We start from the raw sequence: 121,896 nt of genomic DNA, 5'->3' as shown, positions 1-121,896 counted from the left end.
CCTTTTACCTGGAAGACGTATCGAGAAGATCTTAGTAAGCAGGGAGTAGCTGCTCTGACCCAGAACTATGCTCAGAGTTGTAACTGTCAGAGTATTATGTGGTGCAGGTGTGATGTACTGCCCTCAGCCTGCCCTCGCCCAAAGGCAGGTGGACCTGGTCTGTGCTGGAGGAAACCTCAGCACGTTCCTACAGCAATGCAGCCCTCCTAGCACCTCCCAGCCTGGCTGTAGTGGTGGTAGAGAGGTCCTTCGACTCCCCGGGGACGGTACACCCTGTATTTCCAGTTAAATAGGTATTGTGAGTTACTTGTTGTCAAGTCAACATAGGTGTGCTGCAGTTAGAGGTGAAAACAGGTATTTGTGGCTCTTGTTTGTAGAAGATCCCAGTGAATGAGATCCTGCACTTGCCATAAAGGTGGTGCTGGCTCCATCAGTATCGCGTAGGATGTCCCAAAGCTTTAGGGTGTTCTAACCACTGCTTATAAATATCTTGCCCCTAAAATTGCTGATTTGTGAGCAAACAAGATTGCCCATCAACTGAAATGCTATCACAGATTACTAGACTCATCGTGTTTCTGAGAAGGTTTGGTTCCCTGCACTTGCTACTTGTGGTATGTGGATATTGGGCCAACACAGCTTCACGTTTTGCTTCTCAAGCCCATGGAAATAGCTGCTGTGATACTACAGGCTCTGTCTGTATACAGCTTCATGCCTGAGCTCTGGATGTGATGGAGCTGATTGTCACCTGGACTTGCAAACAGGACTTGCAGAACTGGGTTTAGAAGAAGCTGAAGCAGGTCTTGGTGAATTGGGTTTAACACAGCATGAAACAACTGTTGAAGAAAGCTCAACAGGCCTGTTCCAGAATGCCATTACAGCTGCTGTTCTGCTACAGATGTTTGGGTTCTTTTTAAGCAACAGATATATTTCTATTTATGCAAACAAGGTAGTTGAGCATCGTTTTCTATTGAAAAATAGATTATTTTTTTGGGGGGCATCCATCAAAACGAACTTTACCTGACCACTTTGCTTTTGTGCTTATTAATGTTTTCTGCTAATGTCCACATACGTGAATTCGTCCATGATGAGGCATCAAAAGGTGAACCAGCGCCAGTCCTCATGTGGCTGTGTAAATATTCAGCTTGTGGTAGATTGCATTAAGTGTCTTATAATCCATCCCAATTAAAAAGCAGTCTTTATAGCTGTAATAGTTTTATTGAGACCTGTTAACACGTTAGACTTACAGATATATAAAGCAGTTAGTTTTATAAAGCATATAGGATATTAAAGTAATGAAAGACATTAATGTGACATCAATTTTTAAGGAGAGTTACTCGCTGAAATAAATGAGTATAGCCTAAAAGTTGATGGCATGTTACAGTCCTGAGTAATGAACCTCTCTGCCCCCCAGAACCTCGTAGAATAAATAATGCTTGAGCAAGTCAGTGGTCATTAACTCTTCATCCTCTGAGAGCTACATGTCACATTGATGTCTCATCTGACTTTTTAACTTCTTAAAATTCTTTCAGAAAGGGATTCTCTTTCCTGAAAAGGCTGTAACTCGGGGTGCGTTATTCTGAAGTGTCTGCTCTCCCACCACCTCCCCCCTTTCAGTGCAGCAGGGCTGCAACCGATATTGCCAGCTGCAAAATTCTTGAGGGAGTTAGTTTTTCTTTTTTCCTTTAGTGCTGCCTTTTGTTTTCCCTTTTCCTGCTTTGTCGCTGCCCGCCAGTGCTCTGAGTCGTGCTTTACCGAGTGGTGTCTTGGCATACCAAGCCTGGAGAATCAAAAAGAAAGCGTGTGTGTGTTAATAAAAGTTTAATAAAAAAAAAGGAAGATCACTTCAGAAACTTTTTACTAGTACAATGGAGCATTTCTTAAAAAAAAAAAAATCTTAAATCCTGGCTGGCTTGTGGAGAAGCAGAAATGTAATCCTCAGATCTCTTGAGAACATTATTATAACAAGAAGTATAGCAATTGCTTGCTTGAAGTGTGTCTCATTAACAGGAATACTTAGCTGGGCCGTTTGTGTTGCTATAGTTATGGAAATGTTAGAACTTCTACGATCAACCCTATTTCCGAGGTATATAGCTCTTGTCAAAACTCCCTCTGGTCTGAAACTTGGCAACAGACAAAGCATATACTTCTCAGGGCTCTGCAAATCAATCCAGACAGTTTTTTATTTCAATGAGAGAGCTTAAGAAGCAAAACAAACCCCATACATTAAAAACCTGTTTATTGCTTTCAGATGCCTGTTCACAGTCCTGTGGCTTGTAAATGATTTTTTTTTTTGTGTAGTTGCTCTGCAAACTTGCCAAGCTCCTGGACCGTAATGTCAACGAGGCGGTTCTAGGCCATGTGAAAATAATGTAAAGTGAAGGAAGAGGCAATGCTTTAAAGTTAGTGGTGTGTAGGAATTAGTCTTTCCCCATATGTACGTGCAGGAACCTTTATGAACAAACTCCTGCCCACACCAGAGATTAAAATGCTGCTAGGTGTTGACATGATTGATAAAATGCCTTCCTTCTCGACTGTATTCATCCATGAGCTGCCCCAGGAATGAATGTCTTTCCTCTGACCACAGACCACTATTTAATGCCACGACTGTGTCTCCTCTGCCCTTCACTCGGGCCCCAGTCACCTTCAACCTTCCTACTGATGCAGTACCCTGGAGAGTCTGACTTTGTCCATATAATCCATCCAAAAATGCTGCCTCCAGCTTGAGCCCAGTAAGGCTGCCCCTGGGAATTTGCCTTGTCCAGTTTCCCAGTGTGTGTTACAGACAGGCAGTAGCAAGAGAAGTAGTTGGGAGAAGAGGTATTGGAAGTGTATAGGGAAGAACAGCCCTTGATGTTCCTCTCCCGGCCCCACGTGGTCCTTCTTAGTGTCATGCTGCTTAAAAGGCTTCCTCTGGGTCCCTGAAAGGGGCTGATGACAGGCACCCTATTGGGATCTCTTGTCTTGGAGATTAAATACTGTCATCAGGTAAATGAAGTCTGACAGCTGTCAAATGTCCAGCTGGCTGCTGGGCGGCCCCACCACTGGGATCTCTAATTGCCTGAATTAGCCGAGCACACCTCCTCCAAGAACATGGACTCCACTGATTAAAATGTCGTGCATCCACATCGGGATGGTGTCACAGGAGGTGTTTGGGAGCAATCCCTGGGGTCCCGGTGCAGTGGCCTGGGCAATTGAATTTTGCTGTTCTAAAGATAGTCTCAGGCGAAGCTATGGGTTCTCCTGTGGCTGGGAGAGGATGGGGCAGGGAGAGGTCTGGAGATGGCTGTTTCTGGTCCTTCACTTGAGCGGGATAAGAAGGACAAGGTGGTGGTTATGATTCTTGGCTCGGGGAGGAATTGGTTTCCCCAGCAGTAGCCAGTGATCAAGCGATGTCTCCATGCCTGATAGGCCATGAGGCCATAGAAATCCTATTTCCCCTCCAAGGTTTGTTGTCTTAGTTATAACGTTCTCCAGACCTTAAGTGGGAGATGGAAAGAATAACAAAACCCTGCCAACAGCTTGTGGGGAGCTTGGTAGGGTGGAAAGTGGTGTTTGGTGGGTATGGACTGGGGAGGTCACCTCACTGCCCACTCTGAGAGGCTGATAAAGGGTTCTGCTGCATGTGGCAGGAGGAGCCAAGCGACTCGTGGTGCCTCCTCTTCTTCTCTTCCCGTTTCTTTGTGGATATATTTCAATGCAGAAAATTAACCTGCCCGTTGGCATATGATAAGGGCTGCTCTTGACCCTTTAGCTAGTGGAACTGCTGTGTGGGACTAATGAAGTCGGCTCCTCAGATATGGTTAAAATAAACGTAGATTTATCACTAATGCACCAGCGTCTGAACTGGGGATGTAAGTTACCGACAGTTAAGTGACTGATGAGAGTGAAAATGTTTTCTTGTTGGAGGAATGATGTCCACGGCCTTTGGTATGGGTTTTCTTACACATTATTATAAGTATTTTGTACCAGTCGTTGCCAGGCAGAGCTAGTGTGCTACTTGGACTGCCCTTTGCTCCTCTAGGACTGCCGTTATCGCCGGGTAAGGATTTGTATCAATCACACTGGTGCAATAATTTATAATTTCAAAAATGTGGATGTATAATTGGGGCAGAAATTTGAGTAAATTGCATGAAGAAATCACATTATCACAAATTTTGCATTATTTATATGCCTTTTGGAACACTGGCGGAATATGAATGTCAAACAGGGAGATTCATGTTTCCAGTGAATAGAAATCAAAGATTCATCACAGTGCTAATCTTCACTTTGAATACCGCGTTTTACCCGCTCCACTTCAAAAAGGACAAAGCCAAGCCAACAGAAACGGCCCAGCGATGGCGATGATTAGAGGCTCAGGAAGAGGGGCTTCTGTGTGAGGAGAGATGGACGTACTGGAGTCAATGAATGCACAAGGCCATTTTGACAATCCTCTTCCCCTGTGCCGTATTACAGGTGCTGGGGCAAGGTTCCACGACGTTTCAGGGAAACAAATTTAAAAAGGATAAAAGGAAATACTTTCTTCAGGGCTGTAATTAACGCAAGGATGTGATTGTCATGGGATGCCGAGGACAGTCTCGCTTTAGCCGTGTCCAAACTGAAGTGCTGCCTGCATACTTTGTGCTGTACAAAACAGGCACACTTATAGTAAGTGGAATAATACTTTCAAGCTAAACTTGCACTAAATACTAGCTCTCACATTTCAGGGTACAAATGGATTACTACTTGGAGCTGGGAGTTATAATTTTTTTTTTCTTTGCTGCAACACTGAACCATTAAACTTTCCCTGAGGAAAGATATTGGTTTAGATAGGAAGCATGAGGAAAAAGAAGAGTAATTTGCCAAATATCACAAATGCTGCCTATATTGAGTGAGCCAAATGGCTCTAAATGGATATTGGAAAGTATTCAACAGGGCTGGGAGAAATATGCACTATCATTAGGTTAGCAGTGGAAGAAGACTTGGACAAAGTTGTTAGAAACCGCATCCTGTTTATTGTGCGAGACGCTGTGGGGATTCCAAACCGGAGGGGATTCAAAGAGCAGAACAGAAAGGAAACCTTTCAGCCAGGGGAACTGGACGGTTTATAAGCGGGTCTGGGTAGAAGTTGGGGGAGTACGGGACGGAGAAAGCTCTTTTGGGGTCTCTTGGCTTCAGTTACAGAAGTCCCATCCCATTTGGAGGCCCTGGCGTGGGCTCTTTGGTACACAGCAGGGTTTTCCTGTTCGGTGGCCCAGGCTTATACTAGCATTTAGTCAGCTTGAAATTGCCTCAGTCAAATGTTGTACCTCTTTTCTGGGGTGATAGTGCCGCTAAGCTGTAGCATTGCACTCAACTAGCTAGTTCAAGTCCAGTTCAGCTGTCCCTAAGCTACGCTGAAGTAACTACAGTAAATAAACTGTAGACCTGTACTTAAGCCTGGTAAACCATTCCCATCAATGGGAAAACCAAAAGCAATACAGCGAAAGCGGAATTAACCATTATATGAAGATAATTCTAGTCTAGGGAAAGAAAGAGTAATTATTACTGAGCTACATGTGGAAAAAGTAGTAGTTTGCAGGGTGATCCATGTGTATTTGAGGTACATGTAACGCACCTCAAACTCCTAGGGTTTGCCTTCAGGATTTTATAGCCCCTGGGGCTATAGAGGAGAGGGATGGAGTTTGAGGCAGAAACTATTTTTTTTTTTTTTTAAAAACCCTGAGATGAAAACTGTCATGAGAAAATTCTTTTTAGAATTAATTTAAAATAAGGACTTGGAACTTGATGCCTACGTGGAACACCCCGCAGACCTCGCGTGTCCAGGTTATTTGCCTTCCCAAGATAATACAGCCAGGCTGTAATACAGCTCTGAAAGAAGAAGGACCAATGCATTGTACTAATGGCACCTGCGTAATTGATCTGTGCGTGTCAAGGCCCACCCTGTTGAAGAGGAGCCGGGTGCAGGCAGTAGTTCAGGACAGCAGTGTGCTAGGCGTGCTGCCCGTGCGGAGCCGCTGCCTGGCATAATGACCGTTTGCCTGGCACGTCCCACTGACCAGTAGCCCGGGCTGCCAAACATCCCAAACTGGGGGAGATGGGTGTTCAGCGCTGTCAAGCCATACATCATCATTCAAATAGTGATGTGCCAACCCATCAGCGGAATTAGCAGGTCTCTAGATCAAATGTGCCTGGACAAGGACACAGCAGGGGAGGATGAAAGACAGCCAGTTAACATAGCTCTTAATGTCACCTTAAATGTTTCTTCCTCCTCTTTGTACACTGGGTCCTCTCTGGCCAGAGCAGTCACGAACTCAGCAGTCCTCAGTGGCTTCCTGGTCATCTGCTGGAGGCGTAGCTCGCTCAGCACAGCCTGAACCGCCTGGACAATCTGTCCCTGGGTGAAACCATCAGACACCTTTGCTAGGCAGCTTATGTTCAGCAAGTCGGTAATGGCTCCACCATTCTGCAGGATGATGTGTTTCCACAGCACTGTCCGGCAGGACCCAGAAAAAGAGAGAACACCAAAGACATACATTGAGGAAAGCAGGAGAAGTATTTTTGCATTTGGAAATTGAAAGGGGAAAATAGGGGATATCAGTCAGGAAAGCCAAGATTCAAATTTTTATTGTTTGCCTTTTCTTTCATCTACAGATTTGTAGCATAGAGGCCTTTAGACACATCTGTTCTTAAACCATTAGTGATCGTTTGTTGGCTACCAGTCAGTACTTTTCAGAAAGTCATAATGGACACATAATGTCAGGTGGGTATGTGTGTAAAAATGGGCAGAACTACTTAAAAATCCCTGTGCACGTACACAGAAAGAGAACTTGTCCAGAATATTCCCATTTGGCTGTGTAGAGTTAAGTAGCTATATTAACAGCCTGGTTTTATTTCGGTGACCCTGACCACAGGTTACTCCTGCTGAACCGAGGGCTGCTATGGGGACTCAATGTCTGGTTTGCAAGCCAAAGGCTTCCAACTATGCAGGCACATGTTGCAAAGGCCAGGTGTAAATTTCTGTGCTTGGCATCTTGCTTGTTAGTTAAATGGTGAACCTTTTCGTATCTCTGAGCTCTGAACCTCTGTGACATGGAGGTTTTCTTACTGTTTGTGAAATGGCTGGGTTTTTCCTTCCAAAAAAAAATTACTAGGAGTAATAACATCTTTTGTTTTATCCTATGGAAATCATAGAACGGTTTGGGTTGGAAGGGACCCTAAAGATCATCTGGTTCCAGCCCCCCTGCCATGCTCACTTTGGCTCTGTCTTGGAGAAACTTAGTAAAACTTTCATACCATCTCACCACGCTTTCCTTTAAAGCTGTAGATGAAAACATTTGGAAAAAAATAGGAAGTATTATGCGTAGAGATTAAAAAGATTCACAAATGAGACAGACAATTTGAGATTTGAGTATCATGTGTTTGAATGCTCATATGTAGTATGAAAACATTGGGTGGGAAGTTAATGGTACTGGATGTTGGGGCAGTCACATACTGGAGAAAACCTGCCTTATTCTGCCTTCGATTACAGTGTTGATACTATGGACTTGTGCCCGTAACTATTGACGACATTGTACTACATTTTTCACTCAGGCACACTGTGATCTTCCAATTGAAATATATACCTATGCTCAATGATTACTGGCTGAATCACTAATTCATAAAAGAGGAACTGATGCACACAACAGCGAGCACCAATTCTGCACAGCCATGAATTGCGTGCCACAGCTGCCGCTACAGGTGGGATCATGCATAATATGAGGTACTGACTTGCTGGGTGATTAATAGCAAGAAACCAGTATAGGATTGTGAATGTTCCAGTTTAATGATTTCCATTGTATATTTACTGTTTCCATTGTGCATAGATTGGAATATTCTGGTTTGTAACAAAAGGAAGTGTTGTGGCAGACAGGGAGCTGTGCGCTGTGGCTATGAATATTTATGTCATGGCTTTTCTGTCAAAACAAGTTTCTTTAGGTCTCAAATTGGGTGTCAGGCACTGAAAATTGTGAAGATTGGAAGGTGAGCGCCCTATAATGTAAAGATCGTATTTCCATTGAACTTCAGGGAAGGTTGGAGCTGAAGAACTAGCCAGGCACCGTCTCAAATGGGGCAATGTCAAAGAAGTAAAGCTACAAGTTTAATCTACTTTAAAAGGTCAAGAATTAACTTTTTGGGACATTCTTAGGTTTGCAGTTGAAACCCCTTCAGCTGGCTTTTTTTTTTTTTAAACTCCAAATTAGTGGTGAGAATCCCAGAATGCGACAGTTCAATCCCCAGGAGTGAACGCAGCTAAATTCAGCTGCTATCACCTCCTTTCTCTAGGTCGTATTCATGTCCCTTATCGGTTAGCAATTTATCAGAGCTGCAACATAACATGAAACACATGTTTGCTTGCTTAGAGGCCATTTCCCATCCACACTATGAAAATTATTGAATGCGGGAGAGATTTACAATGTGCTAGGCAGTCAAAACCTGGCTTGAGCTTGCCCGAATGTGCATCATCTCAGTACCTTGGCTGCCTCCGTGAAAGGCACTGGACTTCATGATACAGTTGCGTGATTTTGTAATAAGGTGACTATGCGGAGCAATGCCGTATTAAGGGGACAACTGTAGTGAGGCCTCTGTAGTGAGGTGGCTTCTCTTCTGTAATCTGCTGGGACACGATCCACCAGAGATCAGTAGGATGAAGGGAGTCTGTTTTCCTTATGTGGTGATCAATAGGGATATTCATGGTAGGAGAAGCGCACCAGTAAGAGTCCTAACTCAAAGTGTTTGATGCCCTTCTGAATAGCCAAACCCTTTTTTTCCACATTCTCTTTAGATTGAACCGAAACAGCCCTTCTGCTTATGAGTCACCATGTCCAGACTCCTTAGTACCCAGAAAAGTGTACTAAACCACATGATGGCTGGGATAAAGCCACGGGAAAAATGATTATACCTCTGGGAACAAAAGCTCTTCTACCAGCTGCTTCTGAAGGGTGTTGCCAAACTACTGTTTTTTTTCTGCAGTAATTCATTCACATTATTAAGCTTAATTTGGAGCGTTTCTTTCTAGTCAATGTTGAGCTCCTGCAGACTTCAAGGTGGTTCAAATCTGAAAACAAACTTGCATGCCTGAAAGTTTGCCCCTCTTCTACCCGTGTAAATTGATCTAACAAAAGATAGCGTTTTTTTTTGTTACAAGCTTTGACCCAGCATACGGGGTCCTTGATGAATTTGTCAGACTTTGGGAGGGCTTGTCTATTGCCACTTGATAAACTAGACATGCGAGATTGTGGATGCTTCTACAATTTCTCATGATCTGTAAGACAAAAATGGAATTTGATCGTGACAAAACTCAGTCCCCAAGACATGGTTCTGTTTATGGAGATGCCCAAAGTGTATTGTTTCCAAATAGGATAGGAATAACAGAAATTCAGAACCCTTGTGTCAAAAGAGAAGCTGAAAATAGAAAGTGTGTATTGAAGTAGGATCTTATACTTCCTACAGTGAAAAAACACCTTGGGATAAACTTGGTGCACGCTAAATAACTCGCAAAGAAATGCTAATCACCGCAGAACAGTATTTTAAATGCTCCCTCCTAACTTCCGCTTTTATTATCTGATCTTTGGGGTAGCCTGTATCAGTACTACCTAAGCTTTCAGGAACTGAAAATTTAGGCGCTACAGAAATCAATTGAAAATTCACACCTGGCATATGAACTGAGGTTAAAGGCAGCTCTGAGGATAATCAGACAATGAGCGTGGATTTTAAACCGTAGTAATCAACAGAATCGCTTGAAATACTTGCCAAATCTTGAAGCGTAGTCAGGCCTAGGAATCAGGATGATTTTTTGGTAGACTTTGCAGAAAGGCTTAAGGTTAGCATCGAAGGGACGGTTGGTGGTTCCCACTAGCAGCACTCTGTCCTGCGCTTTCAAAGCCTTAAGGAATTTAGGGAGCATCTTTTCCAGTTGTTTTGGGTTCACCTTCAGTGTGGACATGTAAATACAAGGAGGAAAGAGCTTTTATCGATGCTGACAGTTTTGAGTTAATGAGGTGAAGTTATATGCAGATACACTATATACCACAGGATTTTGTGCATTTTTTTAGTAGGCGAGTTACATTTAGGACGAGCAGACTAGATGCTCAACCAAAGTAGAAAGCCTCTGTCTTCTGCAAGTCAGATAAACACTTGATTTCTGCTTATGTATTTGTGGGTTTGTGCTAGTGCCTTTCACTATTGAATTTGCCGGTCCTGTTACTGAAAAGCAGGACGGAAACAACTCATTTAAAGGACGAAATCCTGATTTCCAGTTCAAGGAGAATTATTGCTTGGACCTGTGTACCTGGTGGACCTTAGCAATAGAAAAATTGCCAGGGCATGTAACCACGTATGTGATCCTCCCAGCTTTCGGAGGTTATGATCTACCAACTCCCACCCATGGTTTAAATGTGAGAAATACACTCCCTTAGTTTTTGCTGTGACTTCTAGCCTGCTGAGGCTCTAACCTGAGAACACAAGCTCTTTGAACTCAGGATTCATTTCATTGTAATAATTTACTATATGACTTTAGAACAAATGTTTAACTACTGTTTACAGAACAGATGAGTATCAAGCAAAACCTGTTACTGGATAGTTATGTTTGATAATCATGGAATGGTTTGGGTTGGAAGGGACCTTAAAGATCATCTTGTTCCACCCCCCTGCCCTGGGCAGGGACACCTCCCACCAGACCAGGTTGCTCCAAGCCCCGTCCAGCCTGGCCTTGAACCCCTCCAGGGATGGGGCAGCCACAGCTTCTCTGGGCAAGCTGGGCCAGAATATTGTTCAGGTGAATATTGGTTGGAGAAGCTTAATCAAATTGTTGTGGTGTCACTCGACTGTTAACAAAGCTGTAAGTGAATAACTGAGTTAGGACAGTGTATCAGAAGTCTAATGACTTGGAACCCTCTTTTCAGAAAGGATTGAGACTTAACATCCAAGTCACTAACACTCACTTGAAAACTTTACTCTCCAGATCACCTTGTAATTTATTTATTACCTTTTTTTGTTTTTTACTATATAAGAAGCATCAACCTGAGAACCCTGAGCTTCGTTGTGTTCATTGCTTAGCATGTAGGAATCTTAATTTTAAAATTTTAAATGATTGAACCAGTATCAGAGACCAAGCCAAACGCTCCACTTGTGTTAAGCCTACTAAGCCAGAGTGGCGTTTATGTGTCAGCAGCTCCTGTTACTCTTGTGAAACAGGAGTGTCCATAGCGCGCACATTTCAGGGATATGTCCTGAAAGCTAATAATATCTCCTCCACTTTGAAAGAAATGTGTCAGTAGTAAGAAGGGCCGTTGAAGAGCCAAGCCATGATTTCAGCCATCATGTGGACCTGAGCTGGAGAAAAGTGGGGTGAATTGTGAAGGTGACCCCTATCTGTTTAACTGTGAGTGGCTGAACTGAACCTTGGCAACTGGGTTCACCATAACGTAGTTGCTATTTGACTGCTGTGCATCCTTTGGGGAGGACAAAGCCAGACTACTTTTCTAGAGGGTATTTGAAGAATTTAAGGTTTTTTGGTACCAGGTTCTCAGTCATGGTGCCATAAATGTCACACTGGGATGAGCAAAGTGATTTCCACTCACTTTGGCTTGTATGGGCTGAGCTTAGCTCATCTTCTCCAAAATTCTAGTGGAAGGCTCCCCAGACTGCCATTTACCACTGCCTGTCCCTCCTGTTTCATACTCTCTGGCTCCAAACGTTGGTTATGCTGTGAACTGGCTTGGACATGAGTGACTTCAAGCCTGGAGCCATCCACTCCCACCCAGAACACAAGAGACCTTTTGTTAAATCCCTGCAGGTCTCGGGGTGCGATAGCAGAGGTGATACCCCCACCTATGAGGTGGGCAGGAGGAGAAATTTTTTCCACACCGGTGGCTATCAAAGGAGACAAAAAAAGAGTACTCCAGGCAATCTTTGGCCCCTAGGCTTAATTTTAATTCCCATCTGCACTCGATGTCAAAATTTGAGCCAAAGGGAAAGGCTCCCTTTCGGTGTGGGGACCACTAGAGGGCATCAACCACTGAACACCCATCAGCTCTTGCAGCCCTCACAGAAGTAACAGCCTCATCCAAGGTGACGCTTCATTGGACTTCCAAAATATGGGCTTGTGTTCATCCCCCAGTCTAAATGTACGGGACTTGCCTTAAAACAAAAAAAAGGTTTAAATTTTCACATGGAGTTCTAAGGGTAAAATATTTTGAAAGCGGCGGGAATCTAATCAGGATTTTGTGTGAATTGCTGGCTGCTGCGGTGGTTGAGTCGCTGTGCCTATTGGGCAGTGTTTTAATTTTCTTTCTAGTGGGGAAGCTGCACAAGGGAGGAAGGAATGGAAGCAACGGCAATAGGACTTCTGGAAGCCCAAAGAAAATAATCTGTAAACATAACTATTTAACATAGGCTCTTTGTTTTCACAGTGGAAATTTATCCTTGTTACTTTATTGCTCACTCTGGCTTTATCCAATTTCTCAAATTAATAGAGCTGAACAATTTAAGCTCATCTTAACTTTTAGTTTCTTGCCTTGCATTTTGAAATTCCCCATTATTCTCTTCTACTTTTCAGTGCACTGATGAGCAGTGATTGGACTGTTTTTAAGTAAAGTAAGTATAGGTGTATAGGAGAGAAATGTGACCTCTTGGGGGCTCTTAAGAAGTCACAAGACTCTCTTAAAAGACAAAAATGTTAGTGAGACAAGCTATTATCAAGCAAGCTTTGGCAGGTCTGGTCATACAGGTATGTGCTAAGCTAAGAAATACACTTGTCCCTTTGTCTCGGATGTAATGCAATAGGAGAAATTATCTGTACTGGAATAAAAAAGGAGCAACTCACTACTTCAGCTTTCTGCACTGCTTTAGAAAATATTTTTTCTGTGTCTCCAATCCACACGACTGAAGGCTGCAGCTGCTTAGCCACCTAAGAGAAAATGGGGGAGAGGAGGCAAGAAGTTGATTAAAATGGCTACAATTTCATAGCTGGGTGCTCATAGTTATGCTTTTTGAATCCATATTTCAGCAGTTAAAATTAGCCTGGTTTATTATTTTTTTTTTCCAGAAATGCTCAGCACTCATGGCTAGCACTGGCTCTGCTCAGCAGTCTCGGCAAATCAAACCGTTTCTCAGTAAGGATCTAACATTAAGAACCTAACCCAAATGGGATCACTTCGACTGCTACGCTGCTTTATGTTGCATTTCTCAGCCCAAATTCAGTTGCAGTTCTGCAAAAGGAAGCCTGGCCTTGGAGTTCAATGGCAAATGATAGACCCCTGGCAGCTTTAGGCTGGCTGCCCTGCCTGGGGGATCCCTCCCTGTTTTTTGGGGGGGCAAAAGAGATGGGGAGAGAGGCAAGACAGAGAGAGGCAATGAGGGTACTAATCTTTAAGCAACATAGGCTGATATGCAATCTTCTGGCTTACAAAACAGCGTTCAATCTGCAGTTAGCCCCCAAATTAAAATAGAACCTGTTAAATTTGAAGGGGGGTGTGCGTGTGTCTATACAAATGGTCTTTCCAGCTCCAAAGTCGGAGGCACTATACCTCTGGTTCACAGCAGGATGGCAGCAATGCTACAGGCTTTTTCACATCTTGCACTCTCCCTATTGCTATAGAAACGCCGGTGGTTTAGACGTTCTGCTGCCAAATTTTAATCACTTCCCAGCGGCTCTCAGAGACGTGCTCGTTTGCTCAGCAACAAAAGTCATGGCTGGCGGAGTCAACGGGCAACGAGAGAGAGCGCGAGCGTTCTTCTATCCTGTTCCCCTTGCTACTGAAACCGCTGCTTTCAGGGAGGGAGCTTACCAAATCGATAGGTTGCGTGCATCTCATAAGCTCAGTGTCTGATTGACAGCCAGTGCAGGAAGAATTAAGTCATGAAGGAAAAAAAAAGTCATGAACGCTTTTCTTCAAACCATCAAAGTTCATTTTTATGGGCCCATTTTGAAAACACCAAGCACACGTGTGTGTCTGTGCTGTAAAAATGGACGGGAGATGGAAGGGAAAAGAATAGTAGGTGAGGGCTGTTAAACTTGTTTACTCTGCTGTGCTGCCGATGGGGTGAAGTGGAAACAATGCCACCTTCGGTATGTGACACTCTATTTGTGGTAACTCGTCAGTCCTAGACTATGTCAAGTGGTACCTCCAAGTTCAGAACGGTTTCGTTAAGGAAAAATGAGCTTTTTCCTTTGTTGGAAGGCAGGAACTCAAATGTTTAGCATTAATAATGGGGATTTAAAAAAGGAAAACATTGTATCATGAAAGACAGTATGAAAATCTTGCAGAAACTGATGTGAGGACCTAGGCAGTTCTGTGAATGTGCACCTTAAGGGGTAACTTCTCGGTCCAGCAGTGTATTGAGTATGCAAGCGGGAACGAAAGGACGAATTATAACTGTACAGCAATAATATCTGCCACTTTATCTATTTTCAGAGGTATGTTTGGCATCTTCTATAAGCCTGCGCACCCTCTGCCAAGGTACACTTGAGAGGGCGAGTTTGTGGTTTTCATTGAAAGGAGCTGCGCGGCAGCCTTAGCCTGGGGGACTTTCTGCTGAGTGTCCTCCTGGTCCAGGGCTCGGACACCTGCAGAAAGTGCCAGTCAGTCCTGCCAATCGGCCCTCGCAGGTGAATTCAGTTAGCTCCTGGATGTTCTGCAAAGCAGAGATAGGACAACTGACATTCTTTGTAAAAAAAAAAAAAAAAAAAAAAAAAAAAAAACCAAACCAAAAAACTAAGACTGGGGAAAAAAAATATAGGTGTAGTTTAAGTTGCTAGAAGAAACCTACGGCTTCTTAAAGAACGGCGTTTGCATTTCGTTCACTCACTATGGAATCTGCTGTGATGTATGGAAACTCTGACTCAGAGACCCTCACCGAACTTGGCACCGCTAATGAATGGATTATCAGCTGGGGCTTTCTGATGTTTCTGGTGGTGACTTTTACCTTCTGAAACACAAGCTAACAACCATTTTTCACTCCCGCTCTGTGTGTGCCTGGAGAGGATGGCAGGAAGGAGATGAGGCACTGGGAAAACAGTTGGCCTTGAAGACTGCCTTTCCCCCTAGTGAAGTCTGGGCTGGTGGCACGCTGCCTACTCAAGTTTACAGCCCCTGTGTGCGTGTGTTACTGCCCTGAAAGGCTCTGCCACTGTGGGATCTGCTGTTATTGTGGTGCTTTCTCCCCACTTTGCTGTGTTTACGACCTTGTTAATGTCTGAGCTGCTGGCAAGGGTTGCTTCTCTGCTAACGCATGTGCTAATGTGAATGCAAAGAGGTGCTGTGGGTTTGCTTCCTAAGGAGAACAGTCCCCTTCTGGTATTTTTGCTTTGTGTGGGGAATGCAGCAGTACGGTGTCTGAGGGGCCGCATAGCTGTCCTGCAAGATATTCTCCATACCTGGGTGCCGGATGCCGCAGTGGGATGCGATAGGGGTGGGGAATAAGGGTGGGGGAGGTTACAGAGGCTATAAAAGCTGTTGGAAATGACTAAACTCTGCTTGTGTACTTCAAAGAGAACCATGTTGCCCTTTCATTGGGGCCACCGCAGTCAGGGAGGTGCGGATCTGCCCCATTTGGCCGAGAGATGACTTCTGTGGTTAGCAGCCCTCTGAAACAGAGCCTAAATTTTTAAATCAGACTATACTTTCCTTTTAACTCTTAAGGAAGAATGCTCACTGTTGTCACATGTGTCATCTTTTTTGTCCCTTTTATTTCCCCACCGAATAAGTGGAAATACAATGAATAACCTCAGTTCTGTCTCTTTCTTAAAGAGAAACTTCCTCCTAAAAGAAAGCTTTCTGTTTTGAGGCAATGATCTAAATGTATAAAGTGGCCTCCGTGTATTTTTCTGGTGTCGATACGCAGCAATACGACCCAATTCAACACGTTGTGTTTGGGCCCGGCTGTTTCTTTTTTATAAAGACGGATCAGACACCCAGAATCCATCGGCATCTAATTTAAATTGTTGGCAGATCCGTAGCAGACTGTATATCCCTCGTGGAAGTGCTTCATTTGAATTATCCATGGACAGTTTGAATCCATGGATAATTAAATGCACGGTACATAATTAATTTGTAATTGAAATTTTATTAGCTTTGCTGCATTCAACAATTTGTGGGAGCTGCCAGCAGATGGCTCCTTAACCCTTCTAATACCGCAGCCAGCCACCAGCCGCCTGCACTGGGAAAAAAGCACTCTCATCCTTGATTTGCTCTTCAGGAAAATACTTGGCGGGGGCGGGGGAAAAGCCTTCTCGTGCCGCTGCCTATCGCCGTTGATCAAAGATCAAACAGCATTTTGGAAAGCCTTGGGTTAAACTTTTCAAACTGGAGAAGCCGGAGTTGTAACAGTTCAATTGCTGCATGTGAAAATACGCAACCCTGATTCTTGCAAGGGGACATGTCCATGAGGCTCCTCCAAACTTGAAGGATTTGATGGATTTTAAAAGGCCCCAGAGTACGATTTTCTGGAAGCTCAATTTGTTGCCGAAAACTACTCGTTCCTCTGTAGCTTATATTCACAGAAATGCTCCAAAGCAGCAAGATGCTGAAACCTGTGATAAGACCTTATCTGTGGGAGCCTCACCAGGCAAATGTTCCAGTGCTACAGTGATGATGCCACTGTGTTCTGGTTTGTAAGACAGAAAAGAAGTATAGATGCTGCCTTCTAACAGGATGCATCTCATGTGGTTTCTTTGGTTTTTTTTTTTTTTTGACATTACGCAGTGTAAAGCTGCTTTGTGGCAAAAGTAACCCTGTATTTTTGAGCACTGGTGGTATCTAACACTGCAAGGGTCTAGGCTTCTGGCAGGTGAACTGCACCAAGAGAAAAGACTGGCTCTGGCATGTCTGGAAGAAAGGGTGACTGTGCTCTTCCTGAAGTTCAACTGTAAAGGAAGAGTTCTGTGTGGCACGGAAATGTGAAATACATAGAGATTTCTGTCAATGTACTAGGGTAAACTGTACCTGGTTCTTCAGGCTGCCAGAAAATTGACCTGCCTGAAGGGATAATGCAGCAATGGTTATGAATAAATGAACCTGATTCAGTGGAAAAAAATTAATTAAATGGACTTCAAAATTATGTTGCTGCTAAACGCCGGGATTATAATTTAATCTTAAATTTCATTGTGTTCATTTTTTGGTGGAACACTTTTATAGTCACTTGCAACTAAAAAATCAAATAGCTTGATAACAGAGCCTCCTAACAGCGATAGCGTTGAAATATTTCTGCAGCTTGCTGCTCTGTAAAACTCCTGGTTCGGCAGAGACAGCTGCACAGCACACACCGAGCTGTTGATACACATATACGACTCCTCTGCTGGTATTTCCTCCTGGCCACCTCTTTCCCAACCTTTTAGCCTGGTCAGTGTTGCGCTAATAACGTTTTTCCATGTGTGGCTTTTTGTACAATGTGCTTTCTGTGTGTGCTGCAGTGGCCCTGGGAAAGGAGCTGAGAGGGGCTGTCTTGCTCTGGTAGTGATTAACCCGATGGCTGCCTTGTGGTTGCTAATGGAAGGCCAGCACTTGTCACTTTTATTGCCTTGGAGTTAAGCCTTAGGGAACTACCTGCTTTTTTTTTTTTTTTTTTTTGCACCTCTGTGTCACTCTCCTCAATCCTTTCTGGATTTGCTTTTGTTTCTACGCATCCCTTGCTCCCCTTCTTTGCATCGTTTCTATAAGCTGTGGTGCTGCTGCCGTGTTATGCGCCTTAAAGGGAAGACGGGAGAGCCAAGCCATCGGTTGGTACGGGCTGGCAGAGAGCTCCACTGAGTTCAGGCTGGCTCAATACATGGAAAATGTGGCTTAATTGACATATTCCAGCATGTTCTGGTTCATGCTTGAAGGATGAGTTTTCTTTTGGGGACTGCTGAGAAGTGCTTCTCTATTAGAGACAGATCCTCTCTTTCCACTCCAAAGCAGAGCTGACCTGGCAGGCTTTGCTGTGTCTCTTTGGAGAACTCAAGTGCTTGGGCTTGGTGTTTGCAGCTTCTTTCAATAGCGTTCTTATTTGATATTAATCTTCCTTCCATTTCCTTTGAATAGGGAGATTGAAATGTCGGTGTTTTCCTGTTCTGGTAGGAGAAGTCATTTCCTCCGTATGACATTTAAAATGCCTGCTCCGAGTAACACACAAGCCTCTCTTTTGGGTGAGGGCTGGTATGTCTCTTGCAAGTCCTCCTCCCTGAAATAAGGGAGGGGAAAAAAAAAAAAAGAATTTGGCTCTTACATCTGAAACAAATTAAAGCTTCATTTTTTCCAATGCTATTCACTTGTTTAGGGTGTCTCCCACAAAACTGCCAGCAGCCAACACTCAGTTATGGACGGAAAGTTTCCTAATGGTCATTTTATGCTCTCCAGAGTTTCCTTTCATTAGAAGAACTCCGTTTTTTGCAGATGTGATAGGTAATCGGAAGTGCAAGGTTACTTCACCTTTATCACAGAGCACCGTTAATTCTTATTTACTAAATCTTGGTGTTTAACGATGGTTACGTGGATCATAAGATAACAGAAAAAGAACTGTCGTGTTTCCTGTCATTCACTTCCAGCTGTGAGTGGAAGGTCTCTATTCTGCTTGACTAACTCTCTATAAAGGTACTTTTGGAAAGCCGGGGTAGAAACCTTGCTTGAAAGCAGCCACGGTTGCTGTTTGCAAAAAAACCCAAAAACCAAAACAACAACAAAAAAACCCCAAACACATGACCAGAAGTGTCTATGGAGATGCGGTGAATCTTTCAGGGATCATCTGCATGCAACGCCCTCTATCAAGGTGTGCTGTGGTCTGTCAGCCAGTACACCGAGAGCGTGAATATTAAATACTACATGTCACATGCAAGATACCATTTGCTTCCAGGGCTTGCCTGCTGGATGTGCCACCGCGTATTGTAGTCTTACAATAATCCAAATATGTTTACACCAGACTCTTTTTACCGTGGTGAAAAATAAACTTTTTTTGGGCAAATACCAGTGTTCAGCTTCCTCTTGTCAAGGAATTTGTTTTCAATGTGTATTGCCCTTGTGTTTGCTTCAGCTTGGGTAACAGTAGATTCCTGTAAATTAGGAAGTGAAAGACTCCTTATCCTTTGATTCCTTGTGGAACTTTTTCCCTAACATATGAACCGGTTCTCTTGCTGTGACTCGTGCCCGTTGACTCTTGTCCTATCGCTGTGCACCTCTGGGAAAAGCCTGGCCCTCTCTTCTCTGTATTATCCCATAAAGCCCCCGAAAACAGCCGTTTGACTCCCTCTCACTCCAGCCTTGTCTTAAACTGAACAACAAATCCAGTTGTTTCAGCTGATCTCATGCGTTCCAGCCCCCGTATCTTCATGGCTCCCCGCTGGACCTGCTTGCTTGTCAAAGCCTGTCTCGTAACAGGGTAGCCCAATACTGGACACAGTGTTCAGTTGTGGTCTCGTAAGTGTCAAATAGCAAGGAATAATTAACCACTTTAAGCAGTTAGCTATCCTCTTGCTCAGTATTTGGCTGACCTTTTGCTGCACGGACACACTGACTTGTGTTCCACTTACTGTCCTTAAGAAGCCGCAGTCCTTTCCTGCAAAGCTGTTGTCTGGTCGGTGGGCAGCAGGCTGGACCTCTTTGTGCTGTTGCACAGAGCGACTCCATCCTGGGGGCAGGACTATAATACAGGATGGGAGCATTGGATGTTGTAAAGCAGCAGGAGGACATGGAGGTGACAGGACAAATGGAGCGGATGGCTGTGTCCGGGACTTGAGAGATGCCGGAGACAGGGAAAATGAGATGCATTTGGCATTGTTAAGACAAAAAAAAAAAAAAAAGGATTGTCAGGAGGATGAGGCCAGGCTCTTTTCAGTGGTGCCCGGGGACAGGACAAGAGGTAATGGGCACAAACTTGACCATAGGAAGTTCCACCTCAACATGAGGAGGAACTTCTTTACCCTGAGGGTGGCAGAGCCCTGGCACAGGCTGCCCAGAGAGGTGGTGGAGTCTCCGTCTCTGGAGACATTCCAAACCTGCCTGGACACGTTCCTGTGCCACCTGCTCTGGCAGGGGGTTGGACTAGATGATCTCTAGAGGTCCCTTCCAACCCTATGATTCTATGATTGTAACTGCAGAGGTGAGAGCCTGTGTGGATGAAGGATTGCTTCCAGCCTGGCTCTGAGAATTTACAGAATCTGAGTTGAAATCATCAGCGGATTGGACTCAGCTATGGAGAAAGAAGGTGGCAGGGAAAGGTGGAACAACCAAAGGAATTAGGAATGGAAATTGAACGTAGTTGATTTGAACGATGCCAAGACAGGATGTGCTATGTCACTATGAATTTGCAGAGAAATGAGCATGCAGGTGATACATCCCGTGGAAAGAGACACTGTGCTGTTTGCTGTGTTGTTAGAGGAGCTGAGTTTGAAGCAGCGCTGCTGTTGCAGTTGGAACAAGTCAGCTTTTGATAAGCAAGTGCCTGGAGAGCCCCTTGCTCCATGTGATTGACTGTGAGCAACTTCCATCCCAGTACCTCGCGGAGGTTCACCGAAATGTCATTGCTGCTTTTGTAAAAGCTACAGTAGAGACGTAAGTTTGGACGGCTCCCCATCGTTTTGGGGGAGGTGCTGGGTAATGTTTCCATTTGTTCTTAAGTAATGTGGAAAAATGTAAGGCTTTTTATATACCTATATCTAGACTTATGTACATATATCTATAATGGATGTATGTATACTTACAGATCTAATGTGCATAGATATACACACGTTTTACATACGTTTCAGTTATTGTATGTATGATATATATATATCTGCATGTATACATAAAAAAAACCTTAATGTTTTCAGCTGGAACCTTCTTTACGAGTAAAAAGGCTGCCTTCCTTTCTCCTGTGTTTAAAGGCCTTAGCAGGGACTCAATGACGGAAAGGCTGGTCTGTGCGCTGTGCCTGCAGCCAGGCACGTACTTTGCTATTGATGAGGGCAGAGAAACTAAGTGGAAAAGGGTGAAATGCGCAGAGGAGAGGGAGTAGTAGCTCAGTCTAATGGCACTAGCTTGCGTTGGGGAGTGCTAGAGCCAGCGTTAGTGTCACGGCATCAAAGGGGCAGGATCACAGCACTGTTGCTCTTCCTTAGGCACCGCTCTGACCAGCGAGAAATGGGGCCCTCGGGGATTGCTTTGCTTTTAACTGTGAAACCTGTCTTTTCTGGGGATGGAGGCACCTGTCACAAAACCTGCTGTAATACTGGGTTTAATAAAAATACATCTGATAAATCCCAGGGAAGGCCAGTTTGAATTCAGTCTTTTAGTAGGCCTCTGGCACTGGAAAAATATTGTATTTGGCTTTTTCTAGTGCATGTCCTGTGTTTTTTCTTTCTAAGAGTATTTTGTCTGGAAATGTTTACCAGCTTCCTTCCTTAGCAGAAATGCTGAGGACTTAAAATGTGGAAGAAATCCTGCCAGGATGGTGTCTTTTTCCTAAAGAGGATTTGGGATATGTTCTTCACAGTTCATATGCCTTCTTTCATTTCCAGACTTCTCATACATTTCTGCTAATGTAATCCTGAACTAGGATTCCCTCTTTTGAAAAGCTTGCTGATAGGTAAACACAGAGCAGTATAGGGGAGAGTTGGTTTACGGTAACAGCCCCAGAGAGGAAATTTTTGACCACCCCCAGTCTAGTATTTGATTAAATGCTGCATGGCAAGCATTCCTGACTGATGTGCATATAAACAGAGAACAGAATTTTCTTTATCTATGATGCTTTCCATATTCAAGGTAACACAAAGCTCACATAAATGTTAATATGAAAAATATGGCTACTACGAGTGATTTCTTGAAGGGCATTAAATCCTCTGCAGCGCTGCACACGCCAGGCTGCCAACAAGAGGTTTGGAAAACTTGAAAGCAGGGAGGGGAATTTCAAATTAGGGTTGGCGGTCCTTTGGACCTTGGGCAGCTTTGCCCTCATATGACTGGTGTGTATGTTCCTTGCTATGGAGGAACTGCAATTCAAAAGATGTGAAGACCTGAAGAAACTTTGTAGAGAAAGAAGTACACAAACCACAGTACCTTGAGAACCATGTGAAGCATCATTTGCAGGCCACTCTTGCCTGGATATTTCCCAGCGATGTTGGAAGCAGATAAGTCGAAGAGGTTGGCTCCTGTTTCTGTGCAGATGGCATGGACCAGCATTTTCTTTCCAACACCAGCGGGTCCAGCTAGTAACAAGGCTTTCGCCACAGGAGCCTTCTCATGGACTATTTGGGAACCTGGAAAAAGTCATAAGGCAGTATTATTGCTTTCATTTAAGTCTGCCGTAAAGGTAATGGAATGATTCTTCTTTTTTTTTTTTCTTCGCTGTAAATAATTTATAACATGAATTCATTGTTTCCTTAATATGGCATAAGTGCTCTTGAGTTCAATTCTGTATAACCAGAGCTGTGGCCGTAGCACATCCAAGTTAATGTCCCTGTTTGCAGCAAAACTCAACCACCCTTACTTGCACCTTCTGGTGGGTGGGCAAACTTCAGCTCTAAACCTATGTCCAAAGATATCTAAAACCTAAATCTAACTAAAAGAAAAGTAATTTATTGCTAAATTTTCGAGGACGAACACAAGATAAGAGCACTGAAAGGCAACTGCTGCTGGTGGCTATGTGTGCAGACAAGCTTGGCGCTTTGCAGAGGGACGCTTGCCTCCAGTTCCTGTCAGTTGTTAACATCCTCCCTCAGCTCTCAGGCTGAATAGTTAGAGATGTACCCGTGGCGTTAGCGTTTCCATTTGTCGTCAGAGCTGGTCCTCGCTTTCTGCAACAGGACAAGGGCATAGACTCATGTTGCACGTAGGTCTAGCAGAATTCCTTCCTCCTGCTGTCCGAAATGATACTTTCCAGCTTCCCCATCTTTAAAGAAAACAAACTAATGGGACTATTTGTTGGAGCTGTGTTTGTCAGTGATTTTGAAACCAGATGTTAACATGTGTTTTGTTTTCTCTCCTTTAACTTCTGCCTGCACTTCCCTTTTGGGGTAATTTTTCCTCTTAAATGTTACTGCTGTTCAGTGAGCGCTGGAGAGACCGACTGTTGTCGCTTTAGGCTAGCTCGGCTCCAAAATCCTTCACTGCACTGCTGATATCCTCTCTACGTGTGGCTGCTGAGTGTTAGCTCATGTACAGAGGAGTCAATGTCATTCCCCAGTCGGGAACGTGGCAGATGCATATTGCAGAGCAGGTACGATATATCCGCTAGGAGAAGAGTGGATCCTTTTCCGTTTGCTTCATTTTATTTGGGTGAGCAAATGCCAGGGTTGCTATGCTTTGCTTGCTCTGCCAGCAGCGATGACTGCTCAGCACTTCTAAATCTGTCTCTCTGGCTGCTCCAGGTAAATTCATTACGAGCTGTAAGAAATATGTGCCATCACCTGAGGAAAGCCGAGCAGAAATGCCCGTGTTGTGAAAGAAGAGCCACAGAGAGAGACTGAGGTGGTTGATGGTGATAGAACTTGTCTTCCCTGCAGGTCTGTTGCTGTATGAATTAGGTACAGGTGAAGCTCTGGAGATGGAAGTATCAGGAAAAGTCAAATGCTTTATCCATCCCCACCGGTAGGCCGGTAACATTGCTGCCTTGATGCCTAAAAACATCCTATGCCAGTCGTGCAGATTTGAAAACCTGTGTGAGCATCCAGTACTTCTGAAGGTCTTTGAGACTGGTATCTATCAGACTATGCGACTGGCCCCAAAGTGGGGGAAACTGGCCCCAAAGGTGATGGGCTGTGGCTTAGCCTGGAAAAGCTCTCCAGGTTAAGAGGGACAGCTTGGTCCCTCAAGGATGGTATTTAAAAACAAATCCAATCAGGCTGACTATCTGTGTCCTAATGGTTTAACGGCCTAAATAAATGACAACGAACTGAGTGCTAAGATGAATGCCATTATCTCAGCACTGTGCAGGATGTAGTGAAGTTGTCAGCCACCCAGGCTTTATTAATATTTGGTCGTTCCATACCAATCTATTACTATTACACATAGATTTATTATGAGGGGAGCAGCAGACTCCTCTGTGGTTAAAGAATGAAGTATGTCTTCTACTGTTATTTCTCCTTTCAGCTACTTATAATTTTCTCCATGCCATTTAAGCTGGAGCTTTCCTTGCCATCAGGTGACTATTTTGAGGAAAAACTTTCCCTTCTACAGATACACAATTATATGATGATTAAATAGTTCTAAGACCAATTAAGTAAAATGTCATCCATAACATATCACCCAAAAGACGAAACCATTCCTCTGCCTTTTTCTGGCTCATGCAAGACTGACCTTTTTTTTTTTTTCTTTCCTTTTACTCAAAGGCATTTTTCAAACTGTGATTGCAAATGTATTCTGTTTGTTTAACTAGGCTAGGGTCTCTTCTCCCTGCATTGGATTTTTAACCAATTGTATAAATGGCAGAAAATTTATGGGTTCCCTTTCCTCTTGCCTTGGGGGGTGTCTCAGGGCTTGATTTCATTAGATTAGATGGTGTTAAAACACAACACTGGAGGAGTTGGATGCGGAACACCGCGTTGCGGTCACTGCAGACAGGGATAAGTGCTGAGCTCTCTTCAGCTGATTGTGGTCAGACTCACAGCCAGCCCCAGAGGGTTTATCCAAAAACCAGCCGAGAGTGTTTCAGATGGGAAGACCCATCTAGGTGGAAGGCAGGGGTGCTGCTGGCATCCTGTTTGTCACCCCGACTCTTCCAGATGAGCTCTCTTCTCTTCCTGACACCCAAACGAAGCAAGACTTCTGCACCAAGCTTTCTCCAACACACCGAGCCTGCTTTGGGGATAGGGGCAGCCAGGAAATGCCCGAGGAGAGCCCCAAGAGTATGCATGTACAGAACAGCCTGAGCACCCGTCTTTCTGGAAGGCAGGGAAAAGCAGAAGCTCTGTGTCATCTCCACTCTGTTTGCCAGAACGGGAGGCAGGGAGACATCAGCTATTTTGCCCTATAAAGGGGATGAGCAGACAGTGACACAGCCTGGGGGAGAAGATGCCTAGTTAAAAGCTCCCTGAAATTTAACTGGGAATGGAACAGGATGCAAGGCAAGTATGAGTAGAAGCCCTTGAAACAGGCACTTCTTGCAATCTTTAGAGTTTGGCTTCATGCCGTTCCCAAGTAAAATATGGGGTAGATTTTATATTCAAAGCAAACAACCTGACCCAGCAAAGCCTTGTTGGATATTGGCTAAGTCTGGCACTAAAACTGCAAGGGCATTTAAAAAGTGTTCTCTCTGATGTACAAAATGTATTCAGACTAATTCCTTAAATTGCGTTGTTTAGTACTGAGTAACATTAGCCAGCTTGTAAAAGGTAAATTGCAACCTTAGCCCTTCCCTTAACTTGATTAATTTTGATCACTGGAGCTTGTTTTAGCTATTATCTTTCCCAAGTGATTTCCTTTTATGTGCTGCCATTCACAAACTGTTAACATGCAAACAGAGACGGCATGGAAATGCAATACCTGACAATAGCATGTGCAAGCTCCTTTATGCACTATTAAAATGATACGGTCTTCACTCAGAAGGCTTAATTGAAAAACAATTAGACTGCAAAATGCTTTAGATTACGATTAATCAAGCCCTGTCAAAGCCAGTAAAAATGCAGGTTAGTGACAGGAAGCAAAACCGTTGTATTCTGCCCTCTAGTAATTTTTTGCTGTGCTCTTACCTAATGGCAATATTCCATACAGCGCTATTAGCTGCCTGACATCTGCCAGAGAGGGCATTGGCTCTACATCTACCTGACGAAGTGTGGTCCCCAGATAGCTGTACTCGCCTGTGGGGAGGAAGCACGTTCTTAATAAATGTGACACTGCATTGTTATAAAATGCATAACTCAAGCAATGGAAAAACTACCAGAGAATACCAATGCAACACGCTCTCAGCAAACCAGCAAGGGAAGGGGGGCTCAAACGGGGCAATACTGTTGTGGAATGCAGCCCGGAGAAATCGGAAAGGTGAACTGCAAAGGAAAATGAAGTTAAAACACACCATGGACTTTCCCTTCCAGCCTGCAGAAGGCATTCAGCAGAGCAGTCGCTCTCGAGTAACCTTTTAAAGAAACTTTGTGGAGAAGAATCATTAGTAGCACCATAAATCACGTTGCTGGCAAAGGATTTTTAGATTTGCGATTTTTTTTTTTTTTTTTTTTTTTTTTTTTTTCAGGGCTGGAATCCCAGTGAACCGTGCTCTATCAAAAGGGTTTAAGAAAGGGGGAAAAGATATTTTAACAAGCGTTTCCCCTGGCTGCATCACATCTCACCTTCTCGCTATGTTAGACGTTTAAGCGTGTCACTTAATTTGGTGGGGCTCCTATGCTTTGCAGTTCACCTTTTTTTTTTTTTTTTTTTTTGTTCAAAAACACCCTCCACAAAACAACCCAAGAAAACTAAAACAAAAAAATCCCTGAAACGAACTGAAACAATCTAATCTTGCCTCAGCTCTTGTTACAGAGCCATAATCGCGTTGCTTGCCCTGTCAAAGCCCATATACGAGACGCGTTAGGGAACAAAGATCCAGAAGGATGGGCCACCAGCAAGAAAACTAGTTGTGACAACGTAGCCAATGATTATTTTTTAGCACAAAATACATGTCGTTACGGTGAACACTATGGAAAAAATAATAGTATATTACGTTTTGTTGGAGATAAAAAGGGAGAGCGCTAGAGCTCCCTGGAGCAGAGGTAAATTAGAGAGAAAGTGGAGCTGTAATCTGGGGGCAAAAAGGCAGACAAGCCCTGGTGCAACTGCCCCCTCCCCTCTGAAGAATAAAATTCATTTCAGGTTTTATCTTTTATTTAAGGAGAAATCAAAAAAAAAAAAAACCTGGATAGGAATTAATCTTCACAGATTTAATTAGAAGGCATCAAAGGGTTTAATTGCAACTGAACATAAATCACAGTGGATATTCTCTGACTAATTTAGATAAGGTCACCAAGAAAATTAGTTCAGTGATGTCGGTTTGTCATAGAGGGGGGACGTTTTGGTGCCTTTACTTGCTGTGTAGCGCAATTCCACTCCTTTGTCCTTTCCCCAGGAACCAGGAGTGAGTGACCTTCCTTGGACTTCAGCCCTGTAAGTGCGGAGCAGGTGGCTTATTTTTTCTGCAGGCTTTGACTGCGTCCTTAAAAGGGGAGGTTTTTTGGTATTTTTTAAAAAAAAAGAAAAAGTTAGGTCCGAATCGTAGGCCAATTTTAAACGCCTTCTGTGTCTTGTTGTGGTTGCTCAAGAAGCATGAGTGGGTTTTGAGTGCGGAAGAGCTGGCTTTGACAGTCTGGGCCACCTCCTAGCTGCCTGGTCTGCATGGCTGTGCTGGGACACACGGGCGACCTGGCACGGGTGTAGGCAGCCAGGTGAGAATATCACCAGACCGTGCGCTTTTGTGCCTAAAATCATCTGCTGCTGGGACGTGAATATTCCCTGTGTAATTTGGAGCAGCCCTTGTGTTGCTCTCGGCTGCAGAGGAGCCAAGGCTTCAAACTTCAGGGTCAAGGGAAGATGGCCCAAAGCAATCTCAGTCTGCTTCCAAGTTTGACGTTACCAGCTGGTAATTGGTATCTGCTGGCTAAGATGGGCTTTCAAAACATCTGGGGTACGGAATTGTTTGTTGGACAAAAGTGACCTTGATGGTACTGTTTGGGTGAATGAAGGAATAATGAAAATCTTCCATTGCTTTACTTTGTGATCGTTATTGAGCATAAAATGGATGGAATACTTGTTAATTCAGCCTTCAACAGAGCGGCCAAAGACTCTGAAGGCAGTAATTGGTGCTTCTAAGAGTTTTTATCAACGTGGCATTTAGAGGTGGTGTATGAGAATCCAGCTTTTCTGGCTCAGCTACATACTACACTAACAGCCAGTGGCATTGTGATTTCTGGATGGCTGTAAGTTCAAATAATGGTGGCCTCCAAAAGGACTGAATTTTGGGGTTTTTTACTGCTAAGGTTGCTGTGATTTCGCTGTGTGTCACTAAATGCTTTTGGAGAGGTCAGACCCCTGTGCAGCCTGCATAGTAGGGGATTTTTTGCTCTGTGTGGAGCACGGGCAAGCGTGTCTGCAGCTGCAGGTAACAGAAACTGGGCAAGAGGACTGTGAAATGCAGAACTTGGCAGAGGTACATCTTACTCAAACCAAGGGCCAGACATGCCTCAAAGTTCAGGGGCAGTCAGGGAGATGAAGGTAAGGGGGTGAGTCTTCTCTGCTGAATGAACAAACGCTGAAGGTATGATTTTTGCTGTTGTCTGGGAAATATTCTGGATGGATTATGACCCTTAGTCTGACAGACTTGCACTGTCTTGCCTGTGCCTGGCCAGCGCTCCTTAAAGGATGTCCTGGTTCCACCTACGAGTGGCTTGTGATGCCCCAAAACATGCAAGGCTTCCAGGTGTTAGTGCTTGGAGCTAAGCTCTGCAAGCAGGTCCTGGTTTCAGCAGCAGAAGTGAAAGGTGCTAAGCACCCTGCAGAAACAGACTTCATCTGCATAGGTGGCTTTAGATACTAAAGTCGGAAAGTCCTGAAAGTGTAATTACTCTTTAACTCATTCTTGACTGGAAATAGGGGTCAGTGAATATTGAATGGCTGGGAGGTTTGGTGAGACTAAACCCAATATTAGCTGTAAAATGTGTACTTTACCAATATAATCGGAGAGATTCACAGTCTTGGCTTTTATTAATAATCCTTCTTCCACTAGTTCTTTGTACAGGGAATCGATGGTCCTATGGGCAAGAGACATCAGTCAGAAATTCTAGGGAACCGTAAGTAAAAGCTTAGTCCTTCAATAACCGAACTAGCTTCAGAGTTATTTATGCTTCCTCAGCTTTATAAATGTGTTTTGTAGCTCAGAAGTAAAGGTGATCATCTCCATCAATATGAAATCAATAAGTACAGTTTTCTGCGTTATGGCAAGGAATCTTTTTTGTTGCCTCACAGGCCGCGTGGCTCCCTCTCACATGAGTTCCATCACCCATTTCCAGGTGATGCAAGATCAGTTATGACTTGGGTAATAGACTCATTCATTAATACCAATTACTGGGAAATTATTTTTAAATTATACAATAATAGCAACCCTAACACTACTATACCTAGTCACTTAGCTCTCCAATTAGTAGTAACTCATTAATTCTTCCTGGAATTTATTCTGTTTGCAATAGACAGCCTCATCTCATCAGGAACATACTGGAAACGACTCGGAGCAACCAGTGGTCCATCTACTGCAGTCTCAGGGTGATGCTGGCCAAAGGAAGACAGGGGGAAAACCGCAGTGGAAACTGTGGCATAACTTCTCTGGTGGAACGGTTTCTTCCTATCTGCATGAGTGGTTGGAAATAGTTCCCAATAATTGAGGATTTAATACGCTTGTATCCAGTTTTCTATTGGAGATGTTCTACTGGAGACCTAAGGAGATGTTCTCCTTAGTCTCTCTTTTGCAGTTCTATCTAAATATCAATTTCAATGACACTTTTGGCACCAGGTTCTACAGATTGACACTGCTTTGAGAATTACACAAAATGAATAAGCCTGTTGGAAACTATTCTTATATTGTTCATGTAAACAATATTGATTTGAACCTTTTAGGTCTTTCGCTGTTTGTGCACTTTTCACATCCTTCTCCTTCAATATCTGACGGGTTTTTTTGTCTTTGTTACCTATCTTAATTGGAACATTCTGGTACCGCCACAATAACAATATTTAATAGTAACTCTCAGCTGGCTAATAAAACAATATATATAATTTGAGGTCTGCAGCCCTTTTTCAGCTGGGAAGTTTTATGTTTATGCAGTGTTAGTGGCACAATTAATATAGGAGTAGTAATAAAGAAATACAAAATTTAACGCGCCCTCAACAACGTTGACTTTGTCACTCTGACTCTTGCTTTCATTCTCAGTGATTTTATGTTGGAGCATGCATCATAAAACAAGCAGAAGGTAGAATGGGACTAACTTGACAGATCTGTTGGGAGCATGACTTCTGCTTTTCCTGTCTTATTATTTTTACTGCGCAAGCTTTTAATGATGCATGCCCTGAGTCTCCTCCAAGTTAGTGTGATGTGATCAGTCTCTGCTGACTAAAGCCTCCTGTGCCCCCTCCACCATGTCAAAAATGAGATGAACCCGAGCTCCTCTTGGTTATTTCTGAAATGTTTCCTCCTTCCCCGCTCAGCAGGGAAGAGCAAAGCATTGGGGCCAAAATGCCACATAAGCTCTGATTAAAAGCCAGCTACTAAAAAGCTTGTGTTCTTAAGTGGCCGTATGTCATATTAAGTTTGTTTATAAGCAGCAGGTATGTGCAAGAGTAATTTTGAAAGCACAGAATATATGCACAGTTGTTGGACTTTGGCACTGCTCTTGCAGAAGAGGCCATGCTCTGTTGCCATCCATGACGTGTTTATTTCAGATATGCGCTTGGTGAGCTTTTTTATTTTAAAGCAGGTAAAGAAAAGAGATCATCGACTGGTTGTGTAGTGCTAGCACCCAAGTGATCTAGTCCAGGTCTTGCTGTGTGTGTCCTATACGAATGGGTTTGTGGGGTGAATCCCATGTGTTTCCTCCTGCAGTGATGGAGCGTGTGTCTGTGTCTTCATGCTGGGTCTGCTCCTGCCCTGCCCTGTTGCTGGGTTGGCGGGTCTCGGCGGTGATATCTCTGCGTAGATGTCTGCGTTATGTGCACAGGTGAAAAACAGCTGGATTATCAGTGAATGCATCATGAGCGTACTGAAAATGTAACGTTAAAAGAAGAACCCTTCTCAAATCCTCCAAATAAAATAAGGGTGCTTAAAAGAGCAAGGATACACAAATTGCCAGACCTGCCAGAACTCTTATTGATAAATGAGACTGATTTAACGACATGTATGTTTTACCTAAGACGTAAAGGGTGATTTATGGAGTCCAGGGGCCTGTCTGCAGCCTGCTTTATCAGGCTTCAGCTGGGATGGAAAATCTGACAGTCAACAAAACTGCCAGGTGCTCCTGCACCTGCGGAGAGGATGGCAAACAGGGACGACACCCTGCCGAAATGTTCCGTGTGTTTAGCCTTGCATACTGGAATTAACCTGGCTGAAGTTGATGGAGACCGGCTCCAGTGGTGTGTTGTTGCAGAATGGCGATCTTAATTTGTATGCGGTGTAGAAGATGGTGGGGGGGAAAACCGAGGTCTGTGCTGTGTACCATTAAAGCAGTGCTTTGTAGCCCTGTAATTTGTGGTGCCGTGAAGCCATCAGTCGGGGAGGGGCAGTGGGAAGGTTGTAATCTTCACTGGGAATGCCAAAAAAAGTGTCTTTTTTTTTTTTTTTTTTAGCTAAAGTGTATGCGCGTCAAGTTTGTGAAAGATATATATTTTTTTAACGTCTAGGCACTTTATGGATGTTTATAGCTGTTAATAAAGAGGTTTTATTTATAGTAGGGCTCCTGATGCTGGTAAGCATAGCAATGTTGAGATGCTCCTTGTGTAATTAAAAACTGAAAGGGTTGGCAGCATATCTAACGCAAAGAGGATGCAGCCTCTCATTGTCCGAATCTCAAGTAAACAGGGCCTCTCTTTACCTGTCAGGAGTTAAATCTTCCTCCATCTCGGATATCTTTTTCCTCGTGGTTGTCTTTTTTTTCTGAGGACCGCAAAAACAAGCTGGAATTAGTGACATTAATACAGTGTACTGAAGCAAAGTGAGGGCCAGAAGAGAAAATGTTTCAGCGTTTGAATGTGGCCCTTGTTACTGAAGGAATCCAAAGGGGAAAACAATCATATCCTTGAACACCCTGAGGGAAGGACGTTATGTCCCCCTTTATAAAAGCACAGGAGATGTTCCCATCTATAAGTGCCTCACTAAGGCATGAGAGAGGTGGAGCACCCTGGGCTTGAGGAGCTGTGTCCGGCCCAGGAATCTCGGGCAGATCCTGTGGCAGGTGTTCTTGAACTGTACTTGGCATGAAGGAACCCAGTGGGTGTTGCTTCCTTCTAGAATCTAGCTGCTCGGGGAGCTTGTATACATCATCTGCGTCTGTCACCTTCTCAATGACTGCCCAGAGCATCGTATTTCAAAGCAATCACAGAATGGTCGGGGCTGGAAGGGACCTCTGGAGATCATCTAGTCCAACCCCCTGCCGGAGTAGGGTCACCCAGAGCAGGTGGCACAGGAACGCGTCCAGGTGGGTTTGGAATGTCTCCAGAGACAGAGACTCCACCACCTCTCTGGGCAGCCTGCTCCTTCCAGTAGAGATTGCATACAAAAGAATCCCGGAGTCATTTGCCCCAAGAGAAAACTCTTCTCTCCTTCCCTTTTGGAGCACGACTCTGTGGTTTGAGTGGGTATTGCCCTTACCCAAGAGGGAAGCAGGAAGTAAAAAGGCGTGGAGTCCAAGTAGCTGCTCCATAAGCTGTTCGTGCTGCTTTGTTTGGGATTTTTTTTTTTTGTTGTTTTAACTTTGGGGTAAAATATACAAGCAGCTTCCCTTCGAGACCGGGTTGGATGGGGCTTTGAGCAACCTGGTCTGGTGGGAGGTGTCCCTGTCCAGGGCAGGGGGTTGGAACTAGATGGCCTTTAAGGTGCCTTCCAACCCAAACCATTCTGTGATTCCCTGAGGTCCTGCAGGGTGCTTACAGCTGGACCAGAACCCAAAACCAACCCTCCTGAGTTCTCTGGCTAATCTCCTATCCATCAGATTTTCTTTCCTAATGCCTCGGGGGAGAAGCTTGAAGAGGTCAGAAAAACACCGACCCACTCTTCTCTCGATATTTTTCACCACGCTTTCACTATGGGAAGATTTTATGACTTGGGTGACTAGTTTCTCTTACGTACTGCAAAAAACCCATGGAAAACATAAATAAGAAAGATGTGAATAAGTAATGTCAAGCCTCTCCATTAATTACAGCTCACAAGCCATAAATATGGTTAGGGATAATTAGTAGTGGAAAGCGCATAATTAATCCATGTTAGTGCCCACCACTGGTGTCCATACTCAAGTTCTGCAAAGCACTTTGGAATTAGTTCAGTGGAACTGAAGCGACATTTATGCACCATGGGACTTCCTCAAACGGCTTAAATTTAGGCATGTGCTTAAAAGTTCAGCTTATAAAGACAGCTTATTCTTTCCAAAAGTTTATGTTCGCTTTCTTGGGAATACAATCGTTTACTTTATTTTTTTTTTAATAGTGAATACTTTTGCAGAGGTCTGTAGAGAGGAAAAAAAGTAATCCTATCTAATTAGCTGGAAAATGCTGTTTTTTTCCTAGAGTGGATCAGCAATATTCAGAAATGTATCAATTTAAAGTTTTGGGGGACGCTTGCAATGTAAATAACCTATGGTTCAATCACCTGTTAGTGTTTACAATGCAACAAAGAGAATCTAGATGAAAACGTAAATTAAACCCAGAGCTATATGGATATGCTATCTGGGAAAAGGTGATGGTTTTAAGTCTTGGATTAGAATAATGCAAACAACTCAGTTTCTGCAAAACTACACCTCAGGTTTCTTTACATAAATAAGCTTGGCAGCAAATACTTGTTAGAATGCGCCAGTGGGGTTTTGTTTTAAAGAAAAGGAATGGGAAGAACAAAGCATATGCCATGCTGTTTTAACAGCCGAGGAAATACTGAGACTGTCAGCAGTTTTTCTGGTGTTCCTCCAGCTTTATCTCTTTAACCTTTCTTCCAACAAGCTAGAAATTACGTATCATGGGGTCTGACTGGGAAGAAAAGCACATTTCTACCTATGTAAAGACACTAAGCATATGTTGAATTTATTGGCCAACTGGTATTGTCCTCAAGGCAGCTTCACCAATAAAAAACTCAACAGCAAACCAAAAATGAACTATGCAAGGGGAAAATGTGTTTTCCTAATTAACATCAGCATTTATGGGAAATTTGGCAAACACTGAGATGCGATAAGGGGAAATATGAATTGTAGACAATGGCTTTTCTCCAAAATGTCTTACTGGGAACTGCTTTTATTTAGAAAATTATAATGTTTAATGAATGTGAACACGCTCATCACTTATAATGGAAATCTCCTTCTTTCTATCTCTGAAATGTCAGTCTAGCTTCTGTGTAGCCATCCATTTACTCGGCTATTTTCTGCTTTGGTAAGTCACATGTAGTGAACTGCATCAGTTATTAGCTGGCAGATGACAGAAGACGACCTTCTGTTCTCAGCGTGGTATCTTGTCTTACCGCGTAGGCTCATGGAAATGGTTGGAGTAGCTCAGAGGTTGCTATGAGCAAACACGGACCTGATTTGAGAGCAGATTCCAGAGCCAGAGAGTCATCTCTGGCACCAGAAGGGAGAGGGTAGCCAAAACATCTAATTGAGGGAACCGTTCCATGCTGGAACTGCAGGATCTGCGTCACTCTTTGGCTGTGACGATACAAGTCCTGCTGCCATCGGCTGTCTCCAGCTTCTGCCACCAAGTATGTGGAAAGTAACAACAGGAAAGTATTCCTGGGGTTTAGGGGAAATGACAGTGTATAAGCAGCAGTCTGAAGTGTTTGAGGGGACTCCTTGGATCATGTGTGATGCTTGGATGGGAGTCTGAGCAAGGGCAGATTTGCTCCAGAGTCGAGAAGTCTTTTCTGGCAATACCAAGATAGAGAGAGCAGCTTCTCATACTCGTACTGAAAAAGTCCTTAGAGAAAGATGTTTCCGCTGATTATTAAGCTCTTGCTAAATGAGGGGCTCTGATCTGTAATCCCTGTTGGATTTAGCTACATCAACCAAAGAGGTTCCACCCCCCACAGCTGGCTGAGAGCTCTGGGTGCTAATCTCCATCAACTACAGAAAATCCAACTGGGATTGTGAATTGCTGTCCTCAAACCCAGCCTTTCCTCAGTTCTGGCCCAGCCTGTCTCCTGGCCTTATTCACTATGGCTTTGTTCTTACAGAGTCTTTGACTGATGTCCATATTCTTGTCGTAGCCGTTGCTATAGTTAACCTCTCGGGCTTTTCTTTACTTCCGCCTGGCTGCATCAAAAAGGAGTATCTAAAGCCACGTTGAGATGCTAGTAAGGCCTATTTCAGAAGCAACTTTTACGTGTTTAGGTTCCCATGTCACCTCTTTCTGGTTTTTTTTTCTGAATTCTGGCCATGCCTTTGTGTATGTGTGGGGGCGTTCACTTGCAATGGGTTGCTTTACCTGCAGTTGGATGGGAAACAAACCCTTGGGGGAGCAGAGCAGGAAACGCAGCACAATGGGCCCGATAAAAAGCACTCTGATAAACACTCAAATGTAACTTCCAGGTCAGTAACTGCAGAGAGCTGATCTGTCAGCTCTTATGTTGGGTGGAAAGCCAGTTTAAAGAGCCAAGTCTGTGGTGGTTTACTTGGCTACAGACTCCCAAGAGAAGCACCTTTGGCTGCGAAGCCCATTGGGTACGTGGCATCCATCTAGAAGAAATACTTGTAAAGCTGGTGGGTTCTGTTGAGCCGCCCAAATCAGAAGCTTGGGCTGTCAGCAGAAAGGGATGGACTCAGAACAACAGCATTTCACTAAAAAGTTTGCGCTGGCACAAGAACGACACCAACTTTTTAGAAATCAAATACTTTGGAAAACGCTAGCTAGTACTTCAGGTACTTTATAACAGGCTCCTTGAGGCTGGGTGGGGACTTAGACCTTCTGACTTCTCTTTGCCAGCCTTCCTAGGCATCAATGCCATATCCTTCACTAGGAGGCAACCTCCCTTCAGGTCTTTCCTCAGCCTGCTTTTACACAGGCGCTTACAATCCCAGCGTGCTGATCCGTGGCTGGGCAGATGACCAGCTGCCACTGTGCATAGTGAAGAAAAAGACAATTTACAGCAGAGCTGAACCACGTTCCTTTGTTTCTGTTGTATCCTTATCCCCTCTCCTCTGACAGTCATCGGAGCAGGAGCTATCTGGAGCAATCAGAGCCCAGCACAGTGTGTCTCTTAACGAGGACGCTTGCGCTCTATACTTAATGCTGGACCACAAAGACAAATAATAAGTGGGACAATCTGTGGGGTGAGATGCTTCCAACACAAATAGAGGCACAGGATTTATGCCTCAAATGACAGAAGTGTGGCTTGTTGCACACTACGTGCAATCTAATCAGTTTAAGGATTTCCAGACTAGCCTAATGGTCTGGAGACCCATTTGTAATGTGAAAAGCAATTTGTCCTTCCACCCAAAATGATTTTTCCGCAAAGGTGGCAAAAGGGTGCTTTATCTTAGGGGCAGGAAAAGTAATTCTTGATAGGGTTAAGTGTCAGCTTTTAGTATTAAGTGGTATTTGAAGGTCTGGGAGCCAGTGATAAAGTTCAGCCTAGAAAGTCAGTGCATGGAAATAAAGGAGTGGCCTACACATACGCCTGGAGTTGTTAAATTTTGTTTATCTGAGACCTGAGACACCTCAAACACTGACTGGGAGGGAGCAATTAGCTTCCTTATGCTTCCCTTTTAGAGTCCAATTCTAAAATATCCTTGCTGGATTCCCCACAAAAAGGACTTCCAAAAAGGATTTCAAACTGAAATTATTTCCTGTGGATCAGGCAGATTTATTTATTTATTTTTTTAAATACAGACTCGACAGAGTTTTTTTTTTTTAAGTTGTAAACCACTTACCCTAAGGTGTGCTGGAAAACGCAGAGGACATCTATCCTGTACACCTCTGGGTAGTGACTGTTCCCTGACAACAAAAAAAGCCCTAGTTCTACTGGGGGTGGCCAAAGGCGGCATTGTGAATTAGGGGTGCCCTAGACACCCCTAGACATTCTGCCCCTAGACTGAAAATTCCACTCGTAAGAGTTCACTTAGAGGAATTACCCTTGCTGCCCATTCCCACTGCTGGAGTGCAGAAAAAGGTTGGATTTCTCTGATGTTGAATCCTCCCGAGAATACTTTTCTTTGCAGAATATCTCTTTTTGGGCAAAAAGTTTTACATCGTGGTCCAAACATGATCATGCCTACAGTGAGGACCCAAACCCACTGTTATTTCACGTTGTGTAGTTGGGGGTAGACATACGGGACCTAGGATATGGCCTTGAAAAACTAGAGGATTATTTTTTTTTCTGAATAACAAATTAACGAGCTGCCTCCAAAACTTTCCAGCTCATATTATTCTTGTTATATTGGCCAGATTTTCATAAAGCAGATCTGAAGTCTGTGTGCTCAGGTATGCACGCGCTGCGTTGGTTTATGGACTGAGATATTTATGCAAATACTAATTAGAAAAAGGCTTTGCCAATGCCAATTGAACACTTCAAATAGGCTTGCCCAGGGAAAATGTGTTTTGACTAAAACTGTGTATCTCCTTCCACTCCCCACCCCTAAAATAGAACTGTGTGGTTTTCTTTTTTTTTCCTCCCTATCAGATAAAATCTTTAGGGAACTTGTATTATTTAATTAGTACTTCTTTCCCCCCTTCTCCCCTCCCCGTCATTCTCTCAGGCTACTGGCACAACTTGGGAAAACAAAAGTTAAATAACCTCCCTCCACCCAAAACCATTCCAACGTTATCACTGAAGCCAGGGTGGGGTGGGGGGGATCCAACCCAACCCCTAACACAAAGCTTTATAATTCCAGTGGGACATTTTGAAGCAGTTCTGCCAGCTGATCTAACTGCATCTGCCCATCACAACTTTGGGAAGACTGTTGCCATATTTTGTCTGTGTATCTTAAGCCTCCCTATTTTTGAAACAGATTTAGCAATCCAATTGGTATCGGTTTTCAGAGTCGCGCCAGTCTTGCATTATTAAATTGCCCCCGCACGTTTGTCAGGTGAAAAGAGCACTTTCAAAGATAATTTGAGCAGAAGCACAGCAACAGCAAGTATTTGCACGCTAAAAAGATTATAGAGATGAAATCCAAGATGAGATTAGGGCTGGCTATTTTGCCCTGAGGATTTTCAGTGGATTTGCTGATTGAACGGTAGGGTCTGTAAGCTCCGAGTTATTTTGCACTGATGTGATCTGTAGTTTAAACGCTTGGGTAAGGAACTCTGCATATGGTACTGCTGTGGAACTACATGTGAACACGACATGTGCTGTGTTTCACTGGGTAACACACATTAAAAGTATTGTATGTCTTTAACCTATTTTATGTGCTTAAAGAAACTTGCCTCAATTGCAAGTTTCCAAACCCTTCAATAGTAAGTAGTAACATAATTAATGTGGACCTGGCTGGCCATGATCTATGTGTTAGAGATAAATGAAAGGTTACATGAAAATATTCAAAGTGAATTTTGGGTTGTTTTTTTTTTTTTTTTGGTGTACAGTTTTGAAACACATTAACCAGCCCTCATCTGGTAGGAAAACAGCCATCAGCTGGAAAACTTACTGGCAGCCAGATCCGTGCCTGCCTTGGAAGACTGCATTAGCCTGAACCTGTCACCTTAGAGAGGGGTTGCTTGGATTTTGCTGTTTGATTGGATCACAGGTTTTCAAAGGAGCACGTATCCTTCTTGGAAAATCGGATCTATCTTGTAATGATTTATCTCTAGAATAGTTCAACTTCTCCTAAGCAATTTTTATAAAGGTTAAGGAATAACAACAGCTAAAGGGAAAAGGCCCTGAAAAAAGCCACAGGTGAATAGTTTTGTTTTTTTTTAAATGCTGCTTTTTTTTTTTTTTTTAAATGCTTCTGACTTGAGAGTTAGTAAATGTTTAAGGGCGGATGTTTTCATATGGGTATCTGTGAGACTAGGGTTTGCAGTGAATACTGCTGCATCTGGGCAGAAAATGGGAGATTCACCTTGAATTCTCCCAACTTGCTGCTCTTACCTTTTCACTCTTTCTTCCTTTTTTCTGTTTGTTGCTCTTCTCTCCATCCACAGCCAGTTTGAGATTCTCCAGTTTCTGTTGCATCAATTCATCAACCTACCCGGACAAACACAGTTGAATCTAAGTCTTCTGTTCTGCCACCACGCTTGAGACAAATGTTCAGCTAAACAAGGGTTAAAGCAAAGAACAGACAGTAGGGACTCTGGAAGGAGGTAAGGTCTATGCCAGGGCCAGTTCTTACAGCTGTAGAGAAATATACCCAGGCAAGGCACGTTATTAGTGTCCTCTTACTATTGTAAGCACACCTGCACTCTGATCTCTTCCTCCACTTCCTCCCGTTTCTCCTCTTTGATCAGCTCCGGGTCATGATCCTGGAGAAAATCCCATCCCTCATCTCTGTTCTGCCAAACGGCTGTTATCCAAAAGAAAGGGAAAAAAAGGGGGGAAAAGTTACAGAAGCCATCGGTTTCTCCAACTGCTTGTAGAGGCAAAAAATAGGTAGTTGTAGGCAGCCTTTATTAAATTATTATGTGTATGAAAGTAGCAGGCTCTATGGACCCTTACCAAGTTCAGAGCCCTGTTGTGTTAGGATCCGTAAATCTTGAGGTTAACTTCTTTTACTACTTTTTGTTTTTGTGTTTTTTTTTTTTTTTTTTTTTTTGCCTTGGGCCATAAATTGGTATGAGATTTCAGGAGGATAATGGGATATCGAGGTTGTCGTTTTTGGGCTGTAAAGCTGAAGGCCCGGAGTGGCGTTCGCCTTCAAGAGCAGGTAGTACAGTATCGGCCAAACCACATCGTGCCTGATGTTGGCATTCTCTTCCTCACTGCTTCAACAGCATTGTGCTTAAATCTTTACCGTGAAGAAGTCAAAGATGACTCCTGTCCTTAGAAACGTGCTCTGTATGCATGACTCTTGGCTGGCATAATGAAAGCTTGGGGACCAAAGGAAGGTGTTTAATTTAAAACCAGGAATTTTCCTTGTTCTCTCCTGCTCAGTTATCTAATGCTAAGTTAAAGCTGCTGTAAGCTTGCTAGTTAGCCTTTGTAGTAATTAGCCTGAGGCTGAAATATGGGCCAGGAGCACTGGAATAGGCATAAATGGAGCCCATGGAAATGGGAGTGAGAGGACAGGGAGTCTGACAGCAACAACCTGCATCCAACTCACAAGGGACACAGAGTTTTAACTCTCTGGGGAGTTTTAAGCTTGGTGCAGTAATTGAGAAGCAGCTGAAGTCTTTTCCAAAGAGGGACAAGGCCCACCTGACATAGCACCTTTATTTCTTAGTGCTGTGCACAGGGTAAGTAATAAGGAGACCTAACTCCAGGAACAAAGCAAGCTTATGCAAACTGATGATCAAAAAAACCCCCCAAACAAACAAAAAAACCAACAAAAACCCCCAACCCCAAAACCAAAAAAAACCCAACAAAAAACCTAAACCACGCTGCTTATAATAAATAACTGCACCTCAGGATCATTAGCTACTTTATTTTTGTTGTGGAAAACTGCAATTTGCTCTTTAGAAATAAAGGTAAATGAAGTCTGGCAAGCTCAGTGCTTATTTGAATTCTCCGTTATTAGCAAAAGGTACCGTTTTAATGGAAATGCCTCTCTTCTCTCTACATTTTTTGAGCTCGTTTGAAGGAAGACAATTCACGTCTTGCATTTCGAGCCATGATAGTATCTTTATAAATGACAGCTAATCTCCAGCAGTATGTGCTAATTCAATTTCCAGATGATTGAAAATGACAGCTTTCCACTTTAAGGCACAGGTTCCTTTACGGATCTGTTTTGTACAGGGTACTCTTTCCTCTACCCGCTGCCATTTCTGAGGCACTATAAATTCAGGGAGGTTTTCACAGTACCCACAGGACATCATTCAAGTTTTAGTCCAGTTAATGTAACACTGTTGCTATTTCCGTCCCCTACGAATTTTCAGAGTCCAATTACGTGCAGAGTATTTGTGGCTTTACACATAGGGAATAGTTTTTGCAGGTGAGTAGTCTTAATTTCCTAACTGCAAATGGGTAGAGATGGAGAAGGAAAGTGGATTTTTTTGGTAATGAGGAAAGAAACTCAAAGGCATAGGCGTTAATTTCTTTAAATTACTTGCAGGTCATCAGATGGCATGACAGATGTCATGTAATATTTCAAGAGGGAAAGCTGATTTGCCCTAGTTAAAAGGTACCTCCTCCAGGGTTACCAGCCTGGAATTCCAGCCTTGGGGAAAGGGTCTGTTACATGGGAGTTATGTGAATTTTTAAACACTTTCCTGACTTGGGTCAACAGGTTGAAAGCACTATGTTTTCACAGGAGTACTAGGTTTTAGATATTTATTTTTTCATAGAGAGATCCATAGATTTTTTTTAAATTCTGTTTTCATAATTGTTTATTATCATTTTGTAAATTGATTAGCAGTTAATATCCACTGCAGGCAAACCAGCGACAGTCCCCGCAGATTAGGCAGCTGCCTCTGATATTACCTGGCAATGAGTTTTCCGAGTGCTCTGTTAGCCGCTAGGTTAAAGGTCCCTAATTTTAGAAAAGAGATCAATAACTCATAGGTGTTAGATGCTATGTTGTTCTTTTATAGATCAACAAAATATTTCAGAGTTATTTTTAAAGTTAAGGTCAGGAGGGTAAGGATGTTATGTTTTCACTGGCTGGTCAAAAGAGCCTGGTATTTTGTTACAGACAGGGTCATCCAGCTACGGGAGCTATTTTTTGCGTGTGTGTGTGTACGCAGTGCAATTTATATCACCTCTTCTAAAGTAGTGCATGCTTATCTTTGGATTATTTCATATGTGCATACCTCTAGCTGCGGACTCAAAAGACAGCCCAGTTCCACTAATGGGACTGCTAACAGCACCATCTCTGCGGTATTGGTTTTCACTCCGCAGACTAGTAGGTCGTTCCAACATCCCTGAACTTCAGAGAACAGCTTGTGACTAATGATTGAAATATATTTATCTGAAGCATGAGGCTTTTCTTAAAATGGCTACTTTCAACCTCCTGGCAAAAAGATTGGAACCTTTTGATGCCTGATTAAAAATCCGTAATATCGCCACACCTTAAAGTTTGGGCCGTGGGGTATTTGGGTTGAATTCAAATAGGCTCTGCAACACCGAGCAAGTCAAATTTCAACTGGCCATCTGTATAATGGGGGGAAAATAGCACATTAATGCCTTACAGCACAGGGTATTGCAAAAATAAACCCTGGGAAGATGGAGGTAATGATTCAGACTGCTCACATTTGCTCCACGTGTGTAAAAGTAGATGTCACGCAGAAACTGGCCGTTTCCAACAATGGTATACAAAGTAAGTGTTTTAGAGGTTGTTTTAGAAAATAATGGAGATTGTTCGTATGAAGAATTTTAGCAAGCCACTAACTCTGCAGAGCGGGGAGCAGAAAAGATATTTTTAATAATTCTTTGAGAAGACAATCTGCATAAAATAGGGGAAAAATCACCCCTGAAATCAGGCACACTTTCGCAACGGAGGACTTCAGTTTGGCTTATCTGACCTTTGGAGTCCTATCGTGCTGTTTGCTTGTAGCTCATGGGAGAGGTTCTCCTCCCCATTTCAGCCAGTGCCTGACTTCCATGCTCACCTCCAGCAGAAGGGATCGCTGACGCCCTTGTGCATCGAGGGAGCACGCAGAAGGCAAGTGTTTAGGAGCCAGACGAAGGTATCAAGCGCAGAGGAGAGGGCAGAAGAGAGATGGAAAAGAGGAAGATGTCCTTTTGTGCAAACCGCTTTTTAAACTTGAAAAATCCCTGGTTTTGGATGCTTTCTCAAAGGGAAAAAAACACCAGTCTCCTAGCTATAAGTTTGAATTATGTTTGTTAAGTTCCACATGCTTTGACTAAAGCAAGTATATTCATATTCCAGCAGCATTTCTCATGCCCCTGCTTGAAAAGATGACCCTCCTACTGAAACATGTAATCAAAAATAATTTCTTTAGCTGTAGACTGTAGGAGGACGAAGCCGTGGATGCTTTCCATGAGTGAGAGGAAGAGAGGATAAAGAGTTACGGGAAAGTGAAAAAATTGATTCTGATCTATAGTATAATGCTTTTGAGTTATTTGCTATTCAGATGTCATTTTTATTGCCCTCAGAAAATCCAAGGAAGGCCCTGCATGTACGTCTAAGCACTTTGTTCCAGTTTGGCCACTTTCACTCATGGAAATGTACCTTCCTGTATGATTAGCTTGATGATTTTGAGAGAATCCTAAGACTTGAAGGTACTGAGAGACCCCTTTCCTAAATACCATTTCACCTAATGTCCTCATTTCTCTAATGTTCTGTAGTTTGGGCAGCTGCCCAGCTTGACCTTATAGAAATGGCATTCAGATTAAGCTGAACTGGAAGAACGTTCCAGCTGTAATTGTTATCTTTTTCTACTGACCTTTGTATTGACTGTTTCCTTCCTCCATTATTGAAAGGAAATTACTGGGAGCCATTTTCCAGCCTTCCTCCTCTTCCTAGATTGGGGAGGGGGGGAAGCAGGGTGTGGGTGAAAAGAAAAATTAGAATTATTAAGATGTAGAAACTTCGCAAGTATGTAAGTGTCATAATTTTCCTTGGATTTTTAAAGATTCGTTTTAATTTGAGGAATCAGACAGCGTTGTTTCAACAAGTGAAATATTCCTAGCAGGCTATAAGGAATTTTTACCTTCTGTAGTGAAGAGAGGGTGTCAGTTCATCAGCTGAACTACTGAGATTACAAGAATTAACCTTGTTCTGACATGTAATATAGGTAGGAGACTTGCAACATGTAAATGAAATCACCTTGCTGTTTTTTCAGTTGCTCTTATTCTGTTGTTTTTCCCCCACACTCAAAAGGAATTCCCAACTTGGGGATAATTCCAAGATGTTGAAACCTCATTTTAATTTGTAATCAGAAAGAAAAATAGTCATCTTTGTGTACCTTGCACAACAAAATATTTTGTTTCAACTTTATCAAGGCACTCTGACATTTTCCCGTGTAAAGTAAACGGAACATTGGCGTGGTCCTGAAAGAGTTTAATCTCATTGAACCAGTATTTCTGATGGAAAAACTGTGTCAGAAAATAATGACAGTTTCTTCATGTTGTGTCAGTCGTTAAGCCCTCAAAATGTCAGTAAGGTAGTAGTTATTAGTGAGAAATTAGCTGACTGTTCGGGGAGGAGGTGAATGTGGATTTATGCGAGATGGCACAAGTTGTAGAAGGCTTTGCTAACCAGTGTGTAGTCTGTAAGTCACCAGTTATCAGTGAGATAGAAAGCACAGCTTCTGGAATCACCCAAAATGAAACAAACCCCCTAAATATGCCTCCGTAGTTAGGTGCCGTTGCATACCTGCTATCAGCAGATACAGTTTTGGCCAGGTCATGTGAAGTATTGAGTATTTATTTTTCATTAGAGTGTTATTACAGTAATTAAAGTTTGGGCCCAGAAGGACATGCGAAACCTCAATACATTTATCACTTCTCCCCTATGCTCTATAGATATATTTGAAAGGTTCAGGAGTTTCTTCACCAAACATTAAGAACCTTTTTGGTTAAGCATAAGCGAGTGTTGGTGGATTTGACACCCAGAACTCAAATTCCCAGTTACTCTAATGCATCCTCAATTTTTGCAGGGTGCGGCGCTTTGAAATTCATCCTTGCATCTTTTGCAGTAGGCAGAATACATTCCTTTTAACAATCTCCCATGATATTTTATAGAAAATGATCAAATCTTGACGTTTTAAGAGGAAATACTGATAATTGCTAACTATTTAGAAACACAGGCAGAAAAAAAACCCCACCCCAGAACAGCCTAAAAATGGGTTATTCATTTTTAGCCTCTTAATAGCATAGGACATATTAATGTTTCTTTTATTGTTACAAATAAGCCAATAAATCATATTAATTACTAGCTTCAATGATTTTATACACTGATGTAAATAATAGCGTTGTGTCAGTTTCATTGATTTTAATCCAAACCGCTGTTTAAAGGGCGGTTGCAGAATGCTGTTCTGTATTCCCTCTTGCCTCTATTAACAGCGTTAAGAGTTAATGTAAAGAATTTCTTTTCCTTTGAAGTCAGTTGATGTATTTTTCTACGTTCAGTTGATTGATTCCACGCTTGTTCAAGTATGCTAAGACACCTTGAACCAACAATACACGGCTGAATCTAAGCAGAGATAAGCACTAAGACACCTGGAACCAACAATATACATTTTGAATTTAAGCAGAGATATGGAAATAACACTTTGAATATATTTCTGAAGCTTTCCAAAGCCTAGCCCCACACTGGGTGATTCTCATGCAGCAGCAGGGAAAATTTTGAATTGACTCCAGTGTGCGCTTTTGCGATGGAGGTAGGTTTTTGTTTTGTTTTGGTTTGGTTTTTGCTAATGGGTTTCGCTGGGGGTAAAATGCTTCTCGCTGTTTAACGCTTCGGGGTGAAATCTAGGGATGCGCAGCCTTGTTTGTGTGTCTGGGAAGCGAGACAGGTTGCAGCATGGCGCTGGGTGAAGCAGACCAGACTGGTCTAACGTGTTCTGCTATTGAAAAGAGGGATCGTACAGCGCTAAAGGGTTTTGTTGGTTTGTTTTTTTTTTCCCCCCTTAGGTGCCCAATGGGAAACCAAATCAGCACCTTACAGAGAAAAGAAAACGAAGTTGCTTTGATACAAAATATGCCTTTTTAAAGATTGCTATCAGGCTTTTTCAGAAATATTTAAATTTCCTTCTGGGATCAAACTTTTGTTTTCTTTAAGAGCTGAAGTTAGGAGCAGGGCTTTTTTTTTCTGCCTGCATCACTATGACTTATAGGCTATACTTATTTTAATAAGAGTCCTGCTGTTAGAACTTTTCCAAATACTTCTCAGCTGGTCTTAGATACTATTTTTTTCCCCTGTCAGTATTATAACCTTGGAGAGAATGTTTCCTTTGTTCTTTCTCAATGAACCATAGAGAACCTGATAATAATGGCTCAGAATTTTACTTGACAGGACTTGTGATGGCTGAAGAGATGAGAACGACGTGAAGTCATAAAGCCCCAGAGCTCTATACTGTTATTTCACCCCATTTCAAAACAACCTTGCAGAGGCTGCGAGGGGATTGAGATTAATTTTTTGGTATTGTTGGTTCTTATCTAGTGAAATGTGCAAAACCAACAAGGAATCAAATTTATCCTGGGAAAGTCAGGCTTTTAAGCCGATAGGTGAGTTGCCATCCAGTTTCAAAAGCTCATGTTGAGTCTGATGTTTTTAGGGAGCCTGAACATTAGCATCTCACTTTGACTTAGACTGAAGTATCTGGAACAGCCTTTTCCATTGTCTGTGTGAGACCAGAGGCATCCCAGGGCGTTATTCTGGGCCCGCTGAGTTGGGAAGGAGCAAGGACAGGAGAAGGAGAAAACCATTAGAGGACACCCTCGTGAATGCCCTCCAAAGGAACTGGGCTGTCCGAGATGTTACAGGGTTCTATAAATGTGAATGACAAGAGACTTTAAAGTCTCTGATGTCAAAAGCTTTTCTAAGCTATTGCCTTCATACAGGTACTTTATCTGATCTTTCCCATGGAGTTCTTCAGTGCAAGTGCTGATTTAAGGGGTCACACCCTGAAGTGGTCCTACAGAGCTGAACTCAGCACTGAGACCCGTTACTAGAAGTCTTACGGACAACAAACAAGTTGGTATCAGTATTATTTGGCTTAGGTCTGCAGGCATTGAGCTCCTCGTTCTCCTCTTGCTCCTCCAGGTTGGCTCTGCTGCTAAGATACAAGGAGGTGTGGTACCAGTAATCACTATCAAGACAGTATGATGCCTTCACTTAATGCTGTGATAACACACCCTGTGACAGTGTCACCCTGACGGCAAACGGCTGTCTGAAGACACGTGTCACCAGAACTTAAAAAACCGTCCTGTTTGCACAGAAGCAGCCCCTGCCCTTCCAAGTTGGCAATGCGAGATCAGGCTTAAAGAGCTTGGAAAACACATTTTGGGTTGCTGCTCCTTCAGCCTGCTGCGCCTCTTGATTTATGAAGGGAGAAAAACCCAACCCTTCCCGAAACCCCAAACTTTGTTTCATACGACCCAAACAGTGGTTTTATCTGGCAAAGATGCTATCTAAGTTATAAGTTAACACTTAGATATCTACCTCCAAATTAGATAGACTGATGCTTCCTAAGTTCGTGTAGTTTAGGTTCCCTGCTAGCTGTTAGGAGAGCTTTGGCCAGGTTGATGGATGTTGTCCAAGAAAAGCATCTTTTTTGTTATATGGTTGTTCCAGGGTTAGGAATGAAAATTAATTTGTGTAAAACTTGCAGTGAGGAGTAAGTTTTGCCCCAGAAAACTCACCCCTCTCCTCCACATACTTGCTGAGAGATTAATGACCCTTATTAAAAAAACTATATATTGTTTCAACTTTGTTTATACGATAAAGTAAATGAGAAACAAAAGTTGCCGCTTCAGCAAAAGCCTACATTTTTTTTGTTGCATAGCTCGCTTTTAAAGGTGCCCTTTGGTCGCTGCTCTGTTTCACAGGTGTTTTCCTCAACGAAGCTGCTCCTGAAATAATGTGGAAGCATACCTCCTGTGAAACCAGGCCTTTAGTATATCAAAGACTTCAGGGAATATATCATACGTTAGGTGGGTGGCCGCTGTGACTTGAAGCAAAGAGTTCACAGCCAAAGAATGCGGACCGAAAATGCACGACTGCTGTTTACAGGCTTACAAAATATCGGCTTGCGGTACAAAAGAAGCAGTTGGCCTATATGGAACTGTACTTCTAAGTTAGTTTGAAAGACATGCAAGTTCTGATGCAGGTACTGGACTGAGACTAAGGTCCTCATTTCCTAGTTCTTATGGGAAGGGATGGCAGTAACTAACTTCTCTGTACCCAACACGAAAAGGGGAAATGCTTGGTTAGACATCTGGGCACCATTTTGTTGTCTGCACACACACACGAAAAAAGCAATGGTGCTTTGCAAAGTGCACGCATGCTGTCTTGGCAACAATGTCAAAGCCATAAAGTGTATTTTTTCCACTCATCTCTGGCTCTGGCAGTCCCGCACCTACATCAGCTCTTCCCACTGAGCTGAGTCATGGCCATGCAAATGGTCATTCCTAAAATACGAAAGGTAAAATTCAGTTCCTCAGAATCACCTCAAGGTAATGGAAAGGCTGAGAGGGATTGGCCTCAGCCAGTTCTTCTGTTTTCTGAACCCAAGCCTGAAGCCTTGTGACCAGTCTAATGTAAATTAATAGCCTCTGCCCACACATGGCTGAATAGGCTGGAGTTTGGCTCTGTTTTCATAAACTAATGGCTTTCACTGCAGGAAGACTTACTTTCTTTCCAGTTTTCTGTGGCGTTTTTCCTTTTGATTTTTCCTTCTCTTTTTCTTTTTTCTCCTTTTGGGCTTTTTTCTGCAAAGCCATCTCTTTTTTGAGAGCCAGTTCTGCAGCAACCTGAAAGAGACGGAAAGGAATGCGAAAAGCTGGTCAAATATTTTCATGTGCAAGGTGCGTTAGACATGTGCTGTAAGAGTTATGAAGCAGCATGTATTTTTCCTCCCTTGCTTTCAGCTTTCCAATATTGGGGAAACACAATACCCACTACACATTGCTTGGTAGCCCTCTGAGTTCTGGAGTGGCTGACCGTTACAGAGAAGTCCTTTTAATTTGTGCTCAGGGCACTCCTCCCTGCAAACTTTAACATAGGTGCTGACTATCCCAGTATATCCTCGGAAAAGAGATGATTTCTGTCCCAAGCTGCTAGGGCTTTTATGGAGTAAGACAAATTCCTGAAACCACGTAGATGCACAATATCCTAATGACGTACAACTTAAAGTTCCCTCTGGACTTGGACTCGGATTATGAATTTGTCCTAGTGTTTCCAAGGCAGATTGATTTTATAGAGATGGATTTTTTGAGAGCATGCCCTGGGGCACGTCTAATTTCAATATGTGGCTAAAGACTGAAATGGTTCTAGTGGGTGAGAGAGATTCAGTAGAGATATTGTGACAAACTCTGGTAGATATACGTGGATTGCCCGGCATCTTTATCCCTGCAAGCCAATAGCAGCTGATAACTGGGCACAGGTACATCAATTTCTGTAACTTTAGTTCCTGGCCATTTATTATGCAAAAAAGGTGGAGGGTGAAATTCGCTGCTTCTACCATTCTCTTGTTCCAAGGCAACTTTCATCGTGTTCTTTTGTAAGATGAGCGTAAATCAGAAAATCTGTGGCTGCTGGAGTTTATGAATAGACCGTTAATATTGGCAGTACCATGAAAGAGCAGAAAATAAAAAATTTCCGACTGTAAGACATGTTTCCTGTAACAGTAAAAATACTTGTTTTCTAAAGAATGCCTTTTAATGCGTTGAAGATTGGACAGTGGAAGGGGAATGATGATGAGGGCTATACTTTGCAGCTAGTGAGATTTCATTAGTAGATTTCCCCAAGCATTTCAGTATCTCACATTTAATTAAATATGGTAATTTAAACCCCAAGCACCATTCAGTCATAGCTTGCGGTGATAAGCAGTGAAGCATTGCATTCCCTGGGATAGATTCACAGATTGACTAGAGTTCAAAATAGGTTTTTAGTGTCCCAGCAGGCTTGGTGTATCCAAAACCAACAGAGCTACTCAAAGTGTATCCTCCACTGTAGCGCGAGTACCCTGCTAGAAATCCAGCCTTGTCACCTCCACCCGGGGCTCTGACTGCCCACCAAAGGGTAACCCTAACCATTTCCAGTGTCTCCAGGGCTGAGTTTATCCAGCACGATACCTGCAAGCACACATGCTGCTGACAAAAGGTTTTAAGCAGTCTTTTTTTGAGTTCTACTGGTGATATTTTAAGTATATCCAGCCTCTGGATTCATTTACTTTCATGGGTTTTATTTACTTTATTTACACTGGAATTATTTACTTTCATGTCTTTATAGAGATGAATGGTACTGAAAGGGGTTATATAGAGTTTCTGTTCTCGTGAACCTGCTCTAATGGGACTGAACTGTCAAATTGTCCTTATCCTTCTGCCCTGCCTTCATCAGTTTTGTAAGGTGGCAAGAAAAAAATGTTTGTGTCTACTATTTTCAGAGCTGCAGTATAGCTATGGTGCTAAGTTTTGAAGTAACTACTCCCATAGGAAACAGAGGAAAGCGGTGCCTGCAGTTAGCGCTGAGTGCCATGCACAGCAACGCAAAAAGCCAAGTCTAGAAACACGCACGGTGACTGCAGGCAGAGGTTGCCCACATCCAAATAACACCCCTACAGTCTCTCTCCTGGATGCCTTGGCCAAACGTATATGTAGTCCGCGATGCCAAGCAGTTTTGGTGAAATGCTCCAAAGCCACGCTGCTGGCAATGCCATCAGTGTGTGGAGCCCGACTTTTCTGAGGTGGCTCTCTGCTTCCCAAAAGAGAGTGACAGAGCAAATATAATGTTTCCTTTTCCGTGTCAGATACACCTTCTCCTCTCTACTCCTTCGGCGTGGCTTCTCCAGCTCTGCTTTCACCTCTGCTCTAAGCAGCTCTGAAATTGCAGAGGACCAGGAGCCGGGGTGAAGCTGGCTGTGTATCTAACCTCAAATAGTTTGTACTGTTCTATACAGAACAATTTCCCCTCCAGCTAAAAGAAGATGCCTGAAGAATCTGACAAAAGAAGAGGAAAGAAAGGGAAGGGCAAGTAAAGGTTAGTTTGAGATACTAAGCAATTCACCCACATTATAATACAGTTCCCCCCCCCGCCCCGAAGAAACTTCGTAGTGGAAATAAAAGCAGATGTCTTCCTAAATTATTTTAGACTGCCCTTTTCTTTGCTAGGTTGCCTCTTTTTGAAGTGATTCTGAAAGCACTTAGAAAACTCTTAATATTGGGGAAGAAAACATGCCTCAGTAAGAATACATGAATTTTAGTCTCCTTTTTTTCTAGTCATGCTGTAGGACTCCTGTCGTGCTGGTGCCAACTCTTCAGCCTTGGAAGAAAGTGTTACTGAAGAATAGACATTTCCCTCTAACTGATATACCACGAAAGTCAAATTGATTTTTTTTTTTTCTTCCTGTTCTACATCATTTCAAGTGCGTTTCCAAACTCTTGCAGTGCAAATCCCTCCCCTTTTTTTTGGGAAAGGGAGGGGAACTCAAACTGTGTGCAGCCCATGAATGGAGATGCCTGATGTTTGTTCATGAGTCAAGTACAGGAGAATCCACAGTCGATGGTAGGACTCTCACTCCTGTCCTATGGTCCTCAGCCACAGAAAGCTTGGTGCTGGCTCAGGCAAGCCAATGCTTGAGGTAAACGTTCTTCCTCAAGAATAAGCCCTTCCCTCATCCCTTGAAAGAAGACCTTACTTGAACTTTTTTGTATGTATTGGAGGTGAGGGCATAAAAGAAATGTAAGAATAGAGCAAGTTTGGGAATTCTGGATCTCCAGCTGCAGCAGGTGAGAGACAGCCTCAGAATCTTGTAAATCTGTCTCTAAAACCATTTTAAACAGAAACACTTTATACACCCCCAGCCTCGTGTTCCTGGAGAGAAAATGCTCTCTTTGAGTATTAACTCTACAGGAAGAAGCTATTTTGAAATCTAAGATAAAAAAAAAAAAATCCATGTTTCTTCAAGAAAACAGGACTGTGATGGGAAGAGGTGCCATCCCAGTGTCCCAGAGCAGCATGCCAAACGTTGGACTGCACATTTGCGTCACTTGTACATAACATGCTGTATGCTGTAAACATGCTTCCCCCTAACTTGAAGACACTTAATTACACCTCTTCCTATAAGCTGGTTTATTCCTGTAAGGTGATGTTATTTTTTTGTCAGTTGGAGAGGTTATTTTCATCCTGGCGGGCCTGGGGCTCTGTCCCATTGAGCTAGCTGAGGAGCAGTGTTCTGGATTCACTCCTTCTTGCAGGCAAATCCATTTGTGTAGCTTTTAACAATGTAGTGTTCTTGGGCAAAGCATTTCTGAGCGTTGTTTACTCTTGGGGTGTGCACCTGCAAGCAAAGCTTAAGCCGTTAAAAATGACCTGAGTGAGCTGTTTCTTGCAGGAATTGAATTCAAAATGTTAGGTAGGATTTCATAGCTTTATATAGGATCTTGCAAAATCTTAGGGTTGGCTTTAATTGAGTGTTGTGAATTTCAGTCCATGATTGATACACGATCTAGGTTTTTTTTTCATCAGGCAGATGTTGCCCAAATGTAGTTTAACTCGCCAGTTAAACTCCTTCACTCTTCAGTTTGTTTTCTGGCAAGCACTTCAAAACCTTAGTCTCCGTTGAATGTGTTTATGAAAAATCTGTTGGTTTTGCTCGGTGTAGGCTTGGGGTTTTTTTTTTTAAGGTAAGATGGGTGGTAGAGCTGCTGGACTAGGAGTCTACCTGCTGTATGACTTCATTGCAGTGAATCATCTGGAGGTGAACGCATCTGCCCATTTTGTATCTTAACAGAGACTGAGTACCATTTCCAACCTCCTGCACGGTTAACTTGAAATAATCAAGACGTTTTAAGGCTTTGAGGTGCCCAGCTCCAGCTGATGGTACTGTGTGTTTAGCACTTGTGAAAATCCAGCCTGGTAATTTCTAAAACGAGCATCCACGGTAGTGTGGAACACAGGAAATAAAGGTCAGCATAACTGTAGGCATCTACTTCTATTACTGAAAAGTACATGTGGTGTATTTGTTGGTGGGATAAAAGTATGTTTGCAAAATGCTGGATACAAAAAAGTACAACTCTAGAGCTTTTTGAGACTTCCTCTGACACTTTAAAGTTATTTGTGATACATTTGTTTGGTAAAAATAAGTAAGGTATGTGGGGGCGTGTGTGAATATTGAAGTATTTGATCACATAATAGCATTTTACTGTCCCTACCTGGGATATAGTCAGGGATGTTAATTAAATATTAACTAACTACTGGGAATCTCTTGCACCTCCATTCACAATCAAACAGATTTCTGGGATTCGTGGGGATCTTTAGCTGTTGGTAATAATGAACGCTAATTAGCAGCATAGCATTGCGCAGAGTGCCAAGGGAGGATCCAGGAGCATATGTCTGCACGACAGCTAACGCATACTTTTTCTCACCCCTTCTCTAGATGCTGCTGGATCAGATGCTGCGATTACAGTAATGTGGAAATGACTTTGACCTCCACGCAGCAATTGAATGTACCACCAAAATCTTGGTAAGTAAGCATATTTTTTTCTGACAAGTTACTTACTATTGGAAGTGAGGGGGAGTTGGGAGAGGGGGAATGTGTCTGCTAAATGGCAACTCTCTTGGTTTATTTTCATGGTGATGAGTCTTAATGAACTACAGGAAGAGATCGTAATTTTGTTGGCAGCAGTATAAGGGCAAAGCTAAAAATTGTCACATCTGATGATTATCTCCGGAGCCAAACATAAAAAACCATTAGGGACAGACATCTGGAACAGATGCAGGGAGATTACACTGATGTCTCAGAATCTTAAATTTCTCTTGAAGAGTATTTAAAGTAGAGAAAAGCTTCTTTCCAGTCAAGAGACAGTACATATTTTTCTGGCTAAACCACCGAGTACTTTGCTTCGGGATCTCTTTGGCATACCTTTTTGAAAGGTATTTGTCAAAAGTCATGAAAGCAGTTTGTGCGGAAGGCCAGCTCCATTACAAAGTCAAGTAAGGTCAGAGTTGTCACAGGCTAAAGAAATATAGAATATATAATAATGCAGCAATGGTTCGTGAAGTGATTAATTTGTATTTTATTTTCCCCAAAGTGTCTTTACCCAAGTCTTATAAAATGCTCACTTTTTAAATACAGTTCGGTCTGGATTTTTCATGGAGTTTAACTTGGGAGTAACCAACCCATTCACAGAAGCTAATACATACAAGAGGTGAAATCTCGTCTTCCCTGAAGTCAAGGACAAAACTCCCATTAACTTCAATGGGGCCAGGATTTCATTCACTATGTTGCCCAGTAGACCAGTGTGGAACAAAACCAGTTGCCTTAGGGATTTTTAATATGCAGGCTGACTCAGATGAACAAAAAATACTTTACTTGTCTGACATTCAGGTAAAATCACGAATGTACTGAACTTTCTTTTGCCAAAGTTATCTGTTCAGGTTATGGGAAAAAACATTTTGCTCTTGGTTGTGCTGGCTAAAATGGGAGGAAAAAAATGGGCCTGAAAATCTTTGGAAAACAGATAATTGCTCGTGAAGATCTGCAAGGAAAATAGCTACATTTTTTTCCTTCCAGGTACTATACTTTTGGCTTCCTTTATTTATCTATTTATTTTTTTAATGCAAAGAAAAAGCAGATGCCCAGGAAAGACAGCAAAATAGCGGAAGGTAGGAATTCAAAGATGGGAGGACGACAGGAAGAATATATTTCTCTAGAATCTACTACCTTATCCAGTTTTGCTCTGTATAATTTCTTGTAATGTTTTCTTTCTGAGTTGTGTTTATCTTTGTTGGTAGCAGATCTAATTAGCCTAAAGCCCCCTGAAGCCTGCTCCAGCAATACGCTGTACTTGCTGGGTGGCTCCCCTGCTGCTCGGAGCAGCCAACAAAGCCTTCTTTTGACTCTGCCGTGTGTTTCTACTTTAGAAGCTGAAAACTTAACCAACGGGTCCCCTTCACTCTGTCTGGGACTGAACAACATCGTGGCTTAGATACAGAGGCTGGTGGGGTTGACCTTAGCCTACTCTGAACTTGGCTAAAACCAGGAGCATGCCCGGAGTTCCGTGAGGCATGGAGAGCTATTCGTAGCAGTTTTCTTGCGTGTTTTTGTAAGCAAAATAACTAATGATGAGAGTATTGTGCTTTATGCTGGGCAGGTTTATATTTGCGTCCCCTCAAACACCACAGATGCTGCTGGCATGCCCTGAGCTTTGCCCTATGATTCTGGGAAGGCCTGAATCCAAAATATTGTTTTACCATACCTGTGGTAGATATCAGTCGCAGGCAGCTAATGAACACAACAGTCTGTCTCAACAGGGGAGCTTTAAGGACCACAGAGGTCATTTTTTGACAGTTTAGTTTTTCTAGCCCACAGGTAGCCACCACGCCTGGTTCACTCAGGGGCCAAATCCTGCTCCCATGTGCAGGGCTTCCTGTTTATCATTTCCCTCAACAGACTCATCATCCTGCTAAGATCATTGTGGAGAGTGGAATTGGCTCCGAGTGCCAACCACTGCCTTCCCGGCTTCAACAGGCTTTAATCGCCTTCTCTATATGACACCCAGACGATCGGAGGAAGAGATTATTAGCCAGAGAAGCCAGAAGAGGGATTTTACCAGGAAAACATGAGTTCACTACAAAAATACATAAGATAAACTAAAATACTTCCTTCACTTGAACGTGCCCCTTGTTTAAGCTGACTTAATGGACCCTTGGCAGTAACTCAAGATGTAGGCCTGCCTGCATAGACGCTCTTCTCTGCTTAAGCTAAACTAATTATTGCTAGACTGTGCTGATACTGAATACAAACACACTATTGCAGCCTCTGGGGTAGCTCTGGATGCCTATTTTAAATCAAGGTTCTTTAAACCATTTAATATATATTTCTAATAGTAGCTAGCACCGGCCTAACTACGTGGATTTTGTGACAGGAGACCAACTCTTTGTAGCTGAGGTCTTTCTTTTGAGCTCCCTTGGATATTTATCTGTCCATAACTTGCATGCCTGAGCACCTTCTGCCACAACTAAGTAGATGTGCATCCTGAAAAGGAACAAATTTTGGTATGTGAGTTTTGTGGTTTACCTTGGAAGAAAACAATCCTTTCACTTGCAGCAAAAAAGCTCTTTAACCACAAGGCTCCTGGAGTTCTAGAGGCCATTTTTATTAAAAATTGCTACTTAAATAAACACACATGTTTTGGTACAATTCCTTGCCCAATCCCATTAATCTTTCTCATTAGAGGAGTGACAGTACCTGCTCTGGAGTTTTTTGGGAAAGAATAGCCATTGAACCGCCTGCCTCTTTAGTAGGATAGTCAGGAAACTTGCCTAGGATATGCCTGTGTGAGAAACAAAAGATAGAAAAGGAATTAAAATCCATAATTTTTCATCTGGTTGACAAAGATGTTAGACGGTGGGAAAGCATACCCTCCTTCACCTGCTATACAAAAACAGAGAGCTGGATCGCTTCCTATGACAGTGGCTTTTTGTCCATGAAATTAATTAATTAAAACAGTTGCCAGCCTGTCTCTTGTCCTGTGGCCTGTCAAACACTGAAAGTTCTTAAGGAATTTCTTAAGACCGTATATCACTTCATAGCCGAGAGACTTAGTTTAAAGAGTTTATGTTTATAGCTCTGGTCTCTGCTTTCAACATTCATCATTAAAAAAAAAAAATTTAAATCAGTTTTTGGTCTACAAATTCCAGATTGTGTTTTGTTTGAGGATCTCCACTCTCAAAATATTCCAATGTACTTGCACAATTGGGTGGCGGCGGAAGCTGGGGAGTGGGGAATTAAGGGCTTTGTGGTAAGGTATCATGGATGGTATAGATAACATAGGGTGCTTCCAGACCTTTCAGAAAGATTAAAAGATATAAATAATAACTACAGTCCAAAGGCCATTAATATTGGTAAGATTCTTTCACTTATTTCACTTTTGTAGCTTTTTGGATTATATCCGTAAGATTTTTCTGTTTTGTTTGGTAGTATCAGGAAGATTTTCTGTTCCAAATAAAATTCTGATACTGCAGAAAAATACTTGTGCTACTTTCAAACAGAATGGTAACCTTCCCTCTAAATGAAATTTCCCTTGGTAAGAAAATAGCTCGGAAAGGTCAATGTAATTCATAAAAATTGCTTTCATATTTTTTAAAACAACTGGTACCGTAAGGGATTTTCTGAGTCTACTGTTAAGCAGCAGGCTCAATTTTAAACTGAGAACCTTGGAACAGAGCATCAGTTACGTTTCTATAGTACCATGTGCGCGGCTTGGATCCCCAGTTAGTATTAATGTAATACAAATTACAAAAGAGTAAACAAACAAATAATTTCTCTGATTGTAAGCTCTGACTTGCATGCTCAACAATTACTAGTTCTGTATGCAAACAGATGCGACACTTTGGTCACTGCGTTCCCAGAAACCAGTCTGCGTGAACAAAGGGATGTCATTGTGTCGTGGTTTAACCCCAGCCAGCAGCTAGAACCACCCAGCTGCTTGCTTGCACACCCCAGTTGGGGTGGGGGAGAGAATTGGAAAAGCAAAAGTGAGAAAAAACTCATGGGTTGAGACAAAGACAGTTTAATAGGTTGAGCAAAATGAGGAATTCATTCACTGCTTCTCATGGGCAGGCAGATGTTCAGCCATCTCCAGGAAAACAGGGCTCCCCATGTGTAATGGTTACTTGGGAAGACAAACTCCATAACTCCAAATGTCTCCCCCACTTCCTTCTTCTTCCCCCAGCTTTATATGCTGGGCATGACATCATATGGCATGGAATATCCCTTTGGTCAGCTGTCTCCGCTGTGTCCCCTCCCAGCTTCTCGTGCACCCCCAGCCCACTTGCTGGCGGGGTGGTGTGAGGAGCAGAGGAGGCCTTGACTGCTTAGCAACAACTAAAAACATCGGTGTTTTACTAACACTGTTTTCATCCCCAAACCAAAACATAGCACTATACCAGCTGCTAGTAAGAAAGTTAACTCTATCCCATCTGAAATCATGATGCATTTTTAGTGTGTTTTCTTTTAAATCTAGCAAGAATGGTGTTTTGGCCTCAGAAACCCGCATCCTCTAGTTTATTTAATGATAGATCATATTTCATTTTTTACACACAGCCAGAAAATAGCTCAATTTTATGTTAAATGCAATCTTGTTTTAAATGCTGCTACAAGTCTGGCTTACAGCAACAAATTTCTCAAAATCTGATACGAAGTCTGTTCCTACTTTACTCATGCCAGCTGGGAGGAAGGAAAGGCAATATACACTGCGGGTGAAGAATCGGTTTGGAGTCCACCGCCCACTGAATGCAGTATCGCTGCCAGCTTTCCATATGTATTAGTGTTACATTTGGTGTTTGTACTAGCTTTTCACTTTTAAATCATTTACAGTGCTTCGAGATGGAAATATTTATGCTTTGGATATGCATATGATGAGTGTATATTTGAGTGCTGTAGAAATTTTATCAAATTCTCAAATTTGGAATTGGGTTCCAGTCTGTTTATAATCTGTGTTTTCTGTGTGATTCTTCTGCAGCTGTTTGGGATGACGTGGCTCATCCCATCTTTTTGTAGGAGCTACAACAAGCGCTTATGTTGAAAAATAGCTTGAGGTGAAGAGGAGGTAATGCCGATCTCTTTGCACAAGTGGAAGAAAAGTGTCAGCCATTTACTAACCAATCAGTGTCCGGGGACTGGATCGTTGGTCGAGGGCAATGCAGAATGTAAGTTCCCATGGCCATCAGTGACCCTGAGAGCAGACAGCTACCACACGTTTCAGTCGAGCTAGTTCTTCGGGGGCATCTGTTTTTTTCTTTCTGTACTTCATCCTTTCCTGTGTGCTGTTGTTTAGCGTATCAATCGCTGACGGATGGTCAGGGAGCAGTATTCATAAGTCTCATTTCCTTATCTGACCTCATGTGGGTTTTCCTCTTTCTCTTCTAGGTTTAAATGACTGCATTTTCAATCTTGTAATGCCTGGAAAGCGTGCATATGCATGACCCTTCTAGACAAATTCCTCTCTTTATGAAACCCTCTGAGTTCAGAGGTTAAACCAGGGATTCATTTGGCCTGTAAATCTGCACAGAAAAATGCAGTCATTGATCTTCCTGGTCAAAAGTCCATTTCAAAGGTAATGAATCTCAATTTTCATTCCTCATTCACTTTTTGGCAGCATTCTACTCGGAGGCATCACAAAGGGCTGCCTCATACATTTGTTGTAAGATGCTAATTTGGATTCCACTGGACCTAAACTGTTTTGTATAAGCTTGCTTTATAGCTGTTGATAATGACAAAACATCAGGATAAAATGAGCAGCCAGCACACACTCCGCAAGCAGCCAAGGGTATTCCTATATCTTTGTTCCATCAGATATGCACTGCATCATCTGTGGCTCAAGAGGGTTCCATGAGGTATGTCCCATGTTGAACAGGGAACAGCTCTTGAGTTTAGGAGGATCTTCCAAACATGTAGAATGATTCTGAGCTTGCTTTACAGTTCAAACTTGTTCAGATAATTTTAAACCGACCTTTCCTTTTGAAACTTCTTAGAAACAATGAAGTATTCATGATTAGAGCCAGTTCTAAGGCAATAATACTAAAAGAAAATTAATGCAGATGATGTAAAGACTTGCTCCAAACTGGAGCCTAGCGTGCTGTTTTGTTTTGCTGAGAGTGTAGAGGAGAGCTTTGTGGTGGAAATCCTTGGTTCCAAGCGTGTGGCACTAATGGCACAACCACGCTGTAAACTGAGACTTACAGAAGGTGGAGCTGCAGAGGTTCCATAGTCACCAACTAGCCTGAAAATTAACTGGGGAGTAGAAGAGCATTATACCTGCACCTGTGTCTTTCGTTGACTCCAAAAGTTGAGTTGCAAATACATTCACTGTAACCCTAGCTCATTAGAGATCACTGGGCATGAATTTCAGACTGGTGTTAGTTATTTAGATTGCTTTCTTGGTTGTGGGAAAAAAGAAAACTACTTGGTCTACATTTTCTCTAATCTGCCCAGCATTTATTTTTGTTACTCATAGTACCATGACGCTTTCTTTACACACGAGTCACTATATCTAGCTGACAGATCACCCACAAAGTTCACACACCCTGGTGCTTTCTCTGCACGTCGCTGAAAGCACTATGCAAAAACTAAACTGGTGCTCAGGAACGTCTGAAAGTCTTGTTGCATGTTGATGGGGAGAGGAGAATGTAAAAAGCTTAAGCTCTTGATAAGAAGAATACTGGAGCGTGTAATATATTTGTGAGACATGGTACATGTCAGAAACACCTGGTTGCAAGGCAAGTCAAAACTCAATGAATCTGTTACTTATTATTGCCTCAATGTTTGCAGGGGAAAAAATATCCAACTGTGCTTTTCCAGCATCTCATAAAAATGTGCAAATGCCGGAATTGGAAGAAGCAACTCTTATTTTCAACACGATGCCTTCAGTGGGAGTGCTGACAATGTGTTAAGGACTGCAAGCAAAAGCAGAAGCAAATTCTGTTGGATTTCATATGGAGGATGCACTTCTAGTAAAACCATCTGCCTAAATGAACAAACGACATCTGTAAAAGTATGGCTGCTTGGGTAGGACTCGACTCGGTGGCTGCACAGAAGCAAATGAGGTGAGACGGAAGGGTAGGGGTAGGAAGAAACCTCTACCTTCTGAGACAAACTTCAGCAGGAGCCTGGGGAAGCCCTTACAGACTAAGGCCCCCAGAGCCTGCTGCTTCCTAGTCTGCAGGCGAGGAGCTGAGGATGGTTCTTGGGGGCTCCCTGTTGCGTAGTCACAGGCCACCGAACAGAAAGAGGTGTTTGGGAGCTTTGCTTGCACCGCTGCAAATCCAACTGACGAGGGCCAGAGTTGGCGGTAGGCAAAATAACCTTTCTTTGGGTCGGAGCCACTGCTTTAACAGAACTGCTAAATGTTTCTGTGTTGCACAGGACATTGCTGAAGAAGGAAGCTTTTTAGAAACTGTGGTGTGTGAGAAATCCATTACTTTTCTGGAAAGCAGTGAAATCCTGTCACCGGGAAAAGCCATCTAATTGGAATGAATGGGGGCCCTTAAATCTGAATCAAACCAGCTCAACCGGAAGAGTAAGGGGATGAACAAAGATGGAGGAGTGAAAAGAGACAATCTTCCACTCCCAGCTAAGAAAGAAAAGGATCTGATGAGATTTTTGCACTGTTTCTCAAGTTTACATCCTGTTCTCTGGTTCCCTCTTACTGCTCTCCCCTTTTCCAAACCTATTCCTCTTATAGTAACTTAGATCTGTCAAGTGTAATTGAAGAGGAATGATCCTTTACGGTCTGCAATGCAAACCCTTTTGTCTCTGAACGTGTAACATAGTTCTGGCTCTTCTAGGCTCAATTTTTGTTTTAGCGCACAACCCACAGAAACGTCCAAGTTTTAACTAGGTTCGGGTGGTTCTTTAACATCTCCAAATCACGACCAGAACTTGGTATGAGTTGGTGTGATTGGCAGTCTCTGCTGAAGTCTCTACTCAGCCCTGAAGGCTGTGGCACCTCAATTCTGACCTACAAAATAAATTCCTTGGCTGGGAGATGACCCTCCACTGTACTTGTCTCATCGGCTGCTTCCTCCCCATCTCATTTCAGGAGCATCACCATTTGTTTCTTAAGTGTTTTCTCTCTATTCCATGTTGCTCGGGGATGGTTATAGTTAAGACTAAATGTGGCTGTTGATTTATGAGAACACACCATTGATTTAAACATTTTGTCTGGTAATAGACTCAACAAGTTACTACCTACTCTGTTCTCTGGCATGATTTTACATGTGTTATTCTTTCTTTTTGGCCATGGCTTCTCTAGCTAATTGCATAAAAGGCCTTGTCAGGAAAAATAAAAAATTGCTCTTTGGAGGAAAAAGAGCGTTTAACTCTTTTCAGGGCAAGAAAGGATGTGGGCTGTGTGCAGAAGAAAAGGCATGAATGATGGCTGTATGCTCCAGGCGGAGGGACAGCAGAGTGTTCTGCACAGAAAAGGAACAAACCCAAAGGGTGGGGGCAACCCTCTAAAGAAATAAACCCCTCGTTGTTTTGTAGTTCTTTCCTATTTCTGTAATCCCACCCGATATGGGTTCTCTCAAACTACTTAAATAGCAGTCTTGGTTTATTTTAGGTGTCTCTGGTGTGGCATTTTCTTTCCTTTTGTGTGTGTCCTTTCATTAGTTCTTTGAAAATCACTTCCAGAAAAAAATAACCTACACGCAAATACAGTATGACTTATAAAGCAAGATGAATTTCCACAGGCTTCTTGTCATCTTTAATGGTTTTGGACACAACCATATTACAACTTGTGTTTTATCTAAGGTCCTGATCCTCCGAGTGTTTCCTTGTATGTGTGATCGTTGTGCATGGAAGTGATTCAGTGGAGTGACTTGCAGGGAGAAGTGTTTGGAGGATTGGAAACTTTATTGTTCTGCATAAATATTTGGCTTTAAAAATTTAAGATAAAGTGCTGTGAGGCCAACAGTGTGCAAGAAGAAACATTCCCATGGTAGGAATGAGTGTGAAAGGCTTGTGGGGAAAGGTGATACCCTTTATTACCGTAACTATCATAATTAGAAACAACAGACGGTCTTTTGGGTACCCAGTGCCCGCCTTAGATCTGAAATGGTAGAAGTGAGCTTCAAAGCCAAATAATTGTTGGGAACAGTTGTTGGAGGGGACAGACCTGAATGTGGTAATTCTCTCTGATAGTTTTATTACACGTAGTATTATTGGCCAGGAAAGGTGGACCTTTGGCTGACCCAGTACAGTTGTTCTTAAGCTTCTTGAGTTCTTACAGAGAAACAGTCTGTTATGCTTTGTCATGAAGTTGTTTTATCTTTTCAAGGATCCTCCTACTATTTTAAAGATAGCAATAGGTAATTAGTGTAATGGAAAAAAGGGAATCTCTGTTCCCCTTCAGACAGGCTTGGGCATGAACTTCCTCTGCCAGTATTCCTGGTTATCCTGCTGTAAACCATAGGGGAAAAGGAGGAAAAAGGATTTTTTGACTGATTGGTACCTTCAAAATTCTGACAAATTATTCCTGGTTTAAAATGCCAATAGGCTTTTCTCCTTGAATTGAATCAGAGACACGGGAAGGTAACACTGCAAATTACAGCTAAGTTTTTGAATGAAAATAAAAGGTGATATGGGCATGAATAATGCCGAGGAGAAACAAAAAGATTGATTTTACAGTTCCAATATTAGCTTAAATTAAAAAAAAAAAAGAGGAAAAATGAGAACAAAAATTTGGCAATATCCACACTCACAAAATGTTCTGGTGCTCTGATTTTGCATGTTCCTCCATACCCACAAAACTATTGCCAAAAGTTTCCTCAGAGCTCAAATCTGAATTAACTCAGGATTGGGAGAAATCTCATCCTGACCTATGTAACTGAAGCCCTTTGCAAGAGCTAGTAACGTCCAACCCATACGGAAAGCTTAGACAAACCTAGAAAAGATGAGTATTAAATTTACCCAGCATGGCATGGAAATGGAAGATGAAAGGGACTGGAAAGCAGAGTCCTCTAAGGTTGCCCAGAGAAGCTGTGGCTGCCCCATCCCTGGAGGGGTTCAAGGCCAGGTTGGACGGGGCTTGGAGCAACCTGGTCTGGTGGGAGGTGTCCCTGCCCAGGGCAGGGGGGTGGAACTAGATGAGCTTTAAGGTCCCTTCCAACCCAAACCATTCTATGAAGGTTTATTAGGGGTTTTTTTGCCTTGACTCCTGCAATGCAGAACAGTCTTGGGCAGAGCTGCTGGCAAGCCTGGTGTGAGGCTCTCTGCAGTAACAGTGAAGGCATCTCTTGGTGGAACCGAGGACATGGGATGGGACCATCCCTGCCCTTGGAGGGGATGGTTTCTGAGCTAGAAGCAGGGCACGTCATGGTGTCACACAGCAGTCTCTAGTTGTTGGCCTTGCCAGGCCCACCAGTAACTGCTTTGTTAGTAAGGAATTCATCAAATTTGACTGCATGTGCTTGTGTTAGGGTAAAACCTGTGTGCCCAGGTGGCCAAGAAGGCCAACAGCATTCTGGCTTGTATGAGGAATAGCATGGCCCAGCAGGAGTAGGGAAGTGACCGAGCCTCTGTACTCGGCACTGGTGAGGCCTCACCTCGAGTACTGTGTTCAGTTCTGGGCCCCTCTGTACAAGAGGGACATTGAAGTGCTGGCGCGTGTCCAGAGGAGAGCTACCAGGCTCGTGAGGGGTCTGGAGACCAGGTCACATGAGGAGAGGCTGAGGGAGCTGGGCATGTTTAGCTTGGAGAAGAGGAGGCTGAGGGGAGACCTCATTGCCCTCTACAACTACCTGAAAGGACGTTGTAGAGAGGTGGGTGTTGGCCTCTTCTCCCAGGTGAATAATGACAGGACCAGAGGAAATGGTCTGAAGTTGGGGCAGGGGAGGTTTAGATTAGATATCAGGAAGAATGACTTTACTGCAAGAGTGGTAAGGCACTGGAACAGCCTGCCCAGGGAGGTGGTTGAGTCACCATCCCTAGAGGGATTTAAGAAACGTCTAGATGTGGCACTTCAGGGCATGCTCTGAAGGGCAGAGATTGTAGGTTGTTTGGTTGGACTCGATGATCTCAAAGGTCCTTTCCAACCATGAAGAATCTATGATTCTATGAAAACCTTACTTATCAGAAACAGGTCTGAGAAAACCAGAAATCCTGCCTTTTTGCTTCTCTGAGAGCTACAGAGCAGATACTGACATCCAACGCTGCACCCATGTTTTCTTTTCGAGGTCTACACTTCTTTTGGTGCCTGTCCTTTTCTTTTGGACTCGTTCATCATCCCGTGTTTCCCCGAGCTGTGAAGCAGGCCGTCTTCCTCGAGGGGCTGGCTCAAAAGGTGAAAGGCTGCTCCTCCCTCTTTCACAGTCAGACTGTCCCCAGGCTTGTTTCCAGTGTCAGCTTCCTGTTGACTGTCTACAGCATTTTGAGGAATGCGATGGCGGTAAGGAAGAGTGGGTTGAGCCAATCCTTCCTACGGAGGAAGAACTCCCCTCAGGGCCCAGCACCACGGTCTGGGGGACTTGGCTGATGGAGTAATGAGTACTTTGGAGCGCGGAACTCTCATTAAACTCTCATCTGTTTTGGTTTTCTTCTGTCTTTCCATTCTCTTTAGAGCGAGGTCAACAATACAGAAGCTGGCTCAAAGAAACGCCAGGTCAAATTCCCCTTGCATTTACTGAATTCCTTACCTTTGGTCAGCTTATCCTGCCCTCACAGAATTGCCAAATCCTGACTCAAATTGGCAATATTTCCTGTGCTTAGTATTAAACTTAGGAGACTGAAACTATTATGGCCAGTTTTAAGCAAGATTACTTTAACTCAGACTAGAAGCTTTGTGAGAATAGCTTTCCTGCAGAGTCAGCCAGAGGGAATCAACACTACTTTATTAACACAATATGAATTCTGTAAAGAGGAAAATGAAGCATGTGATTTTTTTTTTTTGTAGCAAGGCCAGCCAAAAGAAATAACTTGCCCTCCAACATCACAAGTTTCTTTGGGATTTGGAGTGAAACGGAGTATAGAGAGCATTTTGTCTTATTGGATTTGTTTATGAGAAATTTGAGCAATCGCTTTTTGCTTCTTAGAAGTTGAGGTGTTAGTGAAACAAAACGCACCTCTATGGAAGGGGAAAAAAGGCTATAAGCTGGGCATGGCTGCTCGATGTTGTTTTGCCATGGCCTGTCACTTTGACCTGAAGATAAAGCTTTGGGGAGGGTTAAGAAATGGTGCCACGGACGGGTCGCCCACCTGGAAAAGTGCCACTTGCACCCAAGCTCTCTCAGGACTTTGCCCTCCTCCTTGCTCTGAAATAGTTTTGCATATGCTGTATTTCTTCTGCCACCACCTGACTGTGAAAGGTACTTGAAGTATTTCAAGGGTATTAGCGGTACTAGCTGACTAAAAACTCTCTGAAACGACTGCGCTCTCCCTGAACCTATTGCTCCTATGGTGGATGGATAGTTGAGTGTGTGCATAATAAATTCAACGCGCTTGGGGCATGTCAAACTCCCAGCACATGCACCCTTTATATCTGTCCAGAAAATTGGGGACTAAGAGGCTGCAAATGAACAGAGGAGCTTTGTGCTTTGGTCTACGCTTATTTAAATACTGGAATAAATACAGCACGGAAGAGTAATCCGTAGCCTTTTGTGTTAGTGGTTAAAACAAGCCAGCCTACCTGAATGTAAGCGTGGTAAAACGATGTGATTTTTATCTGGTTCTTTATTTATCTCGTTCTCTATCTGGTTTTATTCTGGTATCTTTGCATCACTTCGGCGTGAAGAAGATGGGTAAATCTGAGGTGATAGCGAAGGTGGCATCAGACACGTTTCAGTAGCTCGATCTCTAAGTCTGTCTCACGTCTCTGGTACCAATGCAGAAATACCGTCTGGTCTGGCATAATTTCAACTTGCCTTGTTTTTCGCCTCCCTGGATGAAAATGATCTGTATGTGCGTACTGTCCTCTTCAACCACTATATCATGGCTGTCCCATTCATGGATCATTGTGTCTCCGACCTGCTGCCTGCCCATGATTTGACTTTAAGCGTTTGCAAAGGACAATGTGTAATCAGCATCTGTCAGGCATCGCATTACTGCTTGGGAGAGTGACTTGCTACTTCGCTCAAGACGGCTATCGTAGCGCTGTGCTAATTGGCACTACCTGTAGCTAAAACTGCACTTCCTTGAAAAGCACTTGTGCTGAAGAAAAACTTCAGCGGGGAATGAGAAGCACATAGTTTGTTCCTAAGTTTTAAAGGCAGCAACCAAACAGGCCGCTCTGTATTTCACTGCTGCGAAGGTTCTTGTCCCCTTCAAGAGACCCGGTTCTCTGTGGTTTGCGTGAGTGTTTAAATGAACGATTTTAATGATAAATCCGAGTCAATTTCATGCATATGAAAGCAGTCACAGTGCTTGATTTTTCAGTGTTCATCCCAACTGGCTTGGGCAGCCTTATTTGAATAAATCACAATCAGGTGTACGCAGACTGTAAAACCAGGAAAAAAACGGAGGCTTATACTGAAGAACAGTGCAGAGAACCCAAATATAAAGTTAAGAGATGGTCAATGTTAATAACCACATAGCTCAGTAGCAAGAAAAATAATTTAGGATCTCTGCTTTGGCAATTTAAAAAAGTGTAAGAAAAAAGACAAGGAGAAGACACTCTAGATGAGCTCAATTAGAAGCCAGTCTCAGGCTGGTATTAAGAGCATCCATTTATCAACAGCGTTAATTGAAAAACCCAGTCATCTCTGCAGTCCAAGAAACACATTGTAATGCCTTGAGGTGCCAAGTTCATTAACCCTCACCTTTTAGTTTTGTGAAAGAAAAGCTGGAGTGCGTTATTTTTGTACCTGTTTGGTGTATGTCTCGTGTGTTTATTCTATAGTCGCCTTAAATTGGCTGAAAATGTGCACCGTCTTAGCAACTGGTAAAGAATCAAACGTCTTTTGTAGAACTTTGGCACTGCCTCTTGAAATGACTAAATTCTTCCTCATGTGCTACCCACCTGAGATGCATCAAATGTAATCAATTATAAGCATAAAATGGAGGGGGTTTTATTATTGTTTGTTTACATGATGGCTTAATAAGGTGCTTTTTGAGCATATCTTTGCTAGATGAGGCTGGTGCTGCAGAAAGTTGCTGTACATGTGGCAGAAGAGGCGGACACCTGGCTGGAGAGCCTGTGACAGGTATGGGATTGTCCTCTGGGAATTTGGAACTGGACCTGCAGCCCACTCTTGGTAGAAGCAAAGTGCCCAAACATCAGTAATTTCCTTCTACCAGAAGTGCCATAACAGGTAAATGGGTGTGGGAAGTGCAATTAGAAGGTTGAGACTTGAAGGGCAGGTTTACGCGCTTGGTAAATCTTAGGGCTCTTTTGTATTTTTTTCAGTACTGGAGATATTGCTTCTTGGGCTTGTATAGAGGATCAGTTGTCTGGAATGGCCTTATTATAGGATAGTGGAGCTCCCCGGGGCAAAGAACGTGAAGATTAGGTTTGGACAGGAATGAAATATAGGCATATACATGGGAGAGACTACAATCAATTGCTCCCACCTTCGCTCCTGCTAGTTCCTAGGCCTCCCGCAATTGCAAACCTTGCAATACATAAAGAATAAAACTATGCGTTATACATGATTTCCCAGAAGAGAATGAAGGTGAAACAATATTTTGGGCATAGCGTTACCCCCTCTGCAGCGGCTATCAGAGCTGAGCCAATGATGGGAAGCACATGTATGCAATACGAAAGATGGCAGAGCTCCGGCTCTGGAATTTGCTCCCTCAGAGCAATTGTATTTTGACTTGGAATACTTTGAGGACTCCTGCAGCTACACAGACTGCAGCCTTTAACTTATAGCCACACTTTAAACCAGCTTCTTCAAAACTGTTTGCTGGATTAGATGCTTTCCAGAAAAATCTGCAGGAAAGAGCCAGTCTCCCTGTGTGATGGAGAATACAAAAGAAGAGAGTAAACTTCCTTTCCAAGCCTACTGGGTCAGTCAGACACTCTAAGAAGAGAAAAGGGGAGCACCTGAATGGGTTTTAGTTAAGGATAATGCAGTTTCCTGGTATTACATAAATATCCCGGTAAATACTGAACCAGCTCTTTTATGGTTCTATGCTCTTTGCCCAAGTCAAACAATAGTGTATTTGGTACGGTATCTTACTGAATGGTACTATGTCGATACAGTTATTTTGTGCAAGTAGAGCCTAAGGAGAGCTAGCAACCTCTTTCATACGCACTGTTAAATGTCTCTTATTCAACCCGGGATGGTAACTCTTCATACTGCTCTTGCATGAGTCCTAGTGATGCCTGACACAGCAGACAAAACACAGCTAGCTTGTGATGCTATTAGGTGGGTGCGTTTAAAGTGAATTACTATAAATAATTAGATTTCCTGTTGTATCTGCACAGGGCTGAAATGCAGCATGACTTAAAAGCCCCGGACCCTGACCTGGATAATAAAAACAACCTGCTTGATGGAGTCGGACTAATCTCCCCTGCGCTGAAATTCTCAGTAAAACTGAAACATATTGACTCTGGATGGAGTGGATGAGACTCAGGTTTCAGGCGAGTTCTTGTTCTGCCCACAGAAATACTACCTTCAAACCTTTTCAGTGTTAAGTCAAGATTCAATCCAATATAGGAGTTGGATGGACCAACTTTAACGCTAACCTCCCAAAACATTGGGAGGAGTTTACCTAGATGCTCGCCAAACCACGCGGCATGCCGCCCACCTAGCAAAGGGATACTGTGGGTCCTCTCAAGGGAAATAATCAATGGAAAAAAATTGCCTTGCCTCATGCACCCTTCACATGTACCAGCTAGTCCACTATGGAGATATAGAGGCTGGTGACGATAAGGGGTAACGGTTTCAAACTGAAGGTGGGTAGATTTAGATTGGATATTAGGAAAAAATTCTTTCCTGTGAGGGTGGTGAGGCACTGGAACGGGTTGCCCAGGGAGGCTGTGGCTGCCCCATCCCTGGAGGGGTTCAAGACCAGGTTGGACGGGGCTTGGAGCAACCTGGTCTGGTGGGAGGTGTCCCTGCCCAGGGCAGGTGGGTTGGACCAGATGATCTTTAAGGTCCCTTCCAACTCTAACCATTCTGTGATTCTATAACCTGCTTCTGCTGCCTATGTCCTCCTTCCCCCTCGACTCCTCATCATTTCTGTTTCCCCATACTGGAATTTGACTTCTGCCCCCCATTGAAGGGCATAAACTCATTCTATTTAAACGCCTCTGGATGTTTTATTAACCACCTAAGAACCTACTTTCACTGAAGCTGAGCTCTCAACCTTAGTGGTACCTTATGGCAGCTGAGTCTAATTGTGTATTTGACATTTGACTCAAGAAGAGATGAGCTGTTTTGTCCAAGGTACAGGTGAGGGAGGGCCAGGAGAAATGAGACTGGAGGGGAAGCTCTCTCAGCGGTCTGGTAGATACTACACCAATTTTCAGTGTAAGCCTGGATTTTCTACGCCAGATGATGCAGGTCTCCTGGGTGTGGAATTCACTTGAAATTCAGCGCTTAAGTGATTTGTCAACAGTCTGTTAAATAAACATGCCGGCACGTTGAAGCCACAATGCCCTGCATCAGCCTCAGTGCTCTGCTGCTACACTCCCCAGTACGTAAACTCCAAAAAACCCACTGCCAGTGAAAACAGTGAAACAACTGTATTTCAGAATTAAACATATCCCTTTTCTCTTGCAAGAAAGAATAAGAGGCTGTTATTCACAACCTCATTCTCAGCCATCACTTGCATGCCTTCATCATGTCCATGGTCAAATCTGGCATCCTGACAATCAAGTCGTTTTTCATGTATCTACCTGAGCTTGCTTGCTGGCATACACCTTTGAGGACTGCTCTTTGGGACACGCTTAATATTTTCTATGAGTCATTGGTTCTAACTGTCCCTGTTTTTCAAATTGGTAACTTATAGGAGGGTTTTTTTCCAGTTATGTGCCTCTTTCATCCCTCTTCTGATTCTGCCTCTCTGGCTCCTCATGACTGGTTCTGCTACCCCTTTGCTCCGCTTGTGTCGGTCCGCGCCATGTTTCTTTTTTCCCCACTTGCCTCCTTTCTTCTTTGCGTTCTACAGAGCCAAGGCTGAAAATGTCTTTTCTACCTCCTCTGCTTGCTTCTCCAAAGAGATCGTTCTGTGGAGCAAGGGCTGTAGCTTGGGAGCCACTGCTCTGTTCTTCATGTTCCTTTTTATTCTCCTTAACTTCTAAGCTTTTCCTTAGTCTTTCTCTTCCCAGAATATCCCTCAAACACTTCTCCTGTGCCAGGCACTGACTCTTCAGTGCCTCTCTGTCCTTCCGCCAGGCACCAGTGGGACTTCAGTTTCTTTTTTCTCTGTCTGTTTCTTGTTCCTGTATCCCAGCAGATCTTCATTCACTCTGCTGTTGGAAAAGGGGAAGTGGGAAAATTGGTTCTTCTGCCTGCTCTGTATTAACTTGCTGGAGAAGATACCTCTCCCTGTCACAGTGGGGAGAAAAAAATAGCTGGGCTGGGTCTCCTCCTCTTTCCCTTGGGATTCATTCCATTCTTCCTTTCTTATTGATTAGGACTATGCTATGCTGGCCAAACCAAGAATAGATCAGATGGCACAGCGGACCCCACTGGGCCAAGGTACGTTTCGAGCTGGATTACTGGAACAGAAACCATCTCTGAGGTGAAAATCAAGGCCTAGCTACCAACGTTAAACACCCCATTTGTCTGTTCCTGCCTTCAGAAATCCCGTCTGCTGCATTAGGACTCTGCTAGGGAAGGGAATAAAGAAAGTGCTGTGTGGGAGAACCGCAACCTAACCCACACCCATTGAATAGGGCACACTACTGCAGGATTTTCCAGGAAAAAAACCCCAATTCAGTCTTTAAAACATGTAGAGCTGTATTATAATAAGCTGCTGGCAAGTCTGAGTCCCTGAATGTAATTGATGTTTGTGTCTGTGTAAGTATCTATGACAACAAATAAATCGCATGTTTGGGAAGTGTCCTTGAGTGAATATCGGTGGGGGGTTGGTTGCATTATGCTGGTAACACTTAGCATTTTCAGACTTTTAATTCCTAAGTATTACTATAGATGGGTATGAGTACTTTAGAAAAATGAACTAATTAGTTACAAGATTTTTTTTTTCTTCTTTGCAAGTGGGACCGACTCCGAGTAATGCTATTTATTTAAGCTGATTCCAGACTTCTAGACATCTAAAGGAGTGAATATTTTTAGGAGCTTTAATGCTAAGCAGGAGGCTTGGACTCAAGGTCAATGGGCTGTGGGTCACTTTCAGCCATTTCAGGAAGGCAGAAAAGCGGATCTAACAAAAATTTGTCAGTGTTACTGTTGTAGTGCTACAAAAAGTAAAAAGCAAACGAAGTCGGGAAGTCATCCTACAGAACAGAGCTCAGGATGAGCATGTCTGTAAGAACGGGGCTCGAAATGACAAGCAGGACAGCACAGAGCAACTTGCTCTGTACTAAGACAAGGTCCTCTTATTTTTCCTTGCTGAAGAGCAGCTGTACCACCAAATTTGCGCACTGAGGCTCTTCTGCTCAGACTTGATGATCTTAACGGTCTTTCCAACATAAATGATTCCTTGATTGCTTTGGCCTTGCTCACTGCATCCGTTTTACTCCTATGTTATACTGTGCTCTCAAGCGTGAGAGTGAGAGAATAGAGAGGCGTCCTGTTTGTCCATGCAGAACTGCACCTATGGCTGTCTCCACCCCACACTGCCTAACTTGCTGAAACTGGCCTGTAATGGGGAGGCTATGGATCCCAATCAAATATTTGAAAAAGTTATGCACCTAAAATGGCACTCAGAAAGCCCAGTCACTGGCAGCACTGGGGGGGAGGTGGTGCAAGACCTGCTTCCTCTCATCTGTTGCTGCCTTATCTGGGGCTTCATGGGGGATGTCTCTCACGTGTCTTCATGTATCTGCTGGCTGTGGTTCCTCTTGCATTCTAACCTCTCATGATTAACCTTATCCTGGCTCTTGTCTTATGTGAGCAGCTGTGCACGCTCTGCAGTGCACTGGGCAGGGCTTGACAGCACCAACCCAGCTGTGCTCATTTTCCAGTTCTGGTTTTAGTACTTCCCCGGTGTCACGGCTTGACACTATCCATTACAAAGCTCTGTTTCTCAGTGGATCACAGGTTTGTCAAGGTATTAACCATTTGGGCTGAAAGTTTAGATGTTCCATATTCAACTTAGGATATACAGGTTTGAAAATACTGGCTCGTGTGATTCAGGTTTTTCCTGATTTCCTAATTTTGCTTATGCTAAATAAAAGAGAATGTCTAATTGGATCTGCCCTTTTGCTCCCAAGATTTAGAAAAAGAAGTTGCAACTTGCCTTTGGTCTACAGTCACCAGAGTGGTCAGAGCTTTACAGTTGAAAACTGCAGAGACAGAAACCGGGACTGGAAATGGGGTGGGGAAAAGGTTAAGTCTTTCTGGGCAAAGTAATTTAGAAGCAAGCAGGTTGAGGAGAAGAGTGGAGGAGGAAAGACTGGTTTGAAGAAGAACCATGCTCATTATGGCTTTGCTAATGTGCGACTGTTCAGATCTGAACGAGCTTTTAATGCGGCTAATGCATAATTTGCATGCAAGCACGGCAAGAGGTGTGCAATGCAAATCACGCCTGATGAACAGATGAATATGGGCTTGCAGATACTTGAAGTTCTGAACATTCCTGCGAGATGAGGCTGAGGAAAAGCCCCATCACAGGCAGAAAGCCTATGATTGAGTCTTTCATCACAAAAGCAGCTACTATATTTTTCTGTACAACTCAGGGGTTGGTACGGGGACCGGCGCTGTTTAACATCTTTGTCGGTGAGGTGGACAGTGGGACTGAGTGCACCTTCAGCAAGTTTGCTGGAAGGGAATAGTAGCATTTGGAAAGCTGGTGAAGATGTGCTGATGTGCAGCGCTGGTGAACTTGGTGATGAAATCATAGTTCACGAGGATGAATTATGTTGACAAACCCCTTGGGAATCTTGATTTGCACTGGAGATATTTTAAGAATCTTCTTTTTGTTCTGTAATTATTTCAAACTTTTGATAGTTCAGTGAGCAAAACTAAACATCAGCAGCAGAGTCCTTTGCATACATTTTTAATCCTGGTACAGAAGCGGCAATCACAAATTGAAGTGTAAATTCAAGGAGCCTTACAAAACTGGAAAGGCAACATATTTCAGAGCTTGTGGTGATTTAGAAAGCAGAACTAGTGATGTTATCAATGCCTCTCCGGAGGCCTGACACCAGGGTTCAACTGGTCTTACTGTTTCAGATACCCGCCACCAAGATTTATCTGTGTTTCACCAAGTATGAGAAATATATGAACACAGGGGCTTCCGGCTGATCCCCCCAAAAGCCATCAAGCCGCCTCCATTAATGTCAGCACACTCGTAAATTTGAGCATGCACTGAAGTAGGCAACTTCTGGCACTGCACAGAAGCTTCCAGAGGTGTCCCCTACCTCCTGTAAATCCACGGACACCTTATAAAGTAGATTAACTGCAGATGGACTTAATAACAGTTGTCCCTCCTTTGGAATTAGAGGGGTTCACTCTTTTGAAAGAGGACAATGTCCCTGCTTACTGCAGGGGGGTTGGACCAGATGACCTTTAAAGGTCCCTTCCAATCCAACAGATTGTATGATTCTAAGTGGTGTTCCATAAGCAAGGAAGGAGGCCTGAAGGTTTGTGGGGTATTTTGTTTGGTTGCTTTTTTTAAATGGCTGTCAAAGCTAGACAGTTGATTGCAATCAATAGGAAAACAGGTTGCAGAACTGTGGGCTCCACTCCTCCCCACCATACACAAACAATCCTCTTGTTTATGATAACTTATTTTCCCTCTGTTCAAAGAAACCCAGTGGGTTGTTTGCTCTGGTACTCCTCCGGTAAGCCAGCGATGCATTTGCATTCCATTCCCTTGCTCCCTCCAGCCCTAAAGATGTCTGCCAAAATTAGTCAATAGATAACTACTCAGTGGAAGCTTTAAGAATGTGTTAGGAAAGGCCTGAACATTACCCATTAATGTTTACAGCTCCTAATTATGTTAATTAATCAGTCTTAGAGGTTGTCTCACCCAGGAGCCCAAAGGCAGGATTTTAGTTCCCACAGATGCACTTTAAACTAACCAGCTCAGACTCAGTGGCACGGCTGCTTGCAGCGAGGAGCACAGCGTGGTTTAGCTGTCAGAAGATTTATGCAGGGCCCTGGACAGGTTTTGCTGTCAAGAGCATTGTGCTGTCACGGCTGTGGTGTGTTCCAGTCGGATACTGAAGCTAGTTTTGACTGTCTACATGAGGTACAGTCAAACATCTGGGAGCGGGCTGAGCCATGTTCAGGAAGACGGATGTTAAATGGAAGCTGTTCCTGCAGAATGGCCTTTTGGCACGGGAGAACGGCATTCAGAGAGCACTTTGTACCAGCACTAATTGTTATGATACAGAGATTACTGCCTTTGCAAAAGCTGAAGTTGTTAGCTCTGTCACAAAAAAAAAGCAGAGGTGAAACTATTGATAGAAAAACCAGACGTCTCTTCTATCGCTTTCTTGGAAGCTTTGTAAAAGACAGGTCTTGTCCCAATGTGAAATGCCAACTATTCTGTGTCAGTTGATTTAGAGACCAATGGGAATAACCCCTTTGTGGAAGAGATATTTTGGCTTTCTGTCTTTTTTTTTTTTTTTTTTTAAAAAAAAAAGAAATACTATTTTTCAGCTCTTCCTGAGCTTGCTTTCTTCTTTACAGCAGGACTGATGAAAGAACAACATATAAGTCTTGCTAATTAGCCAATATTCATCAAAGGTGCCCGCTCACTGTACCTATTAATATTTCTGTGGTTTTGCAGGAAGACAAAGTGTCCGGGCAGAGGAGGACGCCCAAGCCTGTGCCATCCTCTTTCGGAACTTTGTCTCCACAATTCAGAGCTTGCCTTTTCTCTCCTGAGAAAAATGACAAGACTCAGAATCTACCCGACCCAGCCTGGCTGCAGAATGTGATGCAGAAGAAGCTTCTACTAATTTTATGTTATTTCCTAAAGCATTTAGTTTGTGTAGGCTTTCAGTGCGCAAAATACAAGCGGGTAGGAGAAGATACATTCGACTCCAGTGAAGAGGTAAGGACAGGAGAAAAAGGTGGTGCAGATACAGACCTCCTTCTAATTTAGTTCGGCTCTTCCTTATCTGGTGGAATTAGCAGACAACTCCTCATTTATCCCTGTTTGCAGAATATCCTGATTTCTACGTTGAGCTCACAGGTGCTTCTGGCTGGTAATTTTGGCTCCCGTAGTGGAATGTCGCATACGAGTAGCTTGTGAGCATACGACAAGCCTTTAATGATGACAGGGAAAACAAGTAATGACAATGCGGATTAGGTGGAAGAGAGCAGTTCATCACCCATCTATAAATGACTCCTGTGGGCAGTAACTCCTGGCTGAATATAAAGTACCAGATACCAGAGAGGCATTTTTTCGGGTAGGTTCCTACAGGAGAAATGCCCTTGCAGGGGTGTCGGGAAGAAGGGAATGCATTTTCCAGAGTAATGGGGAATCGGATGGAATGAGGACTGTGATTAAGGGGCTGGTGATGTCTCTGGTTCATTGTGTTCCAAGGATTTCCAGACTGGAGCTCGCTCTTTAAGAGGACTGTCTGCCATAGACATTCATTGCCCTAGAACTGGTTATTAAGAATTTTTCCTATCAGCTGTTTTGTGAACTGTTGCCATACTGTGTAGAGACCTCAATCCATACGCCCTGGTTACCTGGAAGGTGCTTCTGGCGGGTTGAGGGCACGTACAGCGAGCGAGACGGGACTGAAAAACGACACGAGTCCGGATGGGCTTAAAGCAAGGATTCCTGCGAAGCAGAGCTGGGGCGGGACGGGGAGGGGGTGTCGGTGCTCGGCACCGCTGAGGCGTCATCTGTCTCTGTCCTGTTGGCAAGACTTCAGTTGCTGATGGATTGCCTGGCAGCTTTCACACACGTTAACGTTAACTTCATAAAAAGCAGTGTGTACAGAGTGTGAAATGTAATACAGGCAGTGCCTGACACAAATGAATACTTTCCCTATTCTGCGGAGTTTCAGAGCAAAACCTCTCTCCCCATTCATCTTCCTCCTGCCTCCTCCTTCCCCACCCCCCGCTACCTAGGGAGCCTCCTGAACGGGCCTATTGGCAGTAAACTCAGCTCAACAAAACAGTCTGGTGAAAAAGGGAAATATAACACGCTCACTTCCTATTTCTTTCTCCTTTCCTCTGCATCAAAGCCTGGGCTGGCTGTCAGGAATGTTCAAAATGAATAAATAAAGTGCAGGAGCCCCCCCGGCTTCAAGAAGGAGTCTCATTCACTCACCATGAAGCTTGGCCAATTCTTTTCCTGACAGTACTCGAGTCAGCAGGCAGCGCGAGAAGATCATTCAAAGCTAATCAGTAAAGTGTAAACCTATTATGAAAGCACATTTACCCCTCGCCTCCTCCTCCCTCCAGAAAACCAATCCCCAAATCTGTGGGAATAACACATAACGTACATAAAAGTTGCTATTACTTAGATCCCCTGTTATTAGGTCAGCAATGCCACTGATGAAATGCTCCCCAGAGCACTGAGCGGCAGCATATAAATCCTCCAAGAAATTCACAGCATAATTTGTTACAGCTAGAGGGCATAAGATGCATTACAGTAAAGCCTGTGTATCAGACTCTCCCCTGCGATTCTTGAGGCTATCTCTGGTAATAAAAACCTCATCTTGATTTCTTATCCTTTGTATTGATTTCTGTCAGGGAAGACTTTTGTTACACACAGATACTACTCTCTTTTTCTGTATAACAAGGGGATCCTTCTCCCCTTTTCTCCCCACCCCTTTTTAAAATTTATTTTAGGGATGACTCCAAGATTCATGATTTGGGAACTGTTGGTGGGTACAGTGGGTAGAGAGCGGAGAAGACGACGATGACAGATTTTGCATATGCAGCGCAAAAAACCCTAAACGTGAAATCAGAGAAAAAATGTTTCTGGTCTGGAATAGTACAGGAAATTGAAACTAAGCCCCCAGCTATGCAATTGCTATATTTTAATATGGAACGCTGTTGTTAATATAACGGATGGAATCTGTGGGAGTCACAGGATTAAAATCCAGACTCAGATGTATATAATCACAGCAGCTGTTAATTTTGCAACACTTGTACTCCTGCTCTATGAATTATAGAGCTGCCTTGAAAAAAAAAGGGAGGCCTGTAGGTACACTGCATGATGCCTTTTTAAAAAAGCTTTCAAAAAAATTATCTTTCTTTTCTAGTATGGTGCCCAGGGACAAGGTCAAATAGAAATCTAGAAAGCTTTATGTGAATAATTTGCAAGCTCAATCGGAACAGCTCTGTATAAGTCAATACAGATAAACAGAATGATGGATGGTAAGGCTGCAAAATGCATAGTGTTCTATCAAAAACATTTTGTCTTTTCTGCCGTGGGATTACTATAAGCAACCGGTACGTTTTCATTTAATCTGTTCCTTTGGGTTTTTCCTTTATTTTGTTTTTTTTACAACCTATCTTGATGAGAAGCTGTCTGGGGCTTTGAAATGACTGAAGCTATGCATATTCCCTGGTGCAAAGAAAGTGGTAAATATTTATAGCAGTTCCTATAAGTGGAGAAATTTAATACATGCTCAGTGCTTCTGTAATCTAATAGCAGCTGTGCTGAAAGACAATACCTGCTAATTGTATTTCCTATCACATCCTTTTCCAATTGAAGGATAAAGTATAGAAGTTTGGGTTTATTATTTTTTTTTTGGGTAGATACAGTAAAAATTATTCAAAAGAATCTTTGCTCCCCTTTAGCTATCTGTTTATTTAATAGACTATGGAAAACGGTAAACTCTGTCAAAAAGCCTAGTTAAAGAATAATTTATAAACTACATTTAGCCATTGATTTTGTAGACGGGCTTAGTGGAGAGCCAAAATATATCCTGGCAGGTAATAATTAATGTAAGCCTTGATACTTCAGACCTAGCCACTGTTCCGCAGGACACAAGGACACAGCTCCTGATAGTTCTGCAGCATTTCTGACATGCGCCACATGGAAAGCTTGGCTCTGTGTGACACATGTGCTCCCCGTGTGTAGAAACTTGCTGACTTTTTTTTTTTTTTACGTATTTTGGATGCAAGTGAATACGTCTGTGGTGAAAATTATTTCGGTCGCTTAAATAGAGGCCTCCTGCGAAGAGCAGGACGTCAGGCAGCTCGCTTTGACTCCTCTTGGTCCTGTAAATCACTGCATCACTCAGGCAGATTCATATGAAGTGGAAAATCGTGGGTGATGTCCAGCCTTTGCTGAAGCTGATGGCAGCTTTCTCACTGGCTTCACTGGGGACAGAATTTTATCTACCGCTATGCTAAGTCACCAGAATGGCTTTTACCAATGATCTGTCTAGTCACGGCCAAAATGCGCCTTACTGATTTGTAGAGATGATGCTGGGCAGTTAATTTAAAAGCAGAGAGCGACGGGGAGCGTGGTCAAACACGCTGCTCTGCCCGCAGCCTGTCCCTCTGCCTTCAATGGTGACCCCGCACACGCAGTGTTTCTTTAAATGTGCTCTATCAGAATGGTCTGATTTAGCTTAGAACTGCTTTTTGGTTAATTTTTTTTTTTAAAATGTCAGATTGTTTCAGATGGGTGGGTGGAGAAGCAGCTCTGTCTGTGGTTATTCTACAAGGTTGGAGGGGAGCTGTTTTCTCAGTCTCTCGGCTGCAGCAGAACGTGTCTGACTAAAGGCTTGCCTACAAGCAGTAGTGTCGTCAATTAACTGTGTGTGGGTATATCGTAGTCCCATTTAATACAATCGCTTGCTCAGGAAAATCAATCCAAGGTCAGTTAATGTGGTGCTTATATTCAAACATCTGCTTTAATCTTTGTTAATTCTCAAGTCTAGATGAGTTCAATACTACTGAGCCTGACTAGACCAGACAACTTAAAGGTTAGCTAAAGAATTCCTTAGAACTTGTTTAATCACATGTTTACATGCTGGGATACTGACTGTGGCTGCCTATAGCCTTGAAGTCTCACTTCCAGTTGGGCCCCTGGGCGCATCTGGGATATAAACGTAGCAACAAGGTCCCATTTCACTTGTAAGGGCAACTGAGTAAGAAAGCTCAGCACTTACACTCCACCTTACATCTTCAGAGCGTTTCATAGATACGTGAGACCGAGGTTGCTTATACATTAGGTAGCAAGGGTTTTGATGAACTGCTTGTTCAGCCATTCCTCTCCAACTCCCTTGATCGAACGATGGCTTTGGCTTCCTCCAAATGATCCTTTGGCTTGGTCAGGCTCTTGGTTGGCTCTGCTGTTAAGCATCTCCGTGGAATGGATTTTACTTTTAATAATATCTCGTAACTGTCTTTGAAGAGGTTTATGGCTCAGCCTTATTCTCTAGGAAATTGACTGTTCTCTGCTAATCTCCTAAAGAAACATCGTTATTGGTTCACACAGTATTTCAGCTAGTTCTCCTCAAGCTCTAGAGCCAAGTTAATTGGACACGATTGACCTATGTTAGAGAATTACTGTTAGATGAGTAATATTAAGCAAAGGAAACAAGATCTTTCTGTACCTCTGAACACGCTGGGAGTTGCGGGGAGCGGCAGGAAATGGCAGCTCAAGAAGTGTGCAGCCCCGGCCCTAGGAACGGGGTTGATTTAGGGAACGGGGAAGTGCTTTGTAATAACCGAGGTTTGTAAAACCAGCAGTTTTTTCTAAAGGAGAGCTAGATGGGGTAAAAATAGACCAGAGTCTTGAGTGGTTATAAGACGCAAAAGTACAAGAAAGAAGAGAAACAGATCGTGGTAGACCTGTGAGACTGCTATTTTTATGGTTGCTTTTTTTTTTTTTTTTTTTTTAACAAACACTACACTGTCATATAGCTACCAAAACCCGATTAAAGTAGTCAGGGAATAAATAGAGCAGGACTTCATCACAATGCATTTGTATTTCCAAATGGAAACTGCATGCTGAAGGCACGTCCAGCACGCTGAAAAAAGACTGAACGATTAATGGACGTGACACTAGTCCACCAGACAAACGTGAGCCCTGTAACACCACTGAGCAGCTCAAGGCACAAAACCACTGGAATTGTTTTTGCAGAGCAGTTTTCTGCAGAGCAGCTCAAACCTTGCTGCTAAATCCTGGAACTTTTGAGTGCTGCTTCCCAATTTACTTTTCCATACAAACCCACTGGATGGGGTAAATCCTGGAAAAAATTACCTATATCATAAAACCAGTCTATATTCCTTAGTACAAGGCTTGACAGTATTGCCCTACTAAAACTGCCAGTCTCAAAATGTCTTCAGCTAAAGTAAACTTCCTGAAAGAACTATAGGTGTCAGACTGATTTTAAAACCATGTTAAGTATGTGCTCAACTGTGCCGAGACGTCACGTTTTACTGAGATCGGCAGCACTGCTTAAGTGAAATGACATTTAGGGGAGCGTCTTGAAGGTCAGGCCTCAAGCGCTTCAGATTCATATCAGCTGCTGGATAACACCAGCAGCAGGCACCTGGACTGCAGTACCAGTGACGTGATGTGATTTGCTACAGCAAATAATTATACTTCTACCTCACGGAAGATTGCATTCTCTCTCTTTAAACCTTATGCATTCAGACAGGGACAAAAAAAGTCACTGTTCCTAAACTTTAAGTATGCCTCTTATAATGATAAAGCCAAACCCCAAGCTAACATGCAATCTGAACGTATCTCCACTTCAGTGTCTGTGGACCTGATTCTGCAGTCAGTTGTTCAAGGTGACCTCTGAGCCCTGCTGGACTGTGCGAGGAGTGATGTACTATTCTGGTTTCCCCCCCCCCAGTTTAGGAGTCCTGCTGCTCAGGACCTTAGTTCTGCAACTGGTGCAGAGCTAGTTCTGCAGCTGGGACTGGCATCACCACTGTAAAATGGATTTTTGCAATTCGTAAGAACTGCAAAATCAGGCTCCTTGGGGCAAACGGACTTACTGAGGGGCAAGTGCTTATCTCTGCTCACCGGCACTCGATGAAACACTGCCCGATCTGATCTTGGAGAGTTTCCTTGATATCGAGTCCCTCTGTTTCTCTCAGCTTGTCCTTGATGGATACCTCCTCGTGTCTTGCCGGGATCTCACCTTGCAGGGCATTTACTTGCCCAGCGTGCATCTGCGAAATACTCGTTGCCCTTAAATGAGGAGGTAGGCTCTGAAAACAACAAGAGGAGAAAACAAAAGGTACAAATTAAAAGAAACTTAATATAAACTGGAATGCCAGGTTGACAGTGAATCCAAGCTTAAGCCTTAATTTATTTGCAGGAAGCCAGGAAAAAAACCCCTGTGCTCATAAAAAGTGCCTGGATGCACACAATGGTCTATTGTTAGTGTTTCAGTATTAATTAACAACATTGCAATGTACAAAAACAACCCTTCCAGCGTGGGATCCTGGGATCTCAATGAGACAGGTGAGAAAGCTGCTGTTCTGCAAATGCCAACTTTATCCATGTCAGAAGGGTGCCAGAGATTTTTTAATTGAATTTTCAAATGTTTGGACTTCCCATTGGTACTTTTTAATTAGCCAGTATTGTTTTTAATTTGTTCACTTAAATTTTTATATGCACTACTTGGTCAGTGGTTTCCTGGTATTTTGTTGCAGCTGGTCATATTCCTTTAGGAAATTGACTTCCCTTGAGGAACAACAGCAGCAAAAAAAAGAATAAACAAACCCCCAAACAGTGCAATAAAAATCATAGCTCCCCAAGTTTCCCATGATTTGATAACCTTGGCAAGACGGTTTAAAGTCTTACAGTGATTTCTGCTTTGTGATTGATTTTACATGTGTACTTTGAGAGAGAAAAATGAAAGTCTTTCTGGTATGCAAATACAGAAGCATGAAAAATACCATCTGTGTGGGTGGTCTGAAACTTTGCATTTTTTAGCTTGCAACGGCTGATAAAGTTAAGATGTTCCCGGTGTTTTACGAGCTACTACTACCTCCTAAGTGTAGAGAAAAGTATATTTTAAAAATTAACTTGTAAATTAGCTGTGGTTTTTTTGAAATTCTCGAACAAAATATTCTCCACATCCTTGAGAAGTAGTGATTGTATTATCTGATAGCGTATGTCAAATTTAAGAATGGAGAACAGGAGAAAATTTGATTATCTGTTTTTGTGGTATGGTGTTATACTCTTCGAAGTTAGTGCCTATCTGACATATAGGTGGCAGCACACGTGAATACAAGCCTAGGAAAAAGGCCAGTACTATTCCGCTCTGTCCTTCCACCTTCAGAACGTACAGAAATTGTGCTTAAACCGGCACATCTCAGAATAATTTAGTAATACGTTCTCCTTGCTCCGGTGACGTGTTTTCTAGTGTGCTCCAAGTCCTAATTCCAGAGGTCTCCCACAAAGACAAAAAAGCTTCGACCAAAGGTCTGGCCAGCTTATATTTAAGAGCTGTTATTCGGTGTTTTTCCATGCTTCCACCAGGTTCCAAAAATCACTCACAAGTGCCAAGCAAATTTGGTTTCAGAAAGCACACAGCGGGACTGCACGGTATCCAAAGTAAGTGCAGAGGCCCTGTTCAGGAACGCAATTTACTGCCTTCCCCGCATCTGCCATGTGTGACTCGCAGTATGCAAAAGGAATTGGTCAAGGCCACCAGTGAGAAAATATTCAGGAGGAAATAAGAAGAGCAGCGTGCTTTCAAAAGGCGGCTGGACGTGCTCTCTTCCTGAATATCTGACCCAAAATGTTGCCTTTCCCCCTGAGATGTTACCTTCACTCATGTTTCAGTTTCCCCTGAAGCGTTTCCAATTCTTCACCAGCACATATTTTTAAGTACGGCATGACTAATATTAATGCTATTTATTTGTATTTCACCTGGATTTCACCACTGTCTGCCTTACTAATACGAAACGAACCTCAGAATAGCCAGATGTGATGATGCTTTCTCTGGGCTCACGTGGAACCCCGAGGAGGACCCACGAGGCTTGCTTCCCAGACTGAGATCCAGAAACAAGACCCGCTTCCCTCGGGCGGTTTCCCACTCAACTTTTGCTTCACTACAACGATGCTCAAGGGATCGCTTTTCTGAGAAGTTCCCATCGGAGTGCTGCTGCCTAGAGGTATGGGGAGCAGGGCTGCTTCCGAAGAGACGAGCCAGCTAGAGCTAGCATGGCTCTTCCATGTCTTTGTGTACTGCCATAGCACAGCCTGAACAGCCACTGAGAGGACAACCTACGAGATTTCTTAACTAGGTCCTCACCAGGGGAAGGGCTGTTTCATTTAGAAACATGTTTTCCAACGTTTCTTGCTGAAGATAGGTGAGAAGATAAGGGAAAGAAATCTGGGAGCAGAAGAAAGGGACCGAACGAGTATTTCCATGAGCAGAGGTAGCTGCGGTGAATGCTGATGGTGTCTTGCTGGGTGGGCAGCAGTTCTCCCATCCTGTCTCCTTTGGGCAGTGACAGAAGCAATAGTCAAGCCTCGGCACAATGATATCTCCAGCTTTAGTGATGCTGATTTGCAGCCGATGGAGAAAGATAGCCTCCTCTACAGCACACATCTAAACATTTAAGGGTGAAATGCCATGAGATGGCTCACCAGATGAACAGCTTTTGGTGCTGGGAAGGGGCAGTTCCCCCTCTGCCCTAACTGCTGGACGTGTGGTTCCTCCCTTCTCCTGCACAGTCTCTGGCACTCACCTGACAATGTGGTGAACCAGTACAGCTCTCTAAGAAGCGGAAAATAATCCCTTTTATCTCCCCTGGGTTAATTCTCTCTCGGTGTAATGAGGTCCGCAAGCCAGCCAAGGAGGCAACTGAGGCCCAGAGCCATAGCAAGGGAAGGGGTGGGCAGGTGTGGGACCAGAACAACATGGAGAGCAGGATGGCCCCTGCAGCAGCAGACAGGAGAGCTCCTCTTTGCCGTCTCTGAACCTTTCCTCTGCTCAGCTTCCCCTCTGAACTGCTCTCCACTGAGCCCCGAGGGAGCGTTTGATGACCAGCAACTCATCGCCGTGATATACCAGCGTGTATCTCATCAGTACCAAAGCCAGATGAGGTAAGAACTATTTGAACTGGAAAGAACATGCCCACGTGAGCAAGCCCATAAGCAGAAAATTCTTATCTCTAAGTGAATTAATACAGACCATATCTACCCTCAAGTCTGGAGTTGTGAAAGTGGTGTGGACACAGCCCAGGTAGCTCTAAACCAGGTGGCTCAGGTGCTGATGACAACAGGGCTACAGAACGTGCTCTGGTCTGCAAAACCCAGCCGAGCCCTGAGTAAATATTTGTGCAGCTACCGTTCTGAGCATCATACAGTTACCAATATACCTGCTGATACTAGTCTATGAGCTGCACGCAAAGCCCTAAGGCTGACATACAAACATAACCTTGTAGAACAGCTTATGAAAAGAAGGTCTGTTGTATTTTGACCTTTTTTTCCCTTTTTTTTTTTCCAAAGAGTGTTCTACTGCAAGAAAACAAAAGAAACAGGAGCCACTTCTACCAATGAGAGTCCAGTTACCCCCCTTCGCTAACCCCCTAAAGAAAGGAATGAAAGAGGAAGGGAAAGATGGTAAGACTGTATGCTCATTAATATTTTAATGGGATTAATATTTTAATATTAATATTTTCTAAAATAAGGTACATGGAAAAGGGTTTATTTACATGAAAGAAAAAGCCGTTGCTGATGTGAGATGTGCTGTTGCCTGACTGCTTCCATCACTGGGAAAGCAGGGCTGGCTCACACCTAGATGGCCAGATAAGCTGGGGAGGAGGGTAGGTGTTGGAGAGGAGCCCAAAAGATGGATGGACATGGCAGGTACAAAAAGATAATTTATGTGAGCGGGAGTCGGCGCTGCCAGGTAAGCTGTTGTGATGAGCAGCAGAGAGATACGTTAATAACAAATGACATCCTTTGAAGCCGGCCTGGTGGTGGACGGACAGTTGCCAAACCAGGGGCTCCTCCTGTAGTGCAAACTTTGGCAATAACAGGCTCCAGCTCCGATGGGCGAGGGAGAACGCGAAACGAAGAGCAGAGCTGGCTGTGATAAATGAGTCCTGAAGGATTCGTGGCCGACTAATGTGGAACATACGCATCGTGTCCTGTTTATGAGTGAAGACCAGGAGGCCAATGTGTGTCAGGAACTGAAGGCTGGCTTCTGTTCAGGCGGAGGAGGAGGAGGAGGAGGCGGCAAGCGGTGAACGACAGTGAGGAAATCATGCTATGGTTGTCTCAGTAAAACAGTATGGGTGGATGTACAACTTGGGCCGGCTTTCCATTCTGTTACTCTGAAATCGATGCAGTTATGTCAAAAAAAGAAATTGAACTTGAGGAAAAGCAAGGATGAGGAAACATCAAAAGAACTTAGGTGTACACAGGCTAAGTAAAATGGAGGCTATCTTAAAAACTGCTTCCCTGGCCTGTAAGAACTAATCCAAGCGTATTTAAGGGTATGAATGATTAAGGAAAGGAATCGGTTGGTAAAGTACAGGTATGGAATAAGAAGATGAACTACGTAAAATTTGAGTGTGGAAGTGAATTTAGCAACTTACCCCAAAAATAGACGCTTCAGCAGCAGGAGGTGCTGAAGAGATACACCAAAATGTCCAGATGATGTAATTGTGCCATTGTTTTGGCCGTCAGTGTTAGTTCCCTACCATTTGCTGTGCATTTCTGATGCATTTTCATAGAAAATGCTTTTCTTCTTTTGTCAAATAAAAAAGAAAAAAAGACTCCAACTGAGGAAAGAAAATGGAATTCTCAGGCACACAATGGATGGTATGAATTCTTTTAGACTACTGCAACACCTTTAGGAAAAAAAAAAGAAGGCAGCTTTGAAGAGCAAAGGTAATCTGGATTAGAGAATAGTGCTGCTTCTAGCTTTGCAATTTAAGAAAGCCAGTGTGTTAATTTGCTTTATTTTCTCCAGTGTTCTTGTCCTAAACATAAAAGTATATGTCATCCTAAACCTCACCAGCTTCAGAGTTCAAGCCATTCCTAACCCTGCCTTTGCAGCGAGGAGGCAACTGCAAAACCTTGCATCTCAGATTAATCTTCAAGCACTCTTGGGTCTTCAAACAGGGACAGAGCCTATATGACAGCCCAGGTGGAGTTTGTGCTCTCTTGTCAAGGAGTAGACTTCAGAACAAAGTAAGTCTGAACTTTGGTCACCCGACAACACAAGAGAAAATAGGTAGTGAAATAGTAGAAAGGTTGCCGAGACAGACAGACAGTGTGAGAGGTTGGTTTTGAACACCTCCCTGGTGGCCAGCCTTTGACCTGTGCCTTCCAGGATTGCGGATCAACTTTCCATGTGTCCACATGTTTGTTCTGGAGCTCCAAAGAGTTACGCTGAGACGATATGATGACTGCTGCTTTTATAGCCCCCTATACTTAATGTGCACGTTAAGGAAGACAAAAGCCAATTTATTTCTAACATGACTTTTCTCAGCGCCGCTAATGTTTCTGCTTCTGAATCAAAGGGAGGCATTCTACAGTAAGACACTAATAAATAGCTTTTCCTTGGGGGAAGAAGCATTTTCCCATCTTTAAGAAATTTCTTTGGCCACGTGAAATTCAAATTTGTTAACTTGCCCTACAAACAGCAACTCATTTAGAAACAAATTACAAATATTAGATGGAGACAGTGAACTTGATAATGCAATGCTGCCCCATCAGTTGTAAAATAATGCATCTTAATGAAGGCTTCCCATGTGAATAAACCATTATATTTACAAGCTTTTCACAGTTAATGACCCAGAACTGGATAACGAAACTCACATTTTTAGTGTGGTCCTCTGTCAGCAAAAGTATACATATTAATAATTGATGTTGCTGTAAAAATAGGACACAACATGAAGATTCCTGAGTTTGTGGGAAAATAGGACTACATGGTCCATTAACTTAAAATGCTTATCTAATGCTTGATGGGCTTTGTCTTTAAAATCCTTGTTTAAATTAATAAGGCAAAATGGACATTTGTCTAAAAGAGAATTTTATTCCAACTCATCAGTCAGAAGTACGCTGATGAGAGCACTGTTTGAGTCTTCTGTTCTTTACTCCTCCTCCCCCTGCCCTCCCCAAAGGGAATTTAGGTTTCGTGACAGCGGAAGACCCACCAGCAGAAGGAAGGAAGGAGTTGCCTCCACCTTCCCGGTAAGCCAACGCCATGGAAGTCTCTGTACGTTTTCCCTTTTCGACATAGGAACTCGATTGCACGGATTGCTCTTTCCTAGCTTGAAAAGCCTGCCTTTCTGCTTAGTCAGCTCAACAGCTCTTTCCGACGCAGACTGCTTTATTGTTCATTATAAAACACTTAGAGGTGTGCAGGCTGGCTGAGCATGCTTAAGGCTGCAGTTCTACATATAGGAGGCCCCACGCTGTGGAACTAACTGCTCTTCAATTGTTCCATTACGACTACGCTTACAAGGAAAGATAGTCTTCATTTCAATGAAATAAATGCATTTCATTTTTACTTGGCGTTTTAAGGCTAACGTTCGTATTATGCCTGAAAGGTAGATTTACTGCAGCTTTTATTACGGGTACTTAATTTAGGACAGCTTCTTTGCTTAGACCTGAAACAGCACAGCTGAAACACACACTGAATGGTTTTATGGGACTTCTTCGGTGCGTGTTCTGCTACAGACAAGATTGTCCTAAATTGTAATGTGTCAATAGACATACTGGTTGCGTAGCATTTTGCTGTAGATTGCTTACTTTCAGAAACAGTATAGTTTGCTTCTCTGAAGGGCTTTATTTTGTAAGCAAAGTAAGTATTTTTGGTGGTCACTTATTTTCACAAGGAGTGAAAGTGAGGGTTTTTTTCTTTCTTTTTTTTTTTTTTTTGAAGTTTAGACTACACAGCCAAGTAACTCCTTACTAGTAGAATAAAGGAATTTACCACTTAAGTAACTGAGGTCCTGTTCTTTACTCATGACTATTATTCCACTGAATTTTAAACAGTGATCCAAATTCTCTTTGAAAGTTTAATATAGGAGTTAGCTATGCCCTTGCTTTCTCATTTCCTCGATGTACTTTTCTCTGGCTGCAGGAAGAATGTATTTTTAAGAGGTCTCTTGTCTTACGCAGATTGTATTCGTATAGGTTCCATGGTACACAAATGGTGATAGCCACATCAATTATATGGCTGAATCGCTAAATTAGGCACAAAAAAGGAACAACTAAGCAAAATATATTGCATTCATTAAAGCTTCCCTACTATATGATTCACTTCAATGGCTTTGCCAATTAAAGTAATTGTCATATGCACTCAAACAAAGCATTTGTAGTAAGAGGCCTTGTTAGAAAAATATTGAAAATGGCTGTTTTATAGATTTATATTATGTATCTACATATATATAAATATTGACATGCAAACTTTTTAATAAGATAAGAGAAAGAACATTTGAAGTGAAGAAAACATTTATATTCATGACCATATAAGTTTATATAATATTGGTTATGTTTATTTCCAATATTATACCTGGGCATGATGTCAAGCTTCTGCTAAAAATGGCAAATGCGTTTTGGACTCTGAAAGGCATTGTTAGTGTGACTCCAGCCAATGAAAGCCGAATTATTTAGCAGGCTTCTTGCTTCCCAGTGTCTATTTCAAGAATAAGCAAGTTTAAGACTTCTATGGAAAACAGGACAGATTAGATATCGCTGTTTAGATGTATATGGATGCTGGGTGAAATAACCTATAACTTTGTGCTGACATCTAAACGTCATTTAGGCTGCACGTAAAACAAAAGTCATTTTAATCTTATGCTTGATAAAAACAGGCCTGGTGTGTACCACTACTGTAATTAACCACTTTCAAGAGCCGAAGAAATATTTTAAATTTCACTTACTTATGGATTTTGTGGTTTGTTAATTCCCATATAATATTTATTTAGCCATAACCTATAATGTTTACACAGAAGGCTATTCTGGGAAATGCTAATTTTTTTTTTCCTGACTGGATGAAATGAATTATATTTATCAGGAATTCAAAGAACAAGGAATGTTTGCCAGACTGTTTTCTCGGATATAAATAAAAGCATTATCCGAGACAACATGCCTAAATTAGGGTATGTTTAAAAGAGGTAAGAAGGAGAGAAGAGCTTTTTATTTAAAACCGCATATATCCTTTCATGTGAAAAGGATACAGAATAAGGAAGAATGGTGGAAATATTATATGAGAAAATCATAGATCAGCATGTTTTGTGCCACTTGCTCTTTGGTAAGGGCTGAAAATATGGAATAGAAGAGTGTTAGGGGTGTGTAACTGTAAATCAATACATGTATCCGTGAGACAAGAAGGCATTTACGTGTGTACATGTCCAAAGCATACAGGGCTCAGCCCTATAAATTGCTTAGGCATGGAGGGCGCTTGGCTCCAATGGGATTGATTACTTGGGCTCGTTAAGAGAAAACATGAGCAAGGGGATGTCCAGGACTTCATAATACTCCTGCCTCAAAGTTTCAACTGTAGGCTGAGCCCCTAAATTGGGATGGATTTTGCCTTTTCTTTTTGTATTCCTTGTTCCTAGGCTCTTGCCTACCCTTCCATAAATCAGTCTGATTGCAAACTGTTTATCCTAACATTTTATGTTAAAAACGGCTTTTCCTCTTGCCAGTAGCCTGTGTTCTGAGATTTTAAGCATAACTTCCTGCGGGCTCTACCCTGTTAGGAGAGTCTGCTGGTAAGAGCAATGAGTGTGGATCCATTATTAGACTTGGGCTGTTTTGCACCACCCTGAGACAAAGCAGTTGCCAAAAACCTGTTCACACAGCCTCTAACTGTGGTGTTTAATGACAGGGAACTTGTAAACGTCAGAAACAGACAAGTGGAATTATGCACCAGTTTAAAAACTGGAAAGATGGTACATTATAATTGGGCTGTAACGGTAAAATAGTCGGAGCAAGAAGAGACAGGTTTGTTTGGGCTGTACATGCATGTTTTCAAGACAAATTAATGTGGTTTTTCTTTTTTTTTTTTTTTTGGCAACACCAGTGTGGTCGGTGTGGCTTAAACACAGAACTATGCCTGGAACGTTGGTTCTGGTGGTCACGCTGGAGCCGGTGGTAAACAGCATTGTGGCAGCAATGTGAGGAAGATCAGGAAACAGGCCAGGATACAGTTATCAAGATATATGTGCTCTTAGTGAGGCTCGCTTCTCTTTACAAATTAAAGCGGTATTACAAATTGTGATTTATTGGAGATTTAGAAAAACATGTGCTGAGGGAATCATGCTGTTTCTGCAATTAAGCTTTAATAAATAATAATAATAATAATGAGCCTTTACTTTTGAGCCAAGAAAAATCTCTGGAACATAGGCTTCTACTCTGTCATCAAGCAAAAGATGAAACAGAATCAAATTCCAGAAAAGATATATAAATTTTTCTGAAGTAAGCAGACAGTAAAGAAAATAATACTGGATTAAGTAAAAGACTGGACAATTCCTGGTCTTTGTTGCACATACTTCCATATTTTTTTAGGCCAACACAACAGAATTTTTCAAAAAACCCCACATTATTCAGACTTCAAATGGCCTAACTCTTTTCGCAAAGCAGTCTTCATATGAAAATAACATAGACATTTTTAAAATACCTATAATCGTAAGAGAAATTATATTTATTGCAGTAAAAGCCAAGTCTCCTTTGGGATGGACTTGGAGTAATGGATGGCTAGGTCTTCTAATTTATCTAAGTCGTGCAGCATTAGAAAAGCAAATTCAACATATTTACACATGAAGATCTGTGGTCATTTTTTAGAGGGCTGACGTGATCATACATCAAAGGGACTTGACCTTTGGAGCTCACAGCCTATCTATCAGTGTGAACCAATGCCTGCTTGCCACTCGCTTCCTTTGGAGACCATGGAAGGGAAGGCAGGATGAAAAGTAAAAGGGAACCACAAATGGGGAATATAAAAACACTAGCAAGACAAACAGATTTTTTTTATTTAGAGATACCAATTTTTTCCCCTACATCCTTTGATTATATACTTGATAGAGAGTAATGACTCCAAGTGCAGAGTTGCAAACATCAATTCTCTTGCTCCTAAATGCAGGTCAGGAACGAATATGCTACATGTGTTTGGTTTTAATTCCCTTCATCCCTATGATCATATGGATTTCCTCCCCATAAACTAGGCTATTTACATCCTAGTTATCAGTTACTCCTACCATCAGCCATCATGAAAAGAGCGCTTGGCTGTGAACCCTCCAATAACTGACACCAGACTTAGATTTCCTTCCTAAAACTCTAGTTCTAAGACTCGACAGAAAATGTCTTGGGATTTGGTAGGAAACGATTCTTTGTTTTGCTAAAGGTATAATTTCTAATTCATTTTCAGTACATCCCAAATATTCACTATTTCAGGTTCACTCTGGGAATTTTCTTTGTCTTAAACAGAGGCAGAATCATCACCCAAAGCTCTGTTTAGCTATGCTGGCTACATTTACTGTTAATGACGAGCAGAAATTAAAGACAATAATCCGTAAGGGGTTATCTGTGTTTAACATGGCAAAACTTCGGTAAATGTACATGTTATTTCCTAAAGAAAAGATTTTAAGATCACCCTTAACTGATGATGCACGTTTGTCAGGTGTTATGCCATAGGCACAATTAGTTTTCACAAACCTGTAACATAGCTAAGGACAATCCCTTTACTGGGTAAGAAAATCATCCATATTGTCTGGGAGAAGCAGAAAGCACGTTTTAATTCAAAATTAAATGGTTAGTTTATAAAATATCATTTGAGAACTGTAGAACATGGAGGTATTAATAAACCTACCAAACACAGAGCGGCAATGAATGTTTCTGTAATGCGGTGCTTTGGAGCAGCTTTACTAGAAATTGGTGCAAGGGCTGCACTACTGTAGCTGGAGTTGAAGAGAGCTGTGAGGCTTGATGCCCATTAAGTGCCTAATGAAGGCACCTAAAGGATTGGTGGTGGCCAAAGAAAATGTCAGCTGTAAAGAGTTTATCTTCTTGCCAGGAAGGAAGATGTCGGTGGGAGGAGATGTACCTTCTCTGATTATGGAAGGAAAGCAGCCCTTCTTCTGGAAGGCGTGCTTTCATTTTTGTCTTTCACTTCACGCAATCTAACTGACTGTTGACAGCTGTTCACTTCCCTGTACTTTTTCAGTATGATGTGAGGAATATTTTGCTTCTTTCCATGTGGACTTATGGAAATATCGATTTATTAATATGGCAGTTTTAATGTCCCTTTTCCCTGCTCTTGACATACATACACACTGGTTTGCAAAGGGGTGGGAGAAGAAGACTTTGCTGCTTTTAATTCTACTTCGGGAATAAGGCAGCTCAAGCGTCTTGGAATTATGAATTAAAAAAATAAAATTTCCTTGCTCTGTCACGCCTGGGTCAAATTCCCTAGAACCTGGGGCAAATTCTACACCGCCTGTTTCCACATCTGCCATATGCATTGGGCTATGTATATATAGCACACATGCATGCAGCATAAGACAAATTGTGCTACTTTTGTGCCATCTATCATTTCAGTGTTGTTCTGTATTCCTTAGAGACTTCTTTTAAAATAGGAAGAACCTTAGAAATTAATTTCTCATCTTCTGCTAAATTGCAAAAGTCTGAGGAACAAACAGACTGTGGCATTTTATATTCTTTAGGCAGCACTACTTACCATCCCCAGAAATATCATCTCCTCTTCTCTCATTTTCTCTGTTTTCTTGCGCTGGATGTATCCACGCCAAACCTGAATTGTAAACAAAACTCTAATGAGATAAATGGGCCTTGTTACAGCTTCCTTTACTGTGGCAGACACAGGAAAAAACAAATAGAGGAAGGAAAGGCACAATATACAATTGAAACTATTACTCTTTAACAGGTTGCCATCTGCTACTTTTTTTTTTTTTAAAAAAAAAAAACATTCTGAAGTCTGTTATCCCCTCATACTGGTATATCTAGCTTCTAAATACAACATCAGCCGGGTTCAAAAGGTGTTTAGACTTAAAATTTAGACCGAGCTCCTGTTCTCAGGCTGAATTATCTGAATTATTCATGTGTAAGGACTTTTTCTGGAATTTAGCAGTGATCTCCCTTTCTTATCTTTACAAGATATGGAATGAACTCTTTCCCCGGAGATCACAGAAAAAGGCATGAATTCCCTGACATGCACTGGATTCCAGAGGGATGCCAGAAAGAGCAACTGAGGTCATAAAAATCAGAATGGAAAAACAACATGTAGGTTATAAAGTCATCCCACATCGCCAGTGCAGGACTGCTTCCATTGATCTCGCATCTAGGGTCCTGTCTCATGTTGTTAAGTGGTTTAAATGATGTATTTCACCTTGCTAGACACCCTGAAAGCTGTCATTTCACAACGCTTCCCATCCCATAAGCTGTGTTCCTGTCTACTGCTGTCCTTCTGAACAAAACATTGTTATTTGTTTCTACCAGAAGTGTTGTTAAATCAGAGATTTCACCTTTTGAATGCAAGTGGCAGCATCATCTGGACTTGGACCTGTTTGGACCTCATGCTTAGTTTGTCTTTCTCTCTTCTTTTCATGGTAAATTTGCTTCATGAATGCTGCTCGACACCGGCCTTGGCGAGCTCGTTCTGCAACCTGGATTATTTTAATGGCTTCTTCAAATGTCATAGCCTTGACAGGTTTCTTCAACAGCACGGCCAAAAAGGAATGGACAAAGCAAAGCATTAGAGTTCTGTGTGTTGTTAATTGCCTACCTCAGCAAATGAAACAACGAATGAACTTCTTGCAGAAACTTTCTAAGGCAAAAAAATCCCTGTCTGAAACAGCAGAGACTTCTGTCTCAGTGCTATCTTGCAGTATCTTGGAAGTTTGGTATCTTGAGAGATGTTTTTCTGAGGACCTTTAGAAGAAAGTGAACGTGATGCGCTGATGTGTGACAAGGAAAACCTGATGTGGGGAAACAAAAAGGCTTCAAGGTATCATGTGCTGAAACAGAGGATCTCCACAGATCAACATCACACTGTAAGAAGAGCAGAGAATTTCCCAGAGCTTTACTGTGGAGGCCAAGAGGACTGCAGCTGCCCATGGAAGTAGTCTAGCAGAGAGCCTGTGCTCTGTCTCCGCAGGCTGCCTCTGACTGACTGGTGCTGGCTTTTTTCCCTGGAGCCTTCCCACCACTGCTTTGTTGGATCAATCAATACACAGACTTCCCCCACCAGCACAGTTACTGGTGGAGATTTCAATGGTTGGGACAGCGCAGCGGTTTGACTAAGTGGTCTGATGCAGGCTGTCTCTTATGGCTATAACATCTATGAATCCAAGCCAGCTAGATGTGTGGGCACAGTTGTTTATTCCGGGAGGTTAGCAATGGCTGCTTGTAGGCATTGCACCATTTCCCAAAAGTCAAAAGTATATCAAATCCAGAACAGTCTTCACTGGAGTGCTCACGTACTTCTCTGTAATGACTTTTGCTCTGCCAAAACTCAGTTTTCTACTCCTCCTAGCAGCTGCAGCTCTATAGCTACACAGAAGAGACTGCAGTTGCTGTTCAGAGGTTATAAACAACTGAATACTAACAGTTGTGCTGACCTGAACTCGGAGTTTTGCCCATTCCTGGTTCAGAATCCTGGTTCAGTAAAACTTAAGCCCGACTTGATTTCAGTAGGACTAATGATGTGATGAGAGTTAGCTGGACCAATAAAGCACCTACTAAACTTGGCCAAAGTGCTGCCCTTTCTCTGACACTCTCACACACACATAAAGCAGAGTCGATTCATTTCGGTCTTAACCAGACTCGAGATGTGACTGGATATTGTTACACAGGAAAAATTAATCTTACCTTCTATTTGTGCCTTATGTGTAAACAGAATTTTACTTCTGAACTGCTATAAAAATGCTTTTCACTTCAGTGGCTCATGCGTTCAGACATGTGTGGCTATAAACTTAAAAAGTTAGGCACGCTGTTACATAGGTATGCTGTACGCTTACCTCCGTTTGCAATCCAGCATCAAGCAAAATCTGATCAAGGATTTTCTCCCTCTGCTGCAGGACTTCCAGCTTTTCTTTAATGAAATACCTTGGTATAGGTACTTCTACCTCTTCCTAGAGGAAGAAATAGTCATGAGATGCTTTTTTAGAACTGCGTTAAAATCACATTACTTGCTAATTGAACACCTTTACAAAGCAATAAAATTGGACTGGGATTGTTGAATATTTTGGAGTGTTGGGGAATCTGACCTCTGTAACAGCTGCTGAGCTGTTACTTTGCAATTACTTAAGGCCTAATTCAACAAAAACAAATAAATCAACCCAGTTTCTAAACCACGGCAGCCCAGAAATCTTTCTTTTTATAACAGCTCAATTATATTATCAAACTGTTAAAATATTTGGCAGGGTTGCCGGAAATTTGAGCATGATTTCCACTGAATTGAATACCTCTGGTTGTGTGATCATCCCGTTTTTTTTTTTTTTTTAATCAACATGAAAAATAGGTCTGTTCTCTTGCATTTTTCCTTAACCGTTACAAGGAACCAAAGCACAGTTCTGTTCATCTACAGCTATTTCTACAGGTAGACAAACTGTCACTGCCTGTGACTGTGGTATCTCGGTGACTTCTCAAAATCAGGCACGATAAGAAGTGGCCGTCTTTACTTGTTTCCGTCGTTAAAAAGATGTAACTGATTGACATTTCTACCAATTCTTCTCCTGTAGAATTTTACTCGTCGAGAAATGAAAAAAGACACAGATGGGCAGACAAAAAAAAACGCCCCGAAAGTTAAGATGCTGTGGAGTGGCATAACCTGTTCTTCGCATTGTATTGAAGACTGGAGACAATTCTCCAAGAATAATTACTGGTAAGTATATTTCTTTGGGGAGGGGAATGTGTCTTCATAGGTCTGGTTCATACCGGTGCCACGTTCCTTATGTACTGTTTCAGGAACATCTAGAGTATTTCCTCAAGTGAATGGCTCACCCGGAGGGACAGGTGGAGACAGGCAGTAGAGTTAGCCTGTTGTGCTACTCACGAGGAGTTGCACAGTCCGGTTATACGATAATTTGTCCCCAGTTATATATGGACACGCATCCATTTGCCCAAGGAGCCTAAGCCAGGTACAAGACTTGATGCTGCGCTATCAGTGCTCTCTGTTCTGTCTGCTATGGAAACTGGTGGGCTTTGACCTGCTCAGGGAGATCTTTGACTCGATCCTTTGCAGCCTCAACGCCAACTTTAGTGTGGAGAGATACCGAGAAGAAAAGGGGCTGGCCGTAAAGAAGCAGCACTGCTCCTGCCTTGACACAGGCGCATGGTATATGTGCTGCTTGCGAGCCCGAAGGCCTTCTAATACCTAGAGCAAGAATTTGCAAGGAAGGCTGTGGCCAATGAAAACAGCCCCTGTGATCTGCCAGCTTAAAGATTTCGTTACTAATTCCCTCGGTTGCACACTGTGCAGACCGAGACATCTCTATTACAGCAGCATAAGAAAGCTTCCAGGCAGGACTGTGTTTATCCCTAGTGATTTTATCAATGCAGGGGTCCGGTCTGCTAAAATTTCTAAGTATTTGTCTTGTTAAGCTCCCTGTTTGCACCTTCTAACATCCTTGACTGTTGATGGAAATGATTATATATCGTACTTTAAGAGTGCAAATCGCTCTAGGATGGATTACAAATCTGGCTGTCTTTAGGTTTCAGAAATCAAGTGGTTTGTCTGGACACCTTTGCACAGGATGAGACCTTTAAGCTGTCAGGCAGCAGTGAGTCAGTCAAGGCAGGGATGGTATGCCTGATGTCTAACCTGAGCTTTAGTTACAAGTGATTCTGGGCTGTGACTTTTACTGATCAAAGCTGTACTACTGGGACTGGAGGGAGTGGGAAGTAGGGGGACTACTTCTCTTCATAATCTCTTCTTGGGGCCCAGCACTGAAAAGTTAGGTTTGTGATGTTTACCCTCAAGTCAAATTTGCAGCCTTTTAGCCACTCCCAGCTCTACATGGGATTTGTGTATCCTAATACCTTTACAATTACCCCAGGAAATGGAGCGACTGAGTGTTGGAAGGCAACTGTACAAAAACAGGCAGCACAGAACTAAAAAAAGACGAAGCTTGGCCTTACAGTGACATAGTATAAAGCATACACTATCATTGCACGAGGTATAAAATGAAACTACTCTGTTGTGTTCTCTACCTGCAATCATGCTAAATTTTAGCCCATGATAATACAGTGAAAGAAAGGGCTATCCTATCTGGGCAGATTCTTTAAGAAATAGAAGTTATTTGTCAAGTACTGTCCAGTAATATTTTTTTGTAACTGGGAATATGTGATTATTTTAGGAAAAAAACCCCCAGAAATCTGTATTTCTGTCTACTATGGAAAATAATATTTTCTTTGAAAAAAAGCCTAGAATGTCTTCATAACTTTTTGTTTTAATAGGTTGGTATGTCATGCCTTCTTAAAATTAAGGTGTGGTGCAGGAATTTTAGTTTATGCTTTTTTTTTTTTTTTTTTTTAAATAGCCGCCAGGCATGGTTTTTTAGACTTGCCAACTTTTTGCTGCAGGTGGATTTACTGATACATCATTAGAACAGCAGTGCTTCACGATTTCAAAAGATGACTTAAGGATCAGTTTTCCTGGAGATATGTTTATATTCCCCAGTATGCCTTCTCACATTATTTAAAATCTGCCGCGATTAACGGCGAAGGTAAAGAGCTAGTGAAAATTCATGGCAATTACTATCCCAAATTTTCACAGTGAGATACACATGCAATTGCAAACAGAAACATGTTTACAAATCTCAGAACGATGCTCTAATGACATTAGGCAATTTATCTCACGTTATAACTGGGATCCTGAAAACAGCAGTAACTTAAGCTCCAACTCTTTTTCCTTTGGAAAAGCTGTTAGCAGCGGTACCTAAATTTGACAATAGGTGGAGCTGTCTGCGAGAGAAGTAACCACCTTTTTCGCAGCTAATTTTTCATATTGCTTTTAAAGCACAGCTTCAAGACTTTGCCTTACTGCCACATCCCTCGGGTTCAGTTGGCTCTCTGTCAGGGGGCTGCTTTTACACCAGGCAGACCTGAACCCTGGACGATGAATATGCTCCCAGCTCCTGTCTCCTTTACAATATGACACTTGTCGCAGATTTCTTATTTTAGTAGTACTACAAACTAGCAGACCAGACTATGCAACTTTTAGCATTACTTGTAATCTCCGGAAGAGGCCTGAGGCCAGGCTGATTCACAGTGATGCATGGGGCAGACTGAAGTGGACTGTACCTTCGTTATCACTTGCCCATCTTCTGTCTAATCCCACACTAAAATGAAGAGGAGTCAAACTGCTGTCATTAACAGTGAAGCTGTCTAAGTTAATATAGCTTCATTTTAAGATATGTGCAAGGGAGAGGTCCACAGAGCATGTGCTGCTATGGAGATGCAGAAATGCAACATATTGATCAAGCAGATCAGCTTTTAAAATCTTGGACCAATATCTAATGCTCATCATAGATCAAATATACTCTGATTTTTAATAAAAATGCCGTAATTACCGATCGCCCGGTACACTAGTGAACATGCAGGAAGCATAATTACTTGGTGGACCTTCACAGACTGCAAGTAAATGTGACAGTCCTTAAAATACAGGGTAGGCAAACTTTCTATGAATTTGCTCGTAATAGAGGTAGACCTACAGGGAGAAGCTTTAGATCTTCCAGGATATTATCGATGTAATGAAACTCTGAGTTCTCCAGCTCCACCATCTCTTTTTTCATCTCCAGGATCCGGCCAATCACGCCTTCTAGCACTTGCCGAATCACTGTCCGTTTCTGCTGGTGAAGGAGTTGGTCATGGGCCGTCTCCAAGTTACGGAAGATTTGCATGTATTTGATGTAGGAAACAGCTAATGTCTTGAATGCTTTCACGCGGTCCTTCTCTGGCTGGAGGAACTCTTCTCTTTCTCTCCGGAGCTGGATGTCGAGGTCTTTCTGGGCATCTGTCCACATCTTATTGTAAGTGCTAATTGAAAAGAGGAGACAATGTTAACCTGACATGAAAGCAAGAGTTATCACACAACGATGCCAGGGCTCTATGTGTGTGGATTTCTCAAAAAAGCAACGCTGGAAATGTGAGCCATTATATTTATACAGGGATTTTTAACTACAATGTATTTCAAAAACCATTAGCAAAAGATTCTCTTTTTGATTGTTTTAACAATAGGAATATTAAAATGCTGTTTCATTAATGGAAGCTTTAAAGTTAAAAACTTTTCAACTTCATCCTTAATATGCCTGAAGCATCCTTCAAACGCTTGAAGCTACAACCCCCACCAGCGCCACGAGTTTCATTCAATTGTGCTAATTGAGAAGATGGTTTAATAGAAAAGGTGCTTCCCCCCAAAGCCCTTATGAGGGGTGAAGGTCTCTCTGCGTTTGAGATGAGGACCAGCTGATGTTTCTAGAGTGTGCATTGCTTTTCTGCCTTTCTGCGTGATTGCTCAGAGCTAATTGTAGGATAAGGGCTATATTGGCACCAGTGCTAAAGTGTAGCTGTGGGCACTATTTTGGATGTGAAGCGAGGAAAAGAATTTAATTTATTTCTATAGAAGCAACTGCTGCTGCACTCCAAGCAATTGCTTAATGTCTGGTCTAGTGGCTAGGGGACCATGTGACATGGAAGATGTCACCTAAGGCCAGCTGCATTTCCAGAAGTGATACTGCTCCTTACTTGGTAGCTTTGGTAGGAATAGGTGGAGCTCTGATGTGAGCGTGGACTGGCTGTCAGTGGTGTTTCATGGTAAAAGCAGATCAGTGCAGAACATCATGGGAAATCATCCTAAAGGAACCAGAAATGGACTCTGGGCAATGAGGTTTCTATTCAGAGAAGAGGTTTGTCACTGAAGGGTGCTAACAACTGTGGTAGCAAAAAACCCTTTTAGGTCTTGTTCTATTTTGTAACCTCTGTTTGCTGGTGGAGACTCTCTCTTGTGAGTGACAGGCGTCAAAAAATCTTACGTCTCTGAAAATGCTTCTCTACCAGCGGAGCTCAGAAATTTCTTTGGCGCTGAGACTCAGTTATGCTGGAAGAAAAACAGTTTCTTGATTCATGTTGTCAGGTTTCTAGAAGGAGGGGGAAACAGTGGGCTGAGGTAACAGGGAAAGCTGACACTTGTTTCTTAGATCTAGAAATAAAGGCCGCTGGCCTCAATGGTGCAATCTAGACTCAACCTTGCCCTTGCTTGCTGTTCCTAGAGCCTCTCAAAGAAGGATGAAGGCAGTAAAAGGCCCTGCCAGCATCAGATGAGCTTTCAGAGCAGACCTCTTGCTGGTCTGAGCAGCATTGAGGGAGAGCTTATGTATTAACTCTAATAAGAAAACAGGGCAGCTGTTAATGTTGCTCTTGCTTGATAATAAATGCCTAAATCGGACCTCTGTCAGCTGATCTTATCATTCCCAATCTCAGAGTACAGAATGACTCAGGGCTTGTGCAGCAGTGGGGTGGGGAGGACAAACTCCAGCCCACAAGCGCCCAGAGCACCGGGTGTGTGCTGCAGGTCCAGGATGCTGCCGGGACTCCCTGCAGCAGTCAGCAAAAACACCTACAATCTGAACCCTGCCATTGAACTTGCACCATTAACTTTTAAAAGTGCATAGTATACTTTTCAGCTGATATGAGTTTCTGCAGGATGCAGCTGGCCTTGCTTTTCCTAATGCCTCTGCAGCCCACCCAGGTCCTTCCCCTTCCTTTTTTTCCTACTTCTTTTACATCCCATTGCACCACCCAAATCACTCAATTGCAGCAATTAACCCAGGTGCAGGAGATAAACAAAATAAAAGCAGCAGAGTGGAGAAGACTGGGGCAAACAAGAGCAGTATTAGCTTTGACCCTAATGGCTCTGGCTGGTGGATCAATGAGAGTTTTGTGCGCTTCCTCTGAAGTCAGGACATGGAAGAACATACGCTGGTGTGAGGTTCGCGGGGCTTTCCAGCACAGAAGGAAACAAGGCGGTATTGTACTGACTTAGCTGTGCCCGCTCGCAGGCCATTGGGGAGCCTGGAGGTTATAAATCTTTGAGGAAGCCTAGCCCCGTAGGTTGTCCCCACAACCGTACCGCTGATTTACGAACAGCGGGTATCCTCGGGCTAGAGCATTTTGAATGCAGGTTATTGCATGGAGACAACACATTGTACCGCGATGAGAACCGACTCCACGATTGTCCACTCCAATTTACAATAACCTCCCTTTCTGCCTCCTCTGACTGAGGAATGTCAAGTGGTTCCTCCTGCTGAGCCAGCTCATATCCAGTTTCTTTTTATATTTTGAATGACTTTTTGAGGGAGGAGGGGGACGAAGTGCTCTAGCCCTTCAGAGTACGTTAATATAAAGGCAATATAATGGAACATAATTGCTTCCATAAAGCATTAGTTTATCAGATAAGCATTAAGATGATTGCAAGCACGTTGCTGTGGGTCAGATGTTAAGACTATAGATATTATGGTATGTTTTTAGCTTTTGCAGCAGTGATGTTCTGCGTCACTGAGGGCAAAAGAAGGGACGGGCCCACTGGAAAATGAAGTATTGAAGGAAAAGTTTGATGTAGAACTGCTAAATTTTCAGCTGTGAAGAGCTGGCAGCTCCTGTGTACCTCTTGCGGTCAGGGTGACTGACACCTTGGGGGACCTGGCCCTAGTGCTTCAGTTTATTAGATGTGATGGGGATGAGCAGACACTTGATAATTGGACAGTGCAAGCAGAAATGTGATTTGAGTGTTTCTTTGGTTCACCCTGATTAAAAACTAGAGGACACATGCCCAGCCATTTGTTTTCCCTCCCCAAAACAGGGTTGAAATAATCATTTCAGGTCTTACTAGCGTCCAAATGGGATCAGATGTGCTTGGTGTTTATAGCCCTTTCTGGAGGACTTGGCAGAGCTGGTATAATCCCAAGGAGCCTTTCAGCTTTGGAGAGAAACGTGTTCAAGGGAGTCAGAAGGAGTAACGCATGTCTTCAAGGTTACGTGTTAAAAGCAAAGGACAGGACAGACTCTCCTTGCCTGTTAATCAGACAGCATGCGACCCCTAAGTCCCTATTTGAATTTTTGCCTATTTGCTCAGTCTCCCTTTGCATTAAGTTGTAAAATCCCTCAAAACTGCTTCCACGCACCAAAGGGGGAGTACAATGCAGCCTTGAGCGCGCTGGCTTTTTATTTACTGTTACTGGTTCATCTCGTAGGTTTGATCCTGTTCTGTAAAGGGTAGGTTGTGAGCTGTATCTGTGCCTGAGGATGATATCGCATCAGAATCAGACTGGATTAGAGCATCTAACTAGCCTATTAGTGCAGGTAACCAGCAGGACTGAGCATAATTTTCCTACTCAAGGCGTAAGATTATTAAATCCTGGAAAAGAAAGAAGCCTGTCTCGATCTCTGCATGTGTAAAGCAGTATAAGTAATGCTGCAAATTGTCATAGCAACTACAAAATAGGACTGTTATGGGGAAAATAAGCAATGTTGTAATGGGATGAGGAAAAAACCACATGAAGTGACTTAACTCCAGAGCCCCCAGAGTGCTTTCTGGCAACTTACAGCTTGGAGCGAAGGTCAAGGCTTTACCTCCTAAGTGATGTTATCTTCTCTTCGCTCCCACAAAGTAGAAACAGAGCCTAGAACAAGGGCTTAAGATGACTCTCTTGCCATAGCACGACTTCTAGTTTGAATCTCGCTTTCATTGCTCAAAATAAAGACGGATCTGTTTATTTAGAGTGAAGCTTAGAAATATGTTTTTCTGATCAAGTTATAAAGAGATATTTAAAATCCTGCCAAATTATGCATTGCCTCATTTTAATATTCTAGGGCCCTCTAACTCTGCATGTTTGCTTGACCCATCTCTTCTTACGCTTAGAAAAACGTGTTGGTTTTGAGTACAGCTGAGGTTAGCCTGCCTTACTTGTGTTGAACTGGTTTTGGGACTCCAGCATGCCCTTCTTGGAAGGATTTGTGCTGAGCATGCAAACTGTCCCTCAGACCACTCTTGAGCCCCTAGTGGAATTCTGGCATCAGTGGGGTTACCTTTGTGTGTGTGTGTGTGGTTTTTCTTTTTTCCCCTGAAGTGTCTTGGTGTTTTTACTTAGCTGCCAAAGGGAACACTATTTCTGTTATTCCAGGACATGGCGCAGTTTGCATTCCAAACTGTGTCTGTCTCTGGATTTGTATATGGGTTGAACTCAGGCTTCTTTGATGCCTGGTTTTTCTGGGCTGTCCTCAGAGGACAGAAATATCTCACACTTTCACACGCCAACCATGTAAATGAAGAGTGTAGTACTGCACAGGCCCTACTGTTTTTTTTTGTTTTTTTTTTTTTTTGGATGGATGGGCATGTGTAAAGAGATGGAAGGGAAAACATTTGACTCTGACTTGGCCCAGCTCTCTCCACCTAATATGGACACTACCGTTTGATTAAATGAGCACTAAATGGTGTGTGTTTTTAAAACATTTCTGAAGCATCTACGCTGCCACTGCAAACTACCTGCGTTTCTTCTTTCTCAGAAGGTGAGATTGGGCTGGCTTGGGCCATCTACCAGGGAATGGAGGAAGCACCAGCAGGGCTTGTGGGAGCGAGGGGGTGCGGAGCTGGGCCACGCCAGGGATCTATGCGCTAGAGGAGGGCACAAGGAGCCCAGCACGTAATTCTCCACCGCGCAGATCATGCCAACGGTCACGGAGCAGACAAGAGGAGACTGAGACGTGGGTCTAGCGACACGGAAGTGTGTGCAGGGGCCAGTCCTCAGGGTCTCCTCTAGATACTCGGGGCTTGACAGGTCAGCCATTGTGCTAAGCTCTGGGCAAACATGGGGGCGGGAAACCCTGCCCTGCAGCCTCTGCAAAATAAAGAAACAAGAGACAAAGGTTGGGAGGGGAAAGTGAGGCCCTGAGAGGAAAAGGGGCTTGCACAAATGCTGCTGCTTTTCTTTTCTTCCTTCTCTCTTTGTAAAAATCACCAGACTTAAAGTGACTGCTGGCTTCTTCAGGTCAGCAGTTACCTGTTCCCCCACTACAACCTGCTCAGGTATTGCGCAGAGGTTGCAGGACTAAATATATTATATGAGCAGCCCTCTCTTTTCTTTTGTCTTATTACAGACAAAATTTTTCTAGGGGTGGAGAGGTGCAGACAGAAACAGAGATCCGGGTGGCCTTATTGACCAAATTTGACCATGAGTTTGTCTGAATCAATTCCTGTTTTAAAAGCCTTTAGCCTGACTTGTGGGTCTGAGCTTGGTCAGGCCTGCCTTGCTCATTAAGTAAGATTAGGCTTATAATTTTGCCAAATTTAGCTGGTGGTGAATGTAAGGCTGCCAGTTGACTTCCCTTAAGCACGTTTGCTCTAGCTGTGATGTTTTACGGAGTTTGAAGCATTTGGGGAAAATAAAGGGTAAACAGCAATAAGCTTTGGTTGTGATGGGGAAAGAAAATATACAGCCCGCTGCCATTGTTAACATCAACAGCTCTATGCTCCTGTCATCTCCAGTTGCGCTCTTTGGTACTATGACAGAAAGAGAATAGGGGCTAAAAGATTTTTATGGCATAAATGTAATGGGAAACTGCATGGAAGGTGAGGAAAGGCCACTAAGCAGCAGTGCCACCACCGCAACTCAGCAAGGCTCAAGCACCCGCTCTAGCCAAACTCACACATCTGATTAGAAAAATGACTGTTTACTGACAGAAGGCCATTGGGAGGTGATTAAGGTGGGGGGAGACATTATTCTAGGCTGAACTTTGCTGTCGCATGCTCCAGAGGCCATCCTTCTGTCTGTCGGCCTGCAGCTCCTGCCTGGGCTGGAGGCTGCCCTCTTGTTTTGAGGTCAGGAGGAGAAGAGCAGGCTCCTCTCCTTTGCAAGCTGTTTTCCTCCTGGCCAGGGAAGCACGAAAGGACGGGGAAGGAGAGCTTTGGGAACTTGCATCCCATTACTGTGTAGCATTGCTGCAGCAGACACTGTAGTGAGCTCTTTAGTGAGAGATGGATAGCCAGAAATAGGCCAGGGCTGAGAAGACCCTACCTACTCAAGCTCCAAGCAGCATTTGCCTACACCATGCGTTACTGGGTGTAGTAATGAAGTTTATTTCAGCATTAACCATCCTATGTGTGTCATTTTCTTTTTTTTTTTTTCCCCCTTTCTTCCTTAGAAAAGGAAAGAGCAATCTCCCATGCAGCTGCATGCATAAAGGGCAAATGCTGCATTCGGGTCCTGCTCTGCCTCTGCTCCGATCAGGAGGCTTTAAGCGCAAAGTTAACACGGTCTACTCAGTTTCTTGAAAACTGTAGCCTCCTTTCTTAAACTGTTTTCTAGCACAAGGGCTTCTGGGATATTTCCACTGACCATGCTTTTTCCCAAAGGAGACAATGTACGAGCAATGCGCGAGATCTTTCCCTACCTGCTCATTAAGGATGAGGCACCAGGAGGGAGTTGCAGCTTTGAGTCTTAGTCGTGATCATTTTGATTCTGTCTCTGTTTTCCTGCTTTAACATAAGCAGGATGACACGCTAATGCTCACCAGGGGTGGAAAAAGAGGGGCAAAGATGAATCTGTGAATGCTTGGGAGATGTATGAGAGAGAACATGCTAGGAATGCCCAGGAGGAAGCTAATAATTGTGGCGTTTGGATGGAATTTGAAGAATATGGCCTGGGGCCACACGCTGAATGAGGGGATAAAAAGAAATATTCAAGAACAGCCCAATCGCTGAATGAGGCTGGGGCCCCATGGGAAGAAAATAAGATGTGATCACAACATAAGAAACTGCATCGTAATGCAGTAAAGTGGGGGAGAGAAGAGGGGATTGAAAGTTGCACTGAGATTTTCTTACATTTTGGGTTTGCAACCTTAATGTTCTTTAACTGAGCGTTGCGGATGTAATGTAAAATATATAGCTCTCCATTGGTTGTTTCTGTCAGAAGCAGAGGGGGAGACGCTTGTCTTAGATTAATATTTAACCACTGACTTAATATAAGTTCTATTTGTGACATGAGATTAAATTTTAAAGCTTTTTGATTGTTTAAAGCTCCTTGGTGGCAGCGGCAAATGTCTTGTAGCTGATTAAAACCTGGTACAAATGGTAGCAGTGCTAAGACTGAGCTTTGAAAGTGTCTGGACTAGGGCAAGTTAAGAAATTATTGGTCAAGGTTCTACAGGTCAAGTAAATGGTAAACAAATTCATAAAAGAGGAGGAAACGCAGCAGGAAAACATAAATGCAAAAACTTCTATGTAAATCTCCTGTTCAATGTCTGGAACAAAACGTACATCTGTATGCAAATGCCGGGGTTTGAGTACTTTAGGAAGTGCGATACGTTCAGCACTTGTTAATCAACTCGAGAGCAAATGTAATGGGCACGTTCTCTCGTGAGCGCTGCAGCTGTCCTTGGAAAATGGCGAGCACGTCTGGACAAGCAACCTTTCTTTCGGCTGGCTGCTGGATCTTACTGACCCTAAGAGAATGTAGCTGAGCGCTTTCTGAGCGTCCTGTCTCTCTCCTGATACAGAGCTTACTAAAGTGGTGGAGTAAAATACCTCCTTGAGCTGTAGACAACACCTCCGTTAAAATCGCGGGGCCTTGAGGATGGTGAACGGGCCTCATAAACTCATGGAAATACTGAAATCCCAGCCACATAAATTGTGTGCAGTGTGACTGCGCTGCAAACGCTGCTGGTCTGACCACTCTGACTCGGGGTGGATGCAAGATGAGTGCCCTGTGCACACGCTTAGCAGGGCTAGCACGTCCGACTGCCGTTTTTCTCTGTGTGTGTGTGTAGCAGCTGTTCTTCCAGATGTCTAAAAAGCAGCTGTTTACCTCAAGCTCAAAAAAAGCTCTGTGCTGTGTAGCGCTTCTATACAGTACACAGGATGTGACTGTACAGTATTGAGAAGTCACTATTATAGACTTGGCGGGGACTTATTGATGTGCCTACCTCTTTGTAGGATGGAGTCTATCCTTCATGTGCCTCGGCAAGATGGGCAGACATCCCCCTTCTCAGACAAATAAGGGTGTCCCCTAAAATATTTTTGCCTGAAGTACTAAAGTTCTATCTTATAAACCCCATGCATTATCATCTTTGTTTCACTGCCTTCAAGTGAGGCAGTCTGCTATACGGCATTTTTGTCACATGCTTTTAAATTAGCATATTAAATTAGCTTTTAAAATACTTTTCATTTAGCACGATTTGCGGTACGCAGGCAGGATAACCTCACTACATACAATCAGGTAACAGCAGCTTTAGTAACTTACTTGAGAACCAACTCAGCTGTACCTTGCAAAACAAGATAGCCTAGGACAAAAGGAAAGCGAGCTCCTATTTCATAACTATGGGCGTTGATTGCAACTCAGGCCTGTGCTGCGGAGGAACACACTAGGCTTTGAACAGTAAACATTAAGATAATTATTTTTTAAAGATTTGCCGGCACTGTCAGCCCACAACCGTTTAAAAATCATGAAATTAAACCTTTCAGGCTGTGTATATTTAGGTAAGAATTCAGTACTTTTTATTTTCCTGATGGTTTGGAAGCATTTTTGCTTCACTTATTTTTCTGGGGTTTTAAAAAAATATTTAGTTTTTAAAAGGGATGCTGAGATTCTCAGGTGATAACCTGAATCCAGTTGCTGGGGCAATAAAAAAAAAAAAGCACAAACTGTCCAGAAAACTTGGTGCGCTGACTGAGGTGTGGAATACAGCAAACAAAACTATCCAGCACATTGCTTAACTCGAGCTCTACAGATGCAGTGGCTGGTGAACTTTAGTGTATTCAGATTTGTGTTTCTGAAGGACCAGATTAGCCTAGCTATAAATGTCGTGCTGTGCACAGCTACAGAGTGATTATAGTTAAGTGAGCCAAGCAGCATCAACGTCAGACTGGAGTCCCTTACCAGCATCACAACCTTTGTTTGGAACCGGAACTGTCTATTTTTTGTCACGCGGCGTGGAGATGTGTATCATGTTTATTCGGGTTTGCTGTTCAATGCTGGCAATGCTATAGGAAATGCTAAAGAGCCCCGTCCCTATTAAAATTAAACTTAGTTACGCCAAACAGTTGAGGCAGAAGTATTTTCCAACTGTACTCAATTCCTTTGGTGTGAATCTAGCTCAAATAACAGCAGCCGTGATCCACACACTCAGTAGGAATGACAGATGCTGCGTTAACTCTCTTGGGAAGAGGTTAAACACCACTTTTGTGAGATTCGTTTTTTTTGGTAGTTTTTTTTTTTTCCTTTTAAACAACGCAATTTACATAACTATGTATTACTTTGTGAACTGCCCTTAACTGTGTCACCATGCCAGCATAAGGCCCAATGAGTGCTGCTATAAACTAAGCCCTGCACTGGATTACCCTGGGACCTAACCAAGCCTTCCTCAAATTTACAGCTGCTGGAAGCTGTGGTGGGTCTGTGTCCTTGGGCAGAGCCCCCAGACAGTCTCTGCTGTGCCCTTGGTGACATCTTCTTTATTCCTCTCAGGTCATCCTTCTCTCCTGAGCCAAGCAGCCAGGAAAAGGAAGCTGCCTGGCTGGAAAGCGGTGGCATCTGGCTGGGACCGCAAATGCATTGAGGCAGGTGGCAGGAGGCTAGGCTAGGGCGGACCCAACGTGGAAGTGCTGAGGAGAGCTGCTCTAGTTCCAAGGCTGGAAGGATGTTTGAGAGTCGGAGGGGTTTTACCTGGCAAAGAGCTGGAGTTTGGGAAGAGGACACCAAAGCAGGAGGCTTTGGGGCTGGTACCACTGATGGTAGAGGAGAAGACCATGGGTAAAAAGCCAGCAGAGGCTGTGCTCGGGCAGCAGTGTGGATATTGTCAGGTTTGACTAGGTCAGAGCAGGAGAGGTGCAGCAGCAGACAGCAATTACTGCCTGAGGGTTGTTTTTTTTCCTCTTCTTTCCCCACCAATGTATTATTGTTTTAGTGAACTTGAGCATTCCCCATCAGAACTGGGAACAAGAATTGCCCCAAAGTGGGTTGGCTGTGCCCTGGGGTTTTGTACTGCTGGACCTGGAGGCAGCAAACAGCAAAATACTGAGGGATAAATAGACTGGATCGATGGGCCAATGCTAATGGAATGAGCTTCAACAAGGCCAAGTGTCGGGTCCTGCACTCGGGCCACAACAACCCCATGCATCGCTACAGGCTTGGGGCAGTGTGGCTGGAGAGCTGCCTGGTGGAAAAGGACCTGGGGGTTCTAATTGACACACTGCTGAACATGAGCCAGCAGTGTGCCCAGGTGGCCAAGAAAGCCAATGGCATCCTGGCTTGTATTAGAAATAGTGTGACCAGCAGAAGTAGGGAGGTGTTTGTCCCCCTGTACTCAGCACTGGTGAGGCTACACCTTGAGAATTGTGTCCAGTTCTGGGCACCTCAATACGAGTGAGATATTGAAGTGCTGGAGTGAGTGCAGAGGAGGGCAACGAAGCTGGTGAAGGGCCTGGAGAATAAATCTTATGAGGAGTGATTGAAGGAGCTGGGACTGTTTAGTTTGAGGAGGCTGAGGGGAGACCTCATCACTCTCTACAGCTACTTGAAAGGACACTGTAGAGAGGTTGGTGCTGGTCTCTTCTCACAGGTAATTAGCGATAGAACAAGAGGGAATGGGTTCAAGCTGCAGCAGGGTAGGTTTAGGCTGGACGTTTAGGAAAACATGTTTCACAGAAAGAGTGGTCAGACACTGGAATAGGCTGCCCAGGGAGGTGGTGGAGTCACCATCCCTGAATGTGTTTAAGACTCATTTAGATGTGGTGTTAGGGGATATGATGTAGGGGAGAGCTTCATGGAGTGGGGTTGATGGTTGGACTTGATGACCCCAAGGGTCTTTTCCAACCTAAATGATTCTATGATAAGGTCAAGAAGACACTCTGAGTTTGGTTCCCAACTTTGCAGTAATAACGCTTTCCTAACATAGGGCCTCGGTGTCTTGGTAGTATTTCTGGAGGAGCGAGTACGGCTCCTTGCAGGCACTTTGATCCACTGCCATCATCAGTGTCTGCTTATTGCAAACAAACTTTTAAAGCTTTGTATTGTGCTGAAAGCATGCGGAGTTCATTACAGGGAAAAAAACCCAACCCCAGTATGTGCAAATTTTGGTCTGCCAGAGAGGGAGAAGTATTTTTTTTTTTTTTTTTTTTTTTTTTTTTTTTTGCAATCAGAACAGGGCGTGGTGTCTGAGTAGGAATAATATGAATACGGGCCTAACCCGCGCTGAGGTGAGCTGGCCCCCGCCCTCCCCTCAGCGCCCGCCTCAGCCCCAGCGGCGCGGCCTGCCCCAGCGGCGGGGGCGCCCGGGCCTCGCGCCAGGGGTCCAGCCCCGCCGGAACCGCTCACACCGCCCTTGTCCCGGCAGGTGTTTTCCTCTGGAAGGGGATGGGGCGGTTTTTTTTGTTTTGGTTTGTTTTTTTTACCCCCTTAAACGGTGTTTTCTCCCGGGCACCCGCGGCCCCTCGCCCGGCCTGGCCCCCGCGCGCCGCGCTACTCACGCCTGAGACATGGTGCCGCGGGGCTGGTTCTCCCCCGCCCGGCACGGCGCCCCGACACTGATCCCGGAGCCGGCCCGGCCCGCCCTGCCCCGGCTGGCGACGGCTTGTCCGCGGCCCGGGCAACCGGGCGCCCTGCGCCGCCCCGCCGTTACCGCGGAGACGGGGAGCGAGGGGGCGGGACGGGCCTGTTCCGCTGCCCGGGGCTGCCTCAGGAGTGTCCTGGGGGAAAGCGGGTTATTTTCCTTTATTTTGTTGTATTCTTCTTCATTTTGTTCTATTCTCCTTTTCCTTCCAAGTTGTTGTCCCGATTGTGTTCACATTTTCCTCTCTATTTTTTCTTTTCTCTTTTGTTTCTTTCCCCGAGTACCTAGCGAAGCAAATTTCTTGTGGTTTTCCATTCCCTTACCTCTTAAAAACCAGTTTATTCTTATTTTTTTCCCCTCTCGACAGCTGGAAACCTGCCTTGTGTGTTGTATTTCCACCACCAGTTGCATCCCCAAAGCGGGTACATCCGTACGCCAAGGTCTGTATCCATCCCACCTATTGGCACTTCATCACAGGATTTGCTCTTTTTTTTTTTTTTTGCTTCTTTTTATTTTTTTCTTTTAAACTGAAAAAAAAATCAGTAATGGGGGAAATGCGAGCATGTTGTGATGCAGCCGGTAAAATCACACTGGTAACTTCTGAGCGCTGGTTTGGTTGGAGGCTGGCTTCGAGGGCGATGCAGCAGTTTCACCTCCTTCTAAGTGATGTCTAGCTGGCAGCGAAGCAGGAGTTTTTGAAAATAATTGTTTTAATTTATTGTTTGTGTGTGGAGCGAGAAGCATCCATGGCAGAACATTAAAAGGCTATTTTAAAAGGGGAAAAATCAAAGCTAATGAGACAGGATTACAGTGCATCACACTTTTTTTTTGGGGGGGAAAAAAATGCACTCCTCCACAGAGCGGGTAGGGAAGGGAAAAAGCAAGAAGTTTGGGACAATGAATGTTTTGCCAGTGTTTGCATTTTTTGCCATAAATCTCTGGGTGCCTGCGTTCCTTTGCTTCCCCCTGGCCCCCAGCCCCTTGAAGCTCCGGCTCATATAATTAGGTGAGACTCTTGGCTATCAAGTTTTTGAAATAAAGTTCCTAGCCCCCATGGTTTTGGAGGAAAAGCTTGAAAATGTGAACCTTGAAGAATCAATCAAGACCGTAATAAAAAGCATCTAAGGTGTATTATTTTTCGAGCCATATGATGGCTGCGCCCATCGCATGATTTCTTTTGGTGTATTGGATCGGTGGTGTTTGAGTACTTACTGTTTCTTTGGGGGGGGGTGTGTGTCAGAAAATGATGTAAAATCAGCTTGTAATTCACTGTGTTAATACGAAAGTGGTTCTTTGTGCTGGTGCAGCTTGCATCAGAAATTTGCCTGCTTCTTTTCGGTGCCTGTTTCTCATCCATCTACAGGTTGGAGGGTCTCAAAAGCAGTAACTTGTGTTTTGTTCTTATTTAATACCTTAACAGAGCCTTCACAGCTCGGATGGGAACCTCACATTTTTTATTTCCATTAATGCGGGCATTTGTACATCACTTTTTTTTGATGAACTATTGGGTTTTTTTCAGCCAAGAGTTTTACCCACAGAGGCACAGCAGTTCTGTCTCCATCGGTGCGTGTGGTTTTAAGGACCGATTTGGCTGTAACCCCTAATCAATATGCCTTTTCCCATAGACCTCAAGATACTGCTTCCAAATCTCCAAGAGAAGGGGAGTAATGCTTGTAATTCAAGAATTAAATTCAGGAATTGGAGTCAGAATAGAAAATGACTTCAGTTCTTTTATTCTGCAGTGCATCGCTCAAAAATAGCTTCTAAAATTAATATCTAAGCAACCCATTGTGTGTGTTTGAGACGAAAAAGTAGGAAGCTTTCTGAAGCAATTGAAATGAGAGTTACAAGATTGCTTGATGTGATATGGATGTTAATTATTAATCTGAATTTATTGCCCCCTGTTAGCACCTCGGTGTTGCAATGCAAAGGATGGCCTTTATTGTGCTGGAAACTGTATTAAAGATGAAGTAATGTCCATTGCGCCTTTTCCACCCCTCGCCCCCCCCCCAAAAAAAAAAGTTGGAGGAAAGTAAACATCTTCCTTTTAAAAATGGGAAATTAAACCATAAAAAGTGATGTGTGTGAGAACGTGCAGGGAGCCTGTGCACGAGCTGAGGGGCTTTTTATTTTCATCAGTTTGTAGGGAACTTGAAAAAAAATAATGAGTTGCATTGCTGGGAAAAGTCACGCAGTAAAATAAATTATGAAATAAGCAGAGTTGATACTTTTTTTTTATGGGAAAGGAGCCTGTTTGTAGCTGAAATGGGAGTAGCATACGACTGAGAATAAGTAATTGGATTAGCCTAAAAAAAATAGATATTTATAAACAGAGAAACAGGGGAGTGTGAGATGTTCTGGTTTGCTGTAGGTTTCTAGTTGAATCCTCGAGCTTACAGGTAATTTGAAGTGAGATGAGGCAGGACTGCCTGGGCTATTCGGCCACTGCTTTCCTCAAAGGACTGCACTGTGATGGATTTTCTGCTGTGGATGCATCTCCGCTTTGGGTTTGGCACAGCTGCTCTCTGTCCCCATCTCCAGCTTTCTTTCCTTTATCTGTCTCTTACCCTGGAGCACCACAGCCTGATTTGCAGCTGAGGTCCAGCAAGACCATTGATGGTCAGTCCATACTGTGGAGCATCTCAGTCTTTCCAGTCCAGGATCACGTGTCTCCGATAATCCCTACAGGCACCAAACCATCTGAGATCTCTAGGTACCACCAGAGATTAAAGGGATTTGTAGTTGTTATTCCACATATTGTACTTTTTTTTAATAGCATTGATAGCGACTTCCTTGTCCAGATCATGTTGCATTAAAAAATAAAACTGTGTAATTTAATCTATCCAGCAGGAATAGGTGATGGGTTTTATACAGTGTGTTCCTTTTGGCATCCCTAATTCCTTAGGCTCTTGCAAATATGAGCTTAAAAGTTCTGCTGCCTTGGAAACTAGGTGCCATCATTTTTCAAAAAAGTCTTTTATTACGAGCTTAAGAGGCGACTAGTGAGCTTAGAAGGGGATAACGTATAAAACTGGAGGACCTTGTTCCTCTGAATGCAGGTCCCTGGCAAAGAGCTTAGTGCACCTGTCTCTTATTGAGTAGGGGCTTAAGTAAAGCAAGGAACATAATAGGAAAAATGTTCTGCCTTTGCAACTCGTATTTCAAAGCATTACAAAGGTCTGGATTGTCCCTCAAGGCAGAGGACGGAAAGAGGAGTGGTTTTGGTTTTTTCGGCATGTTGCTGCCCCAAAGAGAGAGGCTGTGGGTCAGGGGTTTCTCCATCACGTGGGATGGATGAACTGAGGCTTTGGGCCACTGCTTGGGAGTCAAGGATCCTGTTGCTCGTTTTGCCATGGGAGATATCTGTGCTGCATCTCCCTGGGGTGTAAGATGTGATGTGCTCCGTGAGGCATCTTTTGCCCACACGAGGGATTGTGGAAGGGCCTGTTTGCATGCCACTAATGAGCTGGGCAAAGCTGAGGTCCTGAAGTGCCAGGAGGGTGCATTTTGCTGGGTGTCTCGTGCTGAAAAACCACCTCGCTCTGTAGCCCTACCCTGGAGTGCTGGTTGTAGAGAGATGGGGGCTGACCTCTTCTCCCTGGTGACAAGTGATAGGACGAGGGGAAAAGGGTTCAAGTTACGTCAGGGGAGGTTTAGATTAGATATTAGGAGACATTTTTTCACTGAAAGGGTTATTAAACATTGGAATAGGCTGCCCAGGGAGGTGGTGGATTCACCATCTCTGGAGGTATTTAAAAAAAGGGTAGATGGGGCACTGAGGGACATGGTTTAGAAGTGGCTCTTGTCAGGGTAGGCTAAAGGTTGGACTCGATGATCTTAAAGGTCCCTTCCAACCTCAACAATTCTATGATTCTATGATTCTGTGCAAGCTTGGGGACTTAGATTTGCCTTGTGGCTTCAGTGCTGGCTTCCAGCTTGTGCTGACACCCAGGAGGGACGGCTCTGTCAGCTGGGCTGCACTGACCAGTTCATTTAGCCTTGCCATCAGTCGCTGAGCTATTTTGCCAGTTAACATTTACTACTGGATCTACAGGAGGTTTGCTGCTTACTTCAAGGCTAAGTGAAGGGGATTTGTCGGTAGTCGGGTCTATTAGACTTTGATACAGCACCAGTGTGTTCATCAGGCCTGAGCATGGTACATGGAGGAGGAGGACTGGAGCAGAATTAGAAGGTATAAAGTTCAAATCTAATTTGAAGAATTTTCCCTCTATCACTTAAATGTGGGAAATGTTCCTGTGGTTTCAGGTATAAAATGTCATACTTCATAAGGAGTGTGCGTTTTAAATCTCAGCCAGATATTAAATGCCATGCCACACTCCACTTCTCTCTTTGTTAAAAAGTAAAACCCCAAATCATGTCTCCTGAAATAATGTTGTTCGATAAAATTAAAGCTTTCAAAAGAAGACGGTTCAAATAGCATCAGCTCTCTATCATTAGGAAGCATGGGGGAGCGTATTGATTTTATTCTGTATTGACAATTGTACGTCGGTGTTCAGCTATTTAATTATCTAGGATGCTGTTCTTAAAGATGCCTATCAGCATAAATCTAGCAATTGATACAGATTGACAATTACCGTGTACCAGATGTTTTTTTTTTTGGCGAGAAAGAAATAGAAAAAGGGATCGGGCTCGGGCTTCTGGCAATTATCCAAGCAATTTGTTAGCAGAGGCTTTAGAAAACCGGTTGGCTTGAACATTTGGCTTCAGCTAGCAAATTTTTAATAAATGAACACAAATACTGTGTCAAGCTTTAGTCACTTAGGAGGGCAAAGGTCGCTTCTATATTATTCTACAAAGCAAATATTGGAAATAAGTAGCATTTCTTTTGGTTGTGTAATGTGAAGATGTATTCAATATCGCATGTGAAATGGCACTTCTGGACAGACCCATTTCAGTTCGTTAAAGATATACAGATACTCTAACCATTTACTCACTTTATAGGCTCAGCAGTCAGCAATTTAGAATGTTGTAGATGCTTCTCTCTTATGATTTTGATAGAAAAACGACAGAAAGTTTGACTGTTAATACTGGCTATGTGTGCACATTAAACACCAAAAACTTAAAAAAATCTCACGTTTTTAAGGAAACAAGAAAACGCTGCACAACATAAGCCGCTAGCTGCTCCTTTCAATTGGGGTGGGATTTTCGCTGACCTGAGCCCCCACGTGTCATGCCGTGGTAAACGGGCAGGAGGTTTGGTGGGACCAACATGCTGGGGAGTCCTGGGTTGGTGCGAACTCAGAACGGCAAAGTGCCACTCGCTTCCCACAACAGGAGGGGGATGAAGATGCTGGTCTTTGTGGTCAGTTTATACCTGCGCTGTTTGATGGTCTTTCTTTTCATGGAAAAAATAGCTGTGGGGCTATATCTGAATTTACAAAGCAGCAGTCTTGGCTTCAGCCATCCTAGTCAATGAGTGAGATGGAGAGGCTGTTGGAAGGTCCTTTGCTCTCCAGCTGGGGAGCTGGAGTTTCTGAGGATGACCAGGGTAGAGTAAGGGGCAGGGGAGGCAGCTCAACACTTCAGGGGTCGGGTCTGGATCAGGAAGATCCTCTTTGAGACCCACTGTCTGATTGAAGGGAAGTGTTTGAGCTCCGGGACTTGATGTCTTTTAAAGTTAGCAGCTGAGAGTGACTTTGGCCTAAAGGAGAAGGGGATGTTAGCCAGCTGCTTTGGCAGTTCATCGCCCAGAAGAGGAGGAATTCATCTGCTATTCGTGCACGTAGGCTGTTGTTTCATTGTGTTCTGTTTTGTTTTCCCTCCCACTCTCCAGTAAAGCACCTGTTGAGTTAATCCTCTTTGATTCAACTCAGAAGCAAGGAAGTCAAACTCCTCGAGTGGCTGAGCAGCTCAGCTCTCATTTCCCCAGGTTTCTGTGGGGGGGGTCTAGCTGGTGTGTTTTGGAGGCTTCCAGAAGGAAAACTATTAAAGCAGGAAAGGGAAGATATGAGGGGAGGGAATACTTAACTTTACTGGACATAAGGATGACCTGAGTTACGAAATGTTAGTCTGGAAGGGGGAGATATCTTGGAGCTTCCCAAGTCGTTCTTGAGGATGGTGAGAAATGTTCCAGAGGTTCTGTTTTGGTGCATCTGCATTTTCAATGAAAACTATTTTGATTTAAAAAAAAAAAAAAGCCTCTTACTAAATTGGATGCATTCTACTTCGTTTGTGCTGAAAAGTTAAAAGAAGCAGAGTAAAATGTCAGCAGTAAGTAAGTAAGCCCCAAATACAGTGATTTTGTAGGGAGCCGTAATCCATCAGCAGCTGAAATTTGGTGGCAATCTGGTTCTGCAAACATGCTTGATATACTGTGTATTCACTTCTGTGACCCCAAAGACTGGGCAGCCAGGGCTGCCTGTGGAGGGAAAGAGGTTTCTCCAGAGGGTATCTGGGGAGAGGACCCTCTGTGTCTTCTCTAAGCTCTGGAAGAGCCTCTTACTCTGCTGTCCACCAGAATCCAACCTTAAGTGCTGAAAGCTAAGATGCATAAGCAATTTACGTGATTCCTCTTCCATAATTGCCCATCTCTTTGTGTTTAGGCTCTAGGGACATTATATCCAGTATGTGAGGACTCGATGTCCATCTAGAGTGTCCCAGGATGAGTTAGGTTCAACCGATACGGTTGCATGAATGAAGTAAAACCAGCAACTTATGTCCAGCTAATTCATTAGTTACAGCAAGAGCTCAAGGGTTAATAATGTCCCACCTAGAGCCGAAGGAACAATACGAGCCAAGCGCCTGGCTGTCCCGTCCCTTCTGCGTTGCACATGCGTCACTTCTGCGTGGAAATGAGTGTGAAACTTTGGTTTTTCTTTTTTCCTCCTCCCGGTTCAACTTCTCGTGCTATAAATAAACAGTGCAGTGTGAGAGAAAAAATGAATAACAAGGGGCTGTAGTTTTTTAGGTGCCTGCGGCAGGATGTTTTCTTGATTATCCTGTTTCTTGTAAACACCGTGATGCCTTTTGTAGCCCAGATGTAGAGGCAGCCTGGGTTCATTGTTCGAACACCTGCTGTCCTTTCAAATGGACCCAACGCAGCCCATTGATAAAATTCAGACTCAGAAACCTGCAGCACCAGGCTGAGCTCCTGTAGATAGCTCAAAAAAAAAAAAAATAAAATCCTTGAGGATCTGACATCCGCCCTGTTTTTTTTTTTTTCTCCATTATATTTGATTGGGAGGGGAAAGGAAGCTCAAGATTATTTTTTTTTCCCCCTGCTCTTGTTCTCACAATAGCAATAAAAACAATGCTCTCTGGCTTTGAGGTGGTAAATGGTGAGAAATAACAACAACAGCTCACTTTGCAAGGATGCAGCCAAATTTATGAATGAAACCGGTGGCTGTAATTTAGTTTCCAGGCCTGTCTCTGCTTTTGGTATGATGAGATGAAATAAAAAAGCCAGAGAAAAACCAGCTCATAACTATTGTGGGGTTGTAGCTGGGAGCGACCATGGGGAAAGGTTTTGCCTGAGTTGGAGAAAGGTAGCACGGGGTTTTTCTGCTTCCTGCATCAAGATCAAAGCACAAACCAGGTGAATTTGCTCAGTTAAGCAGAGGCTTTGCAACATTTTCTGTATCTGATGCTAGCATATGGTGGTGTAACACCTTTGAGACTGCAGTTACAGCTCTTCCCAGGTTGGCTTTGTGGGGTAAATGAAGTCAGGGTAGACCCTTGCCAGGACAGGACTGCGTTACAAGGTGTGCAATAATGCCATCAACCCTTGGAAGAAAGGGGTAAAATTGAGACCAAAGGCACCAAGTACACTTGTTTCTGCAGATACAGGTCAGTTATGCGCCTTCTACACACCTGAATGTTTCTTTGGTCGGGACTTGAGGGCTAAAACCTGCTTTTTGGGGAGAGGAGACCCTCCAAGGCTCTGGAGTGAGAGGTTAGAGAGTTGAGGTGATCAGTCAGGGCAAGGTGTGGTTTAGCAGCCTCTTCTCAGACAGGAGACTTGTTTTCCAGGGTGTCATTCAGAGCAAGAGAGATTTTTATTGTATTGAGGTCTCTTGCATACTTCCCTGCTCCTCTTGCGTTCCCCACCTGTGCCTTTGGCTGCATGAGCAGAGGAGAAGTGCTGCGATTTATTTACTGCTGCTTTGAGCTGGGGATTGAACCAGATGGCCTCCAAAGGTCCCGTCCAACCTAAATTACTGTATATTTATCTTGCTGAGAGAGTCGGATGCCAACAGTGAGTACCTTACAAAGGTATTTAATGGATCAAAGGCTTTCTTCCCCCACCTCTGAAAATGAGATCTGAAACTGTAAAGGAAGCAGTCCAGCCCCAAAATACGCATTTTTGCCTGAGACAGGTGAAATCAGGTGGCCAGACCTGTGTGTGCTGTGGCTTCATCCTGCTGAACAGATGTGGCCTGCCCCTTGGCACCCCTAGATGTTGTGCAGGGCAGGGTTTGAAGGACTCCTTGCTCAGAGCATCCCATGTGTCCTCCTGGCCCCCCTGGTCTGTTAGGAGTGTCCTAGGAGAGAGAACACTGCCCCACCTCTTGGGTGAGGCTGTGGAGGGACCCACAGGCTGTTCGGGAGGGGGCCCAAGGAGGCAAACACCGAAGGATCAATATTCGTGCGAACCGCCCTTTGCATCTGCCTTTAATTAAGCCACACACAAAAAAGCAATGCAGAGCAGCATGTTGGCATGTGTCGATGTCCGCGTGTGAGAGGAGCACACCCTGTCTCTGGACCACCGACCAAGCGGCACGTAGCCTGTGTGTCGTTACCTGGCTGTTGGAGGTTACCAGCCCATAGCCACCACAGGCAGGAGAGCTGGTACGAGATGACCTTTACTGGGGCACAGGATGCAAGGGGACCCTCCCGGGCTGGAGGTGGGACACGATAACCTCTCAATAGCCAGCACCCAGGAGGAATTTGGCTCCTAAATCTAATTATATTTGCAGACCGATCTCTTTTTGCACTCCTTTCAGGATGTGGCTCTGTCATTGAGAAGTCCGGTGTGTGCAGCATCTCCTTTTTACCCAGCGTTTTGGTTGGTTTGAACTTTGTTTTTAATGGCCGTGTTTAAAAGCAAGATAGCAAGGAGCTGGAAGGTGCTTAATGTCCTCAGCTTTCTCATGCATGGCCTTTCTGAGAAAAATGCCTGTTTGCTGATATCATCTCCTATGGCTCAATGTCAGAGGTTTGCTTCATTTACTAAAAAAGCTGCGCTAACCACATGAAATGCTTACATGACTTTTTCTAGCTTGCACAGGGAGGTGTCCTTGATGACCTTTCACGGTAATTACAGCAGTTAGAAGATGTTTGCCCCAGGCGAACCTCTGTCTAGGCTTCAGCAGTTCTGCACTTAGTTGTTTTGGATTTTCCCTTCCATGCTATTCTGCAAAATAGCATTGTGGCTACAAATGTCTTACTTTTCCCCTAAAATGTATCAATTGCTCTTAGGAGGCAGTGAAAACTGCTGGGCATTTTCACAAACAAACCAAATAGGGTTTTAAGGAAGCATTTATTTTTCCTATTTATGTTTTGCTTTGAGACCCTGCCTTCCAGTAACCCTTTTTGCCCAAGACAAAACAGATACAATCAGCCTGGTGTTTCTTTTAAAATGGGCGAAAGATGAAGGATGAACATCCGTGAGCGGCAAGTTTCCTTTCAGGCGATTCTGAGCAAAACCCAAGCCTTTTTGAAGTGGTTTACTGCAATTGTAGTTTGCCTTGCTTCCTGCTCATGATTTTGGCAGTTCATTTCTTGGGCACACCTCCCGGGGGGTTGTGTGTGGTTACAGGCAGTAGGGGAAGTTGGAAGGCCAACAAAAGGCAAGGGGGCTTTTAAACCTTATTTATTTCTTTTTCTATTTAGAATGCTGCTAACGAGGCATCGCATTTTATTCCTTCCTACCATCAAGGCCGAACATCTCCCCCAGCATCAGCACTGATGGAGGCAGGGAGGGGTATGAAAAAAATGGGAATAGAAGATTTCATGCCGGATGAGTTTCCAGTTAGGGGTGCAGGCTGCGGGCAGTATAAAAAAAGCTTTAGTCTGCAGTCGGTAGCTGGTGGTTGCTCTTAGCACGAGCCCTGGGCGCTGAGCTGGGAAGCGGCGTGTCCTCCTTCTTAAGCTGGTGTGATGAAGCTGGCGAGGGGTCTGGAGCACAAGTCTCATGAGGGGTGGCTGAAGGAGCTGGGGATGTTCAGCTTGGAGAAGAGGAGGCTGAGGGGAGACCTTCTCGCTCTCTGCAACTCCCTTAAAGGAGGGGGTAGCCAGGGGGGGTCGGTCTCTTCTCCCAAGGAACAGGCAGTAGGACAAGAGGAAACGGCCTCAAGTTGCATCAGGGGAGGTTTAGACTGGATATTAGGAAAAATGTTTACACTGAAAGGGTTGTCAAGCCTTGGAAGAGGCTGCCCAGGGCAGTGGTTGAGGCACCATCCCTGGAAGTATTTAAAAGCCAGGCAGACACAGTGCTTAGAGATACGGTTTAGTGATGGGTTTGTCAGAGTTACATTGATGGTTGGACTCGATGATCTGAAAGGACCCTTCCAACCTGGGCAATTCTGTGATTCTGTGACTTGCGGTGTTGGGATATAGCTCTAGCGCAGGTGTGGGATCGGTGGAGCTAAAGCAGAGGGAAATGTATCCTGGAGAGCTTGTCTCAGTGCCGGAGGGTGAGACGCAAGGGCAGAGCTGCTCCTTCCTCACACCCACGCGTGGAGGGACAGCTCTTGACAGAGCTGGAAAGTCCGTCCTTCCTGCCGCCCTCTGTGATATCTGGACTGTTTGTGATATCTGTGGGACCTCGGGGGGCACTGGATGAGGATGAAGGAAGATTAAGATGGCTTTGAAGCCACAGCCTGGGGTACTGCCAAATGGTTGGGATGTAGTGAGTGATGAAGGCTGGAGACATTACTGCCCCACGGCCGCATCTTCGAGAGCGGGAAGCACTGTTGAGCCTCTCGTGCCTTAATTTGTTTAGTAAATAAGATATGGTGTCAGAACTGGACTCCATCAGCTTGGTGAAGAGCTGTGACTTGCATCAAGGCTGTGGCTTTGTATCACCATGGTCATGCCAGCTCCTCCAGTGGTGCAGACTAAGTCATTGCCTTTGGTGCCTGCTGCAGTCCATCAGTTTACACCAGTGGAGGAGCCGAACACCTGAATTTTGCTTGGCGGCTGATAAAGAGCAGCCTTGATGCTAGTTTTTCCATTGGCTTGTGGTGTTGTACACTATTTCCATAGAGATGGTACCTCCGGGCTCCGGTGTTGGTGCGATGTGCTCTCCTCTCCCAGCACGAGAGGACCGCTTGCATCGTGAAGGGCTCACACGTTAAGCAAATGGGCTTTGGCTTCAAATCCAGAGGTTAGTGAGAGCATATGGTCCCTAAGAGGTGCAACTCGTGTTGCTAAAAATGCCTGGAAAACTGGATAGCAGCCTTTTCCCTTTTACTAGCGCCTGGCCTGAGGAGCTGCAGGATTTAAGCACGTACTTAAATTTCAGCGTGTGCTTAAGCATTGT

At 43.4% G+C, this 121,896-nt stretch overlaps 1 protein-coding gene across 2 annotated transcripts; it reads right to left on the bottom strand.

The window, feature by feature from the left end:
- Positions 1-1,230: 1,230 nt before the first annotated feature.
- Positions 1,231-110,425, bottom strand: IQCA1 (IQ motif containing with AAA domain 1). Of its 2 annotated transcripts, XM_063341289.1 has the most exons (19): positions 110,311-110,425; positions 98,507-98,831; positions 94,811-94,924; positions 93,317-93,505; positions 92,515-92,586; positions 80,877-81,064; positions 55,584-55,668; positions 48,025-48,144; positions 43,113-43,188; positions 39,009-39,115; positions 38,704-38,799; positions 31,520-31,581; positions 28,614-28,696; positions 25,652-25,759; positions 22,023-22,222; positions 12,842-12,925; positions 9,769-9,946; positions 6,230-6,468; positions 1,231-1,777 (listed from the first exon to the last, which is right to left on the bottom strand). In XM_063341289.1, the coding sequence occupies exons 1-19, from the start codon at positions 110,319-110,321 to the stop codon at positions 1,664-1,666; spliced, it is 2,451 nt and encodes an 816-aa protein (XP_063197359.1). In that variant the 5' UTR covers positions 110,322-110,425; the 3' UTR covers positions 1,231-1,663. The 2 variants fall into 2 exon arrangements, with proteins under 2 accessions (XP_063197359.1, XP_063197358.1); XM_063341288.1 differs by lacking the exon at positions 12,842-12,925 and having other exon boundaries at positions 110,311-110,337.
- Positions 110,426-121,896: the final 11,471 nt, after the last annotated feature.

Source organism: Chroicocephalus ridibundus, chromosome 7, assembly GCF_963924245.1.
Source record: "Chroicocephalus ridibundus chromosome 7, bChrRid1.1, whole genome shotgun sequence".
Taxonomy (NCBI): Eukaryota; Metazoa; Chordata; class Aves; order Charadriiformes; family Laridae; genus Chroicocephalus; species Chroicocephalus ridibundus.
This window is presented reverse-complemented; position numbering and strand designations above follow the sequence as displayed.

Bases quoted from the DNA above. Each gene is read 5' to 3' on its own strand.
- IQCA1 (XM_063341289.1), bottom strand. The intron at 94,925-98,506 runs GTAGGTCTACCT...TTCTTCCTCTAG, and splicing joins AAGATCTAAAGCTTCTCCCT to GAAGAGGTAGAAGTACCTAT. The intron at 9,947-12,841 runs GTGAGTTGCTCC...TCCACACTGAAG, and splicing joins CAGTGCAGAAAGCTGAAGTA to GTGAACCCAAAACAACTGGA.